Consider the following 144,179-nt stretch of genomic DNA (forward strand, 5'->3'; position numbering starts at 1 on the left):
GCTTCCTAAATGTAGCTTTTCTGGTTAATTTTTGCTGCTGTCAAATGACAAATGCACATAATAACCTACAGTTCCAACAAAACTATATACAACTAAAGAATCCATGATTGAATGGTATCATTCATGACCTTATAAACTTGGTTGATGGGTTTCTACAAAACCATATAAATCTTCAGCATCCTACTCTATGGGAAAATTACTTTATACGAATTGGGATGTCGGTTCCTTCCACGTCCTACCCCATGTCTGGCAGTTCCCAAAATTCAAAGAAATCACAACGATAATGCTAAATAACACATTAGCCACAAGTATATTGTACATGGCGAGAACAAACAGACATAATCTGTGAAACCAAACCGGCATTCTACTCATCCTCATAGTATGTCACAGAACACAAGATCAAGTCATGTTTTTCCTTGAAAGACTAAAAGTTTATGCAAAATACGATCTTGGCACTTCAATTTTTTTGGCTCACAGTGGCATTAACACTCTTATCCAACAACAATGAATCACTTTAGTATAGTAATCGTTTCGATCCCTGAGGACCACATAACAATTGAAGAACATTAAAAAGAAAAAAATATCCAATCTAGGATACAAAATAGACCCACAAGTAACCTATACTACATGATGGGCATATTAAGCAGAGAACTCCAACAACATCACGCCATATATTATCCTATTCCAGAGCTACCCAGTAAGAAACATAGCAATGAAACAGCATTCATGGATGAGAAAAGATCGCCAACAATTAGGACTCCATCCCAGGAAGAAAATAGCAACTAAACAGCATCTATAGTCGAGAACATAGTCACAAGGATCGCACCTGATGATTGTCCGTGACCTTGAGCACCAACTTCCCGTCGCAGTGCCGATACTTCATCACATATCGCGACTACCCAATTGAGGAAACAAACAGAAATAAGAAACAAGAAGTAGAATTTGAGAAATAAAAAGGGAATCGAGTCGAAAAAACGGATATCACGACTACCCGTCTGGGGAAACGAACAGAAGAATTCAGACACAAGCCGTGGAAGTCGAGAAAGGAGGAGGTAGATCGAATGGGGAAAACGGAAGGGGGTCGAGCGAAGTGAATACCGATTGAGGGTCGGCGCGGAAGAGCTGGACGGATCTCTCCACGAACTCGTCCCACGAATCTACGTACACCATCTGTGTGGGGATCTGAGAACACCGATCGGGACAACGAGCGAGAAGGGCAACGAGGGCTCGGGATCGAGAGAGGGAGCACGAAATTGGTCTCTTTCTTTTTCCTACTTGTTATTGCGCTGCTCCCTTTGTGCGGACACGTTTGGAGTGTATGTTGTGAAAATACGTGAACACGAGGACACGGGATGCGGGTTCGACTCGCACGTTCAAAAAATGCGATGCGAGAACACAAGATTTCAAATTCATAATCAATAATAGATTTTAACAGTGGGGGGCTCCGCTTGTCTGGCAGGAGCAGTTAGTATAACTAGGAGGTGTCAGCCCAACCCCAGCTATATCTGTGTTAAAAAAAAACATATTTTAATATCTAAAAATGCTATTCATTAAAATAATAATAAAAATATTAAAATATGATTGTACGAATTTGTGTTCGAATCATAGTATTCATGCATGCCTGCTTATGTGGTCAGACAACCAAAACAGTGAGACCTGGTGACACATTTTGGAAACATAGAGTTCCCTGCCGATTAATAAGTTTAAACATAGAGTTCCCTGCCAATTAAGAAGTTTTTAGCGTGCCTATGGCCCTTCATCATTTTTTACAAAATAATTGATTCATGTCATTGTGTCAGATGTTAAATAATTCATTAATGATGTGTTGTCACCCAACAAAGATGAGGCAAAAATAACGATGCTTGCTAAAAATAAACTCGTAAAAACTTGCAATAAGAAACGGGTTAGAGGCCTCAAAATGCTTGCTAAGAAACCCTAATGTTATGCAAAAATGGTCCTCAAATGCAAAACAAAGTTTTTATACTGGCAAGACATTTAATGCTTATACAGGTGCATGTTAAGGCTAGGAGATTCACACAAGGGTCATGAGAATATTTGTGAACCTGACAACTTCATAGGTTAAATATATGAATGTGAATAGGTCCTCAATTGAGGTCAAAAGTTTTGTACATACGAAGGAGGTCGTTAGGACGGCAAGAAAATGTATGACGCAAAAATGATGAACTAGAACCAGAAAACATGTGAAGGTAAAAACATTCACAAAATAACCTTAAAACATTCATATGTTAAATAGATTCACTTTGCATTTACTGGAATTCCACCTATAATGCTTGCGAACGTGAGACTTATGCTAATGTCAAACTTTCTCATATAATATCTAGGAGGTTCACTCCATATATTTATGAAGGTAAGAACTAAGGATATTCACAGCACATATTTGTGATTGCATACATACATGTGTGGATGTACGTCCAGACTTTATGTGAGTGTTTAGTTAAAAGGAGGTTTGCATGTTATCTGCATGAAGGTTGTGACGCCTGTAAATATGTGTCGTGAATCTGTCAAGCTCGAATAAAAAAAATGTGAAGGTAAAGACATTTGCAACACATATTTGTGATTGCATACACACATTTGCAAATATATGACCAAACTTTATTTGTTTTTTAGTTGGAGACAAATGATTCATGTGGAAGACCCAGAATGATTTTCTTTGTTGGTTCATATCGCTGACCCCAATTGTTTTGGGATGAAGGAGTAGTTGTTGTTGTTGTTGTTGTTGATATTCGCATGGTATCTGCCAAAGGTCGCAATGTTCGCAAATATAATATAAACGTGTCGAGTTCAAATCAGAAAACATGTGAAGGTAAGGATATTCGCAACACATATTTGTGATTGCATACACTCATTTGCGAACATATGTCCAAACTTTATGTGAGTTTTTAGTTAAACGAGGTTTGCATGGTATCTATACGAAGGTTGTAACATCCACAAATGTGTGACGTGAACCTATCGAGCTTGAATCATAAAATATGAGACATTATGAACACTCGCAACACACATTTAAGAAGGTAGGACATACATTTGATGACGTATTATGTGAGTTTTTAGTTAAACGAGGTTCGCATGACGTTTACATGAATGTGAGGACTGCTGCAAATATATAAAGTGAATTTATCAAGCTTAAACTTTTAATTTCTAGAAGGTTCGCATCGGGCTTGCAAATCTTAGAAAATCTACATAATTCAAATATAAATCTCTTGTGTTGGAATTCAAGTTAGTCATGTCAAAAAATATTTTGTGTAAATTTCATCAGGTCTATGAAATGTTCATGTGAATCTCCTTTTTATTGAGATGTTGTGACCTTCGAACGATGTACGTATCTAACGTGTGAACACCTGCAGGTTCGCTTGTGCGAGCAAAATGTCCTACAAAAGTCAAGAATAAAAAATTTTAGACATAAAGAAGATTTCAACAAATTGTGAAGCATTTCTAAAATTGTGCCATTTTACTAGGACAATACAATTATTTTCATTATCTATATGTATTGGTTTATACTTGATGCACAAGTTATTATAGTATTGTATGTTGGGGAAAAGGAGACGAAATTGTCTTATGTCAAATTGTTCTAGTTTGGGGAGGTACTGTGTAGAGCTGTCAATAGAGGTCGGTCAGGGTTGACCCAAACCCATTCATATAACCAATAATCATTTCGAGTTCTGATGGGTCACAAAAATAGGATCCCAAAACCAAGCCCCAATAATTTTAGAATTTTATACTTATATATAGGTAATAGATGCTAACCATTTTTCTAGCTAACTGTCACGCTAATTGAGCTTTTGAAGGGTTTTCCCCATGTATTACTTAAATATGATCATACAAATATGGTCGGCATGTGAATACCAGTAGGTTCATTTGTGCGAAGGGTAGAAAGGTTTTATAAAAGTCGTGAATCATAAATTTTGGACATAGAGAGGATTTTAGCAAATTGTAAATCATTTACGAAATCATGCCATTTTACAAAGACAATATAGACATTTTTCATTATTTATATGTATCAGTTTATGTTTGATGTATAAGTTATTACAGTATAGCGAATTCGGGAAAAGAGCATGAAATTGTCATATGTCAAATGGTTCTAATTTGGGGGTATACTGTGTAGGGCTATCAATAGGGTGAGGTCAGGGTTGAACTGGACCCATTCATATAACAAATAACCGGGTTTGGATACGATCAGGTAACAAAAAATAGAATCCCAAACCCAGACCCGCATAATTTAAAAAATTTATTATATTATATATATGTATATATTATATATATAGGTGGTAGCTGCTAACCACTTTTCTAGCTAACCGCCGTACTAATCAGGATTTTGAAGAGTTTTTCCCATGTATTACTTAAATCTGACCGTACATATATGATTGACACAGTCGATTTATTAAGAAATGATATTTGGATCATGTTTTATCGATGACAAAAAATATGATTTTTTAAGCTTTGAATATTTAGAAATCTTACACCACCAGTTTTTTAAACCTTATAAAAAACTACCTGTGTATGAGAATCAAATTATCTAATAGTCGATTCCTATAAAATTAAGCATGTTATAGTTGAAATTAAAAATATGAAAAATCCCTTCAAAAACCCAGTTAGTATGACGATTAATTAGAAAAGTAGTTAGCAACTACCACATTCTCATTATATATATATATATATGTAAACACTAAGGTCAGGTCAGGTGCCTGGCAAAAAACCAGGTGGGGCCGATACCAACCAAAAATCATGGCCCAAACCCGGCCTGCATATTGTTCGAGCCAAGTTAAGGTTGACCCAAATATTATTAGAGTGCCTTTCATGCTCATATAGGGAAACTGAAATATATTTATCAACCAAATATGCTTGATGGTATGAATCAAACTTTAAATCTAAACTTGCAGATGCACTCAAAGTGGTCCATTTGCTAGAAATGGATTGTTGGATCATCATAATTGGATCAAGAAATGTGATGTTTTATGCTTGAATTGATTCTCAACCCTTAAAAGATCCTTATACATCGTAATTGAATGATCCAAGAGTCTGTTCCTATAAAACCAAGCATTTAAATCACTTCTGTACAATGAAATTTAAAATAAAAAATAAAAAAACTATGAAAATCTTGGTTCATACCAATAAACATATTTGGTTGGTATACATATTTCAGTTACCCTATATATATATATATATATATATATATATATATATATATATATATATATAATACTCAAGTCAGGTCGGGTACCTGACAAACGAAAGAGTTGTTTAATATTAGTTTTACCCAACAATATAATCTTATTTCGGACTCTTCTATATATGAATAAATCGAATTCCGTGTTTAATAATGACAACAATAATTATAAAAAGTTTGGTATTATACTCCCATTTGGAGCCCCACATGAGAATTTCACCTTGCAGGTTTGTGGAAATAACAAGGCCAAAATATGGTATGGAACATTCCATAGACCATCCCCCAAAGATTCAGACAAATCAAACTCCTGAAACCATATCAAAATATGCTTAAAATTTGACCTCTAAGGAAGAGTTACAGGTTGAGTTTTGAAACCATTCTTGTGTGTCTTTTTTGAGGAAAAGTTTTGAAATTTTCCTTACAAGATTTCCATAAAATTTTTATATCAAATCATGCCAAAATATGGTTGATGCACTATCATACAATATAATTTTGATCTACTCCAAATGAACTGTCACAGGAATTAGGCATGCTCCAATAATTTCGTGTGTCGTGTCGTATCATCGTACATACTATTATTAACGAAAGACACACAAGAATGGCAATGTCTCGTGTGTCCCTGTGACAACAAATAAGAAAGCGGTAGACTAACATATATACCAAGCAACTAGAAGATCTAATAGGGCGAAGCTGGGCTGAGTGTATTCCCTGGTGGGCAAGGGGGGACCTCAAGGGTTTTACCCAAGGTTGTTAAATGCGATGAGGCGAAGCGAGGCGTTGAGCCTGCGCTTCGCCTCTGAGGCGTACGCCTCTCACAACATGAGCTTCTCAAGTATCCGTGGTATATCTAAAATATTGTAAAAATATGTGGCATTTTTGTAGGGATGTTAATGGATTGAATTTAATGCGTATTCGACTGCATCAGAACGACCTTTGTTTCACGACTCAATCATATTTCTTTTTTTATATTTACCTTAGGTGCATCACTGCAACGCCTCAGTACCTTGAGTGTGCGCTTCGCCTCTGATGCGTACGCTTCAGGTACTGAGGCGTACGCCTCTCACAACACTGGTTTTACCAACGGGAGGCCAGCTAATGTGCTATCGTTGATGGCAGGTTTTTCCTTGGATTATCAAAAAAAAAATCTAAATTAAAAGAGATAAGATGGCTCCAAAAGGGTTTGGTGTAGTGGGAGCGTGGCGACTCCCTGGGGAAAGGGGTAAGCCCACAGAGTTTTACGCTGCCAGGACAGTGATAGTAAGTATGGCAGGCAGAGCCAGCGCGGCTAGGTCCCTGATCCTAAGGGTGGTTACTCCATGTAAAAAAAAAGCCAGAGAGATAGGATGACCTTGGTTGTTAGGGGTAGCAAAGAGTGCATGATCATGAAGCTACGCTTCAGCTTCTCTCTTCTTTGCCTCTCATTGATCATATGCCGGTAGCCCGGATTATGTTGGAGCTCGCGATCATTGTCCATGGATGCTTGGATACTATGGAGCATATCTATTACCCGCTTGTTCAAATTTCGGGAGTTTGGGTTCCGGTTCCGGTTCAGACCCAGCATGGCCGGTCTCTCATAGGCGGCAAAGGCGCTCGGCACAGCTTGAGTGAAGTCCAGGGAACGAAACTCCGGAGAGGCCTCTAACAACAACTCCAAGAAATTCATCCTCTTCCCTTGTTTATTTGTAGGGTCCGAATGAAAAACAGGGGCTCTTATATAACTAAAACTTGGGGACCACATGTTAGAAGGTGAGGTCCAGTTGACTAATGGCCAAAGTAGTCCGACGCAGGATTAGTCTTGGTCACACAAGTTGTGCTAGGGTTTTGATCTGGGTTTGATGTTACGTGCCACTTATGGTCCAGGATGAAACATGGTTCTGGGTGTCCTCTATGTGGGCCAGACCTGGGTGCACATCTTCATCCAGCAACTTCGGGGGGGTTGAAAATGGGTGGGATGGTAAGCTGGTCCCTGTCAGGCTGGACCCAGTTAGGTGTGGGTCCAGGTCTGATTTGATATATATGCTTCAAAAAATTATCAGTTAAAGATTTGCTTAGGTAGTCTTTGCATTTGAAATATGGCCTGGCCTGGATCAGGTCTTCGGTTGGATTTAGATTTGTCTTAAAAAATACTCATAGCTCATGATCATACAAATCCAAATTCCAAACAAATAACTAATTGAACCCGTTCATGCATCTAGGTCCAGGACCCGGTGGGAACTTGACAGTCAGAGGAGCAAGACCTAGAGCACAGGACTATTATACTATATAGTTGGATCTAACTCAGTTGGATGCATATTATAAGAAATGGACCATGGAGCTTAAATGAGGCTTTGGAGAGACAACTGTACTAGCTATAATTTGTTGTCAAACTTATTTTCTCAGACACATTTGGGGTGTGTCTGGTGTGCTGGACAAATGCTGCCAAGACATTAATTATATGGACGGGTCCAAGTTGATCCTTATCTAGGGGGGGGGGGGGGGGGGGGGGGCTCTATTTTTCTGAAGCAGTTACCGCTTAGACAAGCCCTCTAAAAAATAGGAACCTCTCTCGGGAGCCAAGTCAGGAATTTAAGCTAGGGTGGGTACAAATGCACACTGAAAAAAAATTTATGACTATAAACTATATTATCAAATTCAAAAAGAAAATTGAGAAACTACAAAATATCATATTTATAATTATAAACCTTGGTTAAAACTAAACATGTTTTCAGTAATAAACAAAATTATTTAATAACATGCATGCATACTCCAAAATTTAACTTTGTTTGACATAAAGACCAAAGAAAGTACCTTCCATGAATAATGCACTGAGTAAGCTTCAGCTTTAATCCTGAAATGCATTAAGCAAGATGTGATAAAAGAACACAAACATCCTACCAATAAATAGTCAAGTAAATAGTTAATCTTTTAAAAAATCTACAAAAAATATTATAAATATTTTATAAATAATTATAGAAAGTACAAGCCACTCAAAACAAAAAAGAATATCAAATGCATTTAATAAATTTTATGTCTTTCACAAATTTATCTTTATCATAAATAAATAAAAGCACCAACCCAATGAACAAAAGATAATAAAACTAATAGAAAACTAAAATATACTAACATATTGATAAATAAATCAAACAGTTACTCTAACGAATACTTTTTACAATTTACCTCATCAATTTATTATATTTTAAAAACCATTTATAATTGATTTATTGTTGTTGGTGTCAAATCACTAACCAACCAAAAATTTTCAAATAACTTATAAAAAAATTATATATAATAATTACTAATAATTAATAAGTATTTAATAAGTAAATAAAAACTTAATTAATTAAAACAAATACATGTTAATTAAAAAAATTAAATTTTTCATCTTTGCTAATTGAAGCAAAAAACCTTCTCTGAATTTCTAAGTTCTAACCAAAGTCAAATATTAAAAAGAAAAAAATACATAACACCGTGAAAGAATAATCCAAATTCATGTCATTTAAACAAATACAAGATCGAAACCTTAATTAGTATATCATCAATTATGTATTTATGGTATTCAAGCATGTAGAATCATGTTTAATATTAAATAAAAAAGACAAATATACCTAAATTAAAAATCTATCTTATTTAAATACAAAATAAAAAAATATAAATGCTATTAAAAAACAAAAACTTTAAAACTTAATTAAATATTCATGTTATTTATAAGAAAAAATTGAATGGAAACCTCAATTCTAATAAATATCATTCATAGTTTTCATACATAAGCTAATTAAAATAAAAAACAACAAAACCCTCAAATTTTTAACTAAGATCAAACATGTGGATCATATATAATGTTGATTAAAAAAGTACATAAATAACAAATTAATATCCATCTCATAAAAAACCTAAGTGCTAATTAAGAAAAATACAAATAAAAAATGCAAACATAATTGCTAATTGAAACCCTAATTCTTGCATCATCAATTGTGCATTTATGCTCTAAACACAAGAGAGAGGGTAGACCTTGTTTTATGTGTGTTGTAGCCTATGGGTTTGGCTTATCATAAATGGCGAGAGAGAGAGAGAGGGGGGGGGGGGACCGACTTGTTGTGGCCTGTGGTGTAACATCCTAAATTTTTGAAAGCCCACAAATTTTGTATTTTTAATATAAAGTTGTACATTTTTACATATAATTTATTGGTAATATTATCGTATATTAGATTTCGAGAGGGTGGACTCTAAAATCATCAAAATTAGGTTTAAATTTGATTTGATTTGATACATGGGTAAAATTGTAGCTTTTGGGCAAAGGATGTAACCAGGAATTTCAGAATAGGTAGAGGATTAAATTGTCAAAGGATATTATAGGTATTTGATTAAAATATCTTGGTTTTATGGGAAGTGACAGTTTGATAATTAGGTTTGCAAAAAATGGCAAAACAAGTAGAAGAAAGTTATGAAGGGCATCTTTATAATTACGACAAGAGCATCTGTTAACATATATTAAGGTAATGGTTTTGACTAAATAACTCTTATTTAAAACCTAAATTAATCCCTCTCTTTCCCCATTATGCATAAGCCCATCTCTCACAACCTGCACACACTCTCCCTCTAATTCCATCTCCCTCCCTCACACCCATCACATTCTGTTGGACGAAGAGGGGTTGAACCATTCACAAATCATGTTTGGTGTCCTAGGAGACGAGTTTTGGAAAGTTTCACCAACCCACTTGGAGTTCTTGGTGAATCTGGGTGTGGATCATCCGTAGTTGGTGGATTATCTATTTTTTCTTGCATCTAATAAGGTGTGATCTTCTTACTCCATGATCTCTATAAGGGCATGTAAGTATGTAGATGATGTTTGTTTGAAAATATGCTGGGTTATGTGAAATATTGGCATGTTTGAGAAGTGATTAATGTGTGTATTATGTGTGTGTTTTGTTGAAAAACTTGTTGTATGCTATAAAGTTGTTCAACCATGTTTTAGTTTATTTTTTTTCTAAATTTCGCATACTCATGAATGTTGTATATTTAGAAAATAGTGTTTTCAAAAGCATATGTGTGTGTTTCAATGAGTATATGGTTTAATGCAATTTTGATCATGTTTTCTTATTCAAATGCATGTTAAAAATGTTTATCTCATATTTTAGAATGAGAATCCATAAAAAAATATTGAAAAGTTCTGTTTTGAAATAAGAATTTTTGGTTCGGTTTATTAAGGGTTGACTCTTGTTGGTTTGGAGTTGACTCCTTCATAATTTGCATGTTATTCTAAACCTCGAGGGTCGGGTATGTTTACATACTTTTCGATTTTTAGGGTGATGATCCTAGAAATATCTTGTTATAAGAATATGTTGTCACTAAGAGTGACACGTGCTCGCCCAAATTTTTTATGGCTTGAGCTAGCTTGTTATAATTGACACAAGGTATCAAATAATACACATAGAGGTTGTGTAGTGCATAAGAATTTAATTAAAAACAAAATATAATACATGTTGGCACTAAGATTGACATGTACTCATCCAGTTTTATTATGGCTTGAGCTAGCTTGTCAGATGTGAACAAGCTCACATCAACAATGTGAAAAATTTGTAGAACAGTTAAGCAAGCTTTTGTCATGTGGATCTAAGGGATTTGTTTTTCACCACAGATCTTAAGAAACACTGGACTTCGATACTCGAGGTAGAAGTATAGTTGTTGCAGTATGCCTAGTAGTGTGCATGGGGTTCTGGACTCTGAGTCTCAGTAAAAGGAATGCCTTGACAAATGATTCTGAACTCGGGTGCAAGCATCAAGGTAACCATATGGGTTTTATAAATGAAATGGATGAATGCACACCCATTGATTGGTCCGATGATGCCCAAGTGGGCCACGGGAGTGATGCTCATTTGGATGAACATGATTCAAATAATAAATATGTGGTAATTAGCATGTAATGCAGCAATAATTAAATAAACATATTTAAACATATCGGTATCATGGCATGAGTTCATGTGCTCAGTGCATGGAAGACTTGAGAGTCAATTCCTGAATTGGGAGAGTCGACTCCTCTTTGGCTTTGGTAATATAATCTACTCTATGAGTCGACCCTTGAGTTGGGTGGGTCGTCTCCTTTGTATTTGTTGGTGGTTCTATTGAGTTGAGAGTCGACCCCTCTTCAAGCATTGAGTTATGTTTATTCTAAGGGTCAACACTTAGTTTAGTAGGATCGACTCCTCATGAGTTCTTTCTTAGTATGTGTTTTTTTTGAAGGACGACATCTAATAAGTTGAGAGTCAAATTTTATTGTTTAAAAATAAATTTGGTTAAGTGACTCTTCAAGCAGACTTGATATCATGCTACTACCTCGTGACACTCGTGTTGAGTAGTAAGACCACTCTGAGACATATTGTTGTCTCACACCATAATTATTACTATTTTAGGTATTTTGCTATAGGTTGAAGTGACAACGGAGGATACATGAGCATCTTAGACATTTGTGAACGTGGATCTGAGACTACTTTTGTTGTTTTTTTTTTAAAATTTACATTTTTGTAAATGATGATAAACATTTTGTATAAGTTATATTTTGTGAAATGAATTACCTTTATGTTTTGCATAAGTGCATAATTGTCTTATAAATTTTGGGTCCTGGTTTGGAAAACTACACTCCAAAAAGTAGTTTTATAAATTTTGGATCCTGGTTTGGAAAACTACACTCCAAAAAGTAGTTTTAAAATTAGAACAGTCTTCTGCAGTGTTTTTGAAAAATTGAAATTAAAGAAAAAAATTAGTGAAATTTGGATGGGTTTTACATGTAGTGTCTCAAGCTGGGGAGGAGCCACGAAGGGGACCACCGACCACAGGTGGGGACATAGGGTTGCAAGCAAAGGTGAAAGTATAGGTGGGGTCACAACCTGGATCCAAAGGTGAAGCTATAGTCTCTCTCTCTCTCTATATATATATATATATAGATATATATATATTAGGGGTAGGGGTGTCAACGGGTCAGGTTTGGTTTGGACCCAGGTGAAATCAGACTTGGACCAGTTTTTCAGGTATGGCATCGGTCCAGACCTGAGTCTAATTTGGTTTACTATAAGAGAAACCAAGCCCGGACCCGATAAGAATTAGGAGCATACCTGATAAAATAATAATTTTTTTTTTATCATTTTTACATTGAAAAACTAAGGGTCTTAAATGGAACTCAGGTCGGCTCCAGGTCTGGTATAAAATTTCACAAACTATACTGAGGTCCATGTATTAATCAGACCTTCAAGTCTAGACCCAGGTCTTAATTAGGTTCTTATTTGTCACCATACCGGAACCTACAGGGCTTGGTTTGGGTCAGGTCCAGGTATACCAGGCCCATTGGTATCCCTAATATATATATATATATAAACACCTTTCCCCAAATATCCCATGTTTTACTCCTAAACAATTACTACAACAGTAACTTTTGAATTCTCATTTACCAATACAGCTTATTCTACTATTACTTTTAAACATTTTCTCTCTAAACTTTACCACGGAACTTCCTCTCTCTCTCTCTCTCTCACTCTTGCACGCAGACACAAAAACAGCTTCCCTCGATCCGCCCTCTTTATCTACTTTGCATTGAGTCTCTCTCATCGAGTTTAAGTTTTGATACTATCTGTAATTTAAAATATTATATACTGACAACGATGTAGATGTCACTTGCTTTTTGGCACCCTTCTCTATTTTGGCAGAGGCTCAAAAAAATATGTCAAACATAACCAAATTCACTAAAAATATCTCAAACATGACCACTTGATTTTTACTTGATAGTTTTTACCACTTTTCTAAGTTTTAGCTTGAAAAAATTAGGTGCCATGTAAGTTTTAGCTTAGAAAAATTAGGTAACATCTAAATTGTCGCTTGAAAAAATCATCCGACATGTAAGTGGGCTAGAAAAATCAGGCATCAGAATTTTTAGGAAACAAAAGGGCAAAAATGTCAAATAAAAAGTAATCTGGCTATGTTTGTTATATTTTCTAGCTTGCGGTCAGTAATGATATTTTTAATAAGAGCGAGAGCCATCTGTATTATTGTTCGAATTTTAAAGAGCAAGTTAAAAATATTATAGAAATTGCTAATAAAAATGACTATCTTGCATTTTAGTAGAAAATAAGTTAAAACTGTTATAAAGGAAAATATACAAAATAAAAATGAAGGGAAGTGTGGAAATATCATCATTTACATGTCTATGATTTATACATTAAAATCGAATTCATAAGATAATAATTTTTTTAAGAAAGTCATGTGCTAAATACAAGCCATCATCAGAAGTCACAAGCCAAGTACATGGACAAATCAAACAACACTTTGATTTGATATGATATAAGACAGTCCAAACCAATGTTATAAGTATTTATGTGAATCAGGTTCCTATCGTATCAGTTCAAATTCGTTTTCATATGGGGCGATTTAGTGCTAAGCCAGTTTTTAATATATTTTAAAAGGTTTTAATATTTGTAAAATATTTGATATTTAAGTAATCTTTTTTAGTTTTCAATGATTTTATATTAAAAAAATGATTGATCATGCTTGATTCAGTTCAAAGTGTGAATAGGCTGGTTCTCTAAATCATTTTTGAAAATAGATTTAAGCCTATACCGATTCTGACAACATTGATCCAAACTATGTATTGGATCTAGACCCAGTACGTATACCTCAAGGCCAAACCCAGCAATTGATCATTGCTTAAGTTAAACCCAACGACATCATACACAATAATTTGAAATTACAGTAACAAATAATACTCCTTTATTGAATTTATCACAAATCTCAACAAAATCATGATAAATACTTCAATTTATTATCTGTTTTGATCCAGAGATTAACACAAACTCATGGTGTGTTTTCTTTTCATTTTTCTTTTATTTATAAATTTAATTTGTTTGTGGTTTTCAATCAATAAAAAATGTATCAACATAGCTCCAAGTCCAGAAGCAAGCGTTTAACAATGTGAGATTTTTCTTGCTGAAACAATCCTTAAGGGGTTGATTGAACTTATAGAGAAAACAACTGTAATGGATAAATTTGTTCAAAAAACAATGGATCCCACTTTTGTTTTCAAGCCAATTTTTATTTATGATGAGGAACCCTCACCGAAGCAAGAAAAACCCTAAAGTGAATAGTTCTTAATCGCCCACAAAAATGAAGCCTATCGATTTTCTGTCAATAAGATAAGTATCCGATAAACACCGATACTGACAACATTGGGCTCAAGTGCCTCTCACCTGATCCTGTTATTCGGGACCTCTTGTTTGGTCCCATGAGTTTACAACAACAACTACGCCTTCATCCCAAAACAATTGGGGTCAGCGATATGAACCAAAAAAGAAATTCATTTTGGGTCTTCCACATGAATCCTTTTCCTCCAATCATTTCTATCCAACGCCATGTCCTCGGTGAGGTTCAAAGCATTCCTATCCTTTCCTATCATCTCCATCCAAGTCTTCCTAGGCCTACCCCGACCTCTTTTAACTAATATATTTTCCCATTTCTCCAACCTTCTAACTGGAGCATCATTAGGCCTTCGCCGAATATGTCCAAACCACCGTAAACGATTCTCTCGCATCTTATTTTCAATGGGTGCAACACCTACCTTCTTACGTATCTCTTCGTTCCGAATCTTATCTTTTATTGTATTTACACACATCCATCTAAGCATCCGCATCTCAGCTACACTCATTTTTTGAATATGATGTCTCTTGGCAGCCCAACATTCCGTACCATATAGTAAAGCGGGTCTAATAGTCGTCCTATAAAACTTTCCCTTCAACCGCAATGGCATTCTACAATCGCACAGCACTCCAGTAGCACTTTTCCATTTCATCCACCCAACCTTTATCCTATGATTTACATCTCCATCAATTTCTCCATACTTTTGAATGATGGATCCCAAATATTTGAAATAATCATTCACCGGTATATCTTGCTCACCAAGCTTCACTACACTCCCATCACTACTTCGTTGCTTACTAAACCGACATTCCATATATTCAGTCTTACTCTTACTCAACTTAAAACCTCTAGCTTCCAATGTCTGTCTCCATAATTCTAACTTAGCATTAACCCCAGCTCTAGACTCATCAATCAAAACAATATCATCAGCAAACAACATACACCACGGTACATTTTCTTGAATTGATCTCGTAAGCTCATCCATCACTATCGCAAATAGGAAAGGGCTTAAAGCAGATCCTTGATGTAACCCAACCGTTATCGGAAAATTGGTTGTCACTCCTCCACAAGTGCGGACATTGGTTACTACTCCTTCATACATATCTTTAATTATACAAATGTACTTGAGAGAAACACCTTTCTTCATCATTGTCCACCAGAGATTATTGTGGCGGGTATGGTTGTTTTCAGCATGATGGGTGATATGGACTGAAAGAAATGATATATTTTTCAGGGGCATCAAATTCAATTTTGGAAGGCTACGTAAGCAGGTTATGTTTGATGTGTATCTGACTCTTAAATTACATAGTAGAGACGGGGTTTGGATTTACTTATACTCTGAACTGTGCACAGTCACCATCTAGATGTTGGCCGTCTTACTCTTATGTTCCTCTCTCATCCAATATTCGGTTGGATGTATTTTGGTAATGTTGAATGATAAATGTTCTCTCACCTGATCGTGTCTCGTCAAAAGCGAGGTCAATGGATCATGTTTAGAATGGACAACTGACCATCTGATCACTAGTGTAGTGGGACTCAGAAAAAAAAAAACTCCGTACCCTGCAGACCCAACAGATCAAGTTCAGTTTTTGGAGCTTTATATCCGAACCCAAATACATGTGAAGCTGTGAAAGTGCTACTCCGATAAGCTAATCGGATATGGCGAATGTGATTAAGCTAAGCCAGATCCAATTATGATGTATTGGGTAGGGTCTACAATCTACATCCGAACCGGATCCAACCCGTTTACTTTGTGCCGAACGGCCGGAACCCTCGATGGTCCACTCACTTCAGAACAGAAATGGGATTTGACTTTTTTGACCAAAAAATCCTCTGGGGTTTGAGAGGGAAAAAGCAGAAGATGAAGAGTCAAGAAACCGTCGTCGTCGTCTTCGCCTCTCTCGATTAATGGCGTTCTCTCTGAAAGCTCTCTCTCTCTCTCTCTAGATTTTCTTGTTTTTCCGGTTCTTCTTACTCTTCTTTGGTTGGTTGCTCTTCTTTCTGTTTGTAGTAAAGGAGAGAGTGGAGTCGTTCCTGAACGCCGCTCGTCATGGAGAACTCGAGCTCTTCAAGAGTGAGTTATTTTGGATTTCTTTCTCTCCTTCCTCGTTTTCTTTTCTCGTTGTTGAATGGGCTCATAATTGGATGCGGCCTCTTATTCAGAAAAGTGGGATAAGTTGGGATACTGAATCGTGCTTCGTGCAATATCCCGGTTTTCTGGATAAGTCGCACATCCGAATCGAAGCTGAGGGGAGAATGCGTGAATTTTCTCCGTTTTTGGTTTGTTGGTGGTGCTGAAATCGGACTGGCGCCGTGTTTTGGTGCACACCCATTTATCTAGATGAAACGGATAAATTGCATTATTCTCCGTAATAGATTACCCACCACTTTAGTTTGTGGGGATTCTATTACCTGGATAGGTGGGTGCATCCCAACACTACCTTAGTTCGAGGTTCAAGGGCTTTTGTTTTTCCTTTCTGGTATTAGTGAGATAATGACAAATTAATACTGATAATGCGTTCGTCTGTGGAAGAGATTCATGATTCCTTTTTCTTTTCTCAATTTTGTTGTTTTTTCTTAAGCATATTTCTTTTTTGTTTTCAATAGATATGGGACAGATTCTGGACGAAGAAAAGAAGGGAATGGCGGAGACCGTCGCCAGTGTGAAGGATGCAAACGGGCGGGGGGCGTTCCATTTTGCAGCAAGGGAGGGGCAGATTGAGATTTGCAAGTTCATATTTGAGAAGTTGGGGGTTGATGTGGATATAAAAGATGATTGGGGTATGCGTTTTTTTGTTTTTCCTATAGTGACGATGCTTAATTTCATGAATGTAGATCTTTGTGATGTAAGGATTAGGTTGAATTAGTCATTGGCTACTGTGATTTTGGTTTTTGGACTAGATGACACTTTTAATTCTCCTTTATTAGTGTTGAACGAGAGAATTCAAGATTCCAGTTAGCGATAATCTAAATACCCAATTAAAGTGTTTTTTTTTTTCGTTGCTTATGGTGGGATCATCTGCATAATGGGCCAGATAAAAGAACTACACAAAATCTGCTGGGAGTTAGGATACCAGTTATATAATTAACAGCCTTTTGTGATGTTATTCCTGCTTGAGAAACAGTCTGAAAATGGTGTAAATTTAAGGCTCATGTTCTACTATGATGATTAAAAAAAAATTTCACCTCAATTAGTTCCAGAGAATACCCAATTAGGATGTCGATGCAACTGGAATTATTGATCTGTAAAATGATTGTTGGTGATGTTGGTTGTTTCATGTTCTCTAAAGTTTCTTTTCCATTTTCGCTACAACTTTGCTTTTCCTCTTTTTTATTTTTGGTGGAACTAAAGCTTGAATGATTGTCGATGGCCTAAAACTGCAGTTTTAATTATGAATGGGCGTTTGAGACAATTTGCTATATGCGACTCATATGTTAGTTTCTATTCTAGCTCTCTAACAGTTCTATTAATTTCAAACAGATGTTAAAAAAACATTTAAGAACATAAATATTTATGTTGATGTTTATATGAAATTTATTCTGTCTATTACTGGTTGTTCACAAGTCACAGTATACTTTGATTCTGGCAAACGAACTTATTAGTGCTTTCCCAACAATCTATTAATTGTTGTCTCTGAAAATCCAGAACATTTTTAGGCCCAAGGACCTGGTTTGGTAACTTTCTTCTTCCTCTTGTTAATTCTTCATAACCTAGCTATCCACGAGTGGATTGAATTATGCTCTCCGTGTGCTTGGGAAATGGGAACTACACCGTCCAAGCTCAAACCATTTGTCTCGCCATTTTGATCTAATCAATTTCAGTTTTGGTTTACTTTGGTCCTGCTTAACTTCATGTTTGTTGTGGCAGCATTCTGGCTATCTATTACTGGTAGAGATGTTTGGAAACCTTATAAGTTATAAGGGGTTATTTCATTTTGGTTTATATGTTTGTCAAATATCAGAATAAATGATAAAAGATGATAATGATGACAGTAAAATCCACTTGGAAGGGATGACAACATGGAGTTTGTTGAAACGAAGATGGGCTTCAGCTTTGGGGCTTTGGAGGTTCTTGCTGCTTCTAATGGGACTTGAACCTTTTCGTGGCTTACAGGCTCATGAACTGCAGTGTACCTGTAGCAGGCTAGCAAACTAGGAGACTAATTAGCTTATCTTGTGGTTGATGCTTGTGCAGATTTTTCTTGTTTCCCTTGGCTCTTTGCGATTTTATTGTGGTTTCTTATGTTATCCATTGCATACTTTTTTTTTCCTTCTATACTTTTGGGAACTCAAAAGAAAAAGGAAAATGTAGTTTTTCTATTATAGGCAGTTGATTTTGGTGCTTCTAGCAGTCTTTAGCCTAGACACTTTTTGAAACTTGTTCAAGGACTCATTAAGGTATTCCATGTGCATTTTAGGCGAAACTCCTCTTTTTCATGCCGCTCGTCAAGGACACCTTACGACTGCTAAATATCTCCTTGAAAATGGTGCTGATCCTTCAATTACTTCCAGTCAGTCAGGGGCCACTCCTTTGCATCATGCTGCTAGAACAGGTTTGCTTACCCTTTTCGTTCAAGTTTGTCTTCTCATAATAGGTCAGTTTTACAATCATCCTGAAATGATTTGTTATTTTTTTCGAACACATGACAAATATTTGAGTTGTCTTTCCTCATTTTATTACACTGAGAGTGAGGTTGTGTGGCCTTGTAGGTCGCCGATTTGGATATGTGATTTGTATGTTCTTTTAGTTAAACTGTGGGTAATCTTAGTGTTGATGTCCTGTACATATGTTTTACTATATTTCTTTTTTAGAGAGAGAAAAAGAAACATTCAATTACTATAAGAGAAAGAAAAAAGGTGCCGAGTAACATGGATACTTCAAGATGCCCAATGTGCCCATGTCAATGCTGGTATTTTTTGGGTGCTGCTACAGATTATATAATATGGGAAGGGATAAATTGTGTACTGCAATGTATACTTCATACTTTTTGCTTTGTGTTCTTCATACCTTTTTGGGTCAATTTTCCTTTTACAGCAGTACACATGCATTTGTCATATTTCTTCTAGTCATGCATTTTGTACCAGAAAATGTTTTTCTTGTATTTTCTCCCTTTTGTATATTTGGACTGATTAGCAATAGATTTGAGGTCAAATTTTGAATCTATCCATGATGGATTACTAAATAATAGATGCCTTCTATTAGCAAATCAATGTTCATCGCTTTGTGTATGCTTCTGTATTGTGGGTCTATTGTTAGATTAAATTTATTGTTTCTAATTAACTATTGGTTATTTGAGGGATTTCATTTAGATGTAAAGGCATGACCTAATTTTTTTATGATAATGAGCTATATTTTGTGCATAGCAGTTGCTGGAGCAAACTGCTTGCTTAGTATTACCTATTTTCTAATTTATGTTAAAATACAGCGTATATATTTTTGTATTTAACTGATATATACATATATTTATACAATATATGTATATCAGGGGTATTTTGGTCATTTAATGTCCTGTAATAGAATACAGTCAACTAGGGACTGTAGAGTCTTTTATTTTATTTTTACTTTTCTGTTTTTTTATTGTAAAGTCAATATGACTGTTGGGAGGCAGTCCGACTGCCTCCCATTTATGACTGTTGGGAGCAGTCCAACGACTAGTTGGACTGCCTCCCTCTCTTACATGTGAGGCTCTATATATAGAGCCTCACTACTTCTTGTTATGTAATGCTTTTCACAAGCATTTTGTATGGTAATATAAAAATATTTATTTTTATGTTGTTCTTGTGAGATTGTGATATTGTGTGTCTCTTTTGTGAGATTGTATTTGATCCATTTGAGATCCTATTGTGATTGTGCACTTGTGTAGCCCTTTGTTGGCATTGTGATTGTGCACATCTTATTTCATTTCATGGTATCAAAGCCTTCAGCTCTTATAGTGGTGAAAATTATCTTGGGTGCGCTCTCTTTGTGGTGGTGGTCTTTAAGTTTGGTTCCTCAACCTCAAGTTTATTTCTTCAACATGGGTGAAAGAGAATCTGCTTCCGTCATCTCTTACAAGCTCAACGAAAGTAACTACTTGACGTGGGCTACCACAATGGAAAACCATATCAAAGAGATAAAGCTTTGGGGTTTTGTTAGTGAAACCACTAATGAACCCCAATTAAAGTTAAAGAGAAGAGAAGGAAATCAAATTAAAGTTTTCTCCGAAGAAGAAAAGGCGAAGTCTTTGCAAGATTATCAAGACAAAATAGAAGATTGGGAGGCCAATAACGCTCAAATACTCTCATGGTTTATGAGTACCATGAAATTTAAGATTGCCACCAACATCATCAAGTTCAAAAAAGGCATCCGATGCATGATTTTTTCTAAAGAGCAAATTCATTCAAAAGGATATGGCTAGGCTATATTATCTCCAAGATAAGGTAAGTACTACTAAACAAGGGGATAAAAGTGTAAGAGATTTTTATAGTCTCTTATCTTCGATTTGGAATGAGATGGTTATGTCGGAACTAAAATGGGAAGGTTCCACTATTGAGATCAAAAAACAACAAGTTGAAAGAAAAAATCTCTTCTCTTTCCTATATGGTCTTCGATCGGAATTTGAGCAAGTTAGGTCCTCTTTACTTCATAGGACCTCGGTTCCTTTAATTAGTGATGTTGTTGCTCAAATATGTCAAGAAGAAACTAGACTTGGAATACATAAGTCTAGTGATGAGGTCCTTGCCGTATCAAGACCCGGAAGCTTTGTAAAGACTTATAAACCCCCTCACTTTGAGAAAAAATACAATGGGGGAAGATATAAAGGAGGATACAAGGGTGGTAAAATTACTTGTCACTATTGCAAAGAAGTGGGGCATATAAGGCCAGATTGTCTTAAAATCAAAAAAGTGGTTGCGGTAAGTGAAGAGTCTCTAATAAATGAAAAATCAAGAAAAGATGGCAACTTCAATGATTTGATAATTGCCCAAATTACGAAGGCTATTTCACAAATCCTAAAAGCCACTCTCTCTATATCCGGTGTCGCCATCTCTTTTTCCTCTCTTCCAGGTAAGTCCTCTTGGATTTTGGATTCGGGAGCCTCTTTTCATATGACACATAATGAGTCATTACTATTTGATTGCACTAATTCATATTTTTCATGTGTCAACTACCGATAGTACTCATTTAAAAGTTAAAAGTATAGAATTTTTTTACAAAACTATAGGTGATTCAAATAAGTTCTTTATTTCAAATGTTAGACTTATTCGAAAACTTGACTTAAACCTTCTATCGGTTTCTCAAATTTCTGATTATGGGTGCAAAGTCTTCTCATCTAAGGGTTGTTGGGTGTAAGATCCCCAATCAGAGAAGCTGATTGGGCAAGGTCATAGAAGAGTCCTTTACTATATAGACTCTTTATGTCTACCCAAAATTTCTTTTTGTAATCATGCCCAAGAAATTGATTTAGATTTTTGGTATAAACGATTAGGACATCAAAGTATATCCAAACCTATGTCACAGGGACTCGGCTAGCAGAATGCGACTCGACGCGGGTGCGGAACCGGGTGCGGTCAACCCGACCCTGGGTGCGTTGACCACACCTAGGGTCATTTTGGTTCATTTTTTTTTAAATTTTGCCCTATGAAATGGGCTGCAGAATTTAAAAAAAAATTCTGGGACCTGCGTCGGGGGAACCCCCTTATATATATTTATTTATTTTTACATTTTTGCCCCTGCCGCACCCCCGCACCCGAGTTTTTTGGAAGTGCCGAATCCCTGCAACCGCACCCGCACCCGCACCTATGTGACATAGATCCAAACTATCTCTTTCCATTTTTGAAAAAAATTGTAAGGAAAAAGAATATGTATGTAAAGATTGTATACTTGGAAAAATGCAAATGTTACCTTTTGGATTTAGAACTTCTTTGTCTAATGAAAATTTTGAATTGGTGCATTCGGATCTATGAGGTCCCGCTCCCGTTATGTCAAAGGGTTGTTACTCATATTATGTTACATTCATAGATGATTTTATTTGATATACTTGGATTTACTTTCTTACACTCAAATATGATTTTTTTATGTTTTAAAGATTTTCACAATATTAAAATCTTCCGCTCCGACTCCGGGGTAGAGTTTCTTTCAAATGAATTTCAATCTTACCTAAAAACCTATAGTGTTTTGCATAAAAAATCATGTCCTAGAACTCCTCGACGAAATTGTATTGTCGAAAGAAAACATTGCCACATTATTGAAACTACTAAGACTTTACTTATTTCAAAGGAAGTTCCAAAAATGTTTTGGGTCAAAGCCGCTCTCACCACGGTCTATTTAATAAATAGAATGCCTTCTCAAATTTTAGAAAACAAATCTCCAATTGAAATACTTGTTAAGACTACTCCCAATTTGAAATGATTAATAATTTTTTGATGTAAATGTTTTGTGCTTCTTGAAAATTACAACAAACTCTCTCCTAAAGCTATTGAATGTATGTTTATTGGATATGCTGATAATAAAAAAGGCTATTGATGTTATGATTAAAAAAATGCTAAGCTTTATGTATCTAGAAATGTTACATTTCTTGAAAAAGAAAAAGGATTTGATCTTGAAAAACCTAAGGAAGAATCCAAATATGCCTCTTTATTTGACTTATTGCGTAAGTCCAATTATGACAATAATGATGATGAAGTTAGAGCAAAATAATAAACCAAGAGAAGAAAGAAAACTTAATCATAATCTTATATAATATTGCATCCATGTGCTTTTGAAAAATATAGTCAACCACTCAATGTTTAAGAATCTAGTGTTAGAAGATCTGAGCAAATACCTAAAATTCCAAGTAGGTTTGTTTCATATGAATCTTTTTCTCTAAATTATAAAGTTTATCTTCTAGCAATTTACTCATATCATGAACCATCCAACTATAGAGAGGCTCAAGACAAAAGAATGGGTTGAGGCTATGAAAATAGAATTAGATGCATTACATAAGGCCCATACTTGAAAAGTTCAACATCTGTCTAAGGGAAAGAAGACAATAGGATGCAGATGGGTATTTAAGGTCAAAACAAAGAGTTACAGATCTCTAGAAAGATTAATTGGGGAAGGATATTCTAAAAAATATGGTATAGATTATGAGGAAACCTTTACCCTAGTAGCTTGCACGACCAGAGTTAGGACTCTAGTTGCAGTAGCATCCATTAGAAAATAACTTATATATCAGTTACATGCTAAGAATGTTTTCTTAAATGAAAATTTAAATGAAAAAGTTTACATGAATCGTCTCCCTGGTGTGATTATTGAAAATGATATGGTTCTTCGTCTTCGAAAGGCTTTATATGAGCTTAAACAAGCTCCTAAAACATGGTATGATCGGTTTAGTGGAACTATGATAAATTTTAGATTTAAATCATGTTATACTGATATTGTTGTTTTTGTAAGATTTACAGGTAATTCACTCGTCATATTGCTTTTGTACGGTGATGATCATCATTGAAAATGATTAGAAAGAAATTAAAAAAATTAAAACTATGCTTAAGACATCTTTTGATATGACTGACCTTGGTTTTTTGAGATATTTTCTAGGTATTGAAGTGACATATTCCCTAAGAGGCTACATTTTGTCTCAAATAAAGTTTGCAGCTGATATTGTTGCACGTTCGGGAATCACAGAAACAAAATATTTTGACACTCCTAAAGTAATAAATGTTAAAATGCGAGCTGAAGGTGGAGTCTTATTAAATGATTCAACTCCTTATAAGCAACTTATCGAATGACTAATGTACTTATCTATTACTAGACCGAATATTACGCTTGCAGTGTTTCAGCTTGCGCCTACATCAGTTCACAACTTCACATGAGTGCTATGTTAAGAACTATGTCACAGGGATTCGGCTAGCAGGGTGCCGCACCCGCGTCGACGTGACTCGACGCAGGTGCGGCACCGGGTGCGGTCAACCCGATCCTGGGTGCGTTGACCGCACCCAGGATCATTTAGGTCCATTTTTTTTATTTTTTATTTTTAAATTTGCCCTATGAAATGGGCTGCAAATTTTTTTTTTAAAAAAAATCTGCTGACAGCAGCTGTCTGTCAGGGCTGCGATTTTTTTTTTTTAAAAAAATTCTGCTGACAGCAGCTGTCTGTCAGCTATATATATATTTACATTTTTGCCCATGCCGCACCCTCGCACCCGGGTTTTTTGGAAGTTCCAAATCCCCGCACCCGCACCCACACCCGCACTCATGTGACATAGGTTAAGAATAGTTCTATACATCAAGAAGACTATATTTAAAGGGGTCTTTGTCTTCCATGAAAGCTGAATATAGGACGATGTTTACAACAACAACCGAGGTCATATGGATGAGATCCTTGCTTTCAGATAAGGGGGTAGCTATTTCAGAACCTTAAAAATTGTGCTGCGATAATAAAAGTGCCATATATATAGCTAGCAATCATTCGTTTCATGAAAGAACAGAGCATATTAAGATGGATTGCCACTATGTTCGAGGAGAATACTTTAAGGGGACGATTACTTTACCATATGTTCAGTCTGAGTTTTGGATTGAGGACTTCTTCACCAAAGCTCTTTCTCTATCGAGATTTTTGTTTCTCCTTAACAAACTTTCGGTGATTTCACCATAAGTTTGAGGGGGAGTATTAAAAGGCAATGTATATATTTTGGTATTTAACTGATATACATATATTTATACAATATACGCATATCAGGGGTATTTTGGTCATTTAATGTCTTATAATAAAATACATTTAACTAGGGACTGTAGAGTCTTTTATTTTTTTTTTTACTTTTCTGTTTTTTATTGTAAAGTCAATATGACTGTTGGGAGGCAGTCCAACTAGTCGTTGGACTGCTCCTAACAGGCAGTCCATGTGAAGCTCTATAAATAGAGCCTCACTACTTGTTATGTAATGTTTTTCACAAGCATTTTTGTGTGGTAATATAAAAATATTTATTTTTATATTGTTCTTCTGCGATTGTGATATTGTCTCCTTTGTGAGATTGTATTTGATTCATTTGGGATTCTATTGTGATTGTGCACTTGTGTAGCCCTTTGTAGGCATTGTGATTGTGCACATCTTGTTTCATTTCAATTTATTCATTCTTCTACTCATGCAGGAAACATAGAGTTGTTGACCATTCTACTCAACAAAGGTCTTGATGTGGATTTAGAAAGTGATGCTGGTACTCCACTTATATGGGCTGCAGGTGAATGCCAACCAGATGCAGTGAAGATCTTATTAGACCACAATGCAAATGTAAAGACAAGCTTTGCTTTATTTTTGGATTGCAGTTTATTAGATTGTTTCTTGTTTTGAGTTCTTTTCAACTTGTCTGCATTTTAATTTGTATATATTTTAGAACATGAATTGATTTGACAATTGTTGAAAATCTGATTTGGTGTTAGACAAGTTTTTTGGCTTTGTAAAGTTGGTTCATTTTGTTGAGAGCTGGATACATATTTTATTTCGAGATGATTATGTCTTAACAGTGAAGCTCTGTATTTGCTACATCACAAGTTTAAAGTACCTTGTGAGGTTGACTCCCACTTCTCACTCCCTAAAATTTTATTTTGAGATTGGTTCCCGCTTCTCACTCTCTAGATTTTTTTATTTTTTTAGAGTACCTTGCTTTTTGCTTTTGCTTCTATATTGTGTTTCGTTGTCGCTTTTGTGTGTGGCATATTTGGATGTAACCTGGATGGACTGGACTAAATGTGAGCAATTTTACTAGCACTTCTTGGATGCTTATAGGATGGTTGGAATACTGCCTCTAAACAGTTATAATTTTGTCTTATTTTTAATACATTATTAATAGGCTTACTTTTTTAAGTTAGAAGTAAGAGATAAACGGATGGTAAGATATTGCCTGTAAACATCTCTACTTCTGTCTCAGTTTTGATACAGTATGAGTTGGTCTACTATTTTGTGTTAGAAATAAGAGAGAAACCTAAGGTATAAGTGTGAACCCAGTGTTGCATTTTATACTTGTTTTATGGCATTGTTATGTATTTTCTCTGATTCAAGTTGGATAAAATATTCACCAGTAGGTGCTCAGGTTATTTCAAACTTTGCAACTTGTCTCTCTCAATGTATTGTTATAGATTGCTCTTAAAATGTGTCCGTGCATTTTGTTTTTGTTGCTTAAACGGTTTTCTGTAATCCAAGCAGTCAATTACGATAATCATTAATCATCGGAGTCTATGATAATCTCTCTGTCAATTTTCAAGATTGTAGTTAAGAGCCTCGTGCTTGCCGATTGGATTTATTTTAGCTGTTAGTTAGCATATATTGCATGCCTTCTTTTTTTCAGCCAAACACTGAAGTTGATCGTGCTACTACTCCATTATTAGCAGCTGTCATGGCTGGTTCCCTCCAATGTGTGGAGCTACTGCTCCAGGTAAAAGTGCTTTCCTTTTTTGTGCCTGTGTTGGGTATGTGTTTTTGTTATCAATGGTACATGTGCTACAATTTAATTTCCCTATAAAATAATAAGCATGAGCATGGCTTTTTATAGTTGTTGTTTGTTAGTTTTTTACTTTCTTAAGGTTAGAGTTTGTTTTGCTTTTCAGCCATGGATTCTTCTTCTCATCGTTTAGGATAATGGAATTTTGGTGCTAACCATAGTTGAGTTCTCACAATGAGCGCTTTCCCCTAAGTGGCATTTGTTTGGAACTTTGTTACTCTCTCCATATAGGCTAGATCCTAGTTACAATCTAGATTCTAGATCCTACCAAGCTTCATCTTCCAGATGGTTTTTATGCAGCGAGATTGGTGGCAGACAGGATATTTTATAAGCACCTTGCACTAAGTTTTGGCTTAGGCTAATACCAGGAACCCATCAAATGTGGTCTCATTTCTGATGCCCCAAAACAAGTGATATATGTATGTTATTTGAGATTCATTTGAAGTTTGAACCGCACCATATGAGTAAAATTGAAAATAGGTTGGTGCCACATACAGAGCTTTCCCTAGCAAATGCTGGTGTCCTTGAGGAAGGAAACACGTGGAAAGCTAGTGTTTTAGGCTAGGGTTTAGCTTCCATATTTTGGAGTGGTGTAATATATTTATATATATATCTGTGTTGGAACTTGGAATTTATCCAACAACCTTGGATCTGGAAAGGAAACCATTAATTGAAAAGTTTTTTGGTTTGGAATCTATGGACTAAATCTATGAAAAATATTAAGGAAATTATTTAGGTGTTGCTAGGAAAGGGTGATTACAAATCAGTGTTGTAAGTATCATAACTTTGGGGGAAATCAATACAATACACACCTGTATCTTGATATGGGTGTGTATCGTGTGATACACCCCGATACAGGGCATATGTTACAAAACATTTTTTTTTGATAGACAAACTGTGATTAGGTCTTACCATACACAATTAGTGCAATTTAAGTTGCACTCATTTCGATTTTTTATTTTTTGAAACATATAAGGCCCCTTAGAGAGAGTTCATGTTCATTCCTAAAGAGCTTGAGAGTGATTTGTGGTTGATTTGTTGCAAGAAGAAGATGATGATGATCATAATCATGATTGACATTATCCAGTTCAGTTTTATTTGCATTTTGAAAAAAAAAATGGTGATGTAAAATTTTTAAGTATTGAGAAACACTTTTGCATTTTGTTTTTATTTACGTACACATGCACTATTATGAATATTGTGACTTGTTAGCTTACTTTTGTTGTTTAATATGGATAGTATTTCATACTTTGCATTTTTCTTGTGAGATATGTATGTCATTCATAGCATGTTATCTTGATTATTGAATGTTCAATGTCTTATGCAGCTCATAATTGTTTGATATGAGAAATTATGGTTTTATTTATCATTGTTTCTTGTCACATTTTTTTTATTTTCTTGATATTTTTGTTTTTTAAAAAATTTAGTTTTTTTGTTGTTAAAAATACAATTTTTTATTATATAATACGATACAATAAGTATCTTATTTTTCTCCCAGCCAATACGGGTTACGATATGCTTTTTACAATCTTCCTACAAATCGTTCTAGAAAAGTTGGGAAGCAACACAAAGAAGCCACCCTACTAACTGAATTGAGGCATGGAGGAATTTTGTGTGTGCTAAGCTCATGGAATCCAAATGCTCTTGAAGATAACCCTCAGTGGTATGACGCCTCAACAATTAACACTACCATCAGCTCCTATTACAGGGCATTATCAGGCCCAAGTACCTAATGAAATTTTGGGGTCTATCTATGTAGCAGGCTATGTCATGATAATTCGTGGACTCGCGGACACGGAATTCAGATTTGACTCGATAGTTTTTTTTCAAAAATGGGACACGAGGACACAGATTTTTGAAATTTTTAATCAATGAAAACTTTTTTTAATATTTTAACATTAAAATATGGCTTTTTATTGAAATAAAATCAAAATATAATATTATTTAAAACTATTAAAATAATGCCATACATGTTGGTGTCCAAGTCAGTGTGTCCGCTTGTGTCACCAGGGACACACAGCCAAAATGGAGTGTCCCTGTGACATAGGTAGCAGGTGTGTAATCCATGAAGAGCCACTATTTACTTGTTTTGGTTTTGTGTTAATTGTCTTTGATTGCTCACTTAGAGTTGGTTGCGTTGAGAATACTTTATCCTTAAATCTCTCTCTCCTTTGATTATTTTATTAACTTGATTTTCTTCTGCTAAATTAAAGTACATTCTGACTCAGGTTAACTGATGCAGTCTTACATTGTTATTCATGAACTGTTTTACTTGGAAAGCTTAGAACTTGAATTTTCATGTGTAAAGCTTTTAAATGAATATATATATATATATATATATATATATATATAGAGAGAGAGAGAGAGAGAGAGAGAGAGAGAGAGAGAGAGAGAGAGAGAGAGAGAGAGAGTACTCTGTTTCATGCCTACTGCAAGAAAACAGATTTTTCTGGGTTTTTTTTTTCAAAAATCTGACCCCGCAGATATGTTTGGCATGGTCGATTTGCTAGGAAACGACACTTGGATTGTGTTTTTGATAAAAAAGACATGATTTTTTATGTCTTGGATATTTATCATATTTATAAAAAATTTACACTGTCGATTTTCAATCCACATAAAAACCTACCCATGTGTCGAAATCAGACGATGCAAGAGTTGATTCCTATAAAATCAAGCACGTAGAATGCATCTGTATGGTTGGATTCGAGCAAAACACGGAAAAGAACCCTTCAAAAGCCTCGTGGGTTGCGGTAGGCATGGATCAGTGTATGTAGCTACCCTCTACTATATATATACGAGCGGGTGTAACGTTGCATGCGTTGGGTATCGGATGCGGTCAGGCGCGCCCAGCGCATCTGCATGTATTTTTTTCGTGGTTTTACCCCTTTAGCAGCGGTTCAGACTGCTGCAGTCTCGACCCCTGCTAAAGGGTCTGAAAGCGCAAAAAAATCATCCGATTATCATCAGGCACTTTGTGTCTGATGATACACTATTCTCTCTCTCTCTCTCTCTCTCTCTCTCTCTCTATATATATATATATATATATATATATATATATATAGAGAGAGAGAGAGAGAGAGAGAGAGAGAGAGAGAGAGAGAGAGAGAGAGAGAGAGAGAGAGAGAGAGTAGGGGTAGCTGCCTACTCCAATCTGTGCTTACCGGGCTTCTGAAGGTTTTTTTTTCATGTTTTTTCTCAAATCTGGCCGTACAAATTTGTTCTACATGCTTGATTTTATAGGAATGGACAATTGGACCATCCGATTCCCACATGTGGGTAGGTTTTTAAAGGTTTGAAAATCGATGATTTACAATTTTCATAAGTATTCAAGCTTAAAATTTCACTTTTTTTAATAAAAAAACACTATCAAAGTATCGTTTTCTAGCAAATTAACCATGCCGAATTCATCTGTGAGGTCAGATTCGCAAAAAACAACCAGAAAACCCCTGTTTGCTCGTGGTAGGCTCCTAACTTTGATATGCACTTACTCCCCACTATATATATAGGTTAATATATGTGTGTGTGTGTGTGTGTGAGAGAGAGAGAGAGAGAGAGAGAGAGAGAGAGAGAGAGAGAGAGAGAGAGAGAGAGAGAGAGAGAGACTCCTGTCACTGGTACCAATTTCAAGAAGCTAGGCAGCTGGTTGTCATGGAGAATCATTACGTGAACATCTAGCTGAAAACATCATAGATCAAGCAAGCTCTCCTAACCTTAGTTGTTATTGCTTCATTAACTTGTAATTAAATTGTCCCTTCTTAGGTGGACAACTAGGCTGTATGTTATCAGTATGCAATTATATGATTTTTTTGTTGGGAAAGCATGTCATACACACTCATTCTTCTTGCTTTAGATGGGTTATTTGCTCTTGTTATGTAAACTGTGCAGCCCCTCTAGGTTACCAAGTATCCATTGTATGCATTCTTTGAGAGGAACACTATCCTTATAGTAGTTCTTTGGCAAAATTTCCTTGACAGTGAAAAATGCCAAGGAATATCAGTAGAGACTGATTTTTATCTCAAATTGAATATTGTTAGCATCTAATGTATACGGTTCATGACTTATGCTGTGATGGCATATCACAATGGTCAACTTAGTCCTGTTTATTTTTTCTCTTCTAATTATTTTTTGGTAAAGCTTTGTTTTGTGGTTTTGTATCCCTGAAGACCTTTTGTTATTGTTATTATTACAGGGAGGAGCAAAGGTAAATCTCAGTGTGGAATGGTCTGCTCCTTTGCATGTAGCTGCTGATTGTGGAAACTTGGAAATTGTCAACTGCTTGCTAAAATCTGGTGCTGATCCAAATGCGTTAGATGAGGTGATGCAAAATCAGCTTTATGGAGTTCTTTTACATATTGTTGGGTTTATCATGAGGCCTTCTGAGACATTATGAATCTATTTTTGGTACAGATACATTTCGCTCTTTTGGTGCCTTGAGAGATCTCAATGATCATTTGTGTTATGTAGAAAATGTTCATTGCATCAGTTTGTGGAAGTTACTTATTTGATCTGTTACAAAGTGTAACCCTTTTTATTTAGCATGCACATCTGTGTGAAATTTGGAGGTAATTTCAGCAGATAACCATTATCATGTCAGGAGAAAGTCCATTACCTCTGTTATCTATTTTGTAGTTTTGTTTTGGTTGGATAGCACACAAAAATGCACCCAAGCAATGACCAAGCCAGTGCCTAAAACATTTGTATATGAGCTAGGTGCTAAAACATAATAAAGTTGAAATATCATTTCTTTGGCCCACTCACTCAGCTACATTTTCATGTACTTGTGCTTTATGTGTATGTGATATTGCCATATTGGTGAACGACATACTTAGCCATGTTTGATGCCTATTGGAATATGATTACTAGAAACAGCATGAGAGAATTAGTGATTATTGTCACTATTTTTGCAACGTCATTCAATTTGATAACAGTATCATCATCCTCATGATATATTCTTTTTTCTTTATTTGTTTTAGGCTCTTCTGTTATGAAACTTGCAAGGAGCTGCTCAGTAACAAGTGGCATTTTGAGTTGCACCAATGTGTGTATGCTAAGTGTGGACAATGATCTGTCCCTAGTAGGAGGCCTAGTTACAGGTCAAGTTATTCTTTTCAATAAGCAAATCAAGCTTGAGAGATATTTAAACTTTATTTAATAAGCAAGCTTGTGCTCCATCTTGGGTCTGAACTTGTTGTGTGGCTCATTAAGAAAATAGAACTAGCTCCAGTGTAGTATTTTAACAGGAAAACGATGTTGGTATGGTAGATAAGATTTTTCCTTCTACATAGGAAGTCATGTTTTCAAATCCTAACTTGAAAAAACAATAAAAAAATGAACTAGCATATTTATTGTTTCAGTGTAGCATTTTATCAAGAAAATGATGCTGTAGTGGATCATCTTTGTCCCTTCTACATAGGGGGGTCATGTTTTTTAATACTAACTTGAATAAAAGTACAATATTTCTTTACTTGGCTGACTTGGGCCTATCCAAATTCAGATTGGTATTTATCTCGCACTTGACCAAACTGTGCTCATGAGTGGTACCAATCTTATGACCTGCGCTTGGACAACATAATTGCTCATGCTCAGATGTCAGCTTGGCTTGTATAGTACCCTAATCCATACTATACATGATATTAGGGAAAACAAGGACAGGTAAGATATTTGTGATAAATTATGCCTGTATTGATGAGAAGCGCAAAACTGCATATATATATCTGGTGACATGCAAGGAATGAGAGGAAAATACTTGATCTATGAAGGCATTTGAAATCTAGTTGGTCTCCTTGTGAAGGTTTTCTATACATGCTATGGATCCCGGCTTATTATCTATTGGAGTCTAAATGAGTTATTTCTCCCACACTTCCATCTAGCACCACATAATTTTCCACTTGAATTATATAAGTTATAAAGAAATAGGAATCTGCTAATTCTAAACCAACAATAGGAAATCTTATCTGCTTGAATCTCTCTTTCACTAGGAAGGTTTATAAAAAACAAACCAACCATGGACCTGGAGTTCATAATGACCTCCCAATCTATCAAGTCAAGATTAGCTTCTTTGTTTGATGGAAATATTTTCCTAGATGAGAGTTACATATTATGCTTATACCTAGAATAATTTCAGAAGGTAGCTAAGCTATTCATATTTTAGATCACTAGTTGTTTAGAAATGATATCCTTCAGTTCCTTCTTGTTTAGATGTGGAAAAAAAATCCCAAAAGAATCAGCCATCATGATCAAATACAATGAGCCTAAACTCTAAAGAGCTTCAGTTCCATGCTTTTGATCTTTAAAGAAAATGTTCCAAGCATGTTTTCCAAAAGGTAAAAAGATGTTTTTCCCAGGGTTACCGGAAGCGCCTAGCTAAAAGGGGAAGCGCGCTTCCCCGAAGCGCGGAACGTCGCGCTTCCGAAGCGTGGGGGGAAGCGTCCCCCTTTTTTGGGAAGCGCGTTTCCCTTTAATGGGGGACGCGTTTCCCTTTAATGGGGGACACACTTCCCTTTAATGGGAAGCGCGCTTCCCATCACGCTTCCCCCACGCTTCCCCCTCGCTTCCCCTGTTTTTTTTAAATTTTTTGTATTTTTTATTTTTTATTTTTATTTTTTTCGCTTCCCCCTCGCTTCCGAGACGCTTCCTAGGTCGCTTCCGAGACGCTTCCTAGGTCGCTTCCGAGACACTTCCCAAATCGCTCCTAAGTGGTCCCACGCTTCCCCGCTTCCTAAAATTTTGAAAGTGCCTCGCTTCCCGCTCCCGCTTCCCGTATCGCTTCCCGCTCCCGCTTCCTCAACTGGCAACCATGGTTTTTCCTTTTCTTTGATTTTGGGTGGTTTGTGTAATGAGACTTGGAAAAGAAGTGCACATACACAAATCCACTATGAGGAAATGCGCGTAAGCCACTAATGGCTAGAACAAGAAATCGAGAGCACACACAAGCCACTAATGGTCTTAACACTCAATATAAAAAATATATTTTTTATTTAACACAATAACACACAAGAGAGACATACATTTACACGGGAGAGACTGCATTTAACTAAGGGCTAGACCAACTAGCCGTTAGGCTAGTTGGGCTAGTCCCAACAGCTAGAAATGGGACTAAAAAACAGAGAAAAAAAAATAAAAAAAACAAGAACAAAAAAAGAAAAATACAAAAATGCCCCTAGAGGGCATGACCTATTACAAAATAATAATGACACACACACACACACACACACACACACACACACACACACACATATATATATATATATATATGTATTTTAACAGCTCTCAAACTGATGGTGAGATAACAAAAAGTTTGGCAAGGAGGAACAAAAAATGAGGCATCGACAAAGCCCTTGTGAAGAAGTCCGCAATTTGATATTCAGATGTGACATAAAGAAGTCCAATAGTGCCCCGGAGAAACTCCTTCTGAACATAGTGACAATCCATCTCTATGTGCTTTGTTCGCTTATGGAAGGTGTGATTGCTAGTAATATAGATGACACTCTTGTTGTAATACATTTTTGATGGAGTAGAGATGATGATACCCATGTCATTCAATAGACTTCTAAGCCAAACAATCTTGCTTGCATTAATTGTCATTGCCTGATACTCGACTTCAGTGAGGGATAGTGACACCTTCTGTTGCTTCTTACACCTCCAAGATATAAGTGAATCGTCAAGAAACACACAATAACCCATAGTGGTAATACAATTAGGGTTGCCTCTCTAATCTAAATTAGTATAAGCAATCAAATCAAAAGACAAAGAAGAGGATAAGAAAAACCCTTATAATTTTTATAAGAGCTGTCATGTAGACTGAAGTAGGCGCATGTTGAAATTGGCTTGCGTTTTAAACTACATGTGCTATATCGGATCGACTGATAGATAAATATATGAGACCCAATTAGTTGATGGTAGGGAGTGAGATCCTCTAATGCATTGTCATCATTGACTCTCATTTTCATGTTGAGTACCTTAGGAGTATCCACTACCTTTTCATTCGTTAGACCTGACCTAACAATTATGTCAGATACCAGTTTCATTTGAGAAAATGCATATCCTCTTGAGGAGTATGGAACCTCAATACCTAAAAAATACCTTAAAAAACCAAGGTCAACCATATCAAAATTTATTTTAAGAACACTTTTAACCTCATCAATACCTTTTATATCACTACCAGTGATAATCATATCATCATCATATAATAATAAAACAATTATACATGTTCTTGCATTGCTAATAAAAAGAGCAATGCCAGTATAACATCAAACAAATCCATTACCAATAATAACTTTATTAAAACGATCATATCCTGCTTAAGACTATAAAGAACTTTATTAAGAGCCTCACCCTTTTCAATATCAAACCTGAGTGGAGGGACCATGTACACTTCTTCATTAAGTTCCCCATTAAGAAATGCATTTTTTACGTCTAATTGGTAAATTGACAATTTTTTAATCAAGGTTATTGTTATAAGAATCCTAACACTTGTCATTCTAGCTACAAGTGCAAAGGTTTTTTCATAACCAATCCCATATTTTTTAGCATATCCCTTCGCCATTGTCCTAGCTTTATACTTTTTTAAGGTTTCATCACTCTTGGTTTTAATTTTGAATACCCATCTACATTGGTTTTCTTTTCTAAGGGAAGGTTCACAATCTCCCAAGTTTTGGATCTATGGATGACATCTAACTCAACCTTTATAGCTTCTACCCAATGAGAATAATTCTTGGCTTCTTTGTATGTAGATGGTTCAGAAAAACATGAATGACTAGTAAGCAAGCTTTATATCTAAGGAAAAAGACTTATAGGACATGAATCTACTAGGGGTCTTAGATATATGACCTGATCTTCTAAAGTTTGTTACATCTATGCATTGATTTTGCATAAATTTATCAAGTGCACATGGATGTTCCTCATTATTATGCCTGGAATAGACCTTAAGGTCTCGAATATCATTGGTCTTATTAATATTGTCTTCGTTACAAACAATGTTTGGAGAGTCAATAGACTCAATACCAACATTTTGATTATAATCATCATCACCGTTACTCAGTTCAATAGTGATGTAATCATTATCAACATCATTCTCAAGAACTTCATCAATGTTAGATGATTCATTCATTTCCTTAGGCAATAAATCAAACAAGAAAGAGTAGTTATTATCTTTCTTAGTTATATCTTTCTCAAAACCATTCTCATTTTCAAGAAAAGTTACATTTGTCAAAATATAAAGTTTTCATTTTTTAAGTCATAACACCTATAACCTTTTTTATTTTCTCCATAACCAAGAAAGACACATTCAATGGCTTTAAGAGATAATTTATCATTTCTTTTACAAAGCACACAACACTTACACCCAAAGACTCTTAATCTTTTAAAATTTGGTTCGATACTAAAAAGTTATCTAAAGGAGAGACGTTTTTCAAAGCGGATGATGATATTCTATTTATTAAATAGACCGCGTTGAGAGCGGCTTCGGCCCAAAAAAATTAGAATATTTTTGAAATAAGTAATGTTCTAGTAGTCTCTATGATGTATTTATGTTTCCTCTTAGCAAGGCCATTTTGTTGTGGGGTTCTTGGGCAAGATATTTGATGAAAAATTTCATTTTCTTTTAAATAACACTTGAACTCATTCAATAAAAACTTACCTCCCGAATCCGAATGAAAGCTATGTTTGTTAGTTTGAAATTGATTTTTAATTAAATTGTGAAATTTCCTAAAACAAGAGAATGTTTCGGGTTTTTTGCCTAAGGAAATAAACCCAAGTATACCTAGTATAATCATCAATAAATATAACATAATAGGAGAATCTTCCTTTAAACATGATCTGAGTGGGTCCCCATACATCCGAGTACACCAATTCAAAAGGTCTCTTAGTTTCATAAGATCTAGAATAAAAATGAAGAGTTTTCATTTTTCCACTAACGCAATCTTTGCATTACAAGTTCTTTCTCATTACAAAATTTTTCCAAAAAAGGTAAGAAAGTTTAGATACACTTGGATGATCTAGCCTTCTATGACAAGTTTCTATATCATTTTCTTCAACATAATTATAAAAAGAGTTTCTTGTAATATACAAACAATTTATGTAGTATAAATTTTCTTTTCTATGGCCTTTCCTAATCAGCTTCCTTGATTGACAATCCTGCATGAAGCAACCCTTAGATTAGAAGGAGATTTCATACCTATGATCAAAAATTTGATAAAGAGATAGTAAGTTCAAATTTAATTTAGGAATAACTAATTTTTAGAACAAAGAATCTTTTTGAATCATTTTTCAAATCTCCAATGCTTGTGATTTATAAAGAAATGCTATCAGCGGTAGAAACACTAGAAAACTCTTTATTGGTGTGACAATTGGATAGTAGAGAACCATTTGGTGTCATGAGAAAAGAAGCCCCCGAATCAAAGGTGAGATACCTAGAGGAGAAGAGGATGATACTGCGGCACCCGAGGTGGAAGTAGAAGTCTTCAAGTATTGTTGTAGAGTCGCTGTCAATTGAGTAATTGAAAGGTCTTTAAGCTCTCCACCTTTGTTGACATGGTTGTTTATTTTTTGGGAGCATCCAATGAAGTCCACCTTCTTTAACTTGAGGCAAGCCAGCTTTATGTGACCCGACTCATTGTAAAAGTGACATGATTTTTCTATGTTCTTCATTATTTTATTTTCCAAAATGTGGAGGTCTATATGCCTTAGTACTGGCACCGGGTTTCGAGGCAGCAAGAATTGTAACAACCTTAAAAAAATTTGTTTGGATCGGGTCAGATCCAGATTTGGACTCGACCCAGATCCAAAGGGGGGACAAGCAGTCGGGCACCCCGACCGCCTCTCCCGTGCCTTCTAAGGTCACGAGGCAAGGGGGAGGGAGGTTCTCGAACCCCCCCCTTTCTTCTACGCTCTCCTGACTCTCTCTCTCTCCCTCACTGTTTCTCGTCTCTCTCACTAAGCTCTCTCTCTCTCTCGCTCGTCTGCTGCCGCCACCGGCGACCACCCTTCTCCGGCGAGCCAGCTCGGAGCCCTCCCCCGCCATCGCTGTCGCTGCGGCCGACGCCGACGCCGGTGACCCCTGGTACGTTGCCTCCTACTTTTCTCCCCCTTTTTCTTTTCTTCTTCCTTTCGTCGACTGACAGGGGCAAAAGCCCCTGCCGATTGGTCTGTTATGACAGAGGAGGGGCTCGCCCCCTCCTCTCTATTCCCTCTGTCACGGCAGGGGAAGGGCCGAGCCCCTCCTCCCTACCTCCTGTTACGACAGAAGAGGGGCTCGCCCCCCTCCTCTCTGTTCCCTCTGTCACGGCAGGGGAGGGGCCGAGCCCTCCTCCCTGCCTCCTGTTACGGCAGAGGAGGGGCTCGCTCCCCCTCCTCTTTGTTCCCTCTGTTCGGCAGGGGAGGGGCACGACCCCTTCCTGCTTTTGTTACGTCAGGGGAGGGGTCGAGCCCCTCCTCCTTGCTCCCTGCGTCTCATTACGGCAGGGGAGGGTCGAGCCCTCCCTGCTGCCTCTTTTGGTCAGGGGAGAGGTTGAGCCCCTCCCTACACCATCGTCTTCTTCTTCTCTCCTCCTTTTCAGTCGGCAGGCTGGCAGGGGCGACGCCTCCTGTCGCCTGTGTCCGACTTGTTGGCAGTTGGTGATGCCCCCTGCCGCCTGTTGTTGATCGACTGGCAGGGTTTTCCAGCCCCTGCCTCTCACTCTCTCTCTGTTACCTTTGGCCGGTAGGGGCTGTGGCCCCTACCTAATGTCTTTTGACAGGATGACATGGGCATCGACCATGTCGCCTGAAACTTTTGGATCGGCAGGGGCTAAAGCCCCTGCCTGTCGTTTCTGGTAGGTCGACAGGGGTTGGAGCCCTGCCTGTCCTTTGTTGACAGGGGCGACGCCCCCTGTCGTCTGTATCTGTTCTTCGGCAATAAGGGTCATTGGACCCTGCCTCGCATTTCTTCAAGGTTGGCGGGGACCGTTGCCCCCTGCACCTTGTTTGTTTTCCGGTAGGGGGTTTCGCCCCTCTGCCTTGATCTTGCTGCCTCTGTTGCTCTTCTGTATTCTGCAGGGAGTTGAGCTCCCTGCCTACCCTCGTATCGGGGTCTGGTACTGTTGCAGGTCTTACCGGACCCACTTCTCATTTGTATTTTGGCATGCTAATCTTTTTAGCATCACAGGTTGAACGGTGGATCCTGCTCGCTCTTCATGGCTTGAGCTCGTGCTTACCTACGCAGCTGGCATACGAGGACCGTCACCCCTCAAGGTAGAGAAAGATTGCACGGAAGATTTGGATAATTGAATTAAGTTCAATTAACTAAAAAGGGACCATTAAATAAATAAATATATATATATATATATATAGAAATATATATTTATACGAGTACGCATTTAACTCAAGGACGCGGTTTCGCGATCCTTGTTCTTTACTTTGTCGTCGCGCATCGCACAAAGGTTTTGCGTTGCACTCCTGCTTACAGTCTTTACTTGCCGTTGCACATCGCGCAAAGGTTTTGCGTTGCACTCCTGCTTACGGCCCTTTACTTTGTCGTCGCGCTTTGCGCCAGGCTCTTGCTTTTGCATGTGTTGTTACTGCCTTGCTATTGCATATGACGCTCAGGTTCTCGCTCATTGCATACGCGTTTGAGGCATCCTCGTGGAGGATGCAAGAGACATCTATCACTCCCTCTTGAGACAAGAGTTCAGTCGGGAGCTGGCGATACACCTTCGTCTAAGAAGAGGGATACCTCGCAAGGATCCTGGCTATTCGTGTGCGCAGTCCTGCAGAGTCGACTTGAGATTTTAGGGAGCTGCGCAAAAGCATCAAAGACTGCTCCAAATCGAAGCATTTAGAAGGATGTGACTGGCTGGTTCTGCTTGCCTTTTTGGCATATCTCAGGTGATCCCGAATTGGGGGTTCGAGCGAACTTCTTAGCGGGTGTTCTGTTGAGAAACCTGTATCCCGTCTATCGAGGCCGGTATCGGGTCATGCGAGACATGTAGATACCCCGATAGCGGATGAGATTTGAGATAATCACATGCATAATGTTGGCACAAGGTACTGCTGTTTCAAAAGATAAATATTTATCTTTGTGAAACACTTCTGTTGAGGCTTCTATTGAGGAGCTATACCCCCTTCATCCTAGAGTACTTGTAGTCGTGCACGACACGTCTAGTACTGCGATGATCGAATGAGACAGTCGTGCGACCTCGAACAGTGCTAAATGCACAATACTGTAATCACATAAATGACCTCACATTCGCCTTCACAGGCAAGATGCTCGAGTGGTTTAAAGACCACAACATAGGATGAGTCGTTAATTAAGCAACTCCTAACGCACCCATTCGCTTCTGGTTGTTCTGTTAAGGGAGATGACAGAACGGTACAAAACTCCAATGGACAGGTTGTTAACAACCACCCCACGGGCAATGATCCGGCCTCCTTAGTCATTGGAGTTAAGGGGAAATGGGCTACACAAGTTAGCTCAACACTTATGCAGAAGTTGGATGCATCTGTGGCACTGCCTCCTTTGGAGAATCCTCTCTCGGCTAAAGTCGACCCTTTAGGAGCAGACTCAACTAGCTATTCGGGTTATTGAAAATACATAGAATAACATACGCCCGAACTAGTCTTAGTTGTTTCTACGTTTTGCCTACGCGTACCCGCGGGCCAGTAATATCGAAACACAAAGTTTGTTCACACTGGTCGATCGCTTGCTTGCTCGGTAGTTCAGTATGCTACTCGTTGAGCTGTGCACGCCTGTCAAGGCGTTACTCTAGTTGGTTAAACTGCTTGCGCAGTTCTTTGCGGAGTAATAAGGAGCTTCTCATACTAGTTAAATGCTTATAATAATAGCATTATGCCAATTGCTACATATTAACATGTGACTTGTTTTACCCCTTGGTCGAACTGTTTGGTGCTTATTGTAGCGTAGCACTTGTTGGCTTGCATCTCTTATGATTGATGTGATTGCATACAGCTCGTAATCTACGAACTGGTAGTAACTAGGATTGATGTGGCCGCTTGTCTTATAAGCTGCTTACATATTGTGATATAACTGTTGCCGTATGATTGCTTATGAATGGCTTGTGATGTAATGGTTTATGCCTTACGATTAATTTAATTACTTGCTGATGGACTGAGCCATTTGATGGTAATTGTATGTCTTACGAGCATTGTTATGAGTGCTTGTCTTATTCAGTTGTTTTGTTTGGCTGTCGGATAGAGTTAGTTACTCTTCGCCTATAGAATCAGCTGGATTGCCATATCTGCATGTTTTCGTGTGTTTTGTTTTACTATGTGAAGTGATACGATGTATATTGCTAATATGCATGCTTGTGCCCATATTGTGGCTACTGACCCCGAGGCGGTCAATGGTTCGGAGCAGTCGATTATTGATGCATATATCACTGAGTGGGGTGTCTGTCGAGGACCTAATCTCCAAAGGATTATCTGCGAGGGCGTGTATGATCAAGATCAGGTACCCGGCTAGAGTGGTAGATTCTCTGTGAGGATGTACATTGCTCACGAACGGGTAGCCGCAAAAACGGTGAACTCCTGTGAGGAAGTGTATGGTCCAAGACCAGGTATACCATCTAGGGCGGAATTCCTTGTGAGGTTATACATTTCCCAGACCAGGTGATCCGGCGTTGATCTTGTTGATTGTAATAATGACTATCGACCCTGAGAGCGGTCATTTGTGTTGATGTGTGTATCACAATGATTTTCATTAGATATGACATTTGTTGGGGACCGGTTTCCCAAAGGTTTCGCTGTGGGGGTATGTATGATCAAGATCAGGCGACCCGACTAGAGTGGAAGATTCTCTGTGAGGATGTACACTGTCCACGAACGGGTAGTCACAAAGACGGTGAACTTCTGTGAGGAAGTGTATGGTCCAAGACCAGGTACACCATCTAGGGCGGAATTCCTTGTGAGGTTGTACATTTCCCAGATCGGGTAATCCGGCTAGAGCGGTAAAATCTCTGTGAGGATGTACACTGTCCACGAACGGGTAGCCGCGAAGACGGTGAACTCCTGTGAGGAAGTGTATGGTCCAAGACCGGGTATACCCTCTAGGGCGGTAATTCCTTGTCAGGTCGTATATTTCCCGGACCGAGCGATCCGACGTGGATCTTGTGTTTTTGCTTGCCATAAAAAGTTATGGTGAGCTATGATGCTCTTCTGAGATTGTTTGTGATAGCCAATTATAAATTTATAGCTTCGGCTTTCTGTTTTAGCATGATTACATGCATGACTCAGAAGTGAGGATCAGATCATTAGCGATTTGAGTTAGTGATCATGTTTTGGACCTTCTACGGAAGAGTGGGCTTTTCTAAGAAAGTATGACGCCTTAGTGAGTCATAACCGGTGATTGTTGGCCGCGTAAGGCCTTGAGAGATGGAAATAGTTTAAGGTTGTTCAGGACAAAGCATTTGTTAGAAGTAGTGAGGGCGACAGACGATGTCTTGATACTGATTCAATGCAGAGACCTCATTCTAGGAACGAGAACAAGCTAGGTTCATGGTGGTTCACAGCTTGCGATCAATTGAATCGTATGCTGCGTTTGTCAGTTGCACTGCTTACTTGCTTTGAACTGCTTACTTGCTTGAACTGTTTACTGTTTGCACTACTTACGCGTTTGCACTGCTTATTCGCTTGCACTACTTACCCGTTTGCACTGCTTACCTTATTGTATTGCTTACCTGTTTAACTGCATATTTGCTTTAAACTGCGTAACCTACTGAATTAAATGTACTTAATTCAGTTTTCTGTAGTCTCTCTTGTGCACCTACTAGTTTTTCGCGAAACTAACACATTCTATGGGTACAGGTGATGATTAGGTACACTACGGGCGATGACGCGATTGCAAGATGACTTCAAGACTTCTTCTTCCTGCTCTTAGCTCGCGTCCTGGACATTTTGGGTTTGTAACGGATTTTCCTTGGGATATCCGAATCTTGTGAGTTTTGGTTCTTTTAGCTAATGTGCCCAAAGTTGTCAGTTTGCCTTATGATTTAACAAAAGAATAGCCTTCCGCTGATTTCATAAACAAACTCTAAAGGAAAGAGATTTTTCCTAGTCTCTTGCCTGTTTTCTGAAAGGTTCGCAAGTTTGAAATTTTGGGAGGTTACAAGAATGGTGTAACTCACTTTGTATTTTTTCTCCTCTTTCAATCTCCGTTCTTCCATATTCAACTCGGTAAGAGTCTCATGGAGAGAAAGAACTTTAGATTTATGGAGCAACATCATTCTTACTCCTTTGAATTTTCTCTTTAGACCATTGAAGAACATAAAAAATTGTTCCCTTTTGAGTTCTTATCTAAGATGAAGATCATCAGTGTTTTTTCATTTGAGCTCTAAGACAGCAAGTTCCTTCTATAGAACAGTCATTTCGTGGTAGTAGTCTTCGATAGAATTATCTCCTTGCTTTAAGGACATTATCCTCTTGTGAAGGTTCCACCAATGAGCCGTCCTTCATAGTTGATACTGTACATGTCTCTTTCAAGGATTCACATACTTTCTTGGTCACTTTGAATTGGGTCACACTATCAAGAATGGAAGCATCTACACTACTCACAATCCATGCCAATATTTTAGCATTGTCCATCCGCCACTCCATGTGTTTCCTTTCAAATTCAAAAGTGGCGATGACTTTCTCTTCTTCTAGGAACCTCAAGTTCCCATCCACAAATTTTGTGAATGAAAGTCGAGGCTCCGAACAATCTCTCTCAATATATTTGATGAGGCTCTTGGATAATATGTGATTCTTCATAGTAGAGGCTCAAGTGTGATTGTTGGAGCCATTCAACTTGATAGGCATGACGAACACAAACTCTTTCTCCATGATGAGCAGGAGAGACATTTGATGAAGACTTGAAGATTTGGCACACACTCCAAGAATGAGCTTGATTACCACAAAGGTCCACCAATTAAATCAAGAGCCTATCGGCTCTGATGCCATGTAATGAGACTTGGAAAAGAAGTGCACATACACAAATCCACTATAGAAAAATACACAAGCCACTAAGGGCTAGAACAAACACTCAAAAGCACACACAAGCCGCTAATGGGCTTAACACTCAATATAAAAAATATTATTTTATTAAACACAATAATGCACAAGAGAGGCATACATGGGAGAAATCCTATTTAAATAAGGGCTAGACCAACTAGCCGTTTGACTAGCCCAACGGCTAGTTGGGCTAGTGCCAACAACTAGAATGGGACTAAAAAATAGACAAAAAAATACAAAAATTCCCCTAGAGGGCATGACCTATTATAAAATAATAGAAACATATATATATATATACAGGGAAATAAATTTTTTTATAGGCAAGCTGAAGTTAGGCAGACCCCCACCAATTGTACATCGTACCGTTGGGTTTTGAACTTGCAACGTCCCCAACACAAGATGGCGTGCACAAACTGCTCCTACCACACAAGTGGAGCCTCCGTTGATTATAGGAAAAATATTTGGTACTAATGAAGGTAAGGAACTAATGAGCTAGAAATCATATGAGCAAGTAATTCAACTCAATCTAACCACATAGATGTGTTTATCATGGATTGTTTGCTAAGGATCAAGCCTTGGATCTTACATTTCTGATATAAAAAAATGATCTTTTGAGTTATGAGATTTTGGCACATTTTAGCTGTTGATTTTTGAACCCCTTTAAAAACCTAATTATGTGTCATAATCACATGATTCAAAACAAGTTTCCTACTAAACAAACCATGTAGATCACGTCTCTAACATTTGATCTTGAAAAAAATGATTTTTTTGAAGAAAATGGTAATTTCTACTCATTAGTTCCTTACCTTCGTTAGTAGCCAATATTTCCCCATATATATATATAAGTGAGTAGGTGCTTGAACACCTACTTGAACATGCTGGCAGTCCATTGCGCGCATGATGGACGGCTATCGCAAAAAATAAAAGTGAAAACTCGTCAAAGTGATGAGTTTTTCCGCTGCTAAAGGTCTGGGTGGAAAAATGACCTTTAGCGGTGCTCAAAAAGCACCACTAAAGGTATAAGGGAATGTGGGGCATCACAACTTTGTAATACCGGGCGTGTCCCTTATACCTTTAGCGGCGCTCACAAAGCACCGCTAAAGCCATTTGGGCGAAAAAACTCATCATTTTAATGTTTTTTTTTTGCGCTGGCTCCATCAAGCGCACGATGGACAGCCATCATATTCAAGCACCTACTCACTACTCTCTCTCTCTCTATATATATATATATATATGTATTTTAACAGTTTGAAGGATGACCACCATTATGTTTTCTTTAATCTTTGATATGTAAGCTGGGCTTGAAATGACACTAGAAACTTTAAAAAAAATGTCATTGTTCCCTATACTAGATAAATGCATTAATTTTGTAATAGACTGTTGTCCGAGGGGTTTTGTAAACACAACCTTGTGTTGGTGGTTTGGCCAAACAATGATCATTGATGTGTTTGAACTGCAAAGCATCCACTAACAATCTTGGCATTCTCATCACAAGAAATTTGCTTGAACTTGTAGTTGCACGGACACTTTTGAGTGGTAGGAGCTACCATGAGTCTGATAAGGATGTTTCCTGTTCAGATCAGCTTTCCTACTGTAGGAGATAAGAGAGGGTGAAAGTGGACATTGGGTAGAGTAGACTAAATTTCTGTATCTGTCATCGGGTGAGCTTGAAAGAATCACCATTGACTTTTGTCTTGCAGAGCTTAAGAGGCAACTGTTATTGGTTTCCCTACAGACAAGCATACAAAGGCATTAATGCAGCCTTAACACAGAATGTTGTTATCAAGATATAGGGGCAGCATTTTCTGGCCACCTTTTGTCTGAAAAACATCAAAATATGGATAAGAAGCTAGGTTTCAGCCCTATATCTTCTATAATTTTCTGAAGGTGACTGAAAAATTGCTGGTGTTGCCTCACAATCTAAGAGATTTTGGCCACTTGCATTGTTGGGATTTTGCCAAGAAAAACAAGCTTTGGAAAAAATAGGTTATCATTTTTTGTATAATATTTTGGGTAGCTTTCAAGTATTTTTCTTTTTTCCAGCTGTTATCTTATTTCTAGTATGATCCTGGCCATTTGGCTGGCTAGAAACCTATTGCTTAAATATCTCTTATTTTTTCATTTTCCTGGCAAAGTTTCTGGCCTTCTCAAGGAATAAGGTTTTACATATAAGCAGCAGTTAATTGTTCTTCCTGGTTCCTTCTGACCACTTGATCTTTCTAAGACCATTTTTTGTGGATTGGTCCTTGATGATACCATTGACTTTTAAAACTCTGCGACACATGCATAGACAAGATGTAGTTTCCGTGCTTCCAACATATGATAGATGCACTGGTCCTTAGCTTTTAGTTGACTAATTGTAATTGTTGGTAAGGAAAGTTATTGTTTTTACAGCTTTCGTTTATGTGGTAAGGATTGAAGCAGCCCATTTATGTTCATCCAATTAAACCCAATTATAAACTGAACTGGTATATGCACATATTCTCCTCACATGATCGTATATATATTATTTTACAGGATGGTTGGAAGCCAATACAAACTGCTGCAGCGAGAGGTTGCTGTGATGCAGTTGAGATTCTTTTTCCTTTGACTTCTCCTGTTACTGGTGTATCAGATTGGAGCGTTGATGGAATAATTGAGCATGTGCAGCAAGAACCTCAAAGAGAAGTGGTATGGTGCAATATTGTCTGTCACTAGGCATTCGGCTTTCTGACCATCAAAATATCATGTTGCGTGCTGTTTCTAGTTTAAGCAGCTGCATTCTAGTATGTAATTCTTTTCTGACCTACAAGGAAACAGGAGTTTGTCATGATGATGAGAAGCCTGACTGTAGCAACTTCCAAAATCCAAAGAATGTTGAGGTGCTTCTCTTTTCTGCATTTTGCTCTTCTTTGTTGGATTCTTGTTGGCCAACTTTTTCTTGATAATTCAAGGGATTGATTGTTTAGTGGGGCAAGTAATTTTATTACTATCTATATATTCTGATTTTGTAGCCATAGTTTCACATTTGGATATTTTGGTGATGGTTTTCAGCATTTCATTCCATTTGACATGTGATGATAATTTATACTTGAAACACATATTTCTTTAATTTTTTTCTTCAAATACACCTGTTACTTTCACTCTCTTTGGCCCATTTGGGTCCCTTTATAAATTGCTCCATGTCATTTATGCTTATTTTAAATAGCAAGTTTTTATGTTTAGATCTTCTACTTTTATTTTTTTTAATGAGCTTTTATAAATTTGGTGAGAAATCATGTGATGTTTTAAAAAATGAGGGACCTACTTTTTTTTTACTAGGTTTTTTACTTCCCACCACCATCATCAACACCACCACCATCATCATCACCACCACTATCACCTCCATCACCACAATCACCACCACCACCACCATTACAACCTCTATCACTACCATTAGCACTATCACCACCAGCATCATCACTACCGTTAGTACCGTCACCACCACACACCACCACACACACACACACACACACACACACCACCACACACACACACACCATTACCACCACCACCATCATCTCCATCACTACCACCGCCGCCGCCTCCATCATCACTACTCATACTTACCTCTTTTTCTTTTCATTTTAATTTAAATAATTGGCATTCCAAATATTCACCTTATTAAAAATAAAGCAACATTCTTCTCTATAAATGTGATTTAATTTATGCATGTAAAAAGTACATAAAAACAGATCCAAACAGGGCCTTTGTTTTATAATCTATCTGAAAGTGGAATATTTTATTGATACCTTATAGAACGTGTCAGATTTTGCAGGGTTTGATTTTTTCATTCCAGGCTTCAATCTGCCTTTAATTGCCTTCCATGTCTATCTAATTACTTAACATTATTTTTTTAAGTTCCTGTCAGAAATTTTTTTATGTCCACTGACTGTTTCCTAGTTCATCATTCTCTCAAGTGCAGGTCTGACATGAATTGTTCACTTCTTTTTCTTCATTTGGGTTCTAAGACTGGGGGTCAACCTCTTGCAGTATCTCTGTTCCTGTCTTGTGGTTCAGTTTGAATGTTTAGCAAATGCTTGTTTCTTCTGCTATACACAACGATTGCCTTCTCCTTGTGGTATCTTGATTGTTTCATGCATCTATTTATTTCCACTGTCTTCATCTTCTTTCTCATCCACATCACTTCTGTATTTTTGCAACACCTGAACCAGGTTGAAACCATGAATTTTACCACTTTCGGCGTGTTAATATTATGGGAAGGCTCCTCAATTAGCTTCAAAGCTATTCATGGAAGACGGTACTTTAAGAAACATAAAATTTAATGATTTGTGAGATGGAAATGGTGATGACCCTTGCAGTGAAATAAAGACTTTCATTCCTATGACTGAGTCATTTGCCTTGGCCTTTTGTTGGTCTGCATGTAAGGGATGCAGTTGACAGTTTCAAAGTTTTAATATTTTGGATGTTTTCCCTACAACATGAAAATATAGTAGGAACTTTATTTAAAATGTTTATCAACCAGCATCTGGTATATGAAGTACCAATCATGGGAATCATGGTTACTGGCACAGATACATCTTCGAGAGTGTGAGAATTCATTGTACTATATCGATATTTGTGTTTGTGCATGCCATTTTGCTCTATCAGTTCAGGTCAAAGACCATCTCAATAAGTCATTCAAGGAGAATTCATCACCATTATGATGCAGAGCAGGCGGTACCAGTACCATGTGACCCTGGCACCATTTGGAATGGACGATCGAATCCAGCAGCAGGATCCGACCACAGGTGAGTTGACTCGATACAGGAAGATAACGTGCACCTACTCCAGAAAAGGGAAGACCCGGCGCGACACCGATCCAGTCCCGAATTGAAGACTTCTTGGGTCTGGGTCTGGGTCTGGGTCCGGGTTCGGACCCGAGACCCGGATCCAGTGGCCATCTTTAAAACCACTGTTTAGGGTTGCGTGAAGGACAGTTTTTGGAAGAATAACCGCAGTTTACTTTCAGCAGCCTTCCTTTTTGTTTTCCTGTCATTTTTTTTCTCCATTTTCCCTTACTGTTTGTTGTTTACCTTTTCCCTCAATTTTTTTATCCGCAACCTGTTCATTGACATTTGGCATTGATTTTTAAAATTCAAGCATCACCGTCTGGGTGAGCATTATTGTTTTTAGCTTGTTCAGCACACGACTGTATACAGTCGTACCTTCCCAACCTCCATCAAGGCCACGCGAGGGTTGGGGATCGCATCAGGCGGCCGTGTCCTTATTGCCATTAACAAAACCCGTTGAAGGCTGCATCAACTTGGTATCAGAGCCCAGACATCCTCCTTTGGCAGCCGCATGGCTCAAGAGGCGAGGGACGATCCGGCACGCGACAAGGAACAGGAAGAAGTCGGTACCGAAGACCCAATAATGCGCATGATGGAGATGATGACAAAGATGCAAGAGAATATGTTGCGCATGAACAAAGAAATGGCTGAGATCACAAAGAGGATGGATGGGATTGACTGTCGACTCGTCGCCATCGAATCGACTGCAGGATCGAACCCAACGACAGCCCAACCAGTGGGTACCACCGTGGGCGATGGCGCAGTAAGTATCATCACGACTGCAACGATCGACCCAACCCAACTGGGTCCTCAGCCTGCGGTATCTCAGCAAGGTTTTGGGGAAGGTCTGTGCCGGACTATCTATCGAGAGACACTTTAGCAAGGTACGCCCACCCTGAACTCTGGTGCGACTGCGATGCAGCCAACCCCGGGGCCTCTTGGAGATCCTCCCCTCACTGGCATGAACCCGCAGGCCTGGCATCGACCCACGCACCTGGGAATGCAGGCTGGACTCGACCTGCGTGGCCCGAGTGTGACGCCGGATCAGTCCATGGGTGTGCCAGCGTCAGCTGGTGCAGGGATGGGTCTGTCAACCCTCCCAGCGCCCGCGCGCGGGGTTGCGGTCGCAGGCAACTCGAAGACTAAGGGGATCGATCCCCTGTGGTCTGGACCTGACCCCTCAGGGACCGGTCAGGAACTTATTTTAATCGGGTCCGGACCCGATTACCGAGGACCGCCCTTTGGGTTCTCAGGAGCGTGTCTGGGTCTTGCAGCCCCATACCCAGCCTACCCAGTTGGGTTTGGTTCGCAGTTCGCTCCGAATCCGACCCAACCCGTGAATTTTGAACCCCAAATGGATCTCATACCGACCCGAACTTGTATCGGACCCGGATGGAACTCCAACTTGATCTTGAGCCGGGTCAAAACCAGACCCGTATTCATATGGACCGTGGATCGAGTTCAAACCAAACCTTTTATCCCCACAACTCGATCCCCGATCCGACCTATCCAAATCTGGGTCCGACGAGTAGTTTAGGATTAGGCCCGATCCATATCCAGTCGGGCGAACCATCCCAGTCCTACACCAACCCAACCCAATACCCGAACTCTAACCAACCCAATAACCCCTTCCCGATCAAAAACCCAATACCTCGCCCGACCCTACACCATTATCATAACCCAAACTCGTACTACCCCTTTCCTACCCACTTAGAGCCAGAGACCCAACACAATCGTCCACCTTTAGTAGGATCCCCTTACATACCAGTGCAACAGCGACAGCCACAGACGGCCCCCACACGCGGGCAAACCAGGCCGCGACAGTTTCAGCAGGGAGCGGCGCGACTTGAGCGTCGACCACCCCTCGGTGGAGTTCGTCAGCACTAGTATCCAGGCGAGCAGTACCACATAGAGGACAATGAAGCTGTGTGGGACGATGGCGCTTTCTGGAACGAGTATCCTGCAGGAATGGTGGAGGCTCGTCAACAGAGAGCATTTGAGCATCCCTCCACTTATGGGGTGAAGCTGGACCTTTCGGAGTTTGCGGGGCGGTTCGACGCTGAGCAGTTCTTCGACTGGTCTTATGCCGTGCAATTTTTCTTTGACTACCGCACCGTAGCTGAGCACCATCGTGTCTCTCTAGCATCTACTCGGTTGAGAGGATTAGCACAGACATGGTGGGTGGAGTTGCAGCGATCGAGAGAGCGACAGGGACTAGAGCGTGTACAGTCGTGGGAGGAGATGCAGAGATTGATGCAGTCAAAATTCGTGCCTTCAGATCACGCTGAGAGAGCCTACAAGGAGTACCTAACCCTGCGTCAAGACACTCGGACTGTGGCGGAGTACACTGCTGAGTTCCATCGTCTTTCTCTACTAGTGCAAATCGAGGAAACTGCCCGCCAGCAGGTCACGAGGTACATTTCTGGTCTCCGTCCTGTTATTTCTGACGACTTTAGTTGTATCACAGTTTAGACATTAGATCAGACCTGCAGCTACACCATGAACTTCGTGGAAAAGTTGAAACGGAGGCAGGAATATAGGACCTCTCGTAGTGAACAGTTCAGTCGACCCAAGTTGAGTTTCCCAACCAAGGGAGCAAGCTCCCCTAGGAAGGAGGACTTAAAGTCTACCCCTAGAGCAGAACTTAGCAAACCTGATCCATCCGGACCCGCATTCAATACCCGGTCTAAAGTCAAACGTAGTGATTCTACCATCCGTTGTTTTAGGTGTCAGGAGTTAGGGCATGTTGCGTCTAGGTGCCCCACTGTAGGCAAGAACACCCATCTCGTCGAAGGTATTGTGGAGTCAACATCCGAGAGTGAGAGTGAGTCTTTGGTCGAGGATGAGGATGAGAGGGAAGTCGTAGAGTTCGACGGCAACGTCGAAAATTTATTATCCATCCGTCATGTCTTGACCGCACCCCGTGAGTCGACCCTTGCAAAATGGCTACGAAACAACATCTTTAGAACCTGATGCAACTGTGAGGGTCACGCATGTGATGTTATTATCGACACCGGTGCTTGTGAGAACATGGTGTCCGAGAGCGTTGTGTCTAACCTTGAATCTGAGAACAGAGAAACTGTCTCACCCATACAAGATGGCGTGGTTCAAGAAAAGAAACGAGGTTCCCATCACCCAGCGTTGTTTAGTTCGGTTCTCCATGGGGGAGCACTACCACGATGAGGTGTGGTGTGATGTAGCCCCTATGAGTGTGTGTCACATCCTGTTGGGTCGTCCTTGGCAGTTTGATCGCAAGACCATTCATGATGGCTGTCGGAACACGTACTCGTTCATATTTAAAGGTCATAAGATAATCCTTCTCCCCATCAAGGAGACGGGGTTTCCCACAGTAGATAAGCCTGAGCGAGTTCCCCAGCTGGCAGGGCTATCCTACCGGTCTTTCTTAAACCAATGTCAAGAGGATGGTTATTGTTATGCTGTGGTGGCTAAGCCGTCGATGAGTACGTCGTTACCAGTTCCTATGGACATCGGCCCCCTTATTGAGGAGTTTAGCAACATTATGCCAGATGACCTTCCAGATGGTCTTCCTTCCATGCGTGTCGTGCAGCATACTATTGACTTTGTGTCAGGGTCGAGTCTCCCCAATCTCCCCGCGTATCGTATGAACCCCTCCGAGCATGCCGAGTTGTTGAGGCAGGTCCAGGAGTTACTACAAAAGGGCTTTATTCGTGAAAGTGTGAGCCCTTGCACGGTACCCGCCCTCACCCCTAAGAAAGATGGGTCCATGCGCATGTGTGTAGATAGTCGAGCCATAAACCGCATCACTGTCAAATACCGTTTCCCCATCCCTCGTTTGGATGATATGCTTGATATGTTGGCTGGTGCTTCCATTTTCTCCAAAATCGATTTAAAAAGTGGGTATCACCAGATTCGTATCCGGGAGGGGGATGAGTGGAAGACAACATTCAAGACACGTGATGGGTTGTATGAGTGGTTAGTCATGCCATTTGGGCTATCTAATGCCCCAAGTACTTTCATGAATATGATGACCCAAGTGCTACGCCTTTGTATAGGGAAGTTTGTCGTGGTATATTTTGATGATATTTTGATTTATAGTTCGTCTTTATCTGACCATTTGAGTCACTTGCGTCAGGTCTTAGAAATTTTGAGGAGAGAAAAATTGTTTGTCAATGCGAAAAAGTGTGAGTTCATGACGTCCAGTGTCGTATTCCTAGGCTTTATTGTGTCATCTGATAGAGTTAAGGCAGACCCCGCGAAAGTTCGTGCGATTTTCGATTGGCCTATCGCAAGGACTATAGGGGAGATCCGTAGTTTTCACGGGTTAGCCACTTTTTACCGACGTTTCGTGAGAAACTTCAGCACCCTCATGGCCCCCATCACGGAGTGCCTCAAAGGTACTAGTTTCCATTGGACGCCTGCTGCGAGAAAGGCCTTTACGATCATCAAAGAGAAAATGACCAGTGCTCCTGTCTTAGCCCTTCCTGATTTTAGTGCAGTCTTTGAGGTTGAGTGTGATGCCTCCAAGGTGGGAATTGGTGCAGTCTTGAGTCAGAATCGTAGACCTGTTGCTTTCTTTAGTGAGAAGTTGACTCAGGCCAGGTGCCAGTATTCCACTTACGATGTTGAGTTTTATGCCGTGGTACAAGTCCTTCGTTATTGGAGACATTATCTTATTTATAAGGAATTTGTCTTGTACGCGGACCATGAGGCATTGAAGTATCTGAATAGTCAAAAGAAGTTGAGTGCTCGTCATGCCAAGTGGGTCAGCTTCTTGCAAGAGTACACCTTCTCGATTCGCCATCAATCTGGTACTCTGAACAAGGTGGTTGACGCTCTTAGTAGGAAGAACAACCTTCTGATGACTATGTCAGTGCAGGTTATTGGGTTCGAGCAGTGCAAGGAATTATACCCCACGGACCCTGATTTCCAGTAAGTCTGGGAGGGGTGCATCTCTTCATATCGCACCCTCGACCACCGTTTTAGTATTCATAATGGTTACCTCTTTCGTGGGAACAAATTATGTGCCTGATTTCTCCCTTAGGCTTCAGTTGATTTCTGAATTACATGAGGGAGGGCTAGCAGAGTATTTCAGACATGATAAGACGTTCGCTCTGTTAGACGAACGATACTTTTGGCCCAAAATGTGCGAAGATGTTGTCAAGTTCATTCAAGGCTGTCATGTGTGTCAAGTGTCCAAGGGTCATCGTCAGAATAGTGGTTTGTATACTCCGTTACCCATTCCTGAACGACCGTGGGAGCACGTATCCATGAATTTTATCGTGGGCCTTCCCAGAACGCCACGTCGTTTTGATTCAATTTTAGTCGTTGTTGATCGGTTCTCCAAAATGGCTATTTTTGTCCCGTGTAAGCGAACCACCGATGCCTCTTTAGTAGCGTCCTATTATTTCAAGGACGTCGCCCGTTTCCATGGTCTACCCCACACAATCACTTCTGATCGTGACACGCGTTTTATGAGCTACTTTTGGAAATCATTGTGGGCTTTATTGAAGACCAAGCTTCAGTTCAGTAGTGTGTACCACCCCCAGACCGATGGCCAAACCGAAGTTGTGAACCGCACCTTAGGAAACTTGTTACGGAGCCTAGTAAGGGAAAATGTCAAAACTTGGGATCTAGTCTTGCCTCAAGCCGAATTTGCGTATAACAGTTCCATCAATAGGTCCACGGGCAAGTCTCCTTTTCAAGTGGTTTATGGTCGGTCACCCACTCATGTCGTCGACCTAGCTCCAGTGTCCAGTCTCCCCGACCCAGCCTCATACGCCTTTGATGTCATTGAATACATGCGTGATATACATAGGCAAGTCCGGGCCAAACTCATCGAGAGTTACGAAGCGTACAAAGCCTTCGTTGACCAAGGTCGTCGCGACATTCAGTTTCAAGTTGGTCAGTTTGTTTGGGTTTACCTGCGTCCTCAGTGTTTCCCCGTGGGCACTTATAGTAAACTAAGCCCTAAGAAATATGGTCCATTCAAGGTCCTACGACGATTAAGTTCAAATGCCTACCTCCTAGAACTGCCCAACGATTGGAACATTTCCCCGATCTTCAATGTGTCTGATCTATATGCTTACTGTGGGGACAAGTCGTCGGAGCCGACTTCTTCCCAACCAGGAGAGAATGATGCAGAGCAGGCGGTACCAGTACCATGTGACCCTGACACGACCAGGGGACCCGACCCACCATTTGGAATGGACGATCGGATCCAACAGCAGGATCCGACCACAGGTGAGTTGACTCGATGCAGGAAGATAACACGCACCTACTCTAGAAAAGGGAAGACCCGGCGCGACACCGATCCAGTCCTGAATTGAAGACTTCTTGGGTCCGGGTCCGGGTCCGGGTTCGGGTCCAGGTTCGGACTTGAGACCCGGATCCACTGGCCATCTTTAAAACCACTGTTTAGGGTTGCGTGAAGGACAGTTTTTGGAAGAATAACTGCAGTTTACTTTCAGCAGCCTTCCTTTTTATTTGCCTGTCATTTTTTTCTCCATTTTCCCTTATTGTTCGTTGTTTACCTTTTCCCTCAATTTTTTTATCAGCAACCTGTTCATTGACATTTGGCATTGATTTTTAAATAAATTCAAGCATCACCGTCTGGGTGAGCATTATTGTTTTTAGCCTGTTCAGCACACGACTGTATACAGTCGTGCCTTCCCAACCTCCATCAAGGCCACGCGAGGGTTGGGGATCGCATCAGGCGGCTGTGTCCTCGCTGCCATTAACAAAACCCGCTGAAGGCTGCATCACATTAGCTTTAAAAGTAACAATTGATACAGAGAATTGATTTTAACAATGATATATATTTGGGGAAATAAAGGAAAATAACATTTTGCATTTGGGTCTCATGGCGAATAACCAATATACCTGCTATAATCATCAATAAGCTGTTCATGCCGTATTAGATAATGATTCCTTGGTTGAAGTTCCCCAAATATTTGAACGTGTTCCAAAATCTTTCTTGTTGATTGATTTGGGAAAAGATGAAAATTTACTTCAGCATACCTGGCAACTGAAATACAATTTTTATTTGACTCTTAAGAAAAAACACTGGGCAACAAGCTCTTTATGATGAAAACCTTACGAATAAGGGATTAAATTGAGCAGGCACGCAAGGCATCTGTCAATCTCTTTATTGCTCTCTATAATGTTAGATATGAAAATTGAAGACTTACAGTCCAGCTTGAACTTTAGACATGTTTGCTTTAGAATGCACATTTTTTTATGTCATCTAGTGGAAAACATTCCTGCTAAGAGCTTTTACATGCATAAATAAATGCGGAAGTAAACACAGTGCTAGAATATTAGTACCAAAAGTTATGATACCCTCTCTTTTTTGTTAGGATAAGGAAATTGATGGTGATAAATGAATGTAAGTGTTTCGTACTTGTGAGATATAGTGAACTTTCTTGTCTTAGATGATGATTTGTTTCTTCCTTTATCTGGTATTAAATCAGAACATTTGCACACAACTTTTGAGGACAGGGCTTTCCAAACCCCAATCAGCATCATCCTTGGTCACACATTTTCAGATCTCTGTATTGTCTTGCTGCTAATCCAATAAAATATCTTAGTGGATGTGTAATATTTTTCATGAATAAGCTGTTTCACCTTCATCCTATGTTTATCAGAATTCCTTGTTACCACAAAACCATCTACATGACAATGGTTATGCATTTATGATTGTATCATTCCTAAAACAAACAGGGAATAATCAAATTGACTTCAATAAAATCTATATTCATGTACAACACTGCAAAAACTCTCAAACCAAGAACGTAAAGCTTGTGTAAGACCATATATTGCATTGTTTAATTTGTAAACTTCAAGTTTTGTCTCCTTCATTATATCCAGCCAGTTGTTCCATGTAATACCTTTTTATTAAGATTCCCATGTAGGAAGGCTTACTGCTCGAACAATGCAGGGTTTGTTGCTAAAATCATGTCTTTCAAGTGAATGAGTGGAAAAGATTCCTGCTTGAACCCGCCTACCTCCTAGCCAAGCGTCAAAATGTGTGTAGTGTCACATCCAGCATGTTACTCTGCTATAGCTTTGCTTCAATCACAATCTTGGCCTCTATTCAAACCCACAAGGCGCATGCTATCCTCCACCCTTTTTTGTTTTTTGGGGTGGTGGTGGTTGGGGCGGGAGGCATCCTCCAGTATGTAATAATCGTTCATGTGTTATATCAATACTTATGAGTTGGTTTTCCTTTATGTTAAATTTAGTCACATGTACTTTGCTCTTTTTAGATTTTGCTGTGCTCATTGCACACATAATTTTGTGAATGTTCTCTTCAGGTCTCGGATAAGTCAAAGAATAGGTCCTTGGAAGCAAAATCTAGAGGAGATGAAGCATTTCGAAGGAAGGATTATCTCATGGCTGGAGATGCATATACACAGGTAACTTTCCAGAAATCCTTTTTGGTTGTTGGCCACGTAATGTTACTTGTGATGTATTTGAGTAGTCTCTAGGCTTAAATATACATATACGGGAAGTTTTTTTATACAGCCTATTTTTTAAACAAATCGGTAAAAGTAATTAATAGGCTGAACTTCAATTTTGTACCACTTCATTTGCTAGCCGCCATAGCTATGGTTAGTTTGATTCCAATCATATTGTCAAATGATAATCAGCTTTATCTACTAGGACTTTTCATGATCAATTGCCTTCAATTTTATCAAATACACCAAACATGGCCTACACAACAGGCCTCATCTTGCCTACATTTGTCTCGGTGCCTGGGTGATCCCTGGTAAATGATAACTGCATTAGTTTTACTAAAAAAAGGTGAAATTAAGAAATCAGGAAAGGATGTCATACAGCAGATAAAAGTTGAAACAATTGTAGCCATGACAAGAAATTCTACCTTTATAATTTTTTTCAAAATGACATGAGAGTATCAAAATTTATTTTTGTCTTTCTATTGTAGTATAAAAAGCTGTTCCATCTGTCACTTGTTCTCGTTCTTAATACATATCCTTGGGATCAATTCACTTTTCATCTGGCACACAGACTCGGTTGGGGAGGCGACGCACCCGCGTCGACACGCCCCGACACGGGTGCGGCTTCGGACATGGGGCGGACTCGGTCAACAGGTGTCGGACTTGGTCAACGCACCTAGGCCGAGTCCGTCCACTTTATAGACTCGGTCAACTTTGACCGAGTCTATTTTGGTTCATTTTTCGGACAATATATATATATATATATATATATATATATATATATATATATATATAGTAAAAAAATATAGCCAGACTGTGCAACTGCAACTGCACAGTCAGAGACTGCATTGCACAGTCTGTGCAACTGTTAACGTATACAGCAAGAAATTACTGAGAACGATATTTGTGGCAATGGTTTTCATAGCAACAAAACATGATAATGAGGAAAAGAAGAACGATACAGCAAGAAACAAACAATTACAAAGTCAGAAACTAGATCTCTCATAGCCAGTACGTTCTCATTAGTATATGTAAGCCATTAGTGCCCTGCTCTCTATACAAGTTTTTGTTTTAAAGGCCTATGCTGCTTGCTATAGCCGACTAACTAGCACTGAAATATAAGCATCCTGAAAGCAAAATGAAAGAGCTAAACTAAAAGTTCTATTGGTGATAGAATGATATTTGGTACTCACTTGGAATGTTATCAACATCAAGACGCATGATCTTAGCCGTGTCCCGTAATGGGCTATAGCCGACTTATTATTGTTATATATATATATATATATATATATATATATATATATATATATATATATATATATATATATATAGCCGAGTCCCCGTGTCCAAAATTTTTGAAATTGCGCCGCACCCGTGTCGCACCCGCACCCATGTGACATAGCTTTTTACACTTATTCTTATGATAGTAATAATTATTCATATTGCATGAATGTTATTAGCAATAATAATAAATGCTACAATATTGGGTTCTTGTCACCATGCTGTTACTGCATATAAGAATTTTGAAGTATTATTTGTCATGACAAATGTAGGCAATTGATTTAAACCCAAAGGATGCAACTTTACTATCAAACAGAAGCCTTTGTTGGATCAGGTTAGGGCAAGCTGAGCAGGCACTTTCTGATGCAAAGGCTTGCCGAGCATTAAGGCCAGACTGGCCAAAAGCGTGCTACAGGGAAGGGGCTGCATTACGTCTGTTGCTAGTGAGAACTATCTATTATTTGTTTTGTTGCTCTTTCTTGTTTCTTCCTCTTCTTTTTCCTCTTTCCTGTTACATTACCTGCACAAAAATATTCTCAAATCTTCTTTCTTTTCTGAATTTTGCTTCTTGGTACATGAAATTTTCTGCAGAGGTTTGATGAGGCTGCAGGTGCCTTCTATGAAGGAGTGTTGCTGGATCCTGAAAACAAGGAGCTGGTGGATGCTTTCAGGTTTTATTCTAAATTTTAATTCTTTTTCCTTTGTTACATTTTTATTGCGAAGTTGGAGATGAGTAGGCGGCATTGGTAGGTATGCCAGACCGAGCTTCATAATCATCACTAGAATTCGCTAAAGAAACACGCTCTGGAGGCTTCTTTCTTTTTTTATTGAATAGTACACTGTTTCTGTTAGCATTGTTCACTTAACCATCTGTTATTTCTTTAAATGATCAATGCAGGGAAGCTGTTGAAGCTGGGAAAAAATTCCATGGCACTGCATGACAAGGTTTGGATGGTACTGGTGCCATTGAGAATTGTATGTTCATTTTTTGGGTGTGAGTGCTTTTGCAGATTGTACACTTATGTGTTTCTTTAGAAGGGGTTCAGGAGTCTTTAGAATTGGTGTAAAAGAAAATATACATTCTCCTATCGTGTCTGACCTTGGTAACTGCTTAAAAGCGTTGTGTGTGAAGATGATCTTGGTAATGGTTTTTTTTTTTGTTTTATTACATGTAGATTATAGGCTGGGACCCTTGCTCTCAGGCCTATGCAGGGCGTTGGCTTATGCAAGGGGATATGACCCCCTGCAGTACTCGAACCTCAGCCACCCGTCTGTCAGCCTCGGCCCAATTCCCCTACCCCAACCCCTTCGTGCCAAAATGTATATAGTTTGGGGATCTTGTTCTGTGGAGAATGTGGAGAATGTGTAGGTATTTTGTCATTTGGTATGGTGAATGTTATTCCCTGTCAAAGTTCAGAACAGCTCTCTCTCTCTCTCATATTTTTGTGTGTGCCCGTTCGGGTATGCATGCATGTCAAATGTATAATATGAGATCTCATTCTCTGCGTACTGCAAATTTGGTCTACCTAGTGTCTTTGGGTGCGGATCCAGAATCAGGTTAGTGAATAACTGGATTTGGATCAAAATTGAGTCTAGCCAAACCCATTTTGTATTCTCGAAAAAATTGAAGCAATTTACACGTTTTATAGAATCCCATTTTGAAATATTCAGACCAAATCTGGATCTGGATCAAAACTGGGTCTAGCTAAACCCATTTTGTATTGTAAAAATTGAAGGAATTTACACGTTTCATGAAATCCCGTGTAGGAATGTTCAATCTGGATCTGGGATTCAACTATAATAACTGAATTGGATCCATGGTCAAAACTTAGCCCAGTTCATAAGAATCAGATATACTGTTCAAGCACATCATTCATATCCAACCCATTTGCGTCCATGGCTGGAAATAAAACCCTTTCTTGTTTAGGAAATTTCCCAAGTTATCTAACTGTTCAATTTGCTGAAGTCATAAAATAGGCTTGTTTCATACAAGGCACTGAGCTTTGGAATTATAATGGGATATGAGTCAATTTACTTGAATCACGAATAGTCAAGCCAAGAACCCTGATCATATCCAACCCATTTGCAACCCTAGTTGGAAACACAGCTGCTTTACATACTATTAGTTTTAGTGACTCACAAAGGCTCTACTCGCCTGGTAAGGGCGACTTGTGAACATTACACGAATCCAAAAGTCAAAGACAGCGTCCCTGTTAGGAGGCTTTGAATTTTTTGCATTTTTTCTTGCTTCTCACGAACTTCAAAAAAAACATTAACATGATTTTAGAACACAGTTTTCATTTTTAAAACAATTTCACCATTTCACATTAACATTTCTGCACTCATATTTTTTTGACGACGAAGAACCCTTGCCAAGGAAAACCCCGAGTGGAGCCCCACAACCAATGTGACTTACATGGCTCACCTCTGAAAGTTAAGGACAAACCCGCACGCCAGTGAGTTTGATCTGGTGTCTTAATCTCAGCACCCTCACAACGCCCCCATTGGCCATGCGGGCAACCCCACAGTGGTATTCTGAATTCATATTTATTTTTACTCCCATAGTTTACTTGGTTATTAATATAGTATAACATTTTAAGGCTACTACATATCCTGACCAGCCTCGGCAAAACCAAACCAGCTAATAACGATTAATAAGTATAATTGGCGAAATCATTGTCATCCTTCAAAAAACAAAAAAGACAACGCCAAAGTCTGTTGAACGTCTGAATCATGTTAACGCCCTGTGAAACATATCGATAATAAGTGTTTTAAGCATTATTAGTGGCAAGTTGTTTGCATCTCATGTGATTCCAAAATCACGGTGAAGAATGTGGCTTAAAATCACATGAGAAGTCAGCAAACCGGCCCCAAATGAGATTTTGAATAACACTGTCACATTCTCATGTTAGCTTTACATAAGAAATGGGGCACACGAGAATTGTTCTCCCACATCCATGAGAAGAATGAACACTAGATTCCAGATAAAATGGTGAAGCAGCTAGGCAAGATTGAAAACACCACCAAAGTAGTTATGGAACAGAATTAAGATGAAAGATTGGCAAAGACCAACTTGTGTCACAGTATATTCACTTGGAAATTGGAACCTGGGTCAGACCAACTTCTATAGAGTACATGGTTGAAAATGTTGACCATTCAAGACATTCTTCAAAACGCCCTTCATCACTCCAAATGTTTTTACAGTACATTCTCCTGATTATGCAAAAATCTGCAAAAGTCGATCACTCAACCATAACACCTTATCATCACACTTGCCATCACCACCACATCATCACTTTGAAACTGGTTAGCCTTTAGAAACAAGAGAGACGCTAGAGAATTGATGGGGCAGTTCACATAATACATAAGTGGACTCATCTACACAATCTAGGCATCCTCGAGTTTGTGTTCTAGGGAAGGAAGAACAAAGGTATCATAATCAAGGGGTTTGAGATACAACTCTCTCAATGGGAACAACAGCAACGATCGAAGCTTACTTTGAATCCAAATTTCAGTTAACAGGTACTTCGAATGAAGCTTACTACCACGGAGACCTGTCCCAGAACAGGGCCAGAGGAATCTTATATGAAGGCAGGAGCCGTAGTCCAATTTAGTATATTATATTGTAACACTGAAGTTAAACAGTGTTACCAAGTATGGCTGACATACCAAAAGGTAAAGGCAGACCAAGAAATCAACCTGTCGGTGTATCAACGAAGCCGGACTGACGTGTTACTTTAGCAGAGGCATTGCAGAAAAGTTAACCAAAGCAGCCCGTGCCTGAACTGTGCCATGATGTAGACGGAGATCCGCTACAACAGGAACACAACGAATTCAGATGCGCTTTTGTAAACAGAGATCCACTATGACGTGCACACATACAATGAAGGCAGATGCCGGGTAGCCATGAAGCAAATCGAAATCCACAATGACAGGAACACACATGATGAAGGCAAACGCTCAGGTAGCCATGATGTACATGCAGATCCACTAGAAGAGGAACACATGACGGAGGAAGATGCAAGCCTTCATCTTCCCAAATCAGTAGAACTGCATTGCTAAATCTCAAGGTTAATGAAAAGAAACTAAGTTTTCACTGCAGAAAGGCAGGACATCTAATAAATGTAGTGACCAAGCACCGATCTCTGAAGATGTCAATGTGTGACACGTACAGAAAAACCAGAAGCGATGAGTAGATGATGATAAGCATTGAAGCAGAAACCCATGTAGAAGAGAGTAGAAGTTCCAGATGATGTCGTTTAAGCAGAAGTGCAGAACCATACCTCAAAACAACAGAAAGGTGCAGGTCTAAGTAAATTTGTCATAATGTCCTAACCCCAAATTACTCTACATTATTCAATGATGACTACCACAAGCCAAGAAGGTAATATAAGTCATTCTTAAGCAAACTAAAAGATATATAAATAGGCACTCAAGTTGGAATATAACCTATTCAAATGCCAGGCAACTGAGGATCCCCCTCATCACCAGCATGGAGTTTGAAAGCGTCATTAGCAGCAAAGCAGTTTGCAGAAGCCACTGACTAATCACACAAAGTCCGGGTGTAACTAAACTCCCAATGTTCAATCAAGCAGACAAGATAGCAAGGTTCCTGTCCAAAAACTTCCAGTCTATCAAAATATTTCATAACACACCTAACTTCTTGACTTTTTGCAGCTCACTCATATTCAGCTCCTGCTCCTACTCCGGCGGCGATCCCTGCAACAGGACAACGATGGCAAATTAAACAGATGAAAACAAATTTTGTTATCCTCTCTTTAGACCGGAAAAAAAACTACTCATTTAAAACAGTACACTAGAGCTCTCATAAAACCAAAGCATACCCATTTGCATAAGGTGAGTCTTGACGACTTCGGTGATAATCAGGCGACCTGCTATAGCTACTTCCACGACGAGGCGATACGCTCCGACGGCGTGGTGAACGTTTCCCATGTGGGCTGTAACTTCTGCCATAAATTGTCAAGGTTACAAGCATACTTTTAAATTCCAATCTATGCTACAGACTTTTTAACTGGGAGGTCAATGTTTCAGGCAGTTCAGCATGCACCCACACACACCAAGATAGAGAGTACGATATGATCTTATGATTAATAAGATACCCATAGAAGAGTGATTATGTATAATATGATTGATATGGAAGATATCAATAAGATCTTTTTGTGCAACTGCAAGCTGTTACCACAAATAATAAACTGCAAACACCATAATCAATAACCACACAATGTTGGTGCTGTACTTGCAATATGGATAAGATTAACTCAAAGAAATACACCTGCACATAGGACATGACAAGAGAAGCCAACAACCAGAGAGAGTTTGTAAAATGGAGCATGGAAATGAACTTTTTCTTTTGTTCGTACATTACAGTTCCAAGTCAACATCCAGCTGTAAAGCACGACTGGCAGCAAAAGGCTTTCCTTTACCTTTACCTTTAACTTTTGTACTAAGAACTATGGTTTTCAATTTGTACATATCATGACAGAACAAAAAAATATATACATTCAGAAAGGAACTTTTGTACTAACCTAGCACATAATGACACAGATCTCATACCAAAAGCATGAGCAGTTTTAAAAAAAAAGAAGCAAGAAAAGCATTTTGCACATTTGGACATGCAACCGAAAAAACAAACCATGAATAACAGCATCATACCCATAAAAGATGGAACGATTTGGGAGAAAATTGAACAATTCTAGAATTCATAAAACTGAGAAAATTAAGCCTTAATTACTGGAACTCCTAAAAGCAAGAATCAGAAGATCCCAAACTTCACACAGCAAGCATTATACATGTACACATTACAAAGGTGACCAGAAAGAGGAGAAAAAGGGGGAAGAAAAAAGTAAGCAGGGTTAGAGGTCCATGACTGGACCTGTCCCCTCACTTTTGCCAAGGGGATGCAAAGACTGAAATAACCAGCTTCAAACCCAAATTTTGGCCTCCACTCTTTCGCCAGTAAAACTAAGAAGACCAACAAAGATCAAGAATCCTGAAATCATCGTAGTTTTGCCATTTCCCTCACTAAGCATAAGTATGAACAATTTAAACATGAAGGCAAAAATAATAATTGTCAAGGACTTGAGATTGTAATAAAAAAGTTTCCACTTCCCACATCTAAAACAGCTTGCATACAGAAAATGTGGGGTATAAAAGGTATCACAAAACAGAAAGGCACACCTGCGACCATAATTTGGGCTACGGCGATATCGAGGGCTAGGACTACGGCGCCGTCCACTTCCCAGTCCACCAGGACCAATACGCAATCGGCATTCTCGAGCAAAATGCCCAGGCTCTCCACACTCATAGCACTTCATATCCTCTCCACCTCGGCCACCACGACCACCACGTCCACCACCACCGCCGCCACCACCACCTTTGGAATTATGGGAGAGCTCAACACGCCATCCATTCTTTCCTGTCATGGACCAAGGGAATACAGATCATTAATTCTGCAACTGTGATAATTGCAAATTAAGAGATTAAATCCCAACATGCCACCTAAATTGAAATCCACAATCTTTAATCATCTCAAATATAAAAAAAATTGATAAATTAAGCAACACAATAAGCAGTCAAAAATATGCTTTGGCGAAAGCATTCCTAGAGGTAAAGCATTCAATTCATAAACACCTATTAATCACACTCATCTCTCTGGCAATATCTGGAATTTTTTTCACTGGCATACTGACAACCTCCAAAATAAAGCTCCTTCAGTCAACAGTGTGACATCAAGTCATCATTGCCCCTTATGCCCTGGGCAACACACACGCTACAGTCGACGGGACAAAGGAGAGCAGATTAATATGATTTTATGCTTTACTGTATCCTGTACATCTTTCCGGCTATGTAACAGGGATTCGGCTAGCAAGGTGCCGCACCCGCGTCGACTCGACGCGGGTGCGGGTGCGGTCAACCCGTCCCTGGGTGTGTTGACTGCATCCAGGGTCATTTCGGTCCATTTTTTGGATTTAAAAAAATGCCCTATGAAAAGGGAGGGGGTGTTGCGCAGCCGCTGGAGTGTTGGGGTAACCAACCCCCACTCCCCACGATCACCCACGACCCCCATCTCCCTTCTGTTTCGCCCCTCTCTTACGCACTCTTCTAAACCCCCCATCCTCTTCCTCTCTCACTCGTTACCTGTCTCTCTCTCTCTCGTTATATTCCTTCCCCTACTTCTCTCCCTCTCGTTTTCCTTTCTTTCTCGCACCATTTGGTGAAAAGGCACACGGCTCACACGAGCACGATGGCGAGGGGTCTCCTTTGGATTCACGGTAGCCGAAAGAGGGAATAAGAAAGAAATCAGGAATCCGCGATTCACAGGTAGGGTTTACTACGATTGTTGTGGGTGTATTTTGTTTCAAGTTTGCAATGGGTTGTAACACACCCCAAATATAAAGGATTTTGAAAGAAAAAAAGAGGGGTTTTAATGGCTGCCGAAAACCCCAAATCGGCAGATTTAGGGGTTTCGGTTTGCTTTGAACCCCAAATCAAAAGAGGAGTTTTAAGGGCTGCCGTAAACCCCAAATCGGCAGATTTGGGGATTTCGGCTGCTATGGACCCAAAAAAACTTGAAGATTGAAATCACAGACTGAGTACTGGCAACAAAACTTTTTTTTTCTTGTATGAAATCCATGAATAGAAATCTGTGATTTAGTTATCCTAAATTAAAATTGAAAAAATGTTTGTGATTTGCCTCAACTAATCGGTGTTCTCTTTTGTATCTCAAAGTATAGTTGTGTATGACTGCGGGTTTGCATTTTTATCCATGGTCGAAAATCTGTCTGCAACACTTGCATTACAGCAAAGGATATGTTTTACTAGTTGTTCTCACTTGCTTAGTTCTTATCCCATCATAACTGTGTAATGAATGGTGTTGTACATTTGGATGCAAGTAGGAGTTATATTGGTCGAGCTAGTATGAGATTTTATGCTACCTAAAATGTGATGAACATGAAATGTCGAGGAGTTATCTTTTTAAGTATTAAAACCAGAGTTACCGGAAGCGCCTAGGCAAAAGGAGAAGCGTGAAACGTCGCGCTTCCGAAGGGTGAGGGGAAGCGTCCCCCTTTTTTGGGAAGTGTGCTTCCCTTTTATGGGAAGTGTGCTTCCCTTTTATGGGAAGCGCGCTTCCCCCATGCTTCCCCATTTTTTCATTTTTTTCACTTCCCCCTCGCTTCCGGTTCGCTTCCTAGGTCGCTTCCAAGACGGTTCGGAATTTTCTTCTAAATGGTCCCACGCTTCCTAAATTTTTGAAAGTGCCTCGCTTCCCGTATCGCTTCCCGCTCCCACTTCCTCGACTGGTAACTCTGATTAAAACATATGTTGTGATTTGCAATATAGATTGTAACTGATCACACCCTTAATTATTAGAAGGGAAATCTATGCGTGTTTATGGATATTCTATAACATAGGGAATTTGTAGGTATTTTTGGCACACGTGGGTCCAGGGGTGTTGCATATTTAATCCCTGTACAACTTATTTTCTTAGATACACTATGGTACTGTGCTATGCTTTACTGGATATTGGTTTTTCCAGACGATTATACCGTGATGGTAACATTCACACCAGAAATTGTGAAATATGTTGTTTGTTCATGTACATTTTTTTTATAGAAAACTATAGTTCTAATTGAATTTGAACATATTGAGTAGTGGATTATATATATATATATATATATATATATATATATATATATATATATTACATTTTTGCCCCTGCCGCACCCCCACACCCGGGTTTTTTGGAAGTGCCGAATCCCCGCACCTGCACCCATGTGACATAGCTTTCCGGCTATGTCACATGGATACCGCTGAAGATATGGGGATACAGCCATTTTTATGAAATTTTCAATATACAGAACGGCAGTCAAAATGGAGTATCTGTGTGACATAGCTTTCTCGCAAAGTGCTCAAATGTAATCTAGTAACACTGATTCATTGACAACTAAATGCAGTGTGTGTGTATGTGAGTGCATGTGTGTGTGTAGAGAGAGAGAGAGAGAGATTTCAGAGGCGCTGTAATTAAAAAAATGGCAAAAAACTAAAACCTAATCTAGTTGCATTGAGTCATGGACAACAACATGCACAAGTTAGATCACTAGGATGCACAATGATTCTTCTAGGATGCCATAACTGAACAAAATGACGTGGCAGCTCTAGGCAATCACTAGATGCACCAAGTAATAGATGAATTATCTTGGAATATGGTTAAGTTCCAGTCCCAACAAGAAAACCTAAGTCAAGGCATGATCCTACAAATATATAGGAGACAATTATGGTGAGATTTATCAATTGTTGATAAGAAATACAAGTAGACATAGTATACAGTTAATTTAATATAAATGATCAACTCTATTAGTCTATTACTTCACAATGTTAAGTCAAACATTAATATTGACCTATTTAATTATTTATCATGAGATTTGCATCTTCACTAGCTATCCATCGACTGGAATAGGATCAACCATCATCAACCTATTTATGTGGCATTTGGACTCAGATTTAGAATAGGTTTTGGGTATGGACAGATTAGGCATATGGCAGCCCAGGTCCCGACCATATTGTTCCTCTTGAATCCCAAACTTAACATTGTTTTGGTAAAATATCATGGCCCAGGCCAACCCTAATTGTCCCAAATACATCAACATAGGGTGCTTTCTCTCACAAGAGCATTAACTGAAACAAGACTAACAAGTTCCTAGAGTGGCTTCCTAGAGTTGCTGTCAACTGAGAGGCCCAAGTTCAAATCATCCCACTCATGGGGATGGGTGAGGTACTTCCATGTTATAAAAAAAAGGGTTTTGGTTGATAATCTATCACATAGCTTATCTAATCTGAAACCAAACATGCTCAGGTTTAAGGATTGATCCAAACCCATTCATTTTTACTCATGTCTCCATAGACCCTCTCAAGCCAATAATTTGGATCCATATAGATCACAAGTCTGACCCAAATCCTACATTGGCAATCCTCATTTTCACATGGTTACCAGTCTCGGTATTGTTTCTTTAGCGCAGCATCAAATCCACAACCACCATGTTCAAAGAGGGATATCATATCTAATGGCTCATGCTAGGCTAGGATTTAAGCCCATTTACACAAAAGGGTAGACAGGTCGTGCATTTAAAAGGCACAAACATCAGATTTTTTTTCTTGCCGCAAATGTGTTACATTAAAAACCACAAGATATCATGAATCGATAAAAAAGAGTATGACCAAAATTATTTTTTCGTTTTCATCCTTTATTATCTTCATTCAGGGAAATAGACACAAGGGGGGGGGGGGGGGGATGGAAGGCCTAGCAAATAGACACAAAATACATGACAAACTATAAAAGGAGATCTTCCTGAACTGTACTGCCTTTTCCAATGAATAGTTGATTTCAATGATGAACGAGACAAGAATTAAGTTGTTTATCAATTGATTTAGAATAAAATGATATCTAACAGTTGAACGCCAAGAAAATCTGCACTATTTTGAAAAGGCCAAGAAAAATGATACTTGACTAACCAATTAATAAAGGAAGAAGAAAGTAAACCATCATCATAGATTTTAAGTATACCATCCAAGGCACGGATTGCATCTAAAGCATCCCTACGATCATCAAACTCAACAAATGCATAACCAGGAGGCCTTCGTGCAACCCACACACTACAAACAATAAACAGATCTGATATTAGAACAGACAATCAAAATATTAATCAACTATAATATTGGCCAGATAATGCCATTAGAACATATGATAAACACTAGTAATAGAAAATAATGCAAGAGTGTTGCAAGGGTAGACAGGCCAAGCCCCATACCCATACCTAATGCATGATCAAGATTAAATAGGCACCCAGCTAAACTAATCTTAACTATAAACCACACATTTACAAGAGCAGGCACGAATGAATAATTGCTCAAACCTAAAAAAAGATCCAGTGCTTAAAACGCTTTCAACAAGAAATCATAAATACAATGCAAATATCACTTAGCAAGTTCAACACCATTGACCCACTTCATGACCCCGCCCCTCCCTTTCTCTTCTTCTCTCCTCTTACCTTTTCAGAAAATGCCGTGTTTTTACCTTGAACTAGAGGGTAACAATTAGATGTAGATCTTGAAACCCAAATAGATGTTTACTAATGCAAAATGGTTGATGACAAAGATTGATGCCGGCAAGTGCACCAGCAGAAAAGCAAAAAAAAAAACTTACAACCAGAAAGATGACAAGAAAAAAAACACAATTATATCATGAACTATCATATTATCTTTGAATTATCTACAAAACAATACAAGAAAATCACTTTGGAGAAAAGATGTGGCTGTGACTAGAGCTTGGTTCAAAACTTAGTTGCTGTTTTCCATTTCAATGGTACAATAGTTTGAAGTAGAGGTGGTCAATGGGCAGGATGGGACGGCCCATATATATATATATATATATATATATATAGGGTAACTAAAATATGTTTACTGGTATGAACCAAGATTTTCATAGGTTTTATTTACTTTTTTCAAAAAATTCACAGTACAAATGTGATCTAGATGCTTGGTTTTATAGAAACAGACTCTTGGATCATCGGATTACGATGTATAAGGATCTTTTAAGGGTTGAAAATCGACGGCCTAGAATTTTTATAAATATTCAAGCATAAAAAATCACATTTCTTGATCCGATTACGATGATCCAACAGTTGATTCCTAGCAAATGGACCATGCCGAATGCATCTGCAGGGATACATTTGCAAAAAACCTATAAAAATCTTGATTCATACCAGCAAACATATTTGGTTGGTAAACATACTCCAGTTTTCCTATATATATATATATGTGTGTGTGTGTGTGTGTGTGTGTGTGTGTGTGTGTGGTTCAGTACTATGATACAATATGGTGGTACACACTCTTGTTTGTATACATCTAGCCACTAAGTGGTAAATCTTACCATACAGATGTGTTTAACATGGTTTGTTTACTATATTAGAAGGTTTTATCATGTCTAATACACCATAATATTCCATCTTTGAGATAGAGAAATCAACGGCTCACAATTCACAAAAAGATAATGGTGGTTTAAAAATGGTATAGAACATCACATTCGAGTCCATTTTAACACATGAAAATAATAAATGGAACATGTTAACATGATCAAGAGGTTAGATTTCCATATATTTACCCTATATATATATATATATATATATATATATATATGGGTGCTTCTACGGTGGTACACTTGATTTACATAGACCCAAGCTCCAAATGCAAAATCTAACCATTGAATCATGTTTAATTTACTATTTTCATGTGTTAAAGTTGACTGAAGTATGATGTTTTATACTATTTTTATACCGCCCTTATTTTCATTAATTGTGAGCGTTGATTTTCAGTCTCAAAAATAAGATCTTATGTTGTATTAGACATGATAAAACCTTCTAACATAGTCAATAAACCATGCTAAACACATCCTTAAGGTCAGATCTACCATTTGTTGGCTGTATCCATACAAACAAGAGTGTGTAACACCGTATGGTATCATACTACAAAACCACCTTATATTTTCCCTATATATAGTCTGCATGTGTGTGAATTTTTATATACATATACAGGGGCGAAGCCCAAAAATTCTCCCAATAGCAAGGTTCGGATCAGGGTGGACACACCTGTACCCGACCCTTTTAACTCCATCCCTCTCCACCCCCGACCCCAACTCTCTCTCTCTCTCTCTCTCTCTATATATATATATATATATATAGTTAGTTAGTTAGTTAGTAGGGGTGGGCAATGGGACAGGCGGCCCGGTGGGCCAAGCTGACCCAACCCACCATGGGCCAGGTTTGGGTCCAGGTTTTAAGCTGTGACCTGTTAGCCATCAGGCCGAAACCTGGCCAGTTATATACATGGGCTGGGCCCAGATCGGCCCACGGTCTATCGAGCCGATCCGTTGGGCATGAGCTAGCTATTTAATTTTTTAGTAGTTGGTTGCATAGTAACTTGGTAACTATTACTATTTACCTAATTAGTTGCATTGATTATATGAAAAATAGAAAAATAATTAGATGGGTGCATTTATCTTTCATTTAATTCATTGCTTTTGGTATTATAGGAATTAATTTATGAACTTCATTCGAAAATAACCTACAAAAAGGTTTGGGTCGGGCAGGACCGACCAGCCGAACATTGGCCCATCGGGCCAATGGCCCGAGTAATGGGCCACTCTTCAAACCTGAGCCTGTTAAGAACCAGGCCAAAACCCGGCCTATTAATAAATGGGTTGGGACGCACTTAGAACAAGATCGGTCGAGCTCCAAATGGGTCAGGCACACCAGAGATGGTCCATAGTCCGGTGTTAAGGACTCCAGCACTCTATCATCCTATTCGGCAGAACCAACAATGGTGTGCACGGCCATGCCTTGTGGTCCTCTCTCTCTCTCTCTCTCTCTCTCTCTCTCTCTCTCTCTCTCTCTCTCTCTCTCTCTCTCTCCTAAAACTTTGTCGGAGTCCGGCGGGCCGGCCACCGTTTGACGGCCCCTCTATTGCACGCCCCTGGCCCTAGTGGTTGGGTCTTCTTTGTTTTCATTGCATTCTTTTTTCAAAATGCTTATTTTTTCCAATTAGTATAATGTATTGTTAGGGTTTAGTTTTTTTAAATAGCATGAATGTTTAATTAAGGTTTCAAGGTTTTTTATTATTTTTCAATTAACATTAGGCATGAATCATGAATTCTTGATTTTGGTTAGATTAGTAAGGGCTTATTTGTTTTAATTAGCATAAATCTATACTTTTTTAGGAATTAGGATATTGATTTGGATTTTTCCAAACAACAACAATTTGTAATTAGGGTTTTAAGGTCTTTTGTCCTAATTTATTTTCAGTTATCGTTAAGCATGATTCAATTCATGAATGCTTGATTTTGGTTATGAAAACCCAAAATTTGATTTTTGTTAGGGTTTAAGTTTTTATTTGGGTTTTTCAAATGACAAATACGTAATTAGGGTTTTTTTCAATTAGCATCATCTATAAATGATGCTTGTTAGGATTTAGGGTTTCGATTTGGTTTTTTTTAGAATGACATAAATGTTTAGTTCATGGTTTTAGGTTTTTTTCAGTGTTTTTTAATACCATTAGGCATGAATCTATGAATACCGTGTGATTTAATTTTGGTTAGAATATTAAGCATTTTTTATCAATTACATAAATGCATATTTTATGATGTTTGTAGAAATTAAGGTTTTGATTTAGTTTTTTTAGAATGACATAAACGTTTATATTATGTTTTTTCTATCAATTAGCATAAATGCATAATTTGTGATGTTTGTAGCAAGTTTTTAAGTATTGTATCGGTCGAGCCCAAAGTAACAAAGTCTAGTAAACGTATCAGAAATTTTTAATAAATTTTTTTTAAATTCCAAAAAATTCAGAAAAAGGTTAGCAAAAATTCTAAAAAATTCATATCACATGAAACAATGATGAATGACACAAAATACAACCATAAATCATGTATTAAGCATTTATGTCCCCATGAGCTGCGGATCTGCGCCACTGTTGTGCGTTCCCAATGTGGGCAACAGCGTCGGGCGCACGGGGCACAGTGCATCACAAGTGTTGTGTGCGGCGCTTGGTGCATAGTGCGCACACGTGGCCACGCGCTGTCGTGTGTCAGCATGTGGTGTTGCAATGAGCAGCACAGGCATGGCATGTGCAGCAGTGTACGCAGTCCAACGTTCATTTGAAGTTGTTTGGGGCGAAGATCAAAAAGACACCGTGTAAATGAACTATGGGGAACATGTTGATGAAGTCGGATTCCAAGATTTCAAAAGTTGAAAAAATTATGGTTCCCCAAACATTATTCGGGTTCCTCCTACCAAGGGGAGCTCAGATCCCAAAACACCTAAATAGGGGACCTCCTACTTGAGTTAGATGGCCTGGCTTGGCACAAGCAACTCTTATATCGCACGGGCAACATAGGGAGTGCATGGAGGTGTCTGTGTGTAGTGCAAATCCCCAATAGGATGTGGGCAATAGCCTTGGGTGCGCGGGGAGGCGGCTCTTGGTGCGGCAGTGTGGTCCCAACCATACACGGTGCCGGCAAACGAGTCTAAGTGGTATTGTTCGCTATAACATGCAATCATCAACTAGTCTTCGGACTGGAGGTCGAAAGACCTTGACCTTTTAGTGGCGAGGTTATTCTGGGGTCGTGCCCATGGGGTCGCTATACGCTCCATGACACGCTAGGATAAAGCATATGTGTGGTGTTTGCTTCAAATGGCCGAAACTAAGGAATGGTGACTCAGAATAGAGCTCAGGGGCTTGGCTCGCATCGGCGATGCACAAGTAATGTGTCATAAACCCCATGACCCGCGTTGAATGTTGGTTAAGTCGGCAGTGCCACGAAGGCATCACAAATCCATTAAAGGGAAAGAATAAAGCATTAAAAATATAATATTATTGAGAGTGAAGTGCTTCAGACAATCATACCAAAACAAGGGGAGAAAAACCCTTTATATAGGCTTAAGAGAGCTCTTAGAGCCATTGGGATGCTCCCAACATCTCTAATGGTCTTTGACCAAAAAGCCCTTAAGCAATAACAAAAAGACAAAAATAAAAAATAAAAAGAAGGCTATACAAAAAAGACTAAAGTGTGTGCTTGCCTGTGGGAGTAGCAAGGCACGTTTGCCCTTCGGTTGGAGGTGTTAGTCGGTATGGGACGACTATGCACGTAAGTTGAAGTTCCGTTGTGTAAGATAATTAACATGTGGGAAAACATGTGTTGTGAGGCTGACTAGGCCGCAAAACCTAGTGTCGCACAGGCGTTCCTTGGCTTGTAAGCACGAAAAATTGGACCTAGGAATTTAGCCCGTGACAACTGGTATCACATATTAAGCATTTGTCTCCATGAGACACTATAAATGGCATGCATATCTCATAAAAAAATGTAAATTGTAAAATAATAAACAACACTAAGCTAACATGTCATAAGATCCACAAGAGTGCATGTTTACATAAACAAAAACAAAATCCCCAAGTATTTCTCAATACTTAAAAATTTTACATAACCAAATTTTTTTAAGTTCAAACCAGAGTTACCAGTCGAGGAAGCGATACGGGAAGCAGGAGAGGGAAGCGAGGCACTTTCAAAAATTTAGGAAGCGGGAAGCGTGGGATGACTTAGAAGAAAATTACGAATCGTCTCGAAAGCGATCTAGGAAGCAAACTGGAAGCGAGCCGGAAGCGAGCCGGAAGCGAGGGGGAAGCGAAAAAAATAAAAAAAATGGGGAAGCGAGGAGGAAGCATGGGGGAGTAGCAAGGGAAACACGCTTCTCATTTTTGGGAAGCGCGCTTTCCTGCACGTTTCGAAAGCGCGACATTTCGCGCTTCCGAAACGTGTTTCGGGGAAGCGAGACATTTCGCGCTTTCGAAATGCGTTTCGGGGAAGCGCGCTTCCCCATGCGCCTAGGTGCTTTCGGTAACTCTAGTTCAAACAAAAAATGAAGACTTCCTCAAGCCCTAAATCACTCTCAAGTTCTTTAGGAGTGAGCACAAACTCACCTTAAGAAGTCATTTTATATATTTCAAAAAAAAAATGAATTGAGTGCAACACATAGTCACAAACATTGATATAGGCTATATCTCGGTGAGGCAATTTCTCGCAATATTATTGGTTTGGTGATAAATCTTGAGAAAATCTCGGGACTTAAAAGATAAAAAAAATAACAAAAATAAGTAAGAAAATTTTATGTTTAGACAAAAAATACATAAATAATAAAAAATAAGTAAAATGTGTAAAAGAAAGAAGAAAAACATATTTAAAATGTAAAAAATAAATAAATAAGTAAAACTAATTGACAATATCATAATATATCATGATATTAGCATGCTAATATCATGATAGATATAAATTTCTAATATTTTAAAAATATCATGATATTTTACCTTTAATATTTGTTTTCCATGATCAATAATATCATGATATTTTCAAAATATCACTGATATATGTGACTATAGACTACAACATAAAATGCACTAATTGTGTATCGTAAGATACACCCTGTATCGAGGTGTATCGTACAATACATGAGGTGTATCGGACGATATACACCCGTATCTCGATATGGGTGTGTATCGTATCGATTAGGCCCAAAGTAACGATACATATCGGATCGGACGATATGGTACGATACTTACAACACTGGGGGGGGGGGGACAGGCCTGTTTAGGCCTACGGACCTAATGGGCAAGCCATGGGCGGGAGGTTTTTAATGGACCAACCTAAATTGGGCCTAGACCGGTCCGGCTCGGTCAACGGCCTGGTCTATTAGCAGTCCAGGACAGCCTGTTGGCCACCCCTAATTTGAAGAACCTAAAAAAAAATCTTCATAGTGCCAGTCAACTAAGCAACATTCTCTCCACATAAGTTTGCCCATGAAGTACATCATAGAGTACCAAAAATCACTCCCCATGAAGAAAGGTACTTCTGAAGACCCCTAATTGCAATAAGAAAAACAGAGGAAAGCAGTTTAGGAGCAATTGCATGCACCAACAGTGCTGAAAGGAGCACACAAAAGTGAACAGAGTTGATGGATGAAATTGTGCAATCCTATCATTGTCCAAGAATGTTCCAAGATACCCTTTTAATATTCAACTACAAGAAACTGAATTTCCTGATCAAATAAAAAGTGATCAGCTGTGCTCTGATGGAGCTAAACACAAACACTATATCCACGTTCAACTTGCAGAACAAAAGGAGCATAAACAAGATTATGATGCTTGTCAATTTCATCAAATAGTATCCCTCAATGCAAGTTAACCATTGAAAGATCCTTTTGTTTTCTTTCCATTGAAACTCCAAAAGACAATTCTTAGAGTAACTATATCCATATAATATATTAGCACACAAGGTTATGATAAGCAAATGATTACTTTTTTCTTATAAATCTATAAGTTTCATAACCACTAAGTTCAAAATAATACAACTTAAGCAAATATCAATTTTTACAAATGCCATTACCCAAAATGTAGCAATTTTGAAGATCAAGAAGGGATTAATCAGTAACTTGAAGTACACTAGAAATTCAGGCTATAAACGAAAATGGTCATGTGCTCAGAAGTAAATTATATAAGTTGGTCCATCTTTCCATGAAGCCATTTATAGATCAACAAACATAAGCAGTTCTGGGTGCAACAAAACTAACACGACACAAGAATTTGTATCCCACCAAAAATCAGGAAAACAGAATGCCACAGATCAAGGGAAATAATAATGTATACACTCACCTTCGCAGTACACCATATACTCGAAATTCATCTTCCAATTCACGCTCAGAAACTCGTGGATCCAAGTTTCCCACATAAACACGAGACATTTTCACAAACCTGATTCAACCAGCTACAAATTTCACAAGATATCAGAAAACTGACACAAATTTCCAGAACATAATGTAGTAATTGAAAATAGTATAAATAGCGATAGAGAACATTTTCCTAACGATCCGTTCACAATCCCAAATGAACCTGAATCTAAGAGACGGCATTTCAAATTTAAAAAGAAAAGGAAAAAAAATAGATGGATATCTAACAAGAAATCGGGCGAGATGATTTAAAGTCATGTGGTCCAGGAAGAAGTTTGGCAAGCAAGCGCATGAGCGTGTTTGCGCCAACCATATATATGTATATCAGTCAAAAAGAAATCACCAATGGTTATAAAATATTGTGATGTTTTCACTAGGTTAGGGTAAACAAAATTTCTTGATAGAATTTCCAATATCTTGAAAATATCAAAATACAATTCTGGAAAATAACAGAAGACTCGAAATAATATCACGACTACAGTCCCCCCATTTTCATCATCCACAAACCTATATACAACCTACAAACTAGGTCTTTATTCACCAAGACACCAGCCCCATCCTCCAGAAAGAACACGAACAGAAAAAAACAAGCCCTAGGACACAGAAGACACCCCAATATTCGTTCCCGTCAAGATCGAAGCATCAATTCTTCAAAAACTTAGACAAACTACACCAGATTTTTCTTGATCCTCGGCGGCTAAAAACCAAAACCCTAGCGAAGAATCAAAACCCGCGACAAACACTAAGCCAGATAACACAATCAGAGAAAATAAATAAAGGAAACAACAAGAGGAACCAACGACTAGCACCAAAAAAACAAAGAATCTGAGTGAACCGAACGCTAGCAACACAATGAGCGATAAAAACTCCACGAAAACGAACAAACAACAGAGAGAGAGAGAGAGAGAGACAAAGAGTCGATCGAAGAAGCCGAGATGCTTACCGAGGGGGGGAAGGGGAAGAATGAAGGGAAACAGACGCTCTGGATCAGAAAACCCTAATTTTCCTTCCTGAGACTGAGAGGGACGCGCTCCGAAACCCTAGGACGCCCGCTTTAAAACTTCGATCTTGAAAACTTTGCAAAACTATTGACGTGACTCATTGTTATACTTTAAAAGAACGCCCTCACAAGACGCGCTGCCACGTGCATAAGAGAAAATAATTCATAAATATCTGAACCGATTACTCGTACCCAATGTGAGTATTTGTATCGGCCTGTATCGTTTGGCCAACGATTTATTCGAATCGGCCGATACGGATACTCAAGTGAATCATTTTAAATCAGCCAAAAAATAAGTAAAAAATATTACATGTCAATCAGAACGTGATACATGTTAAAGCTATTAAGATCATATTAAAAATACTTTTAAGTATTTTTTATATTTATTAAAAAACAATCGATTCAGGGATTAAGTGTATTGATTTTCTGCTGATACGATAAGTATCGGTTGATACATACCGATATGCACAACATTGCGCGTACCAACTATGTCACGAAGATACGGCACACGAGGATACATGACACGAGTTCTACTTGTAAATCTTGTTTTTTTTCACAAGGACACATTGATGTTTTTTTTTTTAAATCAATAAAAAGTAAACTCTTGACATTTTAATAGTAAAAAAATACATTAAATTTTCAGTTGTCATGAGCTTCTTCAAAAGAGACATGAGGAATTTTAGCTTTTGAATTCTCATGGCATAATCTATACAATTTATCTAAGCATGATGATTTGTATATGTCAAGTTGGATGAGTCAAAAACTTTTATCACATCAACATATTCAATGTTTTCTATTCAATAGGATTCTCAAACACATCCTCTTCTAAAATGGGAATACCAGAGGTTGACTCAAGTACAATGAAACCTTCTTTTTTTAGAGTCTTGACAAAATTGTCCTCTTCTAGAACCTTCACAGGGCATTCTGTTTTTTTTCATTATAATGATAGAACCAACGGACATACACAATATCTTTTTTTTAGACTTAGCCAGAAGTATTCTCTTCTTTTTTTCTTGACTTGAGTCGCACATTGGTGGACATAAGTGCAAACGGACTGTGGTGATTCAGACAACTGTGAGGCTCCTTTTTTACCTGCAAAGTCAATATAAACTCTAAGAATTATGGCACAATTTTTTAATATTAGTTCAACTTTGTTAATTATATAGAGTTTCTCGTTTTGAATACAACTTAATTCCTCTTGAGTTTCTTTATTTTTCATGATTAGTTTACCTTTGCCAATATGGTCTTAGAATATATGCTTAAAGAGAATTAACTCTTCAATAAAATGGCCAAAAGTTTGATGATATTTGCAAAACTTTGTTGGATTCCTTCACTTTACCTATGGAGGATTTGACACTATGGGCAATTCAAAATCTTAGTGAACTCTATTTTGTTAAATTATTTATGATTTTGTGTTTGCCCTTGATTTTGCTTGTAAGACTTAGACTTTTTTTTTTATCAGTAGCCATAATAATCTAACTTCTAGATGATTCTTCTTTTTTGGATCTATCCTTTTTAGACTCAGTATTAAACAAAAATCATCATACATGCTTATTTTAAGGTTTTTAGTCATCCAAATGGCAACATCAATAAGATCCGCAAAGGTCTCACATCTCTCAGTAGCAAAGAGGTCCTTTAAAGGTTGATGGAAGTTATTCATAATGAAGGTGATAGCATGAGACTCCTAGATTGGGTACTTCGTGCGATAATACACTATTTTTTACCTATTTATGAAGTCCTGAGTATCCTTATCCTTCTTTTGACTGAGATTAGAGTCGTCTGTTTGTTGGCAAAGCATCTATCTTGAACCATAATCGCTTATTAAACAGGTTCATGAGGGTCTGACGCATGAGCATCCATGGTAAAGAATTAAGACAAGGCCTCTCCCTCAAAACCCTTTAGGAACCACCAAATTAGGGTGCAGACAATCTTCAAGCAATCCAAACATGCATCTAGGAACAGAGTTACATGGGTCTTAATATTTTTTATCTCATTGAACTTGACCAACTTTCTAGACGTACGATCCAAAGGTTCATTATCTTGACTCAAGACAAAATTATGTATCTCATATGGTATTCTTTTACATTTTGTTCACCTTATATGGTGACTCATGTTTCTCAGTTCCTCCTTTAAGTTTTGAATTTGCTTCTTATATTCATTAGATAGGGAGAATGGGCCCTGACTGCGGGAACTACTAACTCTAGCACACTGACAATTTGAATTGTTCTAACGGGAGCATTCCAGTCTTTTTGTTTATGCACCTTTCTGTAATTCCTTGGCCTTATTTTCATATTTTTTTGTTGGATTTCTTGCATCATCAATTTCGCATTGAAATTTTCTAATTCCTCTAAGGTAGATCCTAATGAGAAATCATGCTCTTCGTTTGTGAATATGTTTCATCCTCATTGTGCTAACTAAAAAATCCTCTTCAAACAAGAAAGTTACCACCATTCCTAGTTGTGACCTTTCCTCCAAAAGGGCTCCTAACTCCCCCTCTGGGTTTATTGCTAGGGTTTCTAGATGGATCTCAGGCTATAGATTCAGGTTTCATATTTAGTTTGGGGTTCTTGAAACCCTATACATGATTAGATAATTTTGAGTTCTTAGGAGGATCCATATTGGAATCCTTCTTATAAACTATTAGCTTGGGATCTATTCACAAACAAGATTTTACACAAATCATATAACATACAAATCAAAATTTTGAAAACCAAGTTTCATAAGTCTCCTCAAATGCTTTATAGATCTATGAGGCTACTTTACTGGGTTCAAATGGATAGGGGTTCCCTCTTACCAAACATTTCACTATATACCCGAGATATAGTTCCTAGCACATGCGGGCGGGTACTCGACCTCCATGGTTTACTATCGATATACTCAAGCTAATGGCTTCCAATACTAATAGGAGATCTAAAGATAAAAAATATGTAGGACATGATAGAGGGTTTTGAAATTTTCAAATAAAAAAATAGTGTCTCTACAATCAAAGTCTTAAGAAATGAGAATAAATGAAAAGAAAATAAAGACTATGCAAACAATGTCCCACGCAAAATGTGAAGTTAACTTGTTGGAGGTTATCAAAAACTTACTTAGGAAATCTACGTGTATAGATACTATCTAACAAGCATCTCTAGTTATATCCATTAGGCTAAAACCTAATAAGAAAACACCTTACTCTACCTATAAAAAAATTGATTTTTACAAGATACTATCTTCCTAATGAGATTAGAAATCAAATCCAAAGGAAACCCTTGCCTAATTTTTTTTTGAGTCCAAACGCAACACGTTAACAACCAAATGATAAAATAAAACTTAAGGTAATGAAATCATGGGATTCCGGTACTGAAAAAACAGATCTGATCATTTAAACTAGAGAGTTACTAGGGTTTCCTAAAATTTAACATCAGTATTAGAATTTTGACATTGATTTTGGACTTGTAAAAAGATAGATTTTAAAAAAACTCCAAAAAGAACAAAGAAAGTAAACTCGAAGACATTTCCATCAACACCTAACTCGTCAAAAAAAGATAATTGGGCAGTGAGATATAACCCTGAAAATGCACCTAAGATAGGAAAAAAATAGGTACTAGGGAACCTATTTCGACAATTATAAGCTACTTTCCAATCACTAACAATGAAAATAAAAAAAAAATAGAAAAAAAAACAAAAAAATATTAGGAACTTGTCTTTCCAATGTCACCATACCATATTGATTCGATGAGTGGTCAAAGGGATATGACTTCTAGAAGACAAACTGTCTCGCTGACTGGCGACTATTGTCTGCATGCTAGATTTATGTCTTGATTTTTTTGTCTAAAAAAAGAGGACCCTAGAGGGGTTTTCAGTTCTAACCCAAAACAAAGAACTTTTAAATCTATGTCTCAAATTTTCAATGGTTATAAAAATATTAGTTTTCATTACCAGAGCCCTGAGACAAGATCTAACAAAAGAAATGGGTTTGCAAAAAATAATCAGAAAAGTGATTATTCTTTCGATTTTCATAGGCCATAGAGGTAGAATATGAATGTGTATTGAAAATGAGAACCATAGATCTGGTTGTCTATCTTCCAACGAATCCTAAAATGTGAAAGTAAGACTTATGGATAAGAAGATATGGACATGCCAACATGGTATGGTCCTATAAGAAAAAACAAAACTTGAATTTTGGACCCGAGGTGGATCTGATATTAAAAAATAATATAAAATAGAACATACTAACCTCATAGCACTAAAAATTTCAGAAATATTGATTGTAATGTCCAGACAAGCAGTCTTACCATGATTGCCATTATGTGGATCCCCAATTTTTGAAACAAAAGAAGGGTTTTCCAAAAAAAAAAAAATTTATTTGAATAAAAAACTAGATCCGAATTTGAGATTTAAGTGAAAGATATGGAGTTTGCTCTTCAAGTTGTATGCCTTTCCTCCTTTGCTGAATAATGATTAATTGTACCAGAAGCTTGAAATCTTCAATGCAGAATTCAACTTGAAAGTGCTCATACCTCATATGCAGGTCTTAACCAAGGCTAAAAAAAGGTAGGAAATATGATCAATATACGAAGGTTGGGAAGTTTCACACTTGTTGAATAAATGAAAATAAATGAAATGAACATAACAAAAATAGAGAAGTCACACATTGGAGTTAGGTAGCCCTTTCATACGATGTGATAAGCACGGTGGAACTCAGACAACACTCTAACTAGGTATGGGCTCCAAAGATGGGTGAGATAGGAGATTTGGGACTTAGGCTAGAGCACTGACTCTAGCTATGCATGGATTTTGACAGAGTGTAGGCACGGTTAAATCTTAAATTTTAGATGTTGAAATGAGGAGACTAAGCCTTTATTCATAGTTTTCCTAGCATAATTATAATATATCAGTAATTCAAGAATCCATATTAGTCTAAAGATGAGACGGCGGGATCCTATTGATCGGGGTTTGAAATGAGTCTTTTTTATTGGCCAAGAGTATCCTAGCTTAGGATATATGGAGAAGATATGTTATTAGGTTTTCTAGTTTGTTGGAAATAAGGGTAGGTTTATTAAATTCTATCTCAGGAGTTTATGAGATATATATAGGATTCCAAGAGATTTATCTTCAAATGACATGCATTCAAAACGAATCACTAACAACACATACTGCTAACGATACATGTTGCTAACAATATTTTAAAATGCTAATGACAATTCAACATTATTTTATCATCCTATTGACACATAAAAAAAAATGCTAATGACACTCCAAAATATGTTAACAAAATTTTATGTGTCGTTAGCAAATTTTTAACGATAATTCAATTATTGTTCGAAAAACTAGCTAAAGTAGATTCAACAAGTTAACTTGTTTTGATCATAACTTTCTATCTGAAAGATATTTTGAGGTAATTTTCGATGCATTGGAAATCTAATATCCTAAACTTTAATTCATATTTTAAGTAAAAAGTAAAATTTAATTGTTTTAGTAGTAAAAAAATCATTTAAAATAGGTCGTACCTAAAAAACAAAATTTCTACTGAATAAGTCATCTTGTTTTGGTCATAACTTTTGACTTCAATGTCGATTTGACCTGATTTTTGGCTTGATTGATAGTTAAATTTTTGTAGTTTAATTAGTTTTTTTGATAAAACATTGACAATACTAAAAAAGTTTAGAAATGAACTTAAAGTTAAAATAACTCTAAAATGAGCCAAAAACACTGGATTTTGACACGTGACTGTTAAAATTGGAGTGTCTACAACCTCATGTCCTGGTCCTTACATAATGGGCATGCCATCATTTGGTGGTCAAGAAAGTTTTCTTTTAATTCATTGATTGCATATGAGTGAATATCTGCAGGCACCTCAATTTTGACCAAAACTAAGTTATTAAAAGAAAATCTCAATAATCATACTTTTCAAAATTTTGAAATTTTGTCTTGAAACATTTTACAATATGTTGGCTTGGAAAGGAGTAGGAGGTGAGGCCGAGTGAGTGTGGGCCTGGAAAGGATGGCTCTCCTGGCTTTGTTTTTTTGTCTACAACAACAATATATTGAAGAAGATTGAGATTGGTGAGTGTTCGAAACTTCAAAAACTTGGTATTTGAATAAGCCATTAACATGTATGTGAGGTTGAATCAAGATTGGTCTTTGGTAAGTTGTGATGACCAACTTGATCAAGTTTGTGGGAGTTACAGTGGCTTTACAGGACTTCAATGGTCACCAGGGCAAGTCTCTCTCTCTCAAGCTTTTTCTTCATCATATTGCATATCTTTTATTGTTATAGTTTGAGAGCCTTTGAAAAAACTGTTAAAATTAAGTTGATACTTAATAGATCAAGTTTTGGATACCTAAATACACTAAAAAATACAAATTCTCTTAAAATTTCGAGGCCCTCAGAAGTTCCTGTTGAGGGACAACAGAAGAGGTACTAAAGGCACAACAACAAAACTTTAAACGGCAATCTTCTTTTGTTATAAATTCAGGTCTTCTGTATTTCTCACTTTTCGTCATCAACATATAGGCAATAACAAATAAGATAAAGGCTGAGCGAAAATAAAGTGAATAAAACTGAAAAAACTTGTGAAAATGTACAAAACCATCTATTCATGAGTTTTTTTTTGGGGGATAAAAACATAGATATCGTGATAAAACTCGATATTTAATTTGAGTGAAATCATGTTAAAATTTCAAAATATCACCATATTTTACCATTTAAGAAGTTCCAAAAAATAGCGCTATATTTTCTTAAATATCAGTTTGTTGCTATCATCAAGACCATCCATCAAAATGGTGCAGTGGAGCACCCAATTACCTTTGGAAGACTAAATGGGAGAACGACACGTGCACACATAACTACAACTCTGACCTTCCATTTCTAGATGGATGGCCGCAGTGTCTGCCCTACCGTTCTACCATAAGGCAAATTCAAACTGAAGCCAACTTTCTGAACTGCTACCACAAAGATACTTAAATTTATTTTCGTGTCGTGCCTGCTTATATGCTAAACTTAGTGGGAAATCAGTCAAGATTGACGTGCCTCGTGTATTTTTTTGTCGTGTCCTTGTACCCCAGTATTTTTTTTACTGCATTAGTTGCTGCCTGAGCTTCATGCAGCTCGAGTAGTGGGCATCGGGCCAGCCTGTTCCACACATTTAGAGCTTGGCCCATCAGGTTTTTAGTGCAGCCCAGCCGGGAGATGGCATAACCCATACTAATGGGCTGGGCTTTGGCCTGGTTCTTAATGGGATCGGGTTTGAAGAACAACCCATGACCCGGCCATTTGGCACAATGGGCCAATGTCGAGCGGGTTAGTTCAGCTCGGCCCAATCCCATTTGTAGTTTATTTACTTTTTTTTTTTTTTTGTTTTCCATCGTTTGGTGCTTGCAGGATGAAGGTGATGAAGAGATGGCGAACAAATATGCCAAAAACCCTAACTATTAAACAAATCAACAATCTCATGCACCCACCTAATTATCTTTCTATATATTTCTCATAAAATTAATGGAACTAATTAGGTAAATAGTAATAGTTAACAACTTTTTATATATTCAACAAATTATCTTTCTAGTTTTCAAAAAATTAATGGAACTAATTAGGTAAATAGTAACAATTACCAAGTTACTATACAACCATTTAATTTCTTTAGTTTTCATATTACTATAAAATTAATTAGGTAGTTCAGGCCCATCGGTTCAGCTCGGTAGCTTGAGTCCTGACCAAATAACGGGATGGGTTTCGGCCCGATAGCTAACGGGTCAAGACATAAAACCTTGACCTATGGTGGCCGGGGTCGGCTTGGCCCACAGCCCGGCCCTAAGCATGACCATGCTCTTGTATTGTATGTGAAATGGTAAGGCGGGAATGATGTTCATTGTATACAGCTCAAAACCCATTTTCTAGGGAAGAAAAAGAAAAAGGAACAGATTAAGGAAAAGAGGTATCTTGGATATGAAGCCATTATTTATATCAAAACTTCGGTCCATGAACAACATTTTTGACTGAATGGAGACGTGGACCCTCGTGGGTCTAGACCCATTTGATCTTGTTCAAGAACCACTCTGTATTGGTTGAATGGGAGGTTGTGTTGTGGTTTTGGCCATGCTTTCGTACTCTCTTGCTGTTTGGGAGCAGTGGCGTTACTGAAATAATGCATTGGGACTGGTGTTGGCAAGCCCAACAGTAGGGGTGGATATTGGGTCGGGCAGCCCGTGGCTTATCGAGTACCCGGCCCTACTCAGGTCGAGCTTGAGCCCCAACTGCAGCCCAGGCCCGAACGAAGTTGGGTCGGGCCCCACCCGATTAGATAATCAGGCTGAGCCCATGTGCAAAGTGCATAGGGCCTGACAAGCCCCGACCCATTAACTAGGTCATGACTAAAGGACCCAGCCCGAACCGAGCCTGAACCCAACTTGAGCCCGAATATAATTGAGTCGGGCTGGGTTCGGGCTTGAATAAGGGTTGGGTCTGTTGGGCCAGGCCGTGTTGACCTGATGTCCACTCATTTCTAGGGGTGTCACGGATCGGGTTTGGTTCGGACTCAGGTGGAACCAGACCTGACTCTGATTTCTGGGTATGGTACCAGGTTTCTTTCTTGGGATCTAATCAGACCCGCCATAAGAGAAATCATACCCGGACCCGATAAGAATTACATGAACCAAACCCAGCCCACACCCGGTAAAAATACTATTTTTTTTTATCATTTTTACATTGAAAAACTGAGAGTCTTACTCGGAACTCGGGTCAGGCCTGGGTCTAGTATAAAATTTCACAAACTATACCCCGATCTATGTACTAATCGGACCTTCAGGTATAGACTCGGGTATTCTTATTTATCACCATACCCGGACCCTACAGGGTTTGGTTCAGGTCGGGTCCAGGTACACCCGATTCATTGACACCCCTAACCTACCCAATACCACATTTCATCACCTTTTAGAGACAATGCTTTTGGCAACTTCATCTCTCAATCTCACACATTGGCAACACGATATTTTGGCAAAGCATTAAAACCGTGTTTGCATCCCATTGCAAGCCTCCCAAACGTAGCCTTAATTAATGACAATCGGATTGAGGATTTGGAGTCAGCAAATACCATGCCATTTCCATCTTTTAGGCTATGTTTGGGAACCTTGCTATGGGACTGAAATATGGTGTTTTACCAAAATATCTTTTTGCCAATGTGATACTGAGGGATGGAGTTGCCAGAAACATTCTTACTTGAAAGGTGTCCAAATGTGTGTTAGGCTTGCCACCAACCACTAGTCACAACTCATTGTTTCAGCAATGCCACCACTTACAGACAACAATACAATATTGGAGCACGGTGAGATCCACAACACAACCTCTGAATCAAGGCTCCCAAACATAACATTTTTTTTTTACAAGCAAGCTGGGGTTAGGCAGACACCCATCAATTATACATCATACCATTGGGATTTGAACTTGCAGTGGCCCAATACAAAGTGACGTGCGCTAACAGTGCCTACCAAGCAAGTGAAGCCCCTAGTTGGTCTCCCAAACATAGCCTTAGCAAAAATCCGTCATTCCAAACAAATTATGGTGAAGGGGATTCCCTATTTCTTTTCTGGTGCCCTCTGACAAACAACTCCTAAACAGAGCCTAAAAGTGTTTATACAAATTAGGGATGGCAGTGGGGCGGGGCGGGGGACAAGGTTTCCACCCCCGCCCCGCCTCCGCGGCGGGGATGGATTTTATCCTCCACCCCCGCCTCCATCCCCGTTTCATACCCTTCATCCCCGGTCCAAACGGGGCGAGGTGGGGCGGGGCCCCGCTTTCCCCCGGTCCACTGCCATCCCTAATAAAAATGATGTGTATTTTATGTTAAGGGGAAAATCGTTTGTATTGTACGGCAAAAATGGTATGTTTTTTAAAATGCCTTACATTTTTCAAAATCTACCCGATGTCCGAATTTTATGAATCTTTAGCTATAAATAAGACCTTTTTATACTTTACACAAGCAAATTTTCTCCAAATTTCCTCCAAATCTTCAAATACACACATTTTCTTACATGTGATTTTTTTTTAAATATGTGAATTTATTCTCAAACTTAAGAATATGTGAATTTATTTTTAAAGGCTTTAGCGACATTTTTGCAAATATTAGACTGACATATACTAACATTCGCAAATGCACTAGGACATTCACAACCATGAGCTTCAAAGGTCCCCAAAATGTGTGAACTCCTTTTATTAAAATTACATAAGGGGCAAAGGTAGGAGGACAAGACATTCCCAAATATGAGAGTATTTAGTTAAAAAAAAAAGTGCAAACATTTTGAGGGCCTACTCATGATTGCGATGAGTGCGAGCTTCATTTTTAATAAAATTACATGAGAGGCACAAGTAGGAGGACATTCACAAATGTATGAAAAAATCATATCCTAAGACAATTCCAAGGATAAAAAAGTTCTTTTATAACTGAAAATTTGTGAATTTTAACATCTAGCCAATTTAAAAAATTGTAAAACACTTCGATAAACATGTTATTTTTGTCATTCAATACAATCATTTTTAGTATAACTTATATGGGTCCAGCCTCATATAAGCTTTAAAATTTTATTTTTCTAAGTTCTTGTTGTGGGGGGGGGGGGCTTGTGCTCTCTTCCATCTCATTCCCCTGGTTTCGCCTCTGTTCAAAGCTGGTAGGTGACAGGATTAAAACTCTCAGCTTATTGTCAGCAAGCCAAACACTTCAATATCACACAATGATATCAAATATAATTGTTTTTTTTGTTGAAAGGCAAGCTTGGTTGGGCAAGAGTCTGGATCGAGTGCAATATGATTGTACAAAAAACGTGCATTAAACACCTCAGCACGCGACACCTGGCCTGGGAGTAAACAGACGGATCTCCGTCAACTACTTTGGGACCGAAATATTTTTTTTCCAAATCCGAAGTTAAACAGATCTGAGACCCTCCCTCCAAAACAAAATTTCCTAAAAAGAAAAAACCCGCTTAAAGTTTTCCCATCTCTCTCCAGCTCCATCGTCTTCTTTGACGAGGGTTACCCGACCTTGAACGAGATCCTCCTCCTGAGCGATCGGTGCTTTCTGGCGTCGGCCGTTTCCTCCCGGTGTTGGCGGTTTTCGGCGTTGAGCGCCTCCTCCAGGCCTATCGGTGGTTTCTGGCATGGCGTCGGCGGTCTCTTTCTGGGCGTTGTTTCCCTAACAGGTTTTCTCTCTGGTGCTCTCTCTCTCTCTCATTGTTTTCTTCCATCTGTTTCTTGCCTGCTGCCTTCCTTTCGTTTCTTGCTTTTATTTTTTGTAGGTTGTCCTCTGCTTGACCTCCAAAACATTTTGTTGCCTCTTGTGAAAAATCTGAGGTTTTTCTGACAGATTTAGAGGTACCCATCTGCTGGGATGCGGTGAAGATGACGAGAGTTCTTCTAAAAGCTCCGTGGGGTATATGCCAATAAAACCCACCTATGCTTTTTCTCATAAAAATCAAAAAATGTAGCACGCTATAGAACAATCAAACGCAATATATTCTGAAGATATGGACTATGGACGCTATAAGAAGGAATGCAGGTAAGATTCACTCATCAGATTCATCAAAAAACAAAACAAAATAACAGGAGGAAAAAAAAACTGATGAAAAGAAACACACTGAATGGGCTAGAGACATATACCGCAAAGAGCTTCTAGAATAACTCTTATCGTCTTCACCGCATCCGAGCAGATGAGTACTTCTAAATCTGTCAGAAAAAAACCCCAGATTTCTCACAGGAGGCAACAGACAAAAAAAATTCTCACAGGAGGCAACATACAAAAAATAAAAACAAGAGAAAGAGGCAAGAAATGAACGAAAGGTGGCAGGATGGAAGGAAGCAATGAGATAGAGAAAGAGCACCCGAGAGAACCTGTTAGGGAAACAACGCCCAGGAAGAGACGGCCAACACCAGAAGCCACCGATCGCCTAGGAGGTGGCGCTCGACCCTGAAAACCACCGATCGACCAGGATGAGATGGCCAACGCCAAAAACCACCGATCGCCCAAGAGGAGAATTTCGTTCAAGGTCGAGTAACCCTCATCGTAAGAAGACGATGAAGGTGGAAAGGGGGGAAATTTTGTTTTGGAGGGAGGGTGTCGGATCTGATTAACTTCGGATTTGAAAAGAAAATATTTCCTGTTTCACGCGCTATTTTGGCGTCCGGCTCCAAAGTAATCGGTTTACTTTCAGGCCACGTGTCTCACGCTGAGGTGCTTAATGCACGTTTTTCGTGCAATTATATTGCACTCGATTCGGACTCGTTAGGCAGACCCCACCAGTTACCCTACAATACCATTGGGATTTGAACTGACCACGTCCCAACACAAGGTGACGTGTACTGACTGCTCTTACCAAACAACCCGAACCTCCAAGAGGCTCCCATTGGTAATGTAAAGTATATTTATTACTAGCTAAGGAGCTCTATAAGAGCCGCTCCTAGAGAGAGAGATTATTGAAAACAAGGCCTAGTCTAGTCATCACAAAATGAGACCAGACTTTAGGGTGGCCCATGGATCGCTAGTAGGCTAAGTCCAATAGGATCCCCCTCGTGGTGCCCATCCGTGTGTTTTGGATTTGAAGATGCGGAGTGATGTGGGGATAATTGAAGAACTTGGCTATTGCATGTTGAGACATTGATGCCCTTCAGTTGAAGATATATGATAAGTGTCCATCCCTGCTCAGTCTCAAAATCCTACCCTCCATCTTCGCATGGATTTTTCTTTTAACCTTCATCCTTGCCTCAATTCTCGTTTCATGTCCTCCATCCCCGGTTCAAACGAGACGAGGTGGGGTGGGGCCCGTTTCCCTTCGGTCCACTGCCATCTCTAAAGAAAGACCGAGAACAAGGCGGGGCAGGGCAAGGCGGGGATCAAGGACGGAGACGGGGGAAGCGTAAGTCCATTCCGGCCTCCATCCCTGTAAGGGTTTTGATTTTAACTTCCATCCCCATTTCATGTCCTCCATCCCTGGTCCAATCAGAGAGCAAGGAAAGGCCTCTTTTCCCCTGGTCCACTGTCATCCCTATATCCATTAGGGTTTACTCTCTCTCTCTCTCTCTCTCTCTCTCTCTCTCTCTCTCTCTCTCTTATATCACACATTTAGTCTTACCAAGTTGAAGATGAGGAAAAATCACAAGGATCCATGGCAGTTTGAGGAGTGGGGACTAACAAAAAAAGCATAAGCTTTCATGCAATTCTTGTTACATGGTGCACATGATAATGCTTGACAGAGATGGTCTTATAGAAATCTAGCCCAAACGAGTAAACTCTGAACACATCTCAAGCTCGGTTCAGTTTAGATAATAAATTTTAGTTTAGAGAGAGTAAACGATTCCCAACATTGAGATTCTCAGTAGGGATGTAAAAGGTTTGGATTGGGGTCAGATGTGGCCAATACTAGATAGGGGTGTCAACGGTCGTGTTTGGTTTGGACCCAGGTGGAACTAGAACTGGCCTTGTTTTTTGGGTATGGTATCGGGTCTGGACCTGGGTATAATCGGACTCATCATAACAAAAACCATACCTGGACCCGATAAGAACTATATGAACCAGACATGGGCCATACCCGGTAAAATACTATTTTTTATCATTTTTACATTGAAAATTGCAGGTCTTAATCAAAACTCGGGCTGGGTCGGGTTCAGGTCAGGTATAAAATTTCACAAATTATACCCGGATCCATGTATTAATCAGGCTTTCGGGTCTGGACCCGAGTCTTAATCGGCCTTATTTATCACCATACTTGGACCCTATAGGTTTGGTACGTGCGGTTAACCAGACCCATTGACACCCCTAATACTACAAGATTCTCCTAATCAGATGTTGGCTAAACATATTCAGATTCAAATTCCAATTCATATTGGATTGGTCAACATTTACCAACTTGATCTTGTTTTCAGCAGTCATGAATTTTGATCATGTTTAACATATTATATTTATTATTTTCATGTGTTAATGTGTTAAAGTTGATTAAAATATGATGTTTAGTATCATTTCTAAACCACCTTAATTTTCATGAATTATGAGTGGTTGATTTTCACTGTCTAGCTTCTAACATATTAAATAAAACTTGCTAAACAAATTGATACAAACACGAGTGTATGGTAAAATAATACAAAACCACTTATATATAGAGAGAGATGGGTAAGTGCTAAATGAAACATATTAAATGGGTATTTCTGCTCTTTCAATATTCTTTTCGCGATCCCATAAATGTGGTGAGCATGGTCGATTTATGAAGAATTCACACTTGCGCACCTGGATCATGTGTTTTCGATGAAAAAAGCCTCAAAAATTTATAAAGATTTTAGACTTGATTTTTTGATCGTTACAAAAACCCACCCATGTGTTGGAATTGAAGACTATAAGATATGATCTCTATCAAATCAAGTACATATATCACATCTGTACTGTCAAAATTTAAAAATAAAACAAAATAAAACTTTAAGAGCTGATCTTTATCAATTCAAGTACATATATCACCTCTGTACAGTCAGATTTTAAAAATAAAACAAAAAAAAAATCTGAAAAACTCATTTAGCATAAACCCATTACTCTATGTAGCTGAATGAAAATCTCCCCAATGAAAACCTTCTCAATGAATATTTTTTTGTGTTTTTTTTTCAAAATTTTGACTAGATGGGTTTGGCATGATTTATTTACTATAAATCAATACTTTGGATCATGATTTTTTGATAGAAAAATGGTCTTTGGAGCCTAAAAAATTTATGAAAATTGTATGACATGGATTTTGAAACTTATAAAATCCTATCCATGCATCAAAATCAAATGCTTCAAGAACTTATTCCTATAAAAACAAGATCCTTGCCCCAAAGCCCACATTGGCTTGTACAAAGGAACAACACCCATGAGAATCTAACCCAACTCTGCCCATCTAGAAGCCAAGCCCCCCATTGGGGCAAGCAAACATGTCCTTGATATAAAAAAAACTGTTTCCTTCTTCATATAACATGTAAAAGGGGAGATGAAGGGACTCCAACACACATTTATTGTGTTAATACCACAGTCACAAATATCACGGTATTTTTCTTTAATCTCACATTTTTACAGTGAGATTTTCAATAACCAATACAATCTTGAAAAAATCAAAAGATCTCTTATTTTGAAAATATTTTATCCCAACGTTATAATGCTACTAATGTGATATTTGTATGTTTTTATATAATTTAAAATTTAAATATACCAATATTTTTTTCTAGATTTTTTTGAAAAAAAATCAATTTCTTAATTTAAAGCGAGACTTTTATTTGCTAAGAAAATCCCAATAACAAGAATTTTTTTTGAAAGCCAAGATGGGGTTAGGCAGACCCCACCAGTTATTATTCAAGGTACCACTGGGTTTTGAACCTGCAACATCCTACCACAAGGATACGTGCATTGACAGCTCCTACCAAGCCTCAATTGATCCCAATAACAAGATTTGTGACTATGATTATACATCAACCATATATGTAAAATATAGAATAAACAAGCTTAATGGATCCTTAGCGAGTGTAAATTGGTGTTTGAGCTCGGACTCTTTTACCTAATCCAGCTTATATTGGAAGCAAGATCTCCGCTCAATTTCAAATGAACTGCAGACAAACTTTGACCTAACCGAGCTTGAACTACTTGGCTCATCGTGCACCCATTATTATGAGTAGGGGTGTCAACTAGTCAGGTTTACCCGGTCCCAACCTGAATCCGACCTAGAGGAAACCCTATAGGGTTCCGGTATGATGACAAATAATAAGACTTGATAAAACCCTAATAAAACCCGAAGGTCCGATTAATACATGGACTCAGGTATAGTTTGCAAAATTTTATACTAGACCCAAACCCGACCTGAGTTCCGATTAAGACTCATAAATTTTCAACGTAAAAAAGATAAAAAATATTATTTTACCGGGTATAGTCTGGGTCTGGTTGATGTTGTTTTTATCAGATCTGGGTATGATTTCTCTTATAATAGACCCGATTAAACTCGGGTCTAGACCCGATACCATACTCATAAATCTGGTCCAAGTCTGATTCCACCTGGGTCCGAACCAAACCCGACCCGTTGACACCCTTAATTATGAACCCATTCAGGCAGTTCTACTTTCGTAATTTTGTCCAAATGTAATGACAATTCCATAAAATGCTTCTTATATAAGCCTTATATTTCGGCCCTTTTCCCGCCTCTGTTGTCGTTGATTCTCTCGTGAATCATCGCCGCTCTTTCCGTCGTCTTGCCGGAAAATTCCCTCCGATCGCCGAAAAACCACCGATAGTGTTTCTCCATTGGCCGGTAAACATATCGTTCTCCTTAAAATCTGCCGGAAACTCAAACCCTAGCCTCTACTCTCTTGCCGATGGCCTCACAGTACGGCACACTTCCGGCGTCCTCCGATCCCTCCGCCGCCGCCGCTGCGGCGGCTGCGGACTTCATCTCTCGGGCCAAAGAGAGGGGAAAATCGGCCATCGCTACCCGGAAACCCTGGCGCGAGCTCGCGAATCCGGCGGCCTTCTCTCGCCCGCTGAGCTTCGGCGAGTCGCTCGTCCGGATCCGACAGAACCTCGCCTACTTCCGCGTCAACTACGCCATGGTCGTCCTCCTCATCCTCTTCCTCAGCCTCCTCTGGCACCCGATCTCCCTCATCGTGTTCATCGTCGTCTTCATCGTCTGGTTCTTGCTCTACTTCTTCCGCGACGAGCCGCTCGTGATCCTCGGCCGGACCATGGACGATCGCCTGGTGCTCGCCGTGCTCGCCGTCGTGACGATCGTTGCGCTTCTGTTGACGCACGTCACCTTGAACGTGCTCGTCTCCCTCCTCATCGGGGCCGCGATCGTTCTGATACACGCGGCGTTTAGGTCCACGGATGACCTGTTTCTCGACGAGCAGGAGGCCGCAGAGGGAGGGTTATTTTCGGTGGTTGGGTGCTCGATGGATTCTTACAGTAGAGTTTGAAGTCTGAACGCGAGAGGTGACCTTTTTTTTTCTTTTTTCTTTCCCCCATCTTCCATTCTAAAAATTCTTACCTTTTGGGTAACTGAATCAGTTTAGATTGCAAATCGTGTCTTCCTTTCCCTCTTTCGTTGGTGCTTCTATTTTCTTTTTGACAGTTTTGGGATCCATTGTAGAATTCAGTTGGCATTGTATTTTTTTCTTTGGGCGCAGTCATGTATATGCGTGAATTATACATGAAAGAAGGTTCTTGTTGGATTTTGAAAGAAAATACATGTATTTCTTTTTTCCATTCTCTCTTGTACACTCTGGTCCTTTATTTAACTATCATCTCCCTTGGTCCTGATTTTTTGTTGCCTTTATCATTATGGTTTTACGCAAAGCTGGTTTATCCGGTACTTGATGTGGCGAAAATCGCTCTTTCTCGTGAAGTATACAATATGGCTTCACTAGATCGAGTTATTTTGACAGTTTATCACCTGGGTTCTTCCACTAACAGGCTTCCTGGATTTGTTCGAGGTCCAAATTTTCACTTGAACTTGGTGATTTTGTAGGTTGAATGCCGATCACTTCATGCTGCTGCATATGCCTCTGTTTGGTACCAGGAAACATGATGTACTGGAATGTGGATCAAGTCCTCCTTGCGATGTTGTGGAAAACAATTTCTGCTTTGGAGTTTTCGTGTGCCTTGAAAACATTGTCCCCCATGTCTATACCTTCCATCATCCTTTGATGTCTTCAATTTCCAGCGTTGTCAAGAGGAATAGGTTGAAAAAAGTTTGGAGTGAATCAGCAACAGATATGAAGGAAATGATATTATAGAAATAATTCCAAGAACCAAACGGAGTGTATGTATTTTGACATAAATTTTAGCTAGTATTTGAATTGCAGTAACTTTGTTGTGAGAAGGAAATGTAATTTGAAAGATAATGGATGAAAGTCTATGTTGCAAGCCGGAAATTAAGCTCCACATGTGGTCTTTACAGGAGATTCCTGTACAACACAATCGTGTACATGAGTAATTCTGCTACTCAGGAAATGATATTTAGACATTAATGAGATTGCTGTGCAACACAATCATGTAAGTGGGGTAATTCTGCTACAAAGGAAATGTTTAGAAATTAATGTGAATCTAACTTTGAGCACAACAATACTCATATACCTATTGATTAATGGATGAATTATTTTTTGAACTTTCAAGATAAATATTTAATCATTATGTGGATGTTTCCAAGGTATAGTTCAAAGGCAAGTATTGGCAAAGGAAAAGTGTATAAACCAGGTAAGCTGTATGAGCTAGATGGCTAGTCAGTTTGGGAGAGTCTGATAGATGTGTGAGCAGCGCATTGAGTCCGAGAAAGGATATGGAAGTGAAGTACTCAATGCAGGTTCGGCGGTTTAAAGTTGAAATATCAGTTATGACATTATAGGTTATGGCCACATGCATGAGAGAACATGAGATGCACTATCATAGTACACGTACCAAACCTGAGAAAGATTCATTCATACACTATAATCACATGATATTCTTGTTATGGTCTTGGGCGTTCCTTTCAACGTTGTTCATCTGTTGTAAAATATATACAACCACACCTTTTCTTTTCCCTAGTTCAGGTTCTGGAGTTCTGCTTCTAATTCAGAATCAAACAGTTATGATCATTGCACCTCCCAAGAAATCCTGCACTTTGGATTACCTAAAACAGCAATATGGTGTGCCACTGTAGGAATTATTTCAAGATTCAATTTTTCTGTAGTCTGCTGCATTGACTCTTGATATATTTCAGAACTTTTTGTGGTGGTGATCAAGAGATTTGCCTTAGTGGCACAACATTGTGAGAGTGCATCGTTTAGGAGTTTCTGAAACAAACCTAGTCAAAGTAACAGCTTTTATTTTCAAGAACTTGACAGTTCTAGGGATCAATTTGGCTGCAAAAATCCTTCTCTTTGATTTATGTTCTTAATTTCATCCTTTAAATCTTGTAAGAATGGGGATGCAGCCGGAGATGAGCTGTATTGGAGCGTCTGCAGGGCATGATATTGTCCTCAAATTTCTCATTAGAGGACTGGCCACTATTATTGGTGTTTTCTGTATGTTCACATGGGAATAGTGGTATTATCCTTTTGGAGGATGTTCTTTGTTCCGCCAATTTGATGAATTTCTAGATAGCATGGGGCACACATGCCTTCACATAAGAGTTTTGGTCTTCTGATGGGGTTCTTTGATGGCTGTCAGTGGGACTTTACCGTAAGATGTAGTTGTTGCCATACAGTAGTAGCTGAGTTGGCCAGTGTCTTCTAGCACCAGATATTCATTTCCACTTCTGTTTATGTCTGATACAGGCTTTCCTCTTTCCCTGGAACAGCTTAGCAGCTCTATTATATTGTTGATATGCTATGCCAATGCTTGTAGGTCCTCTGATATTATTGCAACGGGCCCCATTGGTGCCATCTCTTGTAGAATCACAAGCACGCAAACGTTCACAAAACCTTTAACTCTTTTCTTAATTCTTATCTTGGTCTCTGTTTGGTTGCTTGGCATTGGAGATAGTTGGGTGATCCTGAATCTGAAGGGCATTGGAGGTGCATTGCAGCTTCTCCAACACCCTCTGCTGTTTTGGAGCAGTGCATTGCGGTTCCCCGCAACATCTTTGCTGTTTGAGAGCAGTGGTGTTGGCAAAACACTATGTTTGGATCGGAGTCAACATCCCCAACATTCACAAGGTGATGTTTTGGGCAACTCCATCCCTAACACCACATTTTGGGAAAACCATATTTTGGTAATATATGTAAATGGTGTTTCCATCTCAATTCAATGCTAAATTGCAAATATCTTTTCCTTCCGAAGAGCTACAGATCCATCATCTTGGTTGTGCTTCAGAAAGGCCTAAATAGCTCAAGTAGCTTGTCAATGAGGTATGAATGGACTAGAATGAACCCTATTAGTTTTACTGCATCAGATCGTACAAGTGTGATCTCTATAGTTGTTTTGGAGGAAAACGTGCACTGTACCAGTTTTTTTTTCCCAGATACATTTTTAAGAAATCTACAAATTGCAATCAGATTTTTGTTCAAATAATTCATTCCAAATCATGTTTTCTTGTAATCAAGCATCTATAAAACGATCTTAAGCAAAAATATCTTCCATTCCGGGCTTGCTTAAGGATAGACCCACTCACACACGAGAGAGAGAGAGAGAGAGAGAGAGAGAGAGAGAGAGAGAGAGAGAGAGAGAGAAGGTTTCCATGTCCAATCTCATGCTGATTATTGACAAACCCACTAGGTAAACCAAATGGTCTCTTCATCCTACAGAAATTGTCAATTTGTAATAGATAATGCCCAACCGAGGAGTTGGCCTGCTAGCAAAAGGCCCAGAATTTCAAATACCAGTAGCAAAATGAGTGCATAAACTGCAGCAGAATGCCAACCCAGCTTCGTGTGGCTAGCTTTAGTCTTTGGCCAAATGCTCTGATCTTTGATAGTTGGTTTTTAACTACATGGGCAACACTGCTGGAATCTGGCACAAAGGAATCATTTTGTCAAATAATGGTCAAGAAGCTCATAATATGTTTATCCGAGTGCAAACATTTGGCCTTTGAAAACAGAACTTTAATTTTCTGCCAAAAGCTTCTCTACAACTCCCTAGTGGTAGAAATACGATGGGTGCCTATTTACCAACTCGGTTCCACCCATCCCCTATGTCATCCCTATCTTCATACCCCATCTTGGGATCTTATCGATGCAAGTCGTTCCTATAGATGTGATCTGCATGGTTCATTTAGTGAATATCAGCATTTGAATCACCAAAATCTGACCAGTGTGTAGGATTTTCTGGCAATCCAAAAATAAACAGCGATAAAATGCCAACATTTGTTGACTTAAAAAACCATCTTTTTTGTCAAAAAAATTGTAATCCAAGGGTTGATACCTATCAAATTAACCATGCTGAAGGTTTGAAAAAAATAACTTGCATCAATGAGATCTTAGGAAGGGTGTGATAATGGGAATGGCATAGGGGATGAGTGGAAGCTAGATGCCCACTTACAGTGACCCGTTTACAGCCATGCATAACTGATATAATTATTATCTACATGGTAACTGAGGTTCCATATCATTTGAAAAAAATTCCAATCCTAACAAAGCTCAAGGATGGCGAGTGCCTGATTATAAAATACCTCTTCTGATTCCAAACCAGGAAACTGCCCTATATCATGCCCCTTGATAGGCTGAAACTCGTCATGTAGACCAACAGCAAAGTCATCTGGCTGCGCTCCACCGCTGTGCATGTAATCAGCAATCTGCAAAACATGCAATCATCAGTTCATCAGATCTTTACCAAAGATGCATTCTCTTTGCTTCCATGCGATTTGGCAATTCAATAGAATTAAACAAAATTACCAAATAATGAAAATTGAACACAAATTCTGCTGGCTCAGGATGTCCAGTTTTTTTAAGACTATCCTATTGCAATAACATAAAAAAATATGAAATTTTCTCCTTTGCAGATCTTCTTTGTAACTGCATTTTGGAAAATAAATATACAAGAGACAAGCTAGAGGCCACACACCAGAGAATGGGATTTCAAGCTTCAAAATTTTAGAAAAGAAAAGGCCTCATGGGTAAATGAGAATTGATCTACACTCTACAGCCATTGATGACGTTTACTGAAATCCAAGACAATTTACAAAGTGTCAGATGTGAATAATTTGCAGTCTGATCTCTTCAGCCTCAATCCCAGTTTGATTGATCTGTAAGAGGATAGCTACTAAGCACACGTATGAGAGGAATGTTAAAATCTTTCATAAAATTTGTCTATTTGTTCCATCATTTCCCTGATTATTTTGTTTTGAAATACCATATCCTGATTTGTGTCTTGCTGTTGCTATGACCTACTTGGTTTTCCATTCCTTAATATTTTAGATGACAGCCTTTTCAACTACAATGCATTTAGTAGATCCAACTTCATATGATTAAAAATAGCAGAGCAAGGTATGAACAGTTATTCACATACAAGATAAGATTGGAACTTGGTACGAGATTTCTCTTAATTAACTGTTAGAATTAAGTTTTTCAGTTGCATCAGCATTTGAGCAAATAATTGATTATTGCCATTACAATGATTTTATGGGTATGTGTACTCCTTAATCAACAAGAAGTTCAGACTTCTGTTAATTATGTTTATCTGCACCACTCATCAGTCATAAATTACCAAATGCAGGACCTCCAAAACAAGTTTGAGAAACAATCCATCATGATTGACACTCCTGAAGGAGTGACAAAGCCAAGTCTGGATGCTAGAAAGGAAAAAGAATGTCAGCAGACAAATACTTTCACATGCTAGGAGACCTGAGGGCTTATAACATGAGGGACTGCAAATCCTTGGCCTGATAATCATTATACCGTGATGAAAAATACTGAAAATCAATCTTCCAGGAAATTTGATGCAAGTTAAAAATGCTAACAAAATTGCAGTACGCTGCTCACAAATATCACAAATTTATCATTTAAAGAATATATCAAAAATTTATTGTCATGTTTTTATTAAAACTTTTATTTGATCTTTTCACAAATTTCTTATTCTTTTCTTTTCTATATTTTAAAATTTTAAATTTGTTTAATTTTGCTTAGATTTTCCATAAAAAAGAGAAAAATGAAAATTCTGAAAATCTCCCCAAAAAATTTCATGGCAGCCTTGGTAATGAACACTGTCCCATGGGGAGATTTCCTTGGATTTAGGCAGCACACGATGGTTCTGGAAGGATATTTTCTTAAGACAAATAAGGGTTTCAAATAAGAATAGTCAATGTTTGCTCGTTAAATGCTCTTTGAGATACATGTCATAGTCCTTACACAAAAGTCTCGAGCATGGTAGCATCAAGTTCATGTGTCACTCATAAAAGTTCATCCATAACCTTGAAAGGTCTGTCTATATAGTGTTCAGGAAGATAAATGGTCCCAAACATAGTGAAACTGTGCATCTTGTATGGCTTCTGTTACACAATATGAACTACCTTTTCTAAAACCTCAGTAGCACCTAGGGCTGCACAACGAGCTGAGCTAGCTCAAGCCCAGCTCAGGCTCAACTCGAGCTCGTCTGAGTAATTAAACTAGCCGAGCTTGATCAGGCGTTTGAGCTTGAGAAGCTCGATTAGCCCGATTAAGCTCAGCTAATAGAGACATAATGGGGACTACTTTTAGGATATGTAGTATTTTTGCTGACTATTATTCATAAAACTTTCCTTTAGCTAAGTGGGTAACGTGTTTTCCGTGCATGTGCAATCTCTTGGGTTCAAATCCCGCCTCGTACACAATAATTTCTTTTTTTTAAATGCAAGTTAGTGCGGCTCGAGCTGAGCTGAGCCAAGCCATGCCCGATCTTGAACTCATGCCAAGTTTGTACACAGCCTTTGAAGCTCGGCTAGATTCGAGCTGAGCTTTTTGAGCCTGAGCTCGGCTCGAGCCCAGCTCGTGTGCACCCCTAGTAGCACCAATTTAAATCATCTGGAATACAAATAATTTTATCTGTTATTTGACCAGATCTAACATGGACTCTAATTATTTTAGCTTCTACAAGTCTGCTCAACATTTTGATTGTGTGAGTCAGACTTGACATCCAACACATTCAAAATGCAGCACTGGCTCCAATTTATAACAAACAAGATATCATGGATGAAGACTTCAGAACATGTAATCACGTAACCACAAGGAAACACTGATACAGGGAAAAGAGTCTGAAATATACTCAGGAAAAGCTGCTAAAACATTGTGACAGTAATTATATCAAATCAGACACCTTTTAGGAAAATAAAGCCATCTCATGACCAACATAAGGTTTCCTTCCAGTAATTATAAGATTCTGAGAAATCTGAAATAAGATGAAGTTTGCTATTTAGGAAAAAAGAGGCAATTGACCACTTCAATTCCAAATAATTGAAAGTCTTCAAGTCAGATTTCAGTATAAGAACACATGTAAATTTCCATAAAATGCTTCATAAATTTCATTCAGGTATTCAATTATGTCCATGGAGAAAATGAGACTTACATGATTTGCAAGAGACATGCCACTCAATGATGCTGCCTCTACACTGGATCCCAGAAGCCAATCACCACATATGCCTGCCCGTCCATGAGGATCAAAGATGCAAGGCAACCCAGGAGTGTTAGTTGGAAGAGCTGCACCCCTGTAAAATGCCAGCGCACAGGAAGTTATTGAATTACGTTGACTATACTGAAAAGCCAAACATGAATGGTCAAAACTTGCCATAGTTGAACACGTGTGTAAATGGGTTGTGGAAGGGAGCCCGTAGGCAATCCTAGTGCAATCTCCACCCCTTGAAGCATCTCCTTTTTAACTTTCTCTACTGTGACATTTGGAATATTTTCCTGGTCATAACAAGAAATAAAGCCAACATATTTAGACAAATTTTCAATGTATGATACTTCTCAGGTTACTGATTGAAAGGAGAATAATAAAATAAGACAAGATTTTCCCCTAGTCATACTATGCTTAGATATACAAAACACCAGAGATGATTTTGCACTTATCCCAGTTGCTTCTGTACAATTATCATAAAACCATCGCGATAATATCGCTGTAAATTCCTAAAAAGATAGTAGAGCCAAAATCTTGCAATACTTTGAAAATATCAAAATTTTATATATGTCGTGATATTATCAGTTACTTTTACTTTTACTTTTTTAATACTTATTTTCTATAGCATAAATATGTTTTTCTTCTTTCTTTTATATTTTTTACTTTTTTTGTTATATGTGTATTTTATTATTTAAACGTTATTTTTGTTCTTATTTCTGCTATTTTTATATTTTTTTAAATTCTTAAGCACTGAGTTTTTCCCAAGATTTATCAAATAAACCTATATTATCGCGAGAAATTGCCTTGCCAAGATATAACCAAGAATGATATTTGTGACTATGCATAAAACACAGACATAAATGTCAGTGGAACAGTTGGTATCTATTTGATAGAGAAAAGGGGAGCAAACAATAACCCCACAGACCTGCGGAACTTTGTTTCGCTTCGCATATGCAGCACTGCTGAAAAACGTCCAACAATGAGGCCCATGATTTTCCAAGGGGAAAAATTTCTTGGTGTTGTTAGCCATCCACGAAAGTGCATCAACTCCTGGAACAAATGCCCCTTCAAATGGAACAGCAAAATGACTCTGTAGTGGCAAAGGGTGTTCAAATGCAGCAAGGAGAGCCCATATTGAACTCAGCTCTAGACTCTACAAACATATAAAACCAAGTTGCAGCTATTTAAATTCCTGCCAAGCATCAACTAATGCAGTTGAAGTGGAAAAAAAAGTTCAAGATCATTTCTTGCTAAAAGGACACCATAATAATGCACCAACAATTGCATTCACCTTCATTTGTTTTGCAATAAGAGGCAACCCAGATAAAGAGAGCAAGCGGTTTGCACATTTCCCTGTTGGAGGAACCATACGCGCAACAATCAAATGAAGGAAGTCCTAAGAACAAGACAAACCACAGACAAACTTCAAGGCATTTGCTTCAGATTACCTGGAAAATAGAGAGAAAGAGAATAAAGAATACAATATATATGAATTTGTCAATTTGACTATTTTGGTCATTTAGAAATGGGTTTGAATAATTAGAACAAAATGCTAATAGTTTCATTAAAATGAGTGTAAATCCATTTATACGAAAATCATCAGAGTTATTTCACTGTTAAAGGGAAAAGAGTAAATGCAAACTTCTTTTAATGATTTCCACAATGGAGGATGACTCAGGCAGGTATTTGGTGTGGGTTACAAAAAGTGAGGCGGTCATATGAAATATCTGAAAATAGGTAGCTTGATGTGAAATTATCAAAGGTTAGCCAGGAATATGTAAATTTATCAAAAAATTATTACAGAAAAAACTATTTTGGTACAAAAATGCCCTTGCAAGTGATTTAATACATGTTAGATTTATTAGTATTAACAAATAAGTATTTATTACATAAGAGAATTTACAAGACACCGTGCAGCAATTCTAATATTTTGCAGAATGGCAGGAACCTCATACTGAAGTATTTGATTCAAAAATCAAAAGCTATAATCAGACTTACCATTATGTGCAATGACAATTGCATCAAACTGGCCTCTTGGTTTCCCATTCTCACTTAGGTGCCACATTCCATTGTATGGCTCCAATGTGCTTATCCAGCAAGGCCTTACCACATTGACTACACTACTCTGCACAACCATTAAAAGTTTGGTTAAGCAGAAGAATCTGACCATTTGTTAGATTTGACAATGGATGCTATAAAAAATTTATGTTTTTTGTGTAACGATTCTGCCAAACAGGCTTTACTAGATACTCTGAAGAGAATGACTCAAACAAACTATTTCAAAGATTGCTGACAATAATGCAGTCGGTATCAATTTTATCATGTTAATCATGTTAACGTTCAAAGCACATGAATCAGTGACAACCACTCATGCCAATATAAACACAAGTTCGACAAAAAGCTTTTGTTTTAACACATAGATGAGGTTGAGACTCATACCTTCTTTGAAATGCCTCACAAGCTATGTCACATGGATACGGCTGTGGATACGGGATTCGGACATTTTTGTAAAGTTTCCAATATGACTTGTATATAAAGAGATACGGAATGGCAGTCACAATGGACTATCCATGTGACATAGCTCACAAGGAGCCAAGGTACATATGTCTTTTCGGAACCAAGACTCACATGCATGTGAAAACCCTGCTGCATAAAATATGGTAATTGATATTCTTATCATAGTAAAAAAGCATTATGTCCTGGAGGAAATTGATTCCTCATCAATTTTAATAATAAAAAAAACTGAAGAAAACAAGAAAATCAAAGAAAATATATATATTTTTTGAATTTTTCTTTGTAACGATGTAAAAAGATAGAGAACTAGAACAATTAAAAATGAATACACAATTTGAAATTTAAAAGATAAGAAAATATCATGATATTTTATGGTATTATCATGGTATACTAAAAATCGTTGTAACTTCCAAACATCATATTAAAATAACTTTAACAATACTTCTATAAAATTCTCATGATAATCTTGGTATTTCAAAAGCATTGGGCACATTTGTAACTATGACCTAAAATAAATGAAACTTCTGTTCATTTTTAGGGCTTTCCTGAGCTACCAAAATTGACAAAAAAAGTCCCTCAAGAGAGACACAGAGTGAAATTTCATGAAAACCCACTACATTCACTGTTGAATGACTAATTCCCAAATTCAGATGCTTCATTTCGCTAGCAAGAAACCACATTAAATAGCAAGACAGATTAGCAACCTTTATAAGGAACCATCAGAATGACAACAAACCTGAGAAAGAATTGAATCAGCAAGAGGGCGCATCCCATTGACACCAATATATTTGACAGGAATGGAAGGATAAGGAACAAAATGACCAGCTTCTAGTTCGCCAATCTGTCCATTCCATTCACGAACCAGACCTTTCTTTAGCCAATCATCCACCAATTCTCTAAAACGAGGATCACTCACAGTGAAAAACTGTGCCGCATGATCGAATACCAAAGGCTGTGAATCAATTACCCTGGTCCCCAATCTCCCCCCTAAACCATGCATTCCCTAAAACCATTACAAACTTAAAATAGTTAAAGACTATCATTCACATAAAATATTCATCAATCTTGACATAAACCAGTCGCCAGATTTATGAGAAAAAACTACCAACTACAGCTACCACTATCAATTATCTAAGAAAATCTACCAATATCTAGAAAATCAGAAAAAAGAGTAGGAAATTCAAAATAAACTGGATTTATCCCATCTCAAGAATTGAATTGACAACTAGATCTCTCCTCCTTTTAAACAAGATTTCCCTCTTCACCATTGTCACAGTATCGGCTATATAACCTATATAACACGATATATCACTAGTCATTCCAAATCTTAGATATTTAAAAAAAGGCCAAACTAGGTACCGTGATATATCACAATGCATGACGAGAAAAAAATCAAGTTTTTTACCTGTATTTTTCTATTCTTTTGAAAATTTAACCTTTCAAATGACATAGATAAGCAAAACTAAGGATTTTTGGGGGGTTCGATTTAGAAAGATAAGAGAGCATGATTCCCCAATCCACATTCTTGATTCTCTTCATACCATGTATGTTTGAAGAATCCAAACATACAACTTATGTTAACATGTAATTACAATCAATTTTATGTCATTCATTTGTTTATTTTCAATAATAATTAAAGATTATAGCTAATGCACTGATTTAGTGTGAGAAATTGATTTTTTCTTTATATGTTTAATAGCAACTTGTTTGACGATAAATTAACAATATATATAGCTGATATGCGATATGAATGGCAAACAATAATTTGCCATATTTTGATTTGTGACCATGATCAAAACAAACTACCTACCAAGATAACTTTCCAAAAAAGATAAAAATTATCCTAAAGATGTGCATCAAATATAATGATCCGAATATCCATTACAAATATCTAAATAACAAAAATCCAAACTAAAATAAATGGATCCAAAAAAATTCAATGAATCCCGGGTCGCTAGGCTCTGCTCTGTTAGAAAGTGAGTTGGAATACATTGGGTTCAATAATGAACCCATACATATGCACGTGAAGTGCAAATATACCCATTAAAGGGAAACAACACAAGCACATAATGTGCTAACCCATAAAACCCATAAAAAGGGAAAAATATGACATAAAGTCATAAGTTGCATATCATTGAAGAAACAATGGACAAGGGGTAAAAACCCCATTACAAATGGAGCATAAGCTCCCTCAAGAATTAAGAAAATACAAAGGGGAGAGCCCCTATTTATAAGCAAGAAAAGGAGCCACAAAGGGGGCTCCCAAGAGAGTCGTTGGGAGCCCCCAACGGTCACATATGTGACCGTTGGAGGCTCCCCAACGACTCTTTGGGGAGCCTCCCTATGTGGCACAAAAGCCGAAAATGAAAAGGGAAAAGGAAGAAAAATAAAAAAGGAAAATTACAAGCAATATTCCAAAGTGGAATATGCGCAAAACAGGAATTTACAGAAATACCCTTTTGGGTGAATAAAGAATATATATTTATATTCATATATATATAGATATACATATACATATATATATATATGTATATGTATCTATATATATATGAATATAAATATATACGAGATTACAAATGACGATAATACACATATTTTAACATCCCCCTCAAACTTTGCGAGGAAAAACCCGAAAGTTTGGAAAATCAAAAGGAAGTCTTGAGACGAAGTCCAATTCTTCAAAAGTCTTTAAGAAAAACTCTATCTTCATGACAGTTTGAGCTAGGTCTTCAAGTCCAATTCCCCATCGATCGAATCCATGATGCATCTAATGTTCCACATCTTTAGCGATCCTGTGGAGAATCAACAAAGAAACAAGTAAAACATATCTTTGCACTTTTACTCAAATGGACCATTTCTAACTAGCATAATTATGGATGACCTATGTTAGAAATTATGCAAATTATGCAGAAATGATACTTAAAGTTTCAAAATCATACATCATGTTAAAACAAACTGAGCGGAAGCAAATTATGCAAAAATAAATTGCAAGAATGCATAATGCATTCATAAGGTCCAACATTGGACAAATATAACCCCATAATGGGGAATAACAAAAAGATCCACGAAGGGATATCACAAGAAGCCTACGAAGAGGCATAAAATACATATGCTTTATTGAATGAGAGCCCAAAAAAGGCCATAAAGAGTATATGCATATACTTATCATGAATTAATACTCAAAGAACTCATTAATGATCATGCTTCAAACATGTAATGAAGTCCCAAACAAGAGAAACGAAGTTTCCAAGCATACTTTAGGCAAAATAAACCCAAGAGTTCACAAGGTTTTAAAATTGATTATAAAAGTCACACTTAATTGACAAAAAACACATTCTACATATAAGGGTGGCAAAAACCATAAGCACTTAATATATCGATTAAATGCTAAGAAATCAACTTGATATGCATATCAAAAATATGATTCATAAAAAACACAAGTCATGAATGAAATTTTGCAAATTTCAACAATAGTTCATCCATTACAAACAACTACCTCATTAGTCTTCCAAGACCCATAAATCAAGTGTATAAGCTACTAGATCAAGAATATAAAAGCCATTAAAGGCCAAAGACACACACAAAGGTGTGTAAAAGAACCTCTTGTCTACATATAATAATACTTGAAATAAGTGCATTTACGACAAGAACAAGAGAATACATGCCAACATGAACTAAAAAGTATCTCTTGTCTACGTAAAAAATACACTTAAAACCAAGTATGTTCAACTACTAGAACAAGAGTAATAAGCCAACCATGGGCTAAAAACAATGCATATCTTGTCTACATAAGATGGCACTTGAAATGAGTGAAATAAGCCAACCATGGGCATACTTCTAAGCGACTAGAACAAGAACACAAACGCCAACATAGGCTAAAAATCACACACCATGGTGTGAATCAACGTGCCTTGTCTACATATAAAAACACTCAAGTCAAATGTGTTCAGCTACTAGACCAAGAGAGCAAAAAGCCAACAAAGGGCTAAAAACACACGAAGGTGTAATAAAATTCTTGTCTACATATGATGACACTTAGATAATGGGCATAAAAGGAAAAGACTTTTGAGGCAATAAACTTGTAATGAAAATAAACCTCGAATGAAACAATATTCCTTTTTAAAAAAGAATACTCATAATAACATTTTGGAATAGATGCAAGTAAAACGTATCTTCAACAAGATACTACAACCGATAAAATAATATTCTTTAGAACAAATGTGTGAACATACACACCAAGAACACTTGTGAAAAAACACAAGAACACATGTGCACAACGAGCACAACATACGGAATCACAAATGTGCAAATGCACTCATAAGATTCATAAACAAATAAAAGGTTGGGCTATAATCCCAAAACATCTTGATTTTAAAAGTACCTTAAAACATTTAAGGTTTCAAATACCATATGTCCATCACATTTACATAGAAGCATCCATAATATCAATGGCACAAAAGAAAAAATGAGTGACACACTCATAATTAGAGATCAAATAACAAATCATTTTAGAGTCCCAAGGTGCCCATAACTCACCTTAACAACCATCTATAATATGGAAGGTGGACAATCTAAAAATGATACAACACGAGGTGCCCATAACTCACCTCGACAAACATCTCTAATATAACAATACTAAGGCCAAATAAATGATGCATTAAATAACATGTGATGGACAAACATAAATGCCACAAAAGGGCAATAAACAATAAGGAATCATTTTCCAAATAAAAATTTTTTACAAAGAGGACCGATTAACAAATTGAATCAAAGGTCCAATATAATCCATCAAAACAATTTTGCATAACCACGAATTATGCTTAATCTTCAAAAGAAGTCTTGTACACCAAAAAAGGCTTACTATGCAACATAACATGAAATATTAAGCAACATCATGTGTATGAACCGATTTGGAACAAACAAGCCTTAACTATGAAAGACATAAGGTGCAATTAAACGGTGAAGTTGGTGAAGTTCAAAAATAACAAACTTAGGCCAATATAGGCATTCATAAAGATGGTGAATTTCGAAAAACTTATGAAATCTACTATTTCAACTTAAAAATGATAAACAATCATGAAATCTTCATAAAAGAGTATATACTCACAAGAAGATTATAAGGACCGAAAGGCTCCTTAAGGAGAGTTTGAACAAACAAACATATACAACTCCCAAAGAAGGAGAAAACTCCATTAAAGTGGAAGAAATCCCAACAAAATAGATTCATTAACAAAACCTTATGATAAATAAGATTGTACTATGGCTTAAATAAAAAGTAAACATTTATTGAGGAAAAATTTAACACTCTTAAGTTTTATCGAAAAACATGACTTAATAGATTATTACCTACTCCTAATGAAATAAGTACACAATAAACATTAGTGAAGACCATAACTTTTGTAATGAAATATGCGGAAAAGCAAAAGAGTGCATTAAGCACTTACAACATTCACTAATGAACAAACAAAAGGGCAAACACCAAAACCCACAAGAGACAATCACAACATAAAAATATAAATGTTTCTTATTGAAAAGAGAGAGAACTCTCTAAATGTTGAAAACATCCTTAAGAGTGTAAAGATGGAAAGAAAATCACCATATTCCATAAGACCATTTTAAAACTTAATTCAACCGGTATTAAAAAAAAACTTTCTTAATTAAATGTTGCTCATATAAAACGGACACATAATGTGGAATTTTTCATATATGCCAAACATTTTTCAAAAAACTATATTTCACAAGCATTTTAATCTTAACATACCTTTCTTTAAAGACTAAACATTCATATAAAGGTATTTTCATAAACAAGGTTAGGTTTAAAATGTAAATTCAAAGTTCCAACGGTCATAAATTTTTACCGACCCATTAAAGCAAGTTTTGAGCAATCATATATCTAATTTTTCGCCAAACAAGTTATCATTTAAAGTTTTTCAAAGAAAAACATACGAAAACGATTCAATGGAGTAGCAAGAAACTCAAAAAAGACATACAAAAATCACACATAAAGAAAAGAACATATTCCATTCTTCATACAATACTCAAAGAAATAGAATACATACCGAATAACTATAAGAAAGACAATAGAGAGAAATGAATACTTCACCATTTTTCTTTAACAAATTCTTGAATATCACGCTTCCCGATGCACCAAAGAGCAACTCGATCTCAACCTTGCTCTGATACCATGTTAGAAAGTGAGTTGGAATACATTGGGTTCAATAATGAACCCATACATATGCACGTGAAGTGCAAATATACCCATTAAAGGAAAACAACACAAGCACATAATGTGCTAACCCATAAAACCCATAAAAAGGGAAAAATATGACATAAAGTCATAAGTTGCATATCATTGAAGAAACAATGGACAAGGGGTAAAAACCCCATTACAAATGGAGCATAAGCTCCCTCAAGAATTATGAAAATACAAAGGGGAGAGCCCCTATTTATAAGCAAGAAAAGGAGCCACAAAGGGGGCTCCCAAGAGAGTCGTTGGGAGCCCCCAACGGTCACATATGTGACCGTTGGAGGCTCCCCAACGACTCTTTGGGGAGCCTCCCTATGTGGCACAAAAGCCGAAAATGAAAAGGGAAAAGGAAGAAAAAGAAAAAAAGAAAAAAAGAAAATTACAAGCAATATTCCAAAGTGGAATATGCGCAAAACAGGAATTTACAGAAATACCCTTTTGGGTGAATAAAGAATATATATTTATATTCATATATATATAGATATACATATACATATATATATATATATATATATGTATATGTATATCTATATATATATATGAATATAAATATATACGAGATTACAAATGACGATAATACACATATTTTAACATGCTCCTGCATCAAATCTCCATCAATCTTTCTCTTCAACTATGCACTGACTGTAATAATTTACATTCCTAAATCATAATGATAAAAAAAAAGACCTCCTTGCAGAATATTAGCATTCTGTAAAAGCATGGTCTAAACGGTAAGTTTAACCCCGCCCGGACCTCAATCAATATGTCTATGTATATTCAAATCATTCTTAAAAATCATGCCTACATTATGAATTTATGAACTACCCACGAATTCAAGAACGCCGGACCCATCAATCTCTAACAGAAACACCTCAAGAATAAATTCTACGGATACCCAACTTGGTATTTTCGATGAATCGATCAACCAAAGCACCAGAAAACCAGAATTTGAAGAAAAAAAGAATACGTGGGCAAAAGAAAAAAGAGAAACAGAAGAAAGGAACCAACCGTATCAAAGACAGTCGACCGAATTCCCCTCTTCTCCAGAGCAACCGCGCAGACGAGGCCGGAGATCCCGCCGCCGATGATGGCGACGACGGGGTCGTCTGAAATTGGTGACGCGAAGACTATCTGCTCTTGAGCAAAGGATTTCTTGAGGATTGACCGCCTGGAGGAGCCATACGAGCGCTTCTTCCCCTTGCTCTTTCTGGTGGTGGGTCTGCTTCCATTTCCAGATTGCGGGTTATCTTCTATTGGGCCTCCTCTGTTGTTGGCGTCACTGTTCTTCCTCCCCTTGCTTGGTTCAGCCTTGCAGATGAATGGAGCAATTGGGTACCTAAATTTTGCGGGTTTGAAGGGGTTTTGTGGGTGTCTAAGCTTGATGATGGTGGGATTCAGAGTTATTGCTATCATTTGGAGACTGGAGGGAAGAGAAAGAAAGAATGATTGAAAGAGAATGGAGGGAAGAGGAATAGAGAACGATTGAAAGAAAATGGAGGGAAGAGGAGTGTGTGTGTGTGTGTTTATGTAGCACGCAAAGCAGAGGAGTAGTCATTGCGTTGCACCGATCCTGCGTGCTTTAGCATCTTATCCTGTCCCTCGGATGGTGGAAGGCATGTCACAGGGACACCGCAACTTCCTTTCGTGTCGTGTCACTTGTACGTTTTCTTTTTAAATGAACACTACACGAATAATGACGTGTCTCGTGTCCATGTGGCATAATTTTGAAGGGTTAAAAGAAATTAGACTTGGCAGTGGATCTGGATTGGGCTTAGGTAAATTTAGATGTTGATCCATTTATCTGTATGGTGATTGGTGAGCACTAAATTTAGATGTGTATATGTCCCGTCTAATTTTGCAAAGCAAGATTCACATAAGTTTGGATATTACTGGTACGGGTCACTAGAACATAAGAATTACCGTGTACCACTAAATTTTATTAATTTTTTTTATTTTTTCTTAAATCCAACTGTGCGGATGTGATCTATATGCTTGGTTTTACAAGAACCAGATCTTGAATCATGGGGATTATGATGCATAAATAAGATTTTTTTAGGGCTTTAAAATCAACCACCCAATCTTTTAAATATTCAAGCATCTAAGAATTCTATTTTTCATTGAGAATACATGCCCAACAATAGATTCTTAGCAAATTCACTCTGATGAACATATCTACATGGTTGGATTTGAAAAAAAAAAATATTAAAAATAACCAATTCACCCAATAGTTCTCATATTTCTACTTATATTCGAGTGACTCTTAGACCCTGTTTTAAAACTAGTAGCTGGGATGTTGTTTTGAAGTTATTTGGGTAAATGTTTTTTCTTATGAGTTTTGAGGTTATTTGGGTGTTGAGCAAAATAACTTAACATAGATCAAAGGATTAAGATCCAATCTTAGAACTATTCTTTAACTCAAAATGTTTAGTGTGACATATACCTAGTTATAGTATGTATATACATGAATTTATATGAGATCTAAGAATGTTTTATATGATTGCATTGCATATGCTTATGAATATGCTTGTTTGTTTAATTATAAATGGATCTATTGTGATTTCAAATTAGTATAATGACATTAAAGTTTATTTAACTTGATTTTGTAAAACTATTTATGGTTTGATACATGTATAATTTTTGGAAAGTTCTTTATTAGATTTTTTTATTGGACAAATCTAGTGATGAATCCAAAAAAGTATAATGCTAGATATGTTATATGAATCCAGATTTGATCTAAAGACGAATTTGAAATTTATATTGAAAGATATGTTGTATGAATCTAAATTTGATCAAGGTTTTATGATGGATTTAGATGACATTAAGTCAAATATATAAACTTCATAATATATTTTGTATGGGTCCTGGTTTGACCTAGATATATCTAGATAAGTATAATATTTGATTTGTAATATAGATTCATTTGGATTTAAAATATAAAGATATGAATTTGGATAATTGTCAAATCTCTTATGATGCATGATTTTGCATGAGTTAACATCTTAAGTCGATTTTGGACATAGACTTATATAAATCCAATGAATTTGGATATAATTGTTTTGTTTTGGATCTGTTAATGGATCTAAATTTACATGTTGACATGCTTATTGTTTAATTGCTTATTATCATATTTTATAAAATTATAGCCTTGAAATGAGCTTATAATGTTTGACATATCTAAATGGTAATGGATAGATAAGGTGACTCTCATTGATTATAGATCTGTGCATATCAAAATTGAATATGGATATAAGGACTTATGCTTTTCTTTTAATGCATATTTCTTTTAGTTTGTGATGTCTTAATGCACATATTGTTTTAATTACAATGCATTGAAAAACTAAAAGTTGAATTATAATTTTACACATGCACGTGGTACTTATTTGCATGTGATGATAAATAATCAACATAAAATATGCTCTATATGGTTTGTTTGTATGAATGTATGAAGGAATATTTTTGTGTTATTCATGTTTTTAGTAGTATTTAATATTATTTTGATATGGATATATCAATCCAAAATGATCAGGTGATGGTTAACCCGATGAGAATTTAAGCATTGTTACATGTGATGATGCATATGGATAGTGAGAGTATTGACTATGGTAAATTTTTTGAATAGTTGAAGTATTTGTTATGTTTAGTAAATCATACTTTATCATGGATCCATTAGTTGAATAAAATTCATAATACTCTACTAGTATGCATGTGGACATATTGATGTACTAAGGTATGGTCATGAAAGAGTAATATGAAACTTCGTGACTAATTAAGAAAGCGAAACCTACATTGAGATGTATTGGAATGAATATGACAACCTTATGATATATGACATGATATTGCACATTAAAGAATTATTTAAATTTTGACATGACGAGAAAGCCATATAGTTATGAGAAACAAGTGCATGAAAAGATGATATTATGGCTTAACCCATACTATATGTGAAATAAATCATGTTTTATATAATGATGAAAAATCCACATGACTGTAAAAAATAAGTCATAACATGTGTGAAAACCTCATATTTTTTTAAAATGAACGATGAAAAAACCTAATTGACTACAAAGAAAATAACTCATAGCATATGAGAAAAACATAATACTTGATTATATGAAAATGATGAAAAAAATGCATATAACTATGTAAAAAATAAGTCATAGAATGTATGAAAAACCTTATGCTTAAATATGAATGATGCAAAGTTAAGTAAGAAATAACCCTTAACATATGAGAAAACATGAAACATTCATATCAATATGACCATTGAAATTGTGCATAACTTATTGGGTGCATGTTTTGTCATGAAGTATTTCGTATGATACATAATGCACCGATTGTGATATAATATGGTTGTTCATTCTGTATGACCAAGTGGGATGTTAGATCTAGGTAAAGGATTCAATGTGACAGTAAGGGCTCAAAAAAAAAAAATCTTATGACCCACTAACATAGTGGGCTTAAATTAATGAGACATAAGGGTTACATACCCCACATTTAAGGTATCAAATAGGGATGACAATGGATCGGGGTGGGGGTGGAGACCTTGTCCCTCACCCCCACCCTGTTTCAAAATTTTGCCCTTCATCCCCACACGAGTTTTGATTTTAACTTTCATCCATGGTTCATTCCTTGTTTCATGTCCACCATCCCTAGTTCAAACGAAGCAAGGCAGGGCGGGGCCCCCATTTTTTTGGTCCTTCTGCTGTTGCTGCCTTCCGTCTTTAGAGGAAGGAGAAGAGATAAATGTGAGCTCATGCGACTCGTTAGAAGAAGGAGAGAAATGAGAGAGGAAAGATTTGAGAAAGGGTTTTATGTTACGGTTAAGAATGTATAAAGGTATACTAGTAATTTCCTTAGCAGGGATTGAGGACGGAGTTGATTTTAACCTCCACCCTCGATCCAAATGGAGCGAGGTGTGGCGGGACCCCATTTTCCCCTGGTCCACTGTCATCCCTAGTATCAAATGTAACCGTATGGAAGTGGGCAGAAAAACGGCTACCTAAGGAAGGTGAATAAATCTCCCTACCCTGCATACAATAGAGATACATTCCAATAATGATGAACCCCCCTTGACTGCATACCGTTTCCAAATTTTTTCCCTATCTCTTTAATTTGGGCCTACCATCATAGGATTCCTTTTACGAGCCTTTCTGACCACATTGGATCCTTTACCTAGATCCAACAAATGGGTCCTCTTTTCTCTCTCTAGGCATGCTTTCATGCTAACCAAAACCAAGTGTGTTGGATCAACGCCCTGGTAAGGGTTGACCTTAATTGGGCCCCACTAGTGACATCCAGATCTGGGTTCAGGTTCATATAAGTTGTCAGGACAAATATCAGGGGGCCATACCCGACCAAATATGTTTTGCAAATATCCAAACCCACTTTTCCGAATAAATGGGTAAGGTTAATACTGGGCTGACTCAAATTTTTAGTTTCAAATAATATAAAGGACATGAAGAATTCTTTTAATTTCATTTCAAGTACTAGATCAGTTTGGTTTTCCCGAGCATTTATCAAACCACAGGGCACACACAAGGGAAAGTATTCATGGGACCCTCACAAGCCCCCATCTTTTTTTGTGTGTGTTTTTTTCTTAATATTTAAATCTTCAAAATTATTTTTTTAGTAATAAAAAATGAAACATTACCAGCATCATATAGGAGAGGTGGAGCTCCCGTCCAGTAGTATCAGGACTGCAAAAAGATGGTGCAAAACATGAGAGAGAGAAGCCTAAAAGAAGTGATGAGAGGGTGATAAGCATGAGGAATGCGTGAGTATGCCAGGCATGTATACATTAGCAGTAAATAGGCACATATATATATATATATATATATATATATATATATATATATATATATATATATATATATATATATATATATATGAGTAATGTGTCGGTGCTAAACTCATTTGGTGCTAAACCGTATGTTAAATAAGTGTTTTGGACTTTTTTTATCTTATTTTTAAATTCTAACAGTACAGATGTGATCTATGTACCTGATTTTATAAGGATCAGCTCTCGAAGCATTTGGTTCCAACACAGGGGTGGGTTTTTATAAAGTTCAAAAAATCAACAGTCCAAAATCTTTGTAAATTTTCAATGTTCCGAACATCATTTTTTTTCATCAAAAACACATGATTCAGGTGTGGATTCTTAGTAAATCGACCATGCCCAACACATTTATAGGGCCAAAACCACATAAAAAAATACTGGAGAAGCTGAAAAACCCATTTAGCACGGGGTTTAGCACCGACTCATTACTCTATATATGAGTACATTTATTTTGTCATACCCACAAGTATGTCCAATGCTTTCAAAATTCATTTTTTTGTACCAAGTAGGGATCTGTCCAAAAAAGAAAAAAATCTGAACTCTCAACGTTAATTAGCCTTCTCAAATTGTGATTGTTTTCTATTTGTACTCGACGGGTTTGAAACATTCAGAATTCGACCACAAAAACAAAAGTATTTAGAAACAACAGAAGAATTCAATAAAAGCGACAACCAAACACTAAATTTCTGTTTCCTAATTTTATAAACCTCAGGTTTACAGTATGCAAAAGTTGCCATCATACGTTTAACATCAACACCATCTGAAAAAATTTAAGACCCTCAACCTTTTCTAAATATGCACCAACTTTAATCATTAAAGGAACAAAAAGACACTCCAATGAGAAGATCAAAAGCACCCAAAAAGATGAATTTGGGATGAAAAAAAAAAGTTGGAATTCAAAGCAATTTTTACCAAAAAGGTATTCACAATATACAGCTCCAACCAAATCAAAATCTCCACACACACTGCTCCTGGTGGTGAAAACACAAGGAAAATTAGATTAATTCAAGGTTGCCAGCATAAAAGATAAACTTGTATACCATGTAACAGTACCCCACAAGGCTCAAGATAAACTTGTATACCTTTTTAACAGTACATAAGGTTTATGTTGCCACACACAGTTCAGATTTGAGATGAATGTGACCAATACCAGATCCAACTAATGGGATATTGGTCAATCAGATTTGGATTTGGATGACTAAAAGCTAATACTGATTTAGATTAAATACATGCAATCAGATTTGGATATGCGTCTTATTCAGTTATGAAATACTGAACTGAATCCGAATCCGATTTAGTTTTCTTACCGAATCTGACTGATCAAAGTCCAATCCTAGTCGGATAACATCTGACCAGTTGACACATAAGATTGCTGATTGCAGGCTCAAAGAAGAAGCAACAAATAATGCTTTATTATAAACTAACCAGGTCAGAACCTAACCAACCAATGGAGGCTCCTGTCAGTGCACTTCTCCTTGTGGTGGGACGTTGCAGGTTCAAAACCCAGTGGTACGTTCAATAATAACTGGTGGGGGTCTTCCCAAGCCCAGCTTGCCTTTCAAAAGAAAGGTCAGAATCTAACAGCACGACTAGGTCTCTGATCCTGAGAGTGGTTTCTTCGTGTAAATAAAAAAAAAAACTAACAGGGTCATAACCTAACCACTTTGCAATACCCCAACAATCTATATACACAGACAAGTTTTTTTTTGGCATATCATTATAAACTGCCATTTGTTATTTTTCTTATTTGGCAGTCAACTTATCCAAATCATGTCGACCATTATAAATAACTATGGCATGGTAAAAGGAATTACCGGTTGCCCCCACAAGGGCTCGGCGGATCTGATAGGAGCAACTTGTAAACATTACCAAGTTGAGGGAACGTCATAAGTTCAAAACCCACATAGGCCGTTCCTTGCCACAAGGTTGAAGCTCCATGTACTCCTGTAGGTATATAAGAGACTTCAAGGGTTTTACCAACAGGAGGTCTGCCAATGTTCAGTCGGTAATGAGTTTTTTCCATGGCTCAGCAAAAAAAAAAGAAAAGGAAATGCCAAAACCCCCTGATGTGAGTATCTGGGCCATAGATGAAATGATATGAATTTTTAGCTGAGATATTAGGGCTGAAAACTCCAGACAGATGAATGTACCTTCATAACCATAGTCAGCACTCAATAAATAAATTTATAAAGGGCTCCTGAGAACTCAGGTAGGAGATGAATCCATTGCCTAAAAAAATCAAAATGTTCACCATTTTTCTTTATGGTTTACCCTCCATCTTTAACTATACCTTTTTTTTGGATTTATAACCTAACACAAAGACCTGGTCATGCTGGCTCAGCCTGCCATACCTTCACTGTAACGGCAGCATAAAACTCCAAGACTAGGGGCCCCTGCTCCCGGGCTTAGCTTGCGCAGAGAAGTGACACTCAAAGAAAGCCCGTCTAGCAGCCAAAGTCCCAACCCCACTACGCCAAACCCCTTTGGGGCTTAACTATGTTGAGTCAATACTCGATATTGGTGTATTCTTGTATTTTTCAAAAGTAACTTACACAAAGCCACTTAAATTATCAGCTATTTACAAAAAGCCACTCAAAATTTTAATGATTACGTTCAGACATCCACTTTATCTGAATGCATTTCTAATACCCGTTTGAGGTATATGACATTTTTTTCTCCGTTCACATGTTGGGCACAATTGGAAGCCAGAAAAACTCTCATAGGAAAAGAAAATTTTGCCTACCAGAAGTTTTGATATGATATATTTTGTAAAAATGAAAAATTTATGAGAGAAGGATGGGGTGGTCGTGGAGCTTCTCAAGCATGGTTTTTTCGGGAGATGCGTGATGGTGTGTGGTGGTGGAGATTCTTCGGCGCTATTTTTTGGGAGGTGGGTGATGGTGGGTAGTGATAGATGGAGATGATGGATGCTGGGGATGGCGGTTTTTTTGGGAGGTAGCTAGGTGATGGTAGTGGTGGAGCTTCTATGGTGCGGTTTTTAGGGAGGTGGGTGGTAGTGGTGGTGGTGAGATAGATGGTGAAGATGGACAGTGAAAAATCGTGGGGAGGGCAGTTTTTTGAGAGATGGGTGGTGGTGGTGGTGAGATGGAGATAAGACCCACAAAATTTTTCTGAAAACAATCCTCCACATCCCCTCGAAGAAAGTTTTCTATAAAAAAAGTGTATTTTTTTAGAAAAACTCTCTCAAAGAGCTCGTTTGGAAGGCTAAAAAAAAACCGTACCAATTTTTTACTTTGTATTGTTAAACAAATTGACAATCAAGGTATTCTAATCAGTTGATTTGACTCAACAAAGGTTAATTGAACGATTTTAAGACCAAGCATATCTTTCAAACATATTTCATAAATGCGGGTAGCTAAATGTAATTACTGAAATGTTAATTGTTCATCCTAAATATGCAATAAGTTAAGCAGCTATTTGTAAATTACCCATTTTCCAATTATAAAAGAGAAAAATCGATGCATTTCCATTCACATCGCCATCTTCTGCTACAAGTTTGCATGTGTGGGTCCCACAATGATAGAACAAACGTTGGCTATAAATTTCCCACCTCCCCTCTTTTATCTTCCTGCTTTTTATTTTTATTTTCCAAATATTGTTGTTATTTTTATAACAAAAAAAAACTGAGCTTTATTTATCCCAACTACCATTCAAGATTAGTTCTCAATGAGATCGATTAAAAAAAGTGTTTATATTACAGGGGAAAGAAGAGTGAAAAAAATGTGTTACTACTTGACTGCACAAGAAGCATGAGATACTGTCTCTCATATATCTTACTGCATGATCTGAAATGTGATAGTATGCTGGAAATTCAGGCCGTTAGGCAACATTTCTAGTGTTTCGTAGTGAATTAAAAGGTCCCCATATGATAGCACCTCATGGAATAAGTTTACAATATCATCTAGTATATCAGTTATATTAGTTAATACATTTTCTGTAAAAAAAAGACATTTCTTCTCAAGCAAAGTTTTAAGTAAACTAAGATCACACATACAAAGGCATCAAATCAGAGAGATTAAATTTGTTTGAGAGCCTTCACACCGACCCTTTTTGAATTATACTCAATTGTATGAACATAAGGTGTTTCTGATAAGCTGATGAAATTGGCTCCCTTCTTAGGAATTCTGCACCTCACAAATGTTAGATATACACATGCTTTACCAAGATCAGGTAGAATTCAATGTAAAGGAATTAAAAGAGGCCCTGACATACCTGCAGTCTATTAGAAGTGAACTAAATTACATGAATTCTTTAAGAAGAAAAGGCCATGGAAGAGGAAGCCTCAAGCTTTGCAGTTGCAGAATGGCCATATGGATATGGCTGAAAGTTTTGTCAGTTGGGGGGAATGAAGCCTGGTCCGAGATCGTTCATGTGATTTGTTGAATATGAATGGTCTTGAACCAGACAACAGTCCCCTCAACTAGAGAGAGAGAGAGTTCCCCCATGGGAGTTTCACTTGGACATGTATTATTTTACATTGTGGTTGTTTGGAGTCCTTTAAATACATGATGATGTAGGTGCGATTCTCCTGTTGGTCACATGACTTGGAGTCCACTTTGTAGAGGCCCCAACATGCTTTTTATGAAAAGCTAGGCATGCATAAATGTCTTGGTCTGAAAGGTGAGATATTAAGAAAAATTCAAAGAGAGAGAAGCAAGTTCTATGGAAGAAACATGGTCTTTTTGGAATGTATCAAAAAATGTGATTGGATTAAGAGAGGCATTGCCACTTCGATGCATCCCTTAATAGTTCACTGGTGCTAACAGTTTCCTACTGTTAATGGTTTGAATTGCTTCACCTCATCCTTCTGGGCAATGAGTGGGACAACGTTCATGCTGGAGCAATGAACTTGAATGAAAATGAGTCCCACAATCCAACTAAGAGTGTAGAAAAAGGTAAAAGGAAAAAAAAAGGTTATAAAGAGGAGAAAAAATTCTCCTAGAATCCTTTGACATTGGGTATTCCTATTCCATAATTGAAGCTTAGAATTTTTCCTTCTGGTTCCCACTAGGAGAAAAAGAAAGAGCAAGGAGCAGGAAAAAAGCATCAAGTAAATACAATGATGTTCTTGATTCTAAGCTTAAATGACAAGCAAAATGGCATGTGTTTAAAGCATGATTAGGGAGTAATGTGGTGGAAAAATAAAGTTAAAGTGATCAAATGTCAGAACGATGGATTTAGAAAATACAGTGTGTGCATGAATCCTCTAATTGTACTTGAAGCATATTTCTTTTATAATATGTTTTTCTTTCTCTTTATGGGCATTCATTTTTAAGAAAAAACTGATTTATGGTGCAGTAAAATTAACAGTAAATTCATAATTTAGGAAATAATTAGCAGTATTTATAAAAAAAAGTAAGACCATTATATCTCAGTACAATTAAAATTCAAGAAACCAAAAGTTGACAAAGAATAAAAGAAATTTCTAGTCTTTGAGAGCGCACATAGCCAGAAAGAGAGGCAATGTCAAATAGAAAAAGCAAGAAAAACAAAACAAAATAAAAGGCAACTCTTGCGACTCATCCAACCTTTTATGGTGCGTGAAATGCACTATGATATCTTAAAAGGACCACAATGCAACTGATGCACCAGTTGACCATCGTTTTATTTAGGCTGCCAACACGAAAAAGCATTGAAGAGAAAAGGAATACAAGGTTAAGATATCTTTCATTAAAATCTGAATGGCCCATTTCTAAACTTGTTAGGAGGGACCAATCTCCTATCTGTGTGTGTGCAAATATATATATATATATATATATATATATATATATATACATAAATGAATCTGCCAAGAACTCTTTTTGCAATTCTGACCCTATAAATATGTTCAGCATTTTTTAATATGCTAGGAATTAACTCTTAGATAATAATTTTTTTATTAAAAAACAAAATTTAAAATTAAAAGTTTATAAAAAATTTGAGTCATTGATTTTTAAACCCTATAAAAACCTACCGACATGTGAGAACAGAAACCAAGAGCTGATCCCTATGAAATCAAGTTCATAGATTACATCTTTATGATCAAATTTTAAAAACTATTTTTACATATTTGTTTGTCATGTTTTTGTAAGATTGCATCATGATATATATATATATATATATATATATATATATATATATATATATATATATATATATATATAGAGAGAGAGAGAGAGAGAGAGAGAGAGAGAGAGAGAGAGAGCTGCACAATCCTTAGGTGATGGACAAAAAAAAAGGAAAAAGGTCCAAGAAGAAACTGAGACCTTGGCTATCAGAAGACTGTCACTAAAAGCCCCAACAAAAACTGAGGCCTTTAGTGACAGATTTTGACCACTTCTAAAGGTCCCACTTTCCCCTGAGACCTTCAGTGGCGGTAAAAAAAACCTCTGCTAAAGGCAATAACACTGTTTATTGTTTTTTTTGCTCATTTTTGTGCGGGCCGTGCATCAAGGTTGTGATGGACAACCCATATAGTTAAGCTGGTAGCTGTGCACCTAAGGCTTGTTCAGCTCTCTCTCTCTCTCTCTCTCTCTCTCTCTCTATATATATATATATATATATATATATATATATATAAAAAGGATCCCTGGAATATGTTTACTGGTAAATGATGCTTGTTGTTTGAACTCTTAATGGCCACCCTATCAGTCCAATCAGCTCAGATCGGACAGCCGTCAATTTTATTCTTTCCACCCATCACAATAGTGGTGGTGGTATTGCTCGGCCATGCAGAGGAGCGGAGAACGTGGTGATGATTCTCGACCATTCAGAGAAGGAGAAGATGAGGGAGATCGTGTGCGCATCACTAGCAACATGTGGTGTGACATGGTGTGCGCATCACGGTGGTGCTCATGGTGATACATGCATTGCTAAGTGGAACAGCCATGCCATTGACTATAGCATGGGGGCGGCGGCAAGTATTGGCGTGCGTCTTTTATCTCAAGTACATTTGTTCAACTTCATGCTTCATATCACAAGGGTATCTTGTGTCACCCATGGTGGGTGCAATGCTTCACGAGCATCATGTGCCACATGCGGCTTGACCCAACTTCATGTTTGCAATTGGAGGCCTTTCATGCAGAATTCATTAGTCATTGTTTGGCATTCTCCTGCTCAATCATATATAAAAAATATGTGTACAAGTCAAAATGTAAAAATGAGAACTTCACGCAGGGTGCCCTGCTGGTGCCCACATGGGTCCACTTGAAATTCAGGCCCACTTTTCTACATGCACGTTGAGAAATTCCTATCTAAGAATCAAAAACTTTCTAAGGAAGATCGTAATGTGGTTGGTTTGGCAAAATGCAATATTTTGTTCTTGAGTACTCGTAAGAATTTGGATAAGTAATCATTTATGGTTCCTTAAGTGTTTTTTGAGTTCCTCCTTTTGGTGAGAGTCGAATCCTAAAATTCCTACATAGGGACATTTTTTTTTTGCCTGCCTTAAGTGCCTAACCATGCGGTCATGAAGAGGCAACCCCTTATCTCATGGGTAGCACATCAGTGTGTGCACAGGGGTACCCAGGAGGATGCAAATTTCTCGCTTGAGCATCTAAAGCACGTGTGGGGCTTTCTATCGCTTCCCACCTTATTGCCTAACCTTTCATTCGTGTGAGGACCTCGACTAATGTATATTGAACAACGATGATTCTTCTTGGCTAGAGAGTTTCACTAAGTCATTCTAACAATTAGCTCTAGTTAAAGATCGTAAGACCTACACCTCACTATATGCCCTGTGAGGGCCACAGATCCCAAGACTCATTGTATACCTCAATCATAGTCCCTTTGGAACTCAATGCTCTGTAATGTCTATGATGATTGTTCGGATGCGTTGTTAGCTATTCAGCCCTCGATTGCTTATACACTCATCACAAGAAGGCGACACACATGTCTCTCATTGGTTGATTACTTCTATGCCAAAGGCATTGGCATTGCTATGCTATTGACCTATTCGGCTTGGCTTCTTCAAAGACTTCTACTGTGCTAAGCATACATAGGATATACACGACCTTGAATTCACTTTGACTACGTGGCTTGTTGCCTCAAAAATTCTTCACTTCTTTTAAAGTGAGTTGTATACTGATCATTTAGAAAAGAGTCCCTCATGCACCGTATCCGCAATGCGAAAGGAGGGGTAACGTTTTGCCATTGATAGTCCGACGATGGTGGCTGAGGAGGCATTCAACAATGTTGGTGGGTAGAGTGCTGGGGGGTTTGTGATGGGCGGGAAGAATAGAATTGAGGGTTGTCTTATCTGAACTAATCAAGCGATGATTAAGAGTTCAAACAACAAACATCAATTACCAGTAAACATATTCCAAAGACCATGTATCTCATATATATGAGAAATGTGTAGTTGCTTAAACCTTAGTAGATTAATTAAAACACAATTGCACTAGTTGTTGGATGTTATTTAGATTCAATGGTCAGAGTAAGGGTTATCTAAACCCTTTTTTCACCCCCTTTCGCACGCTCTCCCTCTCCCTCTCCTTCCCTGGAATCTTCGTTGGAGGCCCAACACTGCCAGTGTGTTGTCAGAGGTCAAGCACCCTCTAAACGTCGGAGGTGTCTCCTTTTCCCTCTTTGGCGGAGGTTGAGAATGAGAGAATAAAGAGAAATACCATTGTTAGAATAAAAAACAGAATCATGATATAAATCAGATTTTCATATAACATGATATGCAAATAAAACATTTGATTCAAATCGTAACATGGTTCACGCATGTCATATTCGGTTTGAAACCAAAATCCAGACAAAGGCAACAAATCAAACATATGCACGAAACAGAATAAGAACAACAAATAAAACATGTTATTATTCTCTGAAAGGCTAAGGCGTATAAGAATACTCCCCTTAGAGAAGGTTCACCCTCACATACGGTGCAAAAAGGGTATGACGTCCTTCCTTCAGGATACAATAGCCTCGCCGATCTGATTCGATGTATTCCGATGATATATCGCTCTTCGAAGACAACCTCAACGAACGAATGATGCGGAACTTCTCTCTCTGGAAAACACTCACAGAGGAGCAAAAGAGAGAAAACTGAGAGTCACTTGCGTCTGTCTATGTATATGTGATCATGCATATATTTTAGGGATATTTCATATAAAAATATGCATGATTTCATGAGAAAATGATTTAAAAACCCAATTTTATGTTAGTTTCGAGTAAAAGTGCTAAAATAATATAAGAATAGAAAATGCATGAAAATAGTGTTATTTTACATTTTAATGCATATTTTAGTGTTTGACATAATTGTAGTAGTTTAGTTTTTGAAAATCATAAAAAAAATTAGAGTTAGAATAGACTTAGTTTTTGTATTTTATAAAACATAGTCATTTTGAGTTGCTTTGTAAATAACTTTTTGAAGAGAGGTTTTGAAATGGAATTCTTTGAAATAAGATGGACTTATGGAAAAACTTTCAAAATTATAAATACCATACGTAGGGGGAAGAGAGGCTGGTCTTCTCTCTTTTGCCCAAGCCCTCTCTTCTTCCCCTTCCTCTCCACCTCTTCTTACCTCTTCTTCTCCTTCTCCCTATTTTCTCTTCTTTTTCTCATCCTCTTTCCGGTGGAAAATTCCGACAACGACTGAAGCAAGAGAGAGGATTCCAACCTCTCTTCTAACCTTTCCAGTTCGGTGAGTTCATCTTCTTCTTCTTCTTCTTTTTCTTCTTCTTCTTCTTAACCTCTTCTTTATTTTCTCTTTTCTTATTCTTTTCTTTTTTTTATATCATGTAGTGTTTAGATCATTTTCTTTATGCATTGGCTCTTGTTTTCCTGTAGCATACATTACATAGAATTCATGTGTTTTTCTTTTTATCTTTCAATTTCTGTAGTAATTAGTTTTCATTACAGTAGAGTAAATACTTTAGGATCTAGCATCGTTTGTGCAAAGTAGCTGGAATTCTGTTTTTACAAAAGCCTCAGCCTCAACATTAACATTAGCAGAGGTTAATATTTGGAATGTAATCATCTAATCGTTTTTACAAAAGAATAGTCTGATCAATCAAAGGTTTAAATCGATCAAACTTGCTTTATAGTTTATATTGAAAGGTTTACTGTTTACAACAATGAAATGAGGAAATCCGATTGAACTATCTAATGCTCATATCGATTATTTTTTTTTCAAAGTTAATTGGATCTGTTTTTTAAATCGATCGAAAGTTTGGATCAATTGCCTCTATTGGAATAGGATCTGCCGGAATCGGCCAGATGACATTGCCGGATTTTTTTTTCTTCAGCCGCCGGAACTTCTCCTCAGCATGCCGTGAGATTCTAGATCTGCAAGATTAAAAAAAAATCTGCCGGAATTTGCCAGTGCCTCTTCCGGTGGATGCCTCTTTTGTTGTCTTTCTGCCTGAATCCTCTGTGTAAAGTCTAAATCCATCGATAAATTATCTGATATCAACCGATCAGAAGAGGTCTGGACTGAAATCCAACCTGTCGGAATCCTAATCTGGCGTTCTCCTGCAAGAATCCCTTGCATAAGTGGTGAATTTGTGAATCCTCTGTCATGATATGCCGTGAAGTTGAATCCTTTGAATATGTCGTAACTAGCTGACCAAAATCTTCTGTCATTTATGTTTTACCGGCAATAGATCACCTGATCTATCCGACGACTTGATATTGTGCCTGAGCACTGTAGTTTTGGTGATTCCTTGTGCAAGTTGAAAAAATTGAGACTATCAGCTATTAGTTACGGAGGAATTGTGATTTTTTTAGATTAATAGTGATTGACAGCAGGCATTTTTGAACTTTGGTGATGATAATTGCTTTCTGGCAAAACTTTTCTGGCAACTGAAATTGATAATGAGTGGCAACCTTATATTGATTGAAGAGTGCTGAGATTGGAGTGAAAAATTCGTTTTACAATTTTTATATCTGTGAATGTTGATGTTGTGTAAATACAGAACATAGCAATTGCATGAAATGCTAAGTTTATAATGTATTTTCTATGAATAGCACTGTTGATTTTCAATAAGTATCATTGCATGTTAACTGAAGCAAATTTGAGTTTTGCTGAGTTTTCTTTTAAGTATTAGTTCATTTACTTGTAGAATTTAGTTTAACATAATAGTAGTTAGTTGTTAGTTCATCAATTAGTTAGTAGTTAGACTTAATTAGAATCTGTGATAATTAGTAGTTAATTTCATGTCAATTAGTAGTTAGTAATCAAAATTTTTTAAATTGAAGTGTAATGTAGATTTTATAATTCTTTTAGTATAGTTTTATTCTTTTATTTTGTACTGCTCGTGTTTCTTTTGACTTGTGCAGGATCGTATAGGAGTGGAGCTAAAGCGCATTTGTGACACGGAAGTGCAAGAATAGAAGATGTTTTTCTTTTATTTTAGAATTTAGGCATTTAATTGGGTTTGTAAATATCGCTTTTTACGCCCTCTGCGAAGGGTATTCATTTGTTGTAATAGTTAGTTGTTTTTACCTTTCTTGAACATTTTATATTTTAATAATACGGCAATAACGATTAGTTTAGAATTGTGTTTGAATACGAAATATTCCCGTTCCCTGAGTTCGACCCGGTCTCATCCACTAGTGAGAACCGGTTTTTATTATTTGATGTCTGGTTTTCACATGTTTTACATATAAAAATCTTTTCAAAATTACAACGATTTAAAAGAAAACATCAAATTTTTGGCGTCGTTGTCGGGGAACGGCGTAATATTAGTATTCACTTTATTGCCTAGTGTTTGTGTGCATTTAGGTTTAGAACCACGTATGTGCATATCTTAGAGACGAGCTTACTTTTCTGCACAGCCCACCTATTAGGATCCCCTTAGAGGTGACTGTGTACGATTGGTACCGTACACATAGATTTTATATTTCTTATGCACAATCTCTGTTATGTGTAACTGCGTGGTGTTTGTTTAGTTTTTGTTGTTTTTAGTTTACTCGCTTTGTGGTTTGCGTAGTTTGGCCGCTTAGTGCGTTAGTTAGGTAGAAAACCCAAAGTTAGGACGTGTGCTACACCGGTCTACTCTAAGGTGTACGCAATGGCTGACGATCATCAATTGATCCGTCCTTTGAGGGAGTACTTCATGCCAAATACGTATACTCCCACCTCCTGCATCACGAGACCTGATGTAGGAGCGAGCCATTTTGAAATTAAGGCCAGTGTGATTCAAATGTTACCTTCATTTTATGGCCTTAGCAATGAGGACCCATATCGTCATCTCGACGAATTCCTTGAGATTTGCTTGACTATGCGAATCAATAACTTTGGAGATGATGCTATGCGGTTGACTTTGTTTTCGTTCTCTCTCAAAGATAAAGCCAAGCACTGGCTAAAATCTCTTGAGACGGTTCGTATTACTACTTGGGAAGAAATGCACAGAGAATTTTTAAAAAAATATTTCCCAATTGGTAAGACGAACCAGTTTCGTAAAGCTATAACCAGTTTTTCTCAAATTGAGGGAGAACAGTTTCACGAGTCTTGGGAGAGATTGAAAGATCTTCTCCGCAAGTGTCCCCATCACCAGGTGCCTCGTTGGCAGTTGGTACAGTATTTTTATGACGGGCTTACTGAAAAACACCGTCAAATGGTTGATTCATCCTGTGGGGGCACTTTTATGCTCAAGAGTGAGGACGAGGCATGGTCTTTATTCGAGACCTTGAGTGAAAACACGATGCATCATACCTTGTCTTCACGGCTCGATAGGACTACATCTCTGTCTAGTGGTCCTAGGAAAATAGGGATTTCCGAAGTTGGGTCCGAATTAGAATTACGTACCAAGGTTGACCAGTTGACTAGGAAGTTAGATCAATTCCTAGCCAATTCTTCGAGAAGTCCAGTAGAAAGAGTGTGCGAGCTATGTGCTAGCTCTGCACACTGTGTTTCAGATTGTCCGGCAGCGCCATTATATCCTGAATTCGTTCAGGAGCAGGTGAATGCTGCCCAAGATTTCGCTAAACCCCTGCCTGATTCATTTACATCATCATATAACCCAGGTTGGCGAAACCAATCCATTCCCCTATCCCATCAACCCTCCCAGACACAGTATAGACCCAGTAACCCTTCACAAGGTTACTCGCATCCCATTTTTCCACAGGTTCATCCTTCAGCCCAACCTGCTTATACTCAACCCCATTCTCATGAGCATTCATTTAGTCAATCCTTCCAAGATAGGATATTACAAGTTTTGAGCTCCCATACGCAGTCAATAGCCAAGCTAGAGACTCAAATGGGATAGTTGGTTGAGACTTTCGCTAGGCAAAGCCAGGGGAACCTTCATAGTCAGTCTGTTGTCTTAAAATACATCCCTTCAGTATGGGAAGGAGTGTCACTCTACTCAGGAATCGACTCATGAACCCCATATCATTTCTACTGACGAGTCGATTTCCATTATACCTCAGCAGAAGGGGCAAGGATCTCAATTGTTACATTCTTCACATATTCATCAAGCCCCGTTTTCTCAGCCTTTAGGATCACCAATTGTTTTTAGTAAGCAAGAGGTGCAGATGCAGAAGGTGCTTGACCAAGTCAAGCCTGATCATATTCACCACTTGTCTGAAGTAGCATTCATTGATACTCGGTCGGTCCTAGACTCTCATTTCCTGACCAGTCTCTCACATGAGACTAATCTCCATTATTCATGTCAAGAGAGTCATGATACTACATTTAGAGGTAGACGGGATGGAAACACAGTGCGTAGTGTCACAGATGACACTCTTTTCTACATAGAGCCTCATTGAGTGATACTTCATGTCCATTGATCTCATGGACGATGAAAGATTTTTCTAGGGATTTGTCTGGCTGGGGACGTAAAACTTAGCGCTTTATGGGAGGCAACCCATATTTTGTACAGTATTACATTTGTTGTTAGGATTTGTAGATTTTATTTCGTTTTATTTTTTGTTTTCTATTTCTTTCTATGAGTTTTATGTTTTGTCATGTATACATTGCATTCATTACATTCATAGAACGTGTATTTTTAATTCATGTCAGGTCATTCTACTCTTTTTCCCCATTTATTTCTCTCATGTGCATTCACGTAGTTTCATATAAGCATGGGGGAGTGCCACTAGGACAATGTCATTCAAGCATGGGGAAGGGTGTAGTTTGCACACCTGGATATTTCTGTTTACGTTCTTGCACATGTTTACATATCTCTCATGAAAAGTAGATTTTTAAAGAAAGAGTTTGAACTTATATGAATGTTATTTCAAATCTGATGTTTTTAGAGGATTTTTAAGCCCCACGAAAAAATTTTCTGACATAGATCTAAAAAATTATGGTTGTTTATGTGGATTTCAAAGAAATGATGATAGATACATGTTAGAATTTATTTTGAATCATAAATATGAATATGCACAGTTCCATTTTTTTGAAAAACTAAGCAAATGAACAAAAGCGTAAAAAAGAGCTCAAAAGAGAAAAAAATAGCATGCGTTAGGTTGTTTGGATAATTCCATAATCCTTAGTAGATGGAACTTAGATGTAAGTTGAAACTTTTAATTCCATTTTCGAAAAGGAAAGTGGAAAACTTCGTGATCCTAAGTAACTGAGAACAGATATAAGTTGAAATGTTTGACTCTCATGTTATAAGGGTGAATGAAGGAAGTCACTTTTATGTCTGAGTTAATATCTTTTGGTATGCATTGAAAAAGTATAGAAGATATTGACATTGCACAAGGCATAAAAGCAGACCACACGCAAGCTATAAGAGAAGAATGAATACGCAAAAAGAAAAAGCGTGAAAAAATGAAAAAATTGAGAAAAGAGCTGAAAAGAAAGAAAAGTTCAGTGCTTAGAAGTGCGATTGAGAAAACCTATGCAGAAAACATATGTGTGAGGATAAGTAAATAATAATATGTTTTTATTGGATTTTCTAAGAATAAAACATAAATAATTGTGATATTTAGAAAAGTGAAAGAAATTCTTTTCTGTGGTGGTATATAAAAGAATCTAATTATGTTTTGATTTTGAAATAACAGGAAATATTTGTGGAAATAAAGTCTTTGATTACCTACTGATTGTAAGGATGTGTAATATTATGCATACATGACAGAGATGTTTGTGGGTAGCATCACTGCAAACCCTCATGAGACCTTACTCGTCCACTGGGGTAACCCAATGGTTGAAAGGGCTTGTTGCATGAGCTAAATGCAACTGTGATTCCTACGAAAGTGAGTTAGGTGATAGTTTGATTTCGTGCATTTTTCTAGTTTGCTCGAGGACTAGCAAAACATAAGCATGGGGGTATTTGATCATGCATATATTTTAGGGATATTTCATATAAAAATATGCATGATTTCATGAGAAAATGATTTAAAAACCCAATTTTATGTTAGTTTCGAGTAAAAGTGCTAAAATAATATAAGAATAGAAAATGCATGAAAATAGTGTTATTTTACATTTTAATGCATATTTTAGTGTTTGACATAATTGTAGTAGTTTAGTTTTTGAAAATCATAAAAAAAATTAGAGTTAGAATAGACTTAGTTTTTGTATTTTATAAAACATAGTCATTTTGAGTTGCTTTGTAAATAACTTTTTGAAGAGAGGTTTTGAAATGGAATTCTTTGAAATAAGATGGACTTATGGAAAAACTTTCAAAATTATAAATACCATACGTAGGGGGAAGAGAGGCTGGTCTTCTCTCTTTTGCCCAAGCCCTCTCTTCTTTCCCTTCCTCTCCACCTCTTCTTACCTCTTCTTCTCCTTCTCCCTATTTTCTCTTCTTTTTCTCATCCTCTTTCCGGTGGAGAATTCCGACAACGGCTGAAGCAAGAGAGAGGATTCCAACCTCTCTTCTAACCCTTCCAGTTCGGTGAGTTCATCTTCTTCTTTTTCTTCTTCTTCTTCTTAACCTCTTCTTTATTTTCTCTTTTCTTATTCTTTTCTTTTTTTTATATCATGTAGTGTTTAGATCATTTTCTTTATGCATTGGCTCTTGTTTTCCTGTAGCATACATTACATAGCATTCATGTGTTTTTCTTTTTATCTTTCAATTTCTGTAGTAATTAGTTTTCATTACAGTAGAGTAAATACTTTAGGATCTAGCATCGTTTGTGCAAAGTAGCTGGAATTCTGTTTTTACAAAAGCCTCAGCCTCAACATTAACATTAGCAGAGGTTAATATTTGGAATGTAATCATCTAATCGTTTTGTAAAAGAATAGTCTGATCAATCAAAGGTTTAAATCGATCAAACTTGCTTTATAGTTCATATTGAAAGGTTTATTGTTTACAGCAATGAAATGAGGAAATCCGATTGAACTATCTAATGCTCATATCGATTATTTTTTTTTCAAAGTTAATTGGATCTGTTTTTTAAATCGATCGAAAGTTTGGATCAATTGCCTCTATTGGAATAGGATCTGCCGGAATCGGCCAGATGACATTGCCGGATTTTTTTTTTCTTCAGCCGCCGGAACTTCTCCTCAGCATGCCGTGAGATTCTAGATCTGCAAGATTAAAAAAAAATCTGCCGGAATTTGCCAGTGCCTCTTCCGGTGGATGCCTCTTTTGTTGTCTTTCTGCCGGAATCCTCTGTGTAAAGTCTAAATCCATCGATAAATTATCTGATATCAACCGATCAGAAGAGGTCTGGACTGAAATCCAATCTGTCGGAATCCTAATCTGGCGTTCTCCTGCAAGAATCCCTTGCATAAGTGGTGAATTTGTGAATCCTCTGTCATGATATGCCGTGAAGTTGAATCCTTTGAATATGTCGTAACTAGCTGACCAAAATCTTCTGTCATTTATGTTTTACCGGCAATAGATCACCTGATCTATCCGACGACTTGATATTGTGCCTGAGCACTGTAGTTTTGGTGATTCCTTGTGCAAGTTGAAAAAATTGAGACTATCAGCTATTAGTTACGGAGGAATTGTGATTTTTTTAGATTAATAGTGATTGACAGCAGGCATTTTTGAACTTTGGTGATGATAATTGCTTTCTGGCAAAACTTTTCTGGCAACTGAAATTGATAATGAGTGGCAACCTTATATTGATTGAAGAGTGCTGAGATTGGAGTGAAAAATTCATTTTACAATTTTTATATCTGTGAATGTTGATGTTGTGTAAATACAGAACATAGCAATTGCATGAAATGCTAAGTTTATAATGTATTTTCTATGAATAGCACTGTTGATTTTCAATAAGTATCATTGCATGTTAACTGAAGCAAATTTGAGTTTTGCTGAGTTTTCTTTTAAGTATTAGTTCATTTACTTGTAGAATTTAGTTTAACATAATAGTAGTTAGTTGTTAGTTCATCAATTAGTTAGTAGTTAGACTTAATTAGAATCTGTGATAATTAGTAGTTAATTTCATGTCAATTAGTAGTTAGTAATCAAAATTTTTTAAATTGAAGTGTAATGTAGATTTTATAATTCTTTTAGTATAGTTTTATTCTTTTATTTTGTATTACTCGTGTTTCTTTTGACTTGTGCAGGATCGCATAGGAGTGGAGCTAAAGCGCATTTGTGACACGAAAGTGCAAGAATAGAAGATGTTTTTCTTTTATTTTAGAATTTAGGCATTTAATTGAGTTTGTAAATATCGTTTTTTACGCCCTCTGCGAAGGGTATTCATTTGTTGTAATAGTTAGTTGTTTTTACCTTTCATGAACATTTTATATTTTAATAATACGGCAATAACGATTAGTTTAGAATTGTGTTTGAATACGAAATATTCCCATTCCCTGAGTTCGACCCGGTCTCAGCCACTAGTGAGAACCGGTTTTTATTATTTGATGTCTGGTTTTCACATGTTTTACATATAAAAATCTTTTCAAAATTACAACGATTTAAAAGAAAACATCAATATGTGTAACCGCAACCCTCTACCCACGTTTTATAACCTCTGAACGGATACCAAAATGTGGAAGAGACCCGTTACTATTTATGGAGTAACATGACCCGTTAACGAAATGATCCGTTATCCATTTCTCTTTTCCCAATATTTAATCTAAATAGAAACAATAAATATGGGACAAAAAGAACATTGGACTTAAAATGGATATGGCCCTAAAGGGCCAATTACCCTAACCTTAACTTGAACCCGGCCTGACTCAGCTTGGCATGGCGCGATGGGCGGGCGGGCGCACACATGTGTGTGTGGTAGCCATCCTATCCCCTTGTTCTTTGGAACAAGTGATAGAATCTCCATGTAGGTTATAAAGCCCACAACCTTTTTGAGATTCTTCAGTATGGGACTATTCCACATCATCAAAGTCCAAAAGCACTACATAAAGGAGTAGTGCCCAATTGTTTTCTTCTTTGAATTACCTCCTCATCTCTTCCTACATCCAACATTTTCCCACAAATTCAAAAAATGAAAACAGGAGGAAACAAAGATGCAAGATGGAGTAATATGTAGCAAAACATATCATGCTTTCAGTAATGGTACCTTTTGGTTTGAACACTACAAGAAAATACGTTGTTAGCGACGGACTTTAGCGACAGAAATATTTCGTCGCTACTTAGCGACGGATTAACGAGCGACAAACATCCGTCGCTATAATTAATGAAGCTTACGAAAATAGCGATGGAATATAGTTCGTCGCTTCTTAGCGAAGGATTTTGCGACATATTGTTTTGTCGTTATGGCCGCACCATTTGGCATCGATGTTTGCGACAAAATCTAGCCTGTCGCTACTTAGTGACGGACTTGGCGACGACATATAGTCCGTCGCTCGTTTCGTAAATTTGATTTACGTTGGCTTAGCGATGAATTAATTCCGTCACTAAGTTTCGAATAACCCTAATCCCAGACAGTTTTCCTTTTCTTCTTTCGCTGCTCCTGCCGTTCGCCGTTCACCGGTCCCACTCCCGCCGTTCGCCGGTCCCACCGTCCGTCGCTCCCACCGCCCGGAGACAGGTAAAGGACCCCCCCCCCCCCCCCCCCCCGCGCGCAATTTCCGGCAGGGGGTCGACCCCCTGCTGTTCCGACAGGGGGTCGACCCCCTGCCTTTCCGGCAGGGGGTCGACTCACTAGCGGAAAGGCTGGGGGTCGACCCCCTGCCCAAACAGGGGGTCAATTAACCCCCTATGTTCCGTAAGGGGGTTAACCCCCTATGTTCCGTAACGGGGTCGACCCCCTGCCGGAACAGCAGGGGAGTCGACCCCTTGCCGGAACAACCTCTTTTTTTTTCGTGGTGACTTCATTTTAAAACAGTATTTTTTTGTGCAGATTTTTCAACGAAACCAGCTCGTGCTCAACCACCTGTGGTAAGTAAGTGACAAAAACAATGCAAATCGGGTAAATACCTGTGGTGAGTAAGTGATGCAAGTGTATCACATGTTATTTAATTTGTTAGATGTAACACTTTATTGTTCACACACTCACTTAGTTGTTGATATTTAGGGTTGCTTTGTTGGAGTTCGGAGATCATGCTGAGCATGATTTTAATGTATGAATATTGAAGTGTTCTTATTTTTGGAGTACGGAGTCCATGCTAGGCATGGTAGTAGTTAGTGAGATATTGAAGTGTGTTTGCTGTAGGTACATATTTTCCATTTGTTTGATATGAATGATTACATTGTATTGCAATGTTTGATGTAATTGTATCCATGCTTGCATGCAGTTACTTTCAATTTGATTATGACTTCCATGTGAAATTGTATAATGAAAGCATGTTTCAAATGCTTGTATCGTGTCATTAATAGTTTGCACATGAAAATATTAAGTTATCAATGCATGCATCAAAATTCTTGTTATTGTATGACATAATATATTGCATGATAAATTTGATATTTTCTTCATCGTAGCATTCTGATTGTTTTCTTTTAATTCATTAGGCTATTATTCGTAACATCATAAGAAAATGACTGCAAACCGTGAGTGGATGTACCGTAGGATAGTGGACAATGAGTTATCACATGAATATATGGATGGTGTTGACAATTTTATTGAATTTGCAATGGCAAGTGCCAGTACAGTGGATCCCACATGTCAAATTAGGTGTCCCTGCAAGATTTGTAAGAATAATCGATTTGTAGAACCTCATAGCATTAGACATCACCTATACAAGAAGGGTTTTGTGAGTGATTATCAGAACTAGATGTTTCATGAAGAAGAATTTAGAAACGATTTTAATGCACGGGTGAATGTGGTGCACGATAATCCATATACGAATTTGATATTTGATGCCGCAGGAACAGAACTGGGTTCTCCTATGAGTTCTAGTGATGTAAGAACTGCCGTAGATGAAGAATCACCAAACGATGCAGCTAGTAGATTTTATGATTTACTTAGAGATGCTGATGAGCCACTTTAGAACGGTTGCGAGAGTCACACTATCTTGTCTGCAGTTCTTCAACTAATGAATTTGAAGTCCGAGTATAATTTGAGTCAATCATGTTTTGACCGTTTGTGCATGATTGTGAAGAGTATGTTGCCCAAAGATGAGAAATTGCCACAAAATTTCTATCGTGCAAAAGTTATGGTCAACGCTTTAGGTATGAGTTACAAAAAGATTGATGATTGTCCAAATCACTGCATGTTGTATTTCAAGGAGCAAGAAAATAACATATCATGCCCGTCATGTGGGCATCCTCGGTTCAAGCTAAAGACAAGAGGCAATGGTAGCACGAGATCAAAGGAAGTTTCATACAAGTCGCTCTGCTACTTTTCTATCACTCCTAGATTGCAGCGATTGTATATGTTTTCAAGGACAACTAAACGTATGAGATGGCATGCAAATAAAGTTCGACACGATGAAAACAAGATCACGCATCCTGTTGACGCTGAAGCTTGGAAGCACTTTGATCGTACTCATCAGAACTTCGCAATGAAAGTGCGAAATGTTAGACTCGGTCTATGTACAAATGGATTTAATCCATTTGGGGGTAGATCAACTCCATACTCATGCTGGTCAGTATTTGTAACTCCATACAACCTTCCACCAAGCTTGTGTATGAAATGTCCAAATCTTTTCTTGTCTCTGTTGATCCCTGGTCCGACCTCACCTGACCAAAATCTTGATCTATATTTAAGGCCATTGATTGATGAACTAAATGTGCTTTTGATCTTTGCAATTGTGGCCATATTGTCACAATGCACAAATATTGCAGGAATTGGTTTGCTTATTAAAAAAAGTTTTTCTAAAAGTCCCTTTAACCATTCAGCTTCCATTCATGTAATATCTAAAGCACAAAGCTCAGACTCAAAAGTAGACCGTGACAAGATGATCTGCTTTACTGATCTCCAAGCGACTGCACCGCCACCCAAGGTAAATATATACCCTATTATGCCATAACTTCCAGAGTTCATGGCTATCCAGCTCGCATCACTATATCCCTCAAGAACGGTAGAGAATCTCTTGTAATGCAAACTCAAAGAAATAATTCATTTCAGGTACCTAAGTACCCTGTCCAATGCCTTTCAATGAGTGTGATTTGGACAACTTGTGTATATACTTAATTTTGTCATAGAGAATGAAATATTCGGTCTCGTGCAATTTGCAAGATACATCAAACTTCCAATAATCTGAAAATACCTTAATTGAGACACAGGAACACCAGTCATATTCTTATAAAGAGGAGTAGAAGGATCATATGGAGTTGTTACAAATCTTTCTTGGTCATAGCTAAAATTTTTGAGTACTTTCTCAACAAAGTGAGTTTGAGAAATAACTATTCCATCAGCTGAATGAGTCATCTTTAAGCCTAAGATCACATTTGCAATTTCTATATCCTTCATATCAAATTTACTACTAAGAAACGACTTTGTCTCATTCATAATTCTCATATTGAAACCAAACAATAGAATATCATCTATATATATGCATAAAATGATATATGCATCACTTTTAACTTTATAATAAACACATTTATTATATTCATTGAAAACAAAGCCAAATGATAAAATAACTTTATCAAATTTCTCATGTCATTGTTTAGAAGCTTGTTTCAGTCCATATAATGATTTAACAAGTCTATAAACTTTATTTTCATTACTAGAAGCTACAAAACCCTTAGGTTGATCCATATAGATCTTTTCTTCAAGATCGTCATACAAAAAGGCAGTCTTCACGTCCATTTGATGGACCAGGAGATCATAAATAGAGGCCAGTGCAATAAGCACCCTAATTGTGGTTATCCGAGTAACCGAAGAATATGTGTCAAAATAATTTATTCATTCTTTTTGTTTGAACCCCTTGGCAACTAGTCTAACCTTGTACTTATCAATGGATCAATCTGATTTTAACTTCTTCTTAAAGATCTATTTGCACCCAATAGTGTAGCTACCACGAGGGAGGTCTACCAGTTCCCAAGTGCCATTAGAGACAATGTAGTCAATTTCACTCTTTATGACTTCTTTTCAATGTCTTGCTTTAAGTGAAGTCATTGCATCTCAGAAAGTGGGAGAATCATCCTCAATAAGGTAAGTAATATAATCACTTCCCAAATTCTTGGTAATTCATGGTCTCTTGCTCCTTCTTGGTTCAACCACTTCCTCGAACTCATTTGGTCCAGAGTGAGAATAAGATGGCTCAACCCCCACATATGTCATCCTTTTTATATGTTCGAGAATGAAACCAGAAGTTGAAGGTACATCTAAAAAAAAGGATTCTGAGGTACACCAACTTTCATGGGAAATACATTATCAAAGAATGTAGCTTCTCAAAACTCAACAATATAGTTTACATCTATATCAGATATCTCAAACTTAATTACTAAGAACTTATAGGCATAACTGTTCTCCACATAACCCAAAAAGACAATATCTGCGGTTTTAGGACCCAACTTCTTCCTATTGTGCTCTGAGACCAGTCTTTGAGGTATTTTAAGCTAGATTTTCTATTTCTCCAGAGTTCAAATTGGCTACTATTTTTATGCTTCTGGAGAACTCTATTCAGAATATGACAAGCTGTATTCAGAGCATCCTCCCACATATAGGTAGGTAATCCAAAACTCCCAAGTAGAGCATTTATCATGTCAGTTAGGGTTCTATTCTTTCTTTCTGCAATCTCATTAGATTGAGAAGATTATGGAGCGGTAAACTCATGAATTATGCCAACGAATTTGCAATATTCATCAAGTTTGTTAGACATATATTTTCTCCCTCTATCAGACCTAAATCTTTTAAGTTTTCTACTAGTTTGTGTTTCTATTTCATTCTTAAAAATAAAAAACTTATCAAAAGTTTCAGCTTTTGATTTTAGCAGATACACATAACAATATTTAGTGTCATTATCTATAAAAGTGATAAAGTACTTTTTATGATTTTTAGTTAATACTTCATTAAACTCACAAATATCTGTGTGCACCAGATCCAATATTTCAGAATCTCTACCAATTGTATGGAATGGTTTCCTACATTATTTTGCTTGCACATAAATTTCACACTTTTTAGTTTTATCTATGGAATGTTCATAAATCATTTTCAAGTTCATCATGTATTTTACAGAATTGAAATTCACATGACCTAATCTATTATGCTATAAGTCAGATGATTCTATATTGTAAGCAACATTAGACAATGAATCAAAAGAAATATCATTCTCTAATTTATTACTGTAAACATATTCAAGATGAAGTTTAAACAAACCATCATCTAAATACCCCTTGCCAATAAATGTTCCAGAATGTAAAATAGCAATTTTATTATATTTAAAATTAAACACATAACCCTCTCTAACTAGACATGAACCACTTAAAATATCACTTATAATTGCAAGCACATGGTGCACTCTATGTAAAGATAGAACTCGTCTTGAAGGAAACTTAAGGTTCACGCATCCAATCCCCAACACCTTTGCAGCCGTGGAGTTGCCCATATTCACGAATCTGCCTGCAACAGCCTGGTATGAGACAAAGACAGACCTATCAGCACAAACGTGCACATTAACCCCAGTGTCAACCAACCACTCAGTTGGCTTATAAACATGATAGATTTGAGGGTTAACAGAAACATACCCAACACTGATCCCAATGACCTCAGTCACCATATTGACTTGAGACATACCATCTATGGTCCCATGAGCCTTGGCCTTCTTGAAAGGACATTCCTTAGCCCAGTGCCCAACCTGTCCACAGTTTCAGCAAGGTTTGTTCTTTGCCTTATTTTGGATTTTGGCCTTAGGTTTAAATTGGTTTTTCATTGCAGGTTTCGCCTTTTGTCCCTTGCCTTTAAAAGATTCGTTCATCATATTCACTTTAGGCAGTTCAGTTGACATCACAACATGTTTCTGACTCCTATGCTCTTCCTCAATGGCTATGGCTACTGTTAGATTATCCAGAGAAATCTTTCATCTACGGTGCTTGAGAGACATACCAAAGTCTACCCAAGACTTAAGAAAGTTTCATATCAGCCTCAGCCAAACTATGAAGCAATAGCAGAAACTCATGTGCCTGTTCAGTGACCCATACAATTATACAGTCAGCTCAACTTGATCCTCAAAGGTGCACATGCCTCGTACATCCAAAGATTTTAACATTTCAAAATAATTTAGTCTCAACTAATTGATCAACTGAATATGAGTAATGAGATTGTTGGCAACTTTTGCCACCAAATGGTTCTTTCCTTTTACAGTTTCATGCGTTCTTGAAAGAAGAAATGGTTTTCATAGAGAAACTCTGGATTCTCCCAAAGCAAGCTCTTCTGAAGCTAATACGGCTGCTAGCATTCACTGTGCTTAGCATTCAAAAAATTATATTTGAGCAGCACTGACACCAGAAACATCGATAATGGTATTTCTAGGTTATAGAGACAACGAACCTATGCAGAAAACACAAGAAAGAGGATAAATTTATAGGGAGAGGGAGAGCAGGATGGCAACAGGTCAGAGGGTTTTTCTTTTTAAGGAGAGAGGTCTCCGGCGAGGTGCATCTGACGAGGTGGGAGAGTGACATATGTCGCCTGAGATGGAGGTTCCAGCGAGCGGTGTTCGGCAAGTTAGGAGAGATAAATCTCGTCTGATGTGAGAGAGAGAGTAGGGTTTGAGGGGTGGGGGAAAGCACTAGCATCGGAGAGTAGGTTTCGGCGAGCAAGGAACTCTGGCTGGTGGGCATTCGGATATGAGAGAGAGAGAGAGAGAGAGAGAGAGAGAAATGGGTGTTCTTGCAAGCTGCATCAGCCGGCTAGGGTTCAGAAGAGCTTAGTCTTCTTAGACGTCTCTGCTTTCCATGGGAGAGAGAGAGCGGTTGCAAAGAGAGAAGCAGAGAAAGAGGGGAAAGGGCCGACCTCCAACGTTGAAGGAGTGCGGCGTCCAACTGCGCTCCGGCAGTGTTAGGCTTCTGACTAAGGTTGCAAGGAGAGAGAGTGTGTGCAAAAAGTGAAAAGATCAGGTGCAATATGATGGAACAATTATTTGTGCATTAAGCACTTGATCACCGTCACTCGTACGGATGGGGCCTCTAGGGATGGCAATGGACCAGGACAAGGTCTCCACCCTCGCCCCTTCTCAAAATCTGGACCTCCATCCTGCACGGATTTGGATTTTAACCTCCATCCCCGTTTCGTGTCCTTCATCTCCGGTCCGAACGGAAGCGAGGCAGGGTGGGGCCTCTTTTTTTCTCGATCAATTGCCATTTCTTAGAAGGATTGGGGACACGGCAAGGTTGGGCAAGGCGGGAATCGAGACGGGGATGAGGAAAAGTGTAGGTCCATACCTGCACGGGTTTTGATTTTAACCTTCATCCCTACCTCCATCCCTGTTTTATGTGCTTCATCGTCGGCCCAAACAGGGTGAGGTCGCCTTGTTTTCCCCCCGGTCCACTCCCAAGGCTAGATGGAGGACAATGCACAAATTTTGTGCCATGTGATTGCACCCAGTCCGGACTCGTGCAAAAGGGGTTAAAAGGGTTTTAAATAACCCTTATGCTGGGCCAGCGCAATTGCGTTTTGATTAAGCTGCTAAGGATTAAGCAGCTAAGCATTTGCCATATATATATATATATATATATATATATATAGATAGATAGATAGATAGATAGAGAGAGAGATGGTCCTGAAATATGTTTTTGTTAAATTAGTTTTTTTTTACTGAATAAATTACTGAGTTATCATTTTGTTCAACAAAAAAGCTCAAACCTTTCAGTAATTTAACAAAATTGTCATGGTTCAGCTAAATTATCAAAAAAGACATTTAGAAAACCGATGTCATTTTAAAATCAATATTTTGGTCACCACTGCCCTTCATCCGTGAATAAGCAGTAAAAAAGTGCGTTATGTCCATCACTTAATTTAGTTTGCCCTAATTTGAGGGCAGGTGAGGTGGGTAGGATGATCCGCAGACCTTACTCCATTTAAACATATTTGGTACGCCCCTATGGTGCAACTAAATGAAATTGCTGGTTCTGGTACGTATTATTTTTTCTTAGTAGGCAATAGGGCAGTCAACGGGTCGGGTTTATCCGGACCCGACCCATACCAAACCCTATAGGGTGGGTATGGTGATAAATAAGAGGATCTGTTTAAGACCCGGGTCCAGACCCAAAGGTCCAATTAATACATAGAACCGGGTATAGTTTGTGAAATTTTATACCAGACCTGGGCCCGACTCGAGTTCTGATTAAGACCCCAAAATTTTCAATGTAAAATGATACAAAATATTATTTTACCGGGTCTGGTTCATGTAGTTTTATCGGGTCCAGGTATGATTTCTCTTATGGTGGGTCCGATTAGACTGGGATCCAGACCCGATACCTTACCCAAAAATCGGGTTCAGGTCTGGTTTCACCTGGGTCTAAACCAAACCCGACCAGTTGATACCCCTAATAGGCAAGCTGTTCATTCTTGGTGTAAGATGTTTTCACACATATAGGTTTAGCTAGGGCATTTACACCACGACCCAAATAGGACTCACTCACCAGTATCTTAGCAAGGGGGAGTCCAAACCACGGTCTTAAATCAACTTAGGACTTGAGAGTCTCACAGTTAGAGGGAGAACATGAGCTAAGCCTGAAACCATTCAAGCTTGACATGGCAAAGCTGAACAAGGTTCTGGCCAACTCTAGCTTGAACAAGGCTTGAACTGCGATCTAGGGATGTCATTGGATATCTGACTGAAACCGAATCTAATTAGGCAGATTCCGCAAAGCAAACAGGATCTGATTATTAATTGGATTCAGATTCACTATGCAGATTTATACCTGAAACCAATGGACTGTCAAACCCTATAAAATATAAAACATATCTTATTAGTTAATCATATTCAGATTCGGTTCACCTTTTCCCCATCCGATCCTCGATCCGATTATAGCTAGATCACATAAGGTCGGATGCGGTAATGCCTCGATCCGAATAGAGGAGATAGGAATTGAAGCTATCACCTTTAAAGAGGAAAAACATCAAAACATTGCATTAAGAAGTTGTTTGACACTATTAGATAAGTGGTCATGAGTCATTATCTCCACCTTCTTAACCTTGTCCTCGGCACCTTCCTCCTTCACCCATCTCCAAATCCCTCCTTTTACTCTCTCCTGATTTTTTTTTCTAGGCAAGCTGGGGTTAGGCAGACCCCCCACCCCCACCCCTCCCGCAAGTTATACAACGTACCATTGGGATAGGGATGGCACGGACCGGAGGGAAACAGGGCCCCGCCCACCTCACCCCGTTTGGACTGGGGATGGAGAACATTAAGCGGGGATGGAGGTTAAAATCAAAACCCGTGCAGGGATGGAGACGGTAATGGACTTACCCTTTTCCATACCCCGTCCACGTCCCAATCCCCACCTTGCCCCGCCCCGCCCCCAATCCTTCTTTAGGGATGGCAATGAACCGAGAAAAAACAGAGCCCCGCCGGGCCGCCCCGCTTCACCCCATTTGGACCAGAGATGGAGGACATGAAACAGGGATGAAGGTTAAAATCAAAACCCATGCTGGGGATGGAGGCATGGAGGGCAGGATTTTGAGACGGGGCGAGGGTGGAGACATTGTCCCCCGCCCCAGTCCACTGCCATCCCTACATTGAGGTTTGAACTTGCAACCTCCCAACACAGAGT

General features: G+C 37.9%; 3 protein-coding genes and 2 pseudogenes across 14 annotated transcripts in view; 2 read left to right on the forward strand and 3 right to left on the reverse strand.

The window, feature by feature from the left end:
- The window catches only part of LOC149829133 (signal recognition particle 9 kDa protein), a 4,804-nt gene extending 3,539 nt beyond the window's left edge, over window positions 1-1,265 (reverse strand). Inside the window, exons 1-2 of the mRNA XM_090017914.1 lie at window positions 1,099-1,265; window positions 827-895 (exon numbers count right to left, since the gene is read on the reverse strand). Of these exons, the coding sequence (XP_089874040.1) occupies window positions 827-895; window positions 1,099-1,170 (141 nt within the window). The 5' untranslated portion in view covers window positions 1,171-1,265. The remainder of the gene's footprint in view (window positions 1-826; window positions 896-1,098) is intronic.
- A 14,729-nt stretch (window positions 1,266-15,994) lies between these two features.
- LOC149829134 (uncharacterized) lies at window positions 15,995-59,426 on the forward strand (annotated as a pseudogene). The gene is made up of 12 exons (XR_016434169.1): window positions 15,995-16,003; window positions 16,283-16,409; window positions 16,943-17,116; window positions 18,754-18,888; window positions 25,442-25,581; window positions 26,636-26,722; window positions 30,978-31,103; window positions 46,283-46,432; window positions 56,823-56,972; window positions 58,568-58,738; window positions 58,887-58,966; window positions 59,194-59,426. The product of XR_016434169.1 is annotated as an uncharacterized LOC149829134 (transcript).
- A 1,898-nt stretch (window positions 59,427-61,324) lies between these two features.
- On the reverse strand, window positions 61,325-77,711 carry LOC149829135 (serine/arginine-rich splicing factor RSZ21-like). Of its 10 annotated transcripts, none has more exons than XR_016434398.1 (8): window positions 77,586-77,711; window positions 76,569-76,680; window positions 68,878-68,966; window positions 64,494-64,731; window positions 63,140-63,262; window positions 62,951-63,014; window positions 62,745-62,838; window positions 61,325-61,524 (listed from the first exon to the last, which is right to left on the reverse strand). XR_016434398.1 is itself a non-coding variant. In XM_090017916.1 (7 exons), the coding sequence occupies exons 2-6, from the start codon at window positions 76,655-76,657 to the stop codon at window positions 62,984-62,986; spliced, it is 570 nt and encodes a 189-aa protein (XP_089874042.1). In that variant the 5' UTR covers window positions 76,658-76,680; window positions 77,586-77,711; the 3' UTR covers window positions 62,582-62,838; window positions 62,951-62,983. The 10 variants fall into 10 exon arrangements, 2 of the variants coding, with proteins under 2 accessions (XP_089874042.1, XP_089874041.1); XR_016434399.1 differs by lacking the exon at window positions 61,325-61,524 and adding an exon at window positions 61,609-62,107; XR_016434397.1 differs by lacking the exon at window positions 61,325-61,524 and adding an exon at window positions 62,287-62,345.
- Window positions 77,712-93,981: 16,270 nt separating this feature from the next.
- On the forward strand, window positions 93,982-95,266 carry LOC149829136 (PRA1 family protein F2 pseudogene; annotated as a pseudogene). Its single transcript, XR_016434170.1, has 2 exons — window positions 93,982-94,594; window positions 95,130-95,266. The product of XR_016434170.1 is annotated as a PRA1 family protein F2 pseudogene (transcript).
- A 2,534-nt stretch (window positions 95,267-97,800) lies between these two features.
- LOC149829137 (uncharacterized) lies at window positions 97,801-111,919 on the reverse strand. Its single transcript, XM_090017917.1, has 9 exons — window positions 111,435-111,919; window positions 104,916-105,182; window positions 103,664-103,790; window positions 102,957-103,018; window positions 102,591-102,818; window positions 101,834-101,955; window positions 101,615-101,753; window positions 98,748-98,870; window positions 97,801-98,089 (listed from the first exon to the last, which is right to left on the reverse strand). The coding sequence occupies exons 1-9, from the start codon at window positions 111,837-111,839 to the stop codon at window positions 98,066-98,068; spliced, it is 1,497 nt and encodes a 498-aa protein (XP_089874043.1). The 5' UTR covers window positions 111,840-111,919; the 3' UTR covers window positions 97,801-98,065.
- Window positions 111,920-144,179: the final 32,260 nt, after the last annotated feature.

Source organism: Nuphar pumila, chromosome 9 (genome assembly GCF_984573655.1).
Source record: "Nuphar pumila chromosome 9, dmNupPumi1.hap1.1, whole genome shotgun sequence".
In the NCBI taxonomy this organism is placed as follows: domain Eukaryota; kingdom Viridiplantae; phylum Streptophyta; class Magnoliopsida; order Nymphaeales; family Nymphaeaceae; genus Nuphar; species Nuphar pumila.

What these genes read in the sequence shown, in the direction of transcription:
- LOC149829137 (XM_090017917.1), bottom strand. Translation starts at nt 111,839, where the DNA reads ATGATAGCAATAACTCTGAATCCCACCATCATCAAGCTTAGACACCCA. An exon ending in CTGATTCAATTCTTTCTCAG is followed by an intron (nt 103,791 to 104,915) that starts GTTTGTTGTCAT and finishes ATGGTTGTGCAG; the next exon opens with AGTAGTGTAGTCAATGTGGT. An exon ending in CTGGTTTGGAATCAGAAGAG is followed by an intron (nt 98,090 to 98,747) that starts GTATTTTATAAT and finishes CCTTTGTGCCAG; the next exon opens with ATTCCAGCAGTGTTGCCCAT.
- LOC149829135 (XM_090017916.1), bottom strand. Translation starts at nt 76,657, where the DNA reads ATGTCTCGTGTTTATGTGGGAAACTTGGATCCACGAGTTTCTGAGCGT. An exon ending in AGCCCAAATTATGGTCGCAG is followed by an intron (nt 63,263 to 64,493) that starts GTGTGCCTTTCT and finishes AATTTATGGCAG; the next exon opens with AAGTTACAGCCCACATGGGA. An exon ending in GACTCACCTTATGCAAATGG is followed by an intron (nt 63,015 to 63,139) that starts GTATGCTTTGGT and finishes GTCCTGTTGCAG; the next exon opens with GGATCGCCGCCGGAGTAGGA.